The sequence below is a fragment of the Eulemur rufifrons genome, chromosome 19 (genome assembly GCF_041146395.1).
Source record: "Eulemur rufifrons isolate Redbay chromosome 19, OSU_ERuf_1, whole genome shotgun sequence".
In the NCBI taxonomy this organism is placed as follows: Eukaryota; Metazoa; Chordata; class Mammalia; order Primates; family Lemuridae; genus Eulemur; species Eulemur rufifrons.
This window is the reverse complement of record NC_091001.1, coordinates 57,290,219-57,415,468: the sequence shown is the minus strand read 5'-3', so window position 1 is coordinate 57,415,468 and position 125,250 is coordinate 57,290,219. Positions and strand designations below refer to the sequence as shown.

The 125,250-nt window shown below is 46.9% G+C and overlaps 2 protein-coding genes and 1 pseudogene across 2 annotated transcripts; 2 read left to right on the top strand and 1 right to left on the bottom strand.

Annotated features, from left to right (window-relative positions):
• The first annotated feature begins 14,645 nt into the window (after positions 1–14,645).
• MTHFD2 (methylenetetrahydrofolate dehydrogenase (NADP+ dependent) 2, methenyltetrahydrofolate cyclohydrolase) lies at positions 14,646–25,554 on the top strand. The gene is made up of 8 exons (XM_069493942.1): positions 14,646–14,760; positions 18,443–18,627; positions 20,002–20,124; positions 20,504–20,656; positions 21,062–21,169; positions 22,370–22,462; positions 22,839–22,964; positions 24,364–25,554. Exons 1-8 carry the CDS (start codon positions 14,660–14,662, stop codon positions 24,525–24,527), a joined length of 1,053 nt encoding a protein of 350 aa, XP_069350043.1. The 5' UTR covers positions 14,646–14,659; the 3' UTR covers positions 24,528–25,554.
• A 4,959-nt stretch (positions 25,555–30,513) lies between these two features.
• SLC4A5 (solute carrier family 4 member 5) lies at positions 30,514–99,592 on the bottom strand. Its single transcript, XM_069494425.1, has 25 exons — positions 99,514–99,592; positions 93,462–93,653; positions 84,935–85,064; positions 66,924–67,084; positions 66,016–66,168; positions 64,665–64,760; positions 62,266–62,321; positions 60,542–60,699; positions 60,035–60,122; positions 59,014–59,168; positions 58,169–58,375; positions 56,313–56,487; positions 54,308–54,441; positions 53,400–53,671; positions 49,105–49,163; positions 45,995–46,195; positions 42,964–43,077; positions 41,537–41,698; positions 40,669–40,847; positions 39,382–39,454; positions 37,077–37,145; positions 36,278–36,451; positions 33,221–33,376; positions 31,586–31,670; positions 30,514–30,548 (listed from the first exon to the last, which is right to left on the bottom strand). The coding sequence occupies exons 1-25, from the start codon at positions 99,590–99,592 to the stop codon at positions 30,514–30,516; spliced, it is 3,363 nt and encodes a 1,120-aa protein (XP_069350526.1).
• Positions 99,593–102,158: 2,566 nt separating this feature from the next.
• Positions 102,159–103,097, top strand: LOC138399466 (heterogeneous nuclear ribonucleoprotein A1-like; annotated as a pseudogene).
• Positions 103,098–125,250: the final 22,153 nt, after the last annotated feature.

Here is a 125,250-nt window from a genome sequence, read left to right as displayed (position 1 = left end):
CTTTGGTGTAGCCAGCGGGATCTCAAAGCTGCTCTGCTCTTCTGAAAGCCAAAGTAAGGAGAATTGGAACTCCCACCGGCCAGCAGCACGGTGACATACGGTCACTTACCCGTCAGACTCCCAGTTTCCTGTCTGTGCGCTCTAGTTGAGCAGACGGTAAAGATCATTGTCCTTTCCAAATTTAAGATTAATGAGAGGAAAGGTTTTTGTGAGTGACTGATCTTTGTAAAGCGACTCTGGTATTGGTATATTTTTTGGTACATTGTCATATGAATATTCATATTGTCTGATTCTCCTCTCAGAAATAGCCTTTTGTTGTTGTTGTTGATTTCTTTTGTCATAGTCTTTCTGTGTCCTTTTGTCAAAAAGAGGGTTACCATAGGGTAGAGCACAGGCCTAGCACCCCTGTGAGCCCGATGTTCGATGTTCAAGCCTGCCCTGCAGGGTACCAGTTACACGCTTCTGACTAGACCGGCGTCTGTTAAGACAAATTTTGCTGCAGGTCTCTGAAAAAACAAAACAACAAAACCTGTATGAGGTTCCCCTCTGGTCCTGTTCCATATCCCAGGGCTTGTCTTGTCACTGAGTAGGAGTTTTCTCCTCAGCCTTGCCATGGGGGGTGGGGGGGGGGGATGCTTTTTCTGGAACAAGTCAGGCAGCCAACATGAAAAAGACTGGGGGGCCGAGACACGTAAGCAGCACACTCTGTACCAAGCCTGTCAAGCTCTAGGGGAGTCTTTGTCTTAAAAGGTCTTATGTTCTTTGTCTGTCTTGTCTACTTCTGAGAGTGAGTTTTGGGGAATCTTAGAAACTGCCTTCTCTGTGCCCTCTCCAGGCTAAACCTGAAAAGTTACCACCGGGGCTAATATACCATTGAGACTAATGGCCAAAAGATGGATCCTTTAAATTAAAAGACTGCTAAATTGGCCGGGCGCGGTGGCTCACACCTGTAATCCTAGCACTCTGGGAGGCCCAGGTGGGTGGATCGCTCGAGGTCAGGAGTTCGAGACCAGCCTGAGCAAGAGCGAGACCCCGTCTCTACTAAAAATAGAAAGAAATTATCTGGCCAACTAAAATATATATAGAAAAAAAATTAGCCAGGCATGGTGGCGCATGCCTGTACTTCCAGCTACTCGGAGGCTGAGGCAGTAGGATCGCTTAAGCCCAGGAGTTTGAGGTTGCTGTGAGCTAGGCTGACGCCATGGCACTCACTCTAGCCCAGGCAACAAAGCAAGACTCTGTCTCAACAAAAAAAAAAAAAAAAAAAGACTGCTAAATCAAAAAAATATATATTTTAGAGATCTCTTATTCTAAACAATTGCTTTTTTTGTAATAATAGAGAAATTAGACTAAGAAAGACACATAATGTTGTGGCTAGCCTTAAAAATTCTCTTGACAAAATTAAAGAGTGGATATCTGATCTAAAACAAAGATAAAAATCCTTTGAATACTGCCCCTGTGGAAATAATGGCACAGGCCAATTTACCTGGTATCCTAATGGTTAAAGTTCTGTGCTTTCACCTCCGGAGCAGAGGGGTGATTTCAATGCAGGAAATGAGCCTGTTCTGATTTGATACTGTGTAACTTTCACCATTCATTGGTTATCTTCCCTTCTGTGCACAGCTGTTGCTTTCCTGTATTTTATAGAGGCATTCAGGGCTTTTCTTTTCTTTCTTTCTTTTTCTTATCTTTTCTTTTTTTTTTTTTTTTTAGACAGGGTCTCACTTTGTTCCTTGGGCTAGAGTACAGTGGCATCATCAGAGCTCACTGCAACCTCAAACTCCTGGGCTGAAGCCATCCTCCTGCCTCAGCCTCCCGAGTAGCTGGGACTACTGGTGCATGCCACCAGGCCCAGCTAATTTTTTCTATTTATGGGATCTCACTCTTGCTCAGGCTGGTCTCAAACTCCTGAGCTCAAGAGATCCTCCCTCCTCAGCCTCCCAGAGTGCTAGGATTACAGGCATGAGCTACCTACGGCACCCAGCCATTCAGGGCTTTTAGATATCTATATATGGTCAGCTCAAAAGCTGGGATCCTAGAAAATATGGCTGGACAAAAATATATGGGTTACACCTTGTTTATGACTACTGAGACTTTTCTTATTTGAGTTGTTTTTGTGGCTTTTCTGGATCTCTTAAAAACTGTACTCCATCTCTTTGACAACACCTCTTGCTTCTTTGATTAAGTTATAACCTTGGTTAAGGCTTATTGGTTTCACTTAAAAGGATACTTTAGTTAAAAAAAAGTTCAAAAGCAAAAATGTTAGCTGCTTGTCTCAGCTAAAGTCTGCTGCATTCATCTTTTTTTTTTTTTTTAGACAGAGTCTCACTCTGTTGCCTGGGCTAGAGTGCCGTGGCATCAGCCTAGCTCACAGCAACCTCAAACTCCTGGGCTCAAGCAATCCTTCTGCCTCAGCCTCCCAAGTAGCTGGGACTACAGGCACGCACCACCATGCCCAGCTAATTTTTTCTATTTTTAGTTGTTTGGCTAATTTCTTTCTATTTTTAGTAGAGACAGGGTCTCGCTTTTGCTCAGGCTGGTCTCGAACTCCTGATCTCAAGCAATCCTCCCGCCTCGGCCTCCCAGAGTGCTAGGATTACAGGCGTGAGCCACCGCACCCGGCCTGCATTCATCTTAACTCCTCCCTACTCCTTCCTCTTTGCCAACCATGGAATTTTGGCCAATCAAAGGCGGCCAGTTGTTCAAATTATATTTAAGTAAGGCAAGTCCTGAGGTGTAACCAATCCAACTGTTTCTATACCTCACTTCTCTTTTCTGTATGTCACTTTCTCTTTTCTGTTCATGGATCTTCTTCAACCACCTTGCAATGTTGGAATCTCTCGGAAACTGTTCTGGTTTAGCTGCCCAATTTGTAATTCACTCTTTGCTCAATTAAACTCTGTTAAATTTAATTTGCCAGAAGTAGGTTCTGAAATAGAGCTCCCAGAGATCCTCAGGAGCACCGAGAGTCCAAGCCAGGTACCTGCTGGACCTGTTGTGTCCTTTGCTCTCTCACTGCAACTGGGCCTTGTGGCTAAGTTCTCCCTCTGATTCCAAAGTGCTACAGATTTGTGTTTTGAACTCTCCGAGTTTGTTTGAAGAAACTTTTGATCCTAACTGGGTTCAGAAGTCATGACAGAAACTAAACTAGATCTGGGATCAGATTAGACTGATAATTAATTAGCTTAGATCCAGTTGGAGGCCTCAAATATCTGACTGAGTCAGGCAGAAACTAACAGTAAATGGCAATACTACAGGGGGTGCGAACTCCAGCTTTAAGGAATTTGCAGAGATTTTTGCGTTCTACCCCTTTGTTCCTTTTCCTTTTGCACTGGGTAAGGAAAACTCATTGTCTGAGTTGATTGTGGAGATCTGAGAGCCAAAGCCAAGATTTAAAGTGAAAATAGGTTCCTTAATTTCTAAAGAACTGAGGACTATAATTTCTGGCAATGCCTATGTATACATGTGTAAATATTAGGCCCTGGAAGCAGGAAATGCTTACAGAAATGGCAAAATTATTGCCTACCTAAAAATTGCTTAAAACAATAAAGTAGGTAATTAAAAGATTAATAGTATGAATAAAAGAAAACAATAACATTTAACAGCTGGCAAAAAATTCTTTATAAGAGCTATTAGATTTGCTTCTGTCTGCATGTCTATATGTTTATGTATCTATATATGTCATGTGTATGTGATATTTCACTACCAAAATATATAAGAGCTCTAATTAATTAGCCTAAGAATATAAGCACTTAGATCAAATATTTTATCAAGAAGATAGAAACTAATTCAAATGCCTTTTAGTTCAGGTGACTTTGATAATACAATAATTAACCTCTGCTCAAATTTCTTTTCAATTTTGTTACACCCTGATTCACGATCTCTCTTTTACATTCACCTTCAGAGGAAGACAACACGTACTCGAATACCTCAGAGATATAGTGTGTCTCCTTCAACATTCTCTCAAATTCTCTAAGCTGATTTCGACTCTATAAATTTTACCCAGAGATCCACTCTTGTCCAGGACTTGTTCAGTACACTGATGATCTTTTGCTCGGTAAACAGGGTGCTCTCAGACTCATTCTTTTAAAGACTCTCACTGGCTGAGGTCATAAAGCCTCTAGGTCTGAACTCCAGTGGATGCAGCCAACTGTTACTTAGGATATAAAATATCTCAAGGCACTCAAAAGCTGACTCCAAAATGCCTTGAGTCAATTTTGTCATAACTCTCACTAGAACTTGCGCATTGATGAAAGGAAAAGCTGCCACTATTTGCACAGACTCTAAAAATGCCTTTGGAGTCTGCCGTGCTATTGACATAATTTAGAAATCTTGTAGTTTCTTAACTTCTCTGATACTCATTGCCAATGAGTAGGGCCTATAATTGTTGCCCTATCATAAGCTATTCACCTTCCTTCTAAGATTGCTATTGTTCATTGCCCAGCCCACACTAAGGAAATGGATCCTATATCCCTAAGAAATGATAGAATAGACAGGGCTGCTATATATGGTGTCAAAAAATTGGCCCTCCCTATCTTTTTTCACTCAATTCATTACCCTGTCCTTATCTTTGTCTGATACTATTGATCATCAGGCTAATGCTCCACAATCGGAAGAGATTGGGTGGATATAAAATGGTGTTAAATAATTATTAGATACATTGTATATTAGGCCAGACAGGCTTCCTGTGGCCCCCTTTCTTTTAACGTTTTGGCTTACACTTATCTCCCATTAGATGGCACATATGTCCAAATGGGGGATAATTAAGAAAAATAAACATATATAGTTGGTACTGCCCTGGGATGTACAACATCTCTGGCCAAAGTATTTCCCAGTGCTCTATTTGTAAATCTCACCAAATCTCTGGAGGAAACCAACACTCTCTAGGAAGCCCCCAAAGACCCACATTGCCCCTTGTGGCACTCCAAATTGATTTTATATATTTACCTCCAGCTTTAGGCTTTTCTCACTGTCTGGTTATTGTTTACATGATTAGCAGGTAGACTAAATGCTACCCTACTAGGCGTGCTGCCGCTCTAACAGTGCCAAAGAAATTAGTAACTAAGATTATTCCTGGTTCTGGTATTCCTTTATGAATTGAGTCAGAGCAAGGAAGCCATTTTACAGCAGAAATAAACCACTTGCTTGCAAAGGCTCTGGGGTACTCATTAAAATTTCATACCCCATATTATTTCCAATCCTCAGGGCAAGTGAAATGTAAAAATCTAGAAATAAAAAAGGACTTTGAGAAAAAGTACGTCAAATGTCCAGAAACATTACCTCTGCCCCTTATAAAAATCCAGAATGCTCCAATTAGGAGACATGGATTAACCCCTTTTAAAATAGTGTTTGGTCACCCCATGCCTACTGGTACCTCTAAACTTTCTATTCCCGGGCTGACTGAACACTCTAGGGATTTAAGTGAACAATTTGGTACCATGACTAGCTATGTACAGGCATTAACTAATATGCTTGGAGCATATCGAGAGGTGAAAAGAGCATGCATGGCCTCTGCCATCTGACAAGCCTTGACACCCTTTTTTGACCAAGAGATCGTGTGTACATCAAAGTTTTTAGAAGGAGACATGCGCTGTCACCTTGCTGGTAGGGCTCTTATGAAGTACTGTTAACCACCTACACTGCCATAAAAATAAAAGACAAATCCTCCTGGATTCATCCGAGACACCCCAAACTACACCTAGACAATTGGAGGACGACCCCTACAGGCGACCTGAAAGTAAAGATTTCCAGGGCCAGTTCCCAGGCCCCTGAAGTAGACGTCTTCATGATGTAGACAGCTTTTTCCCAAGATCATGGATCGAGAAACACCATTTTTCATCTAAATACTCCTTTTTCCCTTTTTACCTCCTCCACAATTGGTCCTTTTTAAACACTTGTTTTAATCCTCCCCCTTTGAGGACTGCAAAATTTCCCCTCGGCATTGAAAACAGGGATAATGCTGGATCTTTTCTGGGTGACGTACTACGGCAATATTGCGGTCAAACCCTATGGTTTGACTCCACAGATGACATTCTTGCACTTCTCAGATAACGCTGACACTAACCCTCATGATATCAAGCCAGGCCTCTGCAACCTGGGGTAGCTCCCTGGCTCCCCTTGCTAAAGTGCCAGATACTAAAGATTACATATGGACACATTAAAAGTCTGGACTGACTTGGTTAGGTGATAAAAACCAAGCCCTGTAACTGCCAGAACCAGACCAAAGGCTATTTGTATCAAATATTTTGCAACCTGTTCTGTTCCCACAGACTGGCAGGGACACCTGGAAACTGGAGATCTGGAAGTACCAATGAGGAAGAAGAGGCAGGAAACTTCAGACTGGGAGGTCACAGGTTCCAACCTGACCCAATCTGCAAATTACACTGGTCTTTTGATCTCGTGTGGCAATAAAGTATACAAGAGGTTTCCACCTAGGTGGTCAGGATGCTGTGGACATGGTTATCTGACACCCTCTGTTACCAAGTACTTCACTTTACATGACAGCCAATCTACAAACTTGGCTCTTTGGTTCATAAAGTGGTACCTGATACCATACAAATGTACTAGATAACGGTATTATAAAAGCCCATTTGTATATCACAATTGTAAGGTTTTTTTGGTGCTCAGGATTCTTTTCCCAGCATTTGGAGCTCATGAGATTGAAAAGGCAATTTTAAATCTCTCCATGGTAGTAGAACAAGAGTTCAATATCACTATGCAAGCATTGGGAGTACTCCAGTCAGAAGTCAACAGCCTAGCTGCTGTTGTGTTTCAAAATCGCTGTGTCCTGGATGCCCTGACAGCCCAACATGGAGGAGCTTGTGTGGCTATTGCCAAAAAATGCTGTTTCTATGTAAATCACTCAGGGCAAGTAGAGACTGATCTACACCTCTTTTTTTTTTTTTTTTTTTTTTTTGAGACAGAGTCTCAGTCTTTCACCCCAGCTAGAGTGCAGTGGCATCTTCATAGCTCACTGCAACTTCAGACTCCTCAAGTGATCCTCCTACCTCAGCCTCCAGAGTAGCTGGGACTACAGGCATGTGCCACTACACCTGGCTAACTTTCCTATTTTTTGTAGAGAAGGATCTCAGTCTTGCTCAGGCTGGTCTTGAATTCCTGAGCTCAAGCGATCCTCCCACCTCAGCCTCCCAGAGTAATGGGATTACAGGCGTGAGCCACTGCGCCTGGCCTTTTATCCTGTTAAATAAGTGAGATTCCCTTACTTTCCATTGAGATTAGAAGAAAATCTAATTGTATACACTCAGGGTGTCACACTGACTCCCTCCAGATCCAAAAGAGCCCCTTAAATAGAGGTCACCTGGAGTTCAAAAGGCAAGAAAGAAGAGTTGAAGAAGCACCTAAGTCCTAATTCTCAGGGTTTTCCGCACATGAGACCCTTAACCAGCTGTCTTTCATCCCAGTTGGTTCATGATACCCAGAGGGGCTCTGTCAATGACTAAAGGCTTTGGCTGCAATCTCTGTGTGAAGTTCCTAGCTTTTAATAAGCTAAACTTCAAGGTCTTCTTTTTCCTATTTGTGTTAAGGACCTACCAAAAAGCTTAAATATGTTCATCAGCGTCTTTCCCTCAGCCTACACTTTCACTGTGACCATAAAGGTGATTTCAGTGGATTTTGCTGAATCAGAGGACCCTCCACTGTGCTCCCAGACCTCCCTGGGCACACATCTGTCACTTATCCGACAGACTGTTAATATGAATTGTCTTCCATCCCACTGGGCTAGAAACCTGTAGGATGAGTTTGCATCCCATTTGACGTCTTCATATCTTTATTTCCAAGCACAATACCACTTATCTAATCCTGGGTATCTCTGAATGGTGACGCAGTGAATGTTGTTTTGCCTCTACTTAGTCCTTTTTTTTTTTTTTTTGTAGTTTCCAATGTATGTATGTGTGTGTATATTTTAAACAAAAAACATGAATTGCTTTTATAGTAAGTAAGAAGTGATAGCCCTCTCTGGCTGGCTATTTCAGAGACTGGGTGCTCTATGTTATTGCTGTTTATTTCAATGGTATTGAAATAGAAGGTGGTTTGACCAAGAATTAATATGTTCTGGGATGAAGAAATTCAGGGAATATGGAATGGTAGGGTATGGCCCAAGCTGGCTTCTTGTGGAAGCAGGATCATTGAACCCCTTAATCATCCAGGTGTCGATACCAGTTTTCCTAGGGAAAGGTCTTAGGGTGTGGTAGGCAGTCATGGGATTTGGGAGAGCAGACTTTGCTACTTGACACATAAATATTTCAATATTTTCATAACTATAATGGCTATACTGTTGCATGTAGACTGATTATAGTCTCTAGGTCACAAGAGGTAAAACTTCAGTGCCCAGCACAATTCTTACTTAGAAAGTACTGTGAGATGACAGAGGGTCCTTGACTTCTTCAGGTGAGTCAACAGTGGAATTTTGACCAGTGGTGTAATGGGTTGGAGTTCATGAGCTCTGTAGTCCCTTCCAAACTTGGAACATTGTGGTGGCTTAGCGGTCAACTCTGTGGGTTCAACCACCATGGCCTCTTTTGCCTCACTGTTGTCTCTTACCCATTTTTAAATTTAAGTTATTTTGCCTGGATGTGGTCCCAGTTGCTCCTATGTCTCTACGAAACATTCAGGCCCACTGGAAATGGAAGCCTGGAGGCCAGGCTTTCAAGTCAGGCCCGTCTGGGGGTGGATCTGCTTCATCTTGCTGGGTGAGTGACTTTAGGCAAGTGGGGAAATCTGAGTCTCAATTCATTCATCTCAACTGGTGAACATAATTCCTACCTCCCAGTACTGTAGGGATTAAAGAAGATGGTGCAGAGCCCAGAGCGTGGCATAGAATAAGTACTTGATGAATGGTAGCTAGGTTGTGGATATAAAATGGTATAGTATTTGCATATAACCTATGCACATCCTCCCATATAATTTTTTTTTTTTTTTTTTTTTTGAGACAGGGTCTTGCTCTGTCAGCCCAGCTGGAGTGCAGTGGCCCTGATCATAGCTCATTGTAACCTCGAATTCTGGGGCTCAAGTGTTCCTCCTGACTCAGCCTCCCAAGTAGCTGAGATTACAGGTGCGTGCCACCTTGCCCAGCTAATTTATTTTTATTTTCATTTTTTTCTCCTCCAAAGTTCTTCTGGAACTTGCCCAGCTAATTTTTTAATTTTTTTGTAGAGATGGCATCTCTCCCTATGTTGCCTAGGCTGGTCTCGAACTTCTGGCCTCAAGCAATCCTTCCTCCTGGACCTTCCAAAGTGTTGGGATTATAGGTGTGAGCCACCACACCCAGCCCCCCTATATACTTTAAATCATCTCTAGATTATTTAAAATACCTAATACAATGCAAAGGCTACATAAATAGTTGTTATACTGTATTTTAAATTTTGTGTTATTATTTATTGTTTTTTTTTAAATTGTTTTTTTTTCCTGAATATTTTTGATCGAACCGTGGATATGGAGGGCCTGTATTAGCCAGACTAGAGCCAGACTGGGTTCAATCCCTGCCTCTCCACTTACTAGCTATATGACCTTGGACCTATTGTTTAAACCTCCTGTGCCTCATTTTTCCTGTCTGTAATATGAGATCATAAAAACACTGACTTCACGGGGCTGTTGTGATAATTAAATAGGATAATGTACATAAAGTACTTATAAAAGGAAAAGAAACTTTTTTCTCTCTACTTACACACTCAACACAGACCCCCTTCTGTGATCAGATATGGGAGGGTTTCTGGGTGTCCTATAATTCAATTCAGTTCTAACCTGGAGGTAGCATCAGATCCCACAGATTAAGGGCTCAGTCCCATAAGACTGCTCCCCACTTCAGATGCCAATTACAAGGTTGTCACCTATACTTCTGACTGACCAGCTATAAATGGGGGCTCCTGTTATCCCCTTTTTGGGTTTAATTAATTTGCTGGCATGGCTCACAGATCTCAGGGAAACACATTTATTGGCTTATTATAAAGGGTATTACAAAGGATACGATTGAGCAGCCAGTTGAAGAGATGCATAGGGTGAAGTGGGCGGGCACAGAGCTTCCTTGAATGTTCAGCAGCCCAGAAGCTCATCACATCCTGTTCAAGAGTTTTTATAGGCTGGGCATGGTGGCTCACACCCATAATCCCAGCATTTTGGTAGGCCAGGGAGGGAGGATACCTTGAGGCCAGGAATTCAAGATCAGCCTGGGCAACAGAGGGAGAACTTGTCTCTACAAAAAGTTAAAAAATTAGCCAGGTGGGCAGCAACAAATAAATAAATAAATAAATAAAAGAAAAAAAGGAAAAAGAAAAATTAGCCAGGTGTAGTGGCATGTGCCTGTAGTCCTAGGTACTTGGGAAGTGGATCGCTTGAGCCCATGAGTTAGAGGCTGCCCTGAGCTAAGACTGTTGCCACTGCACCCCAGCCTGGGTCGCAAAGCGAGACCCTGTATCTAAAGAAAAGAAATGTTTTTGTAGAGCTTGATCTCCAGTCCCAAATCCCACCTTCCTGGAGGTCAGTGGGTGGGGCTGAAAATTCTTGAGGAAAAAAAAGAACTTTTATCTGAAGCCTTTTAAATTATCAGGAGCAGAGAGACATTAAAGTGAGACAGCCAGGAGATCCTATTCCCCCCTTTGAGCTATGTATTCATCTCTTGAAACTGTTTGCTATTGCTACAGATAGCTATAAATTAACCTAATAATGCCACATTGGACCCAATAACCCACACTCTATAGCTTAACAATGTATAGCCAACCACTAATCAATGTTATTTCTGTAAGCCAAAGAGAATTCCTGACAAACAACTTTGTATCAGCCCATTCCCTGTCTCCCTTTTTTGTCTTTCAAAGCCTGCTTGCAACAAAGGGTGGAGGGAGCTCATATCCAAGATTACCTGGGTTTGAATCTTCTGGGCAGCTGTATTCACTTTGGCTCAAGTAAACTCTATAAATTATATTTTGTGCCTCAGCCTCTTCCTTTTGGGGTGAAACGCCAATCCTCTAATCCTCTAATCACTAGGTCTTTCCGGTGACTGGCCCCATCCTCAGGCTGTCTGGCAGGGTCCACTCTAAGTCACTTCATTAGCATCAGCTCATGTGATCTGAAAGGGGCCATTATAAATAACTAAAGACACTCCTGTCACTCAGTTTTAGGTGCTCTGTGACAGGAGCCAGGAACAAAGACCAAATATATTTCATATTGTATTATACCATAGGCTTAAAATAGTGCCTGACACATTATAAATGTTCAATAAAGATCAGCTATTACTAGAATGATTATTGATAGATGTTCGGTCATTTATGTGCTTTGACCTTGCATGGTGAAGATGAATTAGATGAGTCATGAGATATAAACGGTGTTGGTTAAATAAGCTCACATCCTATTGGTGGAGATAGATGCGTGCACAAACAACCTCAAGATACTGTTCTGAGGGCTGAAATAGGAGTATTCCTACATGCTATACTAGCCCAGAGAAGAGGGCCATTCATTCTGTCTACCCATGTGGTGTTGGAGTAAAAATGTTATTCTGCCTGCATGTGGCCCTGATTCCTCCTTTTGTGTCTATGAAACATTTGGGCCCACTTAAAATAGAGGCCTAGGGACCAGGCTTTTAAGTCGGGCACTCTGTGGGTGCAGGGAGCAGAGCGAGAGGAGTGCAAGCTAACACCGTGTAGAAGTGCAGGGTGTGTTCAGTGGAGGTCAGGGCCAGGAAAGGCCCCGCAGGAAAACTAGTTGGGGCTGGGGTACCGAAGGGACCGAGCACCTCCACCCCAAAGAATTTGGACTAAAAATTGGGGCATAAAATATTTTTGTTAAACAAATGACATTTTAATACAGCAGAATACTATGGGATCATAGAAGCAGGTCCTTTCATTGAGCATATTAAAACTATATGATAATGTTCACACAGGGTTTCACTCTTGAGAGTTCCCATTTGGTAAAAGAGAATTTCCAAAATTTTGCAGGGTGAGTGAAGGGTTAGGTTTCTTGAAAGGAGACATGTCAGTCTCCTTTCCCTCTTCCCGGTCACTGTTACAAGGTCCAAGTAATTGTAAGGTGCCTCGTCACCACAGCTTGCTGGGGACAGGTTCTGCAAATCATTCATGCCCAGTCATATAACCTGTAGGCCACACCCTGACCTTTCATACAACCTTTCATATCTGCTGCCTTGAGGGCAGGATGGCATTCTTTTCCTTAGTCTCTTCTCTCGTTCACCCGTTCACCATATGTCTGCTTTACCCCACACCCCATGAGGGCAGAAATATTATTGGTCTTTTTTTTTTAAAATCATTTTAGACATATAGAAAGGTTGCAGGACAAGTTCAAAAAATTCTTGTATATTCTTCACCCACATTCCCAGTTTTTTTTTTTTTTTTTTTTTTTTTGAGACAAAGTCTTACTCTGTTGCCTAGGCTAGAGTGCTGTGGCGTCAGCCTAGCTCACAGCAACCTCAAACTCCTGGGCTCAAGAAATCCTTCTGCCTCAGCCTCCCAAGTAGCTGGGACCACAGGCATGTGCCACAATGCCTGGCTAATTTTTTCTATATATTTTTAGTTGTCCAGCTAATTTCTTTCTATTTTTAGTAGAGACGGGGTTCTTGCTCTTGCACAGGCTGGTCTCGAACTCCTGAGCTCAGAGGATCCTCCTGCCTCGGCCTCCCAGAGTACTAGGATTACAGGCTTGAGCCTCCATGCCCGGCCATTCCTGGTTGTTAATATCTTACATTTGCTATTCACTTTTTATCAGTTTCTCTTTGTGTATATACATCATTATGGGCTGAATTGTGTCCCCTCTGAAATTCAGTGTTGAAACCCTAACCTTAGAATGGGACTGTATTTCAAGATAGGACTTTTAATGTGATAATTAAGTTAAAATGAGGCTGTTAGGGTGAGCCCTGATCCCGATCTGACTGGTGCGCTTATAAGATGAGGTTAAGACATACAGGGAGAAACACTAGGGATGCATGTGCACAGAGCAATGGCCATGACACAGCAAGCATACAGCCATCTGCAAGCCAAGGGTGGAGGCCTCGGGAGGAACCGACCCTGTCAACACTTTGATATTGTACTTCTAGCCTCCAGAACTGTAAGAAAATAAATTTCTGTTGTTTTAAGACACTCAGTCTCTGGTATTTTATGGTAGCCCTAGCAAACTAACACATAACATTATTTTTTTCTGATCCATTTGAAAGTAAGTTGTAGACATGATGTTTCTTTATCTTTAAAACCAAGTACAGTACATTCTCTTACATTACCACAATATGATTAGCTAAATCAGGAAATTAACACTGATACTATGCTATTACCTAATTATAGACTTTTTTCATGTTTTTCCAATTGTCCTACAATGTCATTTATGGCAAAAGAAAAAAGGAAAGAAAAAAAGTTTTGGTCCATAATCCAATCCAGAATCACACAGCATTTAGTTGTCCCATCTAGAACAATTCCTCATTGTTTGTCTTTCATGGCCTTGACATTTTCAAAGAGCACAGGTGATTTATCTGATTTATCTTGTAGAATATCTCTCATTGTGGACTTGTCTCATATTTCCTCATGATTAGATTAAGATCTACTAGCATATTCCAAAACTTCAGGGCTGTGTTTTTTTCCTGGATAGTTTTAGCATTCTAGGTCTGTGATCTCTCTTCTCAATGTGAAAATGAGAAATTTATCACAGTTTTTAGGAAACTCATTGGTTTAGGAAAATAATTTCATCAAAATTTTCTGACTCATTAAAAGCTATTAAGTGTTGTGTCCTCGATGCATCATATCAGAAGGCACATCATGTGTGTTTGTTCCATCATTGGGTGGTGTTAACTTTTATCACTTGGGTGAGGTGATAGCTAACTCTGTCAGGTTTCTCCACTGTAAATTTACCATTTTTGTTTTTTGTTATTAATATTTTTTGGGAGGCGGGGGGAGAGATACTTTGAGACTATGCAAAAGGGCTGCCCGAGAAAATACAGGAAACCCAGTTGAATTTCAGTTACAGACAAACAAATACTTTGTAAAGTATAACTATGATCTCTAAAAATTGTTTATCTAAAATTCTAACTTAATTGGGTGTCTTGTGTTTTCATTTGCTAGATCTGACAACCCTATATGTAAACATCTTGCTCCACTTCTAACTTTCACCCAGTTGTTTTGACATCCATTGAGGACTCTGAATCAGATTTTACTATGACTTTGCCAAACGGTGATTTTTATAACCTCGTCAATCCTTCTACATTCATTTGTTGGTATTCTAGCTGCCTGTCTTTTCATCCTCCGTTTACAGTGTCTGGCACACAGTAGGCACCCAGATATATCTGTTCGACGAATGAATGAATGAACTTTCGCTCGTGGTGGCAGGGTTTCGGTGACAGGAGCTGAGTCAGGCAGGGGCTTGACTTCCTCAGCCAATCACAGCATGTTACCGAGGCTCCCGAGCCTTCCAGGGCCTCGCTCTAGGCTCTTCTCGTTCCAATCAAAAGCAGGGCTCTTCTAGGCTTTGCTTACGTTTAATGAGGACAACCGATTGGCTCCCTCAGCTCCAGCGGGCCCAATAGACAGCCAGTGGCGTGGGGCAGAGACCAATGGGGGCCGGTGGGAGGTGGGGCCTGCCACGCGGCCGCGGTATAACCGCGCTGCCCGGGCGCGCGCGCGCGCGCGCTTCCCTCCCGGCGCGGGTACCGGTAGGGGCTATGGCTGCAACTTCCCTTATGTCCGTGTTGGCCGCTCGGCTGTTCCGCCCCGCGCAGAGCTGTTGTCTCCGCCATCGCCCCTTCCACCTCGCTGCAGTTCGGTAAGTGGGTCTGGGAGCTGGGTCAGCACGGAAAGCCGAGGGGAAGGGAAGGTGGGGGCCGCCCGGGCTCCCGAGGGACGCCAAGGAACGTCCTCCCTGAGCATCTGTGCCCTGGCGGTGGGGGCCGCAGAGAGGGATGTGGCGGGGCGATGTGGCACCGAGAGCCAGTCTGGCGCGTGCCCCGGGCATCGCCAGGTCTTCTCGGGGCCAGTCTGCCGGCGGGACGGGGCTGACAGTGCGGAGCGAGAGTGCAGGCGCGCCCTGGGCGTCCCAGTTTACGTAGGGGCATGCAAGGGTTACCGGCCAGAACCTGCCGGCCGCCCCTGGCTGTGATGCCGAGAGTTGTCCTGGGGACAACAGGGAGACCCTCTGGCGAGCGCCGGGGAGGTTCAGAGAGAGCAGCCTTGAGCGAGCCGTCCCTTCCCGGGACCCTAGCGGCGGAGGACGTCGGTGCAGTCTGATGAAATCCGCGAGACGGCTTGCCCGCGGGGTACCCGTGCTGCCCCGCCTCCGGGGGTGGGTGTGGCTCGCGTTGCTGCTCAAGCTGCCCCTTGCTCGCCAAGAATGAGTGCGCTGTGGTCACCAAGGCTTTGACTGCCGCCCACTTTGAGCCGGTTAGTGCCAGGCCGGGTAACTTGAGATGGTAAATACCCAGGAGGTTGCCAGGGGTTGGGAGGAAGGGGGAACGGAGAGTTATTGTTTCATGACTACATATACAGTTTCAGTTTTACAAGATGAATAGTTCTGGAGGTGGTTAGTGGTGATGGTTGCACAGTATAAATGTGCTTAATACCACTGAACTGTACGCTTAAAAATGGTTAAGATGGTAAATTTTATGTTAACGTGTATTTTGCCTAAATAAGAAAAAAATAGGAAAAAAAAATACCCAGAAGGAGGAAAGGAAAAGCTCTATTTGTATTTCTTTAGAGAGGTTGATTTTTCCTGATCTTTCTGGACTTCAAACTCCCATTTCTAAACCTAGGTTGAAGGGTCTTTTGGGGGGCTGTGATTTCTCTCCCTAAATCTGTGCACCCTCTTTCCTGTCAATCTTTAGAGCACTTGCGTTGCTAGAGCCCTGCGCCTTATAACGGTAGCCCCTTCTTTTTTCCAGCAAACGTTCGCTGTGCCAGACACTGTTCTAGGCTGTGCAAAGTTAGAGATGATAAAAACTCTTCTTTCCTTAGTGGGACTCACGTTCCTGGCAAATGCAATTTCCACTCAGGGTAAAAATGCTGTTAGAGACATTTCCAAAGCGCTGCTTGTTGGAACACAGAGTGTGTATTAATGAATTCTTGAAGGAAGACTTGGAAGGGGACATTCTTTGGTTAGACACTGACCTGTCTTTCTAACCTCATCTTTCATTACTGTCTGTTCTCTCTCCCCTTCCCCCTCCTGAGTGCTGGCTGCATGTGCCTGGGGGCAAGACCTTGTTCTAGGCTTTTGTGATTGAAAAGAGATTTATAAAGATCCTCTAATTCATTCCCTAAAGAACTAGATCAGTTTGCTTACACTCCAATAATAAATGCTCTTTTTACCTGCCTTCCTGAATGCACAAGTAGGCTCCACATTTCTGAAGGCAATCCATAGTATCTTTACTGCACATTCGGTATTTATGGTTTCCATGTATTACTTTGCTTACTGCTGGCTGGGTAAATGTAAAACAATTATATCTTCTTAAATATATAAATCTCCATGTATTCCTTTTATTTTTGTTCAGTTTAAAGGTCTTAGGAAGGTAAACCTCATGGTTGGAGGGAGAGTACTGTGGCCTAGGAGACAGTCATGTATGGGGTAAATGGACTTTGGAGGCAGCAGTTTGCACTTGAATCTTGTTTCTACTATTCTCAGTTTCCTATTCTGTATAGCAGGGTTATTACTAATAGCCTCAAGGTAACTGTAATTGTATATCAAAGTCTTAGCAAAATACCTAGTGTTTGATAGATGTTGGTCCCATTCCCTTTTGTGTCTTTCTTACTCATTACTGGTCCCATTAATTAGTGGATAGTAGAACTCTTCCCCAAATAACTTGATTACGAATTGTAAGCTGACCCAATATTAATTTTTCATGGAAAATTACAGTATCATGAGCTATTGAATTAAGGAGGAAAGTGAATTTGCTACTGACATGGGTTTTAGTTTTGAATTTTATTTAAATAGTCCTCTTGGTTTTCTAGTCTGTTGATTCATTATGTTAATGGAAATTTTTCTAAATACATCTGTGAAAGCATTTAATTCCTAGATAAATATTAGCTAATATGATTGTAATTTCTGCTGGGCGAGGTGCCTCACGCCTGTAATCCTAGCACTCTGGGAGGCCGAGGCGGGTGGATCGCTCAAGGTCAGAAGTTCTAGACCAGCCTGAGCAAGAGCGAGACCTCGTCTCTATTAAAAATAGAAAGAAATTATCTGGACAACTAAAAATATATATAGAAAAAATTAGCCGGGCATGGTGGCACATGCCTATAGTCCCAGCTACTCGGGAGGCTGAGGCAGAAGGATTGCTTGAGCTCAGGAGTTTGAGGTTGCTGTGAGCTAGGCTGATGCCATGGCACTCTAGCTAGGGCAACAGAGCAAAACTCTGCCTCAAAAAAAAAAAAAAAAATTGTAATTTAATGATTCCCTGTGGGACTGACCTGAGTTTCCATTGCCCTGTTTATTTTAGGGTAGTAGTTACTTTATCTGCCCGTTGGCAAACTGATGGGAAGTTTGTTAATAACTCACTCCTAAGGCTGTGTTCCATGTTTGCAGAGTTGTGGGAAGGTCTAAAACACAGTTATATTGCATTGTGGCCTTGTTTTTGGTTTGTATTAGTCTTTGACTTTTTTTTTTAAAAGCAAATTGGCATAACATCCAGAACCTGCCTTTGGAAGAAAAGATTGGGACTTGGAACACTGGCTTCTCCCAGAACCCTGTGTCTTTAGCTTTAATATATCAATTTTATCTGAATGTGCTGCTACCATTTTATCTAAGTTTATTGCTTTCAAAAGAAACTTTTTATGAAGTGCAAAGTCCTCTTTGAGTATTTATATATATAGGATTTAAACATATGTCTCCTTATGAGTATGTATACATAAATCTGTTATATATTAAGGGTATATATGTATGTGTGTGCATATATGTATAAATACATATAAAGTCAAGAGAAGAGAGTATGAAATTACTTTTATTGAACATATATGCCTGGTGCTTTATATATGTTATTTCATTCAATATAAATGACTGTCCTAAGCCTTTTTTTTTAGACAGAGTCTCGCTCTGTTGCCTGGGCTAGAATGAGTGCTGTGGCATCAGCCTAGTTCACAGCAACCTCAAACTCCTGGGCTTGAGCAATCCTTCTGCCTCAGCCTCCCGAGTAGCTGGGACTACAGGCATGCGCTACCATGCCTGGCTAATTTTTTCTATATATATTTTTAGTTTTCGAGATAATTTCTTTCTATTTTTAGTAGAGACAGGATCTTGCTCTTGCTCAGGCTGGTCTAGAACTCCTGACCTCGAGCGATCCACCTGCCTCGGCCTCCCAGAGTGTTAGGATTACAGGCGTGAGCCACCGCCCCCGGCGGCACCATGTGTTTTAACCTAAGTTTTAAGTTTTTGGTTTTTAGTAATAACTTTTTGTAGTCTGAGCTTTACTTTTTACAAAAATTCAAGTTATTTGGTTTTGTGACTCTGTTGCTTTCTACAGAAATGAAGCTGTTGTCATTTCTGGAAGGAAACTGGCCCAGCAGATCAAGCAGGAAGTGCGGCAGGAGGTGGAAGAGTGGGTGGCCTCTGGCAATAAACTACCCTACCTAAGCGTGATTCTGGTTGGAGAGAATCCTGCAAGTCACTCCTATGTCCTCAACAAAACCAGAGCCGCTGGAGATGTGGGTATGTGTCAGTCTCAAACCCCAACCACTGTTAAATTGAGGTTTATGCAAGGTAAACTCTATTGTGATTTATGATTCCTTTTTCTTTTCTTTTCTTTTTTTTTATGGGGGCTGGGCCTGCCCCCCCAGTGCTGCCCCCTCTCGGGAGAGGGAGGGCGGTGGAGAGGACGGGGACCTCCGTATGATCCCTTTTTCTGATGAGAAAACCCAAGCAGAGGGGGCTAATATGATTGAACTGTATCCAAAACTTTGTCATAAGGAAATCAGGCTGTGTCTATTGGGGAGGTTTATAGACTAGGACAGCAGGAATATGGTTGCTATTCTTGGTGTCTTCTAGAATATAAGCTAAATTCTGTTCTTAGTCTTAACATTTGACAGGTGACCTTGAACACATTTTACATTTGCTTTCCTTGAGCAATAATGAGTCGGACTGAGGTGGGGTGTTGGCAGTTTAAAGCAGTAGGGGAGCAATTGAGTAATACGGTATTAGGAGACCTCAGTGATGTGGTTAAGAACACAGTCATATATTTGAAGGAAATGACTCTGACTTCTGAGAAATGGCTTTCAAGTTCTTCACCGATTGATTCCAAAGGCAATCATGCAGTTTAGAAGCAGCTAGGGTCTGGGTGATGAAAGGTTTGTGTTCTAGGTCTCGTGGTGGCACACATTACTGTGTGGCTGTAGACAAGAGGAGGGTGGGCTCAGATATGCCTGTGCCTGCTCATATGTGGGTCAGTGGTCTGGGCGCCAGGTTCCCTTTCCTTCTGACGGCTGTGAAACCAGTGTCGTGTCTGGGCGGAGCCACTGGCCCATGAGCCCTTGGTGTACTCTATTCTTTATCACTGAGGATTGAAGCCTCCTGTCCTTTTAATTGAAAACCTTTAGAAACACCTAGAAAACAGCATGCCATGATATTTTCAGACATTGGTAGGTAGCACAGTACAGTGGAAAGAACGACTTTGAAACCAGAAAGATTGGCTACCTCACTAGCTGGCTTGTTTTTTAATTTCTCTGGGTTGATGAGAACTGCATAGAATAACGTCCAGGAAGTATTTAGCGAGTATTCCCTAGTATATATGTTTGTGAAGTTACTTTTTGGGTTCCTTGTGAGCTGATTCAGTTTTTCAGCTAGTGGGGTGGGTGTGACGATAAAAAACTTGTGTGGTGGCAGAGCATGGCAGGCAACATAGCAGTGCTCATCAAATGCCTCAATATTTTTATTTATTTATTTATTTTTTAATTTTTTTGAGACAGAGTCGAACTCCTGAGCTCAAACGATCCCCCCACCTCGGCCTCCCAAGTGCTAGGATTACAGGTGTGAGCCACCGCGCCCCGCCTCAATATTTTTTTTAACCTCAACATTTTCTTATAATAGGAATCAACAGTGAGACAATTGTGAAACCAGCTTCAATTTCAGAGGAAGAATTGTTGAATTTAATCAATAAATTGAACAATGATGATAATGTGGATGGCCTCCTTGTTCAGCTGCCTCTTCCAGGTGAGTTTTGGACTCTGCCATTTAAAAGGATTTCTGAGTGGAGACCTTGTCACACCCGGCCCTTCATGGGAATTTGATTTCAAGGCAAGGTAAACTCAAAAGAGTGAATATTTAATTAGAAATGGAACATAGCCACTCAGAATACCAATTACCCCCTGATTTAGCATTGAGATCTTGATACAAGGGACAATGGGGGAAAGTAGTTGTCAAAGAGGATATTGGCTTTGATATTGACACTTGGCTTTGCTTGATGTGAGTTCTTTCTGTGCATGTGAAGTAAATCATAGAAAGGGAATGGATTTGCATGACAAACCAGAAAATCCAGTCAAGCAGCTCTACTAACAGTGATTTACGACAACCACACTGATTTCTTTTTCAGAGCACATTGATGAGAGAAAGATCTGCAACGCTGTTTCTCCAGACAAGGATGTTGATGGCTTTCATGTAATTAACGTAGGGCGAATGTGTCTGGACCAGTATTCCATGTTACCAGCTACCCCATGGGGTGTGTGGGAAATAATTAAGCGAACTGGTAGGTATATTCCAGAGTTGTATATCTGTGTTAGTATCATAATAGTAGTACTTACAATGTAAAAGTTCAAACAGTCTCACTCCCCAGAGATTACCTCTCTTAACAGTTGCCTATGGCAGTTTTTCCTCTTTAATCCAGAAGCCTCAGTGAAGGAAACTTAAGATTTAATAGTGGTCACAGTGCACATTTGTATAACATTTTGTAGCTTAGAGAGTGCTTTCTCTGTTTTCTTTTAGCCCTCACTATGTGTAGCAAGCGATAGCTCCAGTTGACTGATGAAACAGCTTAGTGAGCTCACTATCAAAATTGGATTCATGTTCTAGGCCATCTGACTTCCTTTTCTTTCCGTGCTCATTCTAAGACAGATTGGCACTACTTTTAATGCAAATTTACACATTTTTATAGGTATTCCAACCCTAGGGAAGAATGTGGTTGTGGCTGGAAGGTCAAAAAATGTTGGAATGCCCATTGCAATGTTACTGCACACAGATGGGGCACATGAACGTCCTGGAGGTAAGGAATTGCTCTCAGAACAGTGTCCTCTTCTTTAGGTGAGAACCTTCAGAGGCCATCCCATGGATGTTTGGCAGTATTAACTTTGTTATACTTTGTATTTGTATTTGTTGTAATTTTGTTAACAGGTATTTAGGGAGTAACTTTTGTAGAGAAGCTATACTCAGTGTCACCAGGATTTGTTTATTACTCATTTATTATGGAACTAGCCGCAGAAGTAAATTTAAGTTTTGAATATAAGCATGGCAATTAGAAATTTCCAGTAATAGCTTTGATAGTTGGAGCTAAGTAGCAGTTCTTATTCAAAGTTAGTGTCCTGTTCTGTGTCATTTGGTGGAAAAATTCTGAGACCATTGTAAAAGATTAAATTGATATGACTATAATATATCAAGTTCTGTTAATCTGTCTGAGAAAAGGCCTTATAAATCAGTTATGTTGATTATTATAATAATGCCTTATATAATTATATCAGAAATAATGGCAGAACTATATTTTCAGATATTTTTCAATATACTTTGGGGGAAAAAAGACAAACCTTGAGTAATTTTAGTGACATTTTGCTTAGAAAAGGTAAAGTTCTTGAAAGACTGTTAAATTGGATAAGGAATAAACTTAATTATATATGGCTCCAATAGTAGAGCTAGAACCAATGGCAAAGCTACAAGAAATTGCATATGAATTTTTTTTTTTTTTTTTTTTTTTTTGAGACAGAGTCTCACTCTGTTGCCCAGGCTAGAGTGAGTGCCGTGGCGTCAGCCTAGCTCACAGCAACCTCAAACTCCTGAGCTCAAGGGATCCTCCTGTCTCAGCCTCCCGAGTAGCTGGGACTACAGGCATGCGCCACCATGCCCGGCTAATTTTTTTTCTATATATATTTTTAGCTGTCCATATAATTTCTTTCTATTTTTAGTAGAGATGGGGTCTCGCTCTTGCTCAGGCTGGTCTCGAACTCCTGAGCTCAAACGATCCGCCCACCTCGGCCTCCCAGAGTGCTAGGATTACAGGCGTGAGCCACCGCGCCCGGCCTGCATATGAATTTTAAAATGTAAATGACAATTAGCTGTCCAGAAAATATGATACAAGTATTAAGTCAATTATTTTTCAGAGATGTTGACTTTCTACCATGACTTGACTAGTTGAGACCTAATCCAATCCCAGCTTTGATTCAGAAATCAGGGTATCTCTTTTTTTCCTTCGTAGGTGATGCCACTGTTACAATATGTCACCGATATACTCCCAAAGAGCAGCTGAAGAAACATACAATTCTTGCAGATATTGTAGTATCTGCTGCAGGTAAGAACACAAGGGAAGGAAGGACTTCACCTCAGAAGTAGGAGGTTATACCTCTTAGAATTTGCCTGCCTAACTGCCATGCCATTCATCATTCCCCTAAGTAATGATACTTTGAGCTGCCTACAAAGATGAGGATAGAGTTGTGGTTGGAATATTGGTTTCTAGCATTCCGTTACAGACTGGATGGGTGAATGAAGCCTCAAAATATTTCTATTTACTATATGGAATTTAAATTGTTCCTTAATATTTTTAATAGGTTTTTATAAAACATGTTAATCTGTTCTTCCAGGACTCTTGAAATTGAAATTAGACAAGAATCTGACAGGTAGAATTTTCTTTTCATTTCTAAGTTAATTATTCCTATCTGCCTTTCCAGGTATTCCAAATCTGATCACAGCAGACATGATCAAGGAGGGAGCAACAGTGATTGATGTGGGAATAAATAGAGTTCAGGATCCCATAACTGCTAAAACCAAGTTGGTTGGAGATGTGGATTTTGAAGGTAAATGGTATAGTTAAAAAAAAAAAATCAGGCCAGGCATGGTGGCTCACGCCTGTAATCCTAGCACTCTGGGAGGCTGAGGCGGGGATGGCTTGAGGTCAGGAGTTCAAGACCAGCCTGAGCAAGAGTGAGACCTCGTCTCTACTAAAAATAGAAAGAAATTAGCTGGACAACTAAAAATATATATAGAAAAAACTAGCCGGGCATGGTGGCACATGGTTATAGTCCCAGCTACTCAGGAGGCTGAGGCAGGAGGATTGCTTGAGCCCAGGAGTTTGAGGTTGCTGTGAGCTAGGCTGATGCTATGGCATTATAGCCTGGGTAACAGAGTGAGACTCTGTCTCAAAAAAAATAAAATAAATAAAAAAAAAATTAATGCTATCTTTTAATGGACATTTAGAACAGATCATTTACTTTTAATTTAACTTTAAACCCATGTTACCTTAGTAATAATGTTTAAAATGCTTTTGACGAGAATTAAGAGAAAGCTTTTAAAAATTAGAGCCATTCTAGAATTATTTTAGGTGTTTATATCATAAAATTATGGAGAACATAATTTTCAGAGAGTTGTTTTTTTTCCTTAGACTTATTTCATACTGGAAACAACTTCAAGACTTTTAACTAGTCTGAAATTTTAATGAAGAGATTTTCCTAAACCATTGAGTTTCTTAAAAAGTGTTATAGGTTCAATTTCTCTCATCCAAGTACAGATTGTTCAATTTCTCACTGAGAGATCACGGACCTGGAAAGGTAAAATGGTCCAGGAAAAAGCCATATTCTGGAAATACTGGAATATGCTAGTTCTTCCTCCCTTTCTCACCAAAAGTTTCTCTAAAAGTGGTTATCTTTCAGTTCTTAAGGTATCGTGTTTATCTGAATTTTATGCTGATAATCCTATTCCTAGCTTTCTGTTTTTATTAAAGCAATCAAAACCATGGCTAGATATCTAAGGATTTTCCCTTTAAAATTGGGTTAAAAAAATCTTTACAGAAATTTACTTTGGTGCTTTGGCAAATTATATTTAAATTAAGAAAATATTGTAGGCAGGCATTGAGGTAATGCTTATTATTATAGTGGTGACTCCCATACAGTTAACCTACTGAAATGTTTCTTTTTAAATTTGTTTAATATGGAGGAAAAGTGTGGCTGGTAAATTGTAGATAATTTAGACATACAAAAGTTCATTGAACAACTATTTATTATGTGCATGTTATTTCATTAGTGTGTTCAAAAACCTTTGCTCTTGAGTAATGTAGATGTGATTTTTAAATAAGTTTGAGGCTTATAAAGGTGCTTTTATATATTGCTTTTTCTTGCATGCTTCTTTCATAATATGTTAAAGTACATACGTGTCCTTTGTCATAACTGAAGCAGCCTGCCTTGTCTTGTTTCTATGTAGGAGTCAGAAAAAAAGCTGGTTACATCACTCCTGTTCCTGGGGGTGTTGGTCCCATGACAGTGGCGATGCTAATGAAGAATACCATTATTGCTGCAAAAAAATTGCTGAGGCTTGAAGAGCGGGAAGTGCTGAAATCTAAAGAGCTTGGAGTAGCCACTAATTAACTGTTGTGTCTTCTTTGTCATGAAGAGCATTCCAAGCCAGCTTAAGAAGCAAAGCAGGCCACTAGAAATGCAATATTTTTTATTTATTCTACTGAAATGGTTTAAAATGATGCTTTGTATTTATTGAAAGCTTAAATGGGTGGGTGTTTGTGCACACGGCTCTGCAGTACCTCACCAAGGAGCATTCCAGTATCATGCTGGGTCATGGGATCTAGCCAAGAGCAGCCATTAACCTAGGGACTAACACGGGAGACACCATCACATTGAGAATGGATGCTTCACTTTGTCAAGCCACCTCCGTTAAAATTTTGCCTTTTCTAGGATTGCATTTCCCAAGTGCTATTCCAATAAGAGTTGATACTCATTTTAGGTTCTAAACCTTCTGAGGTCAACTGGTCAAACCAAAGGAAAAACATTGCTAGAGAAAATTAGGGGAAAAGTGAAAGGGAAAAAATGGTGGTAATTGAGTAGAAAAAATTACTCTAATTTGTATATGTATTGATGGATAACCAGATTTATCCAAGTAGAACTGAATTGGCTAGGAAAAAAGAAAACCTACCTTTTAGTAGTTTTCCTAAGCTGTTTTTCTGTGGCTTAGTCAGTCATTGGGAAAATGTTTAAGTTCCATTTGCTATTAGCCTTCATTTTATATATGTTATCCATCAATGAGGTCTCCCCATTTTAGTTTTCTATGACTGAAAGGCTTATTTTATAAATTATTCATGTGTATTATCATATTTGACTTTTGCTACATAAATTTCATTGTTAAATTTTTGTATTGTTAGAGGGTATCTATGGTTTCTTTGGGATATCTTGAAACCTATTTTTGAAAAACAAAACTTGGGCTTGATAATCATTTGGGCAGCTCATATAAGTATGCAACTTACTTTTCCACCAAAGAATTGTCAGCAGCTGCCTGCTTTTCTGTGATGTACCCTGTTGGCTTTCCCAAAAGATTTTTAAGAGCTTGAGTTAATATTGAACTTAATCAGACTTTCTGATTAAAGGTTTTTTTTTTCCTTTTTTAATAAAACACATCTGTGTGGAATGAGTTTCTGAAATGCTGTCTTCCTGCTACTGTCTTAGTTGTTACCTAACCATAGTTTTTTCTCACTGGATGTAGTCAATCGGTAGATATTCCTATAGTTGGTAACACTCAATCCTATGGCCTTAAACAGATAGATTTAAAGAGCTGTGGAGGAACCGGCCTAGTCTTTTCAGTATTTTATATCACAACAGGTTGTGCCAAGCCAGGAGCTTATCTGTAAGATTCATTTAAGGGGTTAGTCTTTTTTTTTTTTTTTCCTCTCTGTGTGTGTGTGTGTGTGTGTGTGTGTGTATGCATGCATGTGTGTGTTTAAAGCATTAGTTTGGACAGATTGAAAGATGTTTGCTGTGCATATGTTGAGTCCAGGATGGGCCTTCGTGTGCTTTGGTTTCATGCAGGCAGAAGGAGCTCCTGCTCTAGGCAGCTTGAAGCAGAAAGAGAAAGCAGAACAATTGGGGAGTTGACCTCTCTCCCATCTTGTTCCTCTGCCAGCTGGCTTTATTCTTTTGATAGTTTCCTCAGATGAAAGAAGATGATAGTTAGCCGGAGATGTTTTTGTAAGTGAAGTATAGCTCATGTCTGTAAGCCATGCCTGCTGACTTACTTAAATTATTAAACATGCAGCAAGATGAGCAGACAGGATTACATTTTATTAAATTATAGTTACAAGTGGAAAAATTACTGACTTATTGCATGGAGAAGTAATAATATGTGAACCTGTTAAAAGCTATGGAATTTAAAATGTTCATGTATATACAAAATATAAATGACATGTAAAAATTACAGTGATTACAACAACAACAAAAATTAACATGGTAGTTTTCTAGCTTGTTTGATTAATCAAGCAGGTTTATTCCTGAATCCATAATATTTCTACAATTTGATTTGGACAAAGTGCTTTTCCAAATCAGCCAGCTTTTAGAACTGAAATGTTAAGGGTAGATTGTTAGCTCTCCCAGGATTGGTGCAGATGAAGATAAAGAATTTATACTTAAGCTCAGGAGATGGATCTGGGTTAGTGACCAGCTAAGTAATTCTGCTATCATAGGAGTGGTAGAGGTTTAGCGCTTTACTTCTTGGCAGTATCCCTTGGAAGGAAGCTGTGAAATTAAATTTAATAAATACTTATTGAGAGCTTTGTATGGACCAGGCACTCACTATACTAGGCTCTGGGGATTACAGAGGCAATTACAGTCCTGGTGCTAAAGGTGTTAATGATCTAGTGTCATTTTTCTTTAAAAAAGCAAGCACCTGCATTTGTCATCTTGAGTAAATGTAGTAACTATAACCAAAGTGATTTACTCAAGATTCAAATCCGTAGTTGTTTTGGAGAAGGTAAATGTCAGATGCATTGTGGCTATTAGGCACATAGTAGGTGTTAAATACACATGGTTGGTGTTTGTTAAATGTGGATTGAAGATAAAATGATCTTCAGTTTCATGGGGAAAAGGTTTGCTTCATTAATAACTGATTTTTAATCTACCCAAATTGCTTCCAATCATTCCTTTAAAGTACTAGTTTGATTAATATGACAAAGTTACAATCTTCCAAAATGTGATGTTAGCTCTGCTTACCATGTAATGTTGGTGAGAATGGGAGTCTGACTTTGGGAATCAGCATTGAAAATTTGCAGGAAGGACCTACCCAAATGTATAAAGAAATGTGATTCCAGCTATGAAAAACCAGTGATATTAATTTAAAGGATCATTTTGTTGATTTCACAAGTGGTTTGAAATTTCACTTTAACAAAGAACTATTTTATTTTAAAAACATTTATCCACTCAGATGCATTGGTTCTTTCATTAACAGAGTTTTGGAACTGACTTTTCAATCTGGGAAAGCCCCAGTCACACTTCTGGAGCAGATGAAGTCTGAACCATTATAGTTTGAACCATAATGCACATGGTTCAAACTTTTTGTACAACCCTTAGAAAACTGAATGCAATGGACAGAAAAGATTCGACCTTTCAGCATTTCTTAATATGCAAAACTGCAGAACAAAAATTCCAACCATGGTCTATTGATGTAAGGATATTTTAAGACCATCTAGATTTAAATCTAACCTTTAAAAAATTTTCAAAGTGTTATTTGTTTTAAATATAAATTGACTATTGCCCATTTAGCTATGGTTTTGGGAAACAAACATATTTTTCATTTCAAAAGAAATGTTATAATTTCTATGCTGGACTGCATTTTAAAATAAGGTATAACGTTTAGCTTTAGGTGTTTTAATAACTACAAAGGGAAGGGGAGAGGAGAGTTTGCACCTGTGTAGCACATTGACAGATCTCCAGTTTTCTGTCAGGCAAAAGGACTCCCTCTATTTGGTAAAGAAGGAAACAGGCACAGAGAAGTCAAGACTCTCCCAATTAAGACTGAACCAGGCCCTCTATCCCAGACTGGGGAGTAGCTTCGGGGAGAAGCAGCTTCATCTCAGAGGGTGGTCTCGCTGTCAGCTTCTCTTCGATATCTGTCCATGTCTGTGAAGTCATAGTCTGACTCCATCTCTATCTTCACCTGTGGCACCATAAACACTGGGCTCCGCGAGTAGTTGAAAGCAGGTGAAGCTGGACAGGAGATTTGGAAGTGCAAGGTGATGCTGCACAAGAAGTAGGAAAGAAGAAGAAGGAATTATCTAGTTCTCAGTGTTTTGAACACCACCCCACCCCCTAACTCCGCCCAGAGCAGGGCTCTAATGCACGTAGTCTTTGCTTCTGAACTCTTGGTGTCCCTGGACTGAGCAGGTTCCTGTCTGCTTGGCCTTTAGCCAGAGTCATGTAACTGGTCTCGCCCTCTTTCAACCTATCTTCACATTACCGCCAAAGAGAGCTTTCTTAGTCACAAATCTGGCTGTGGATGGATCCCATTGTTCAAAAGATAGAATCTAAGCTCCTTAGCATGGCAAGACAGGGTCTTTTGTGTTTGCACTGCTGCCTGCTCACCTAGTTTGACTACCCGTCCACCCGGTATTCTGTACTCTTTGCCGTGTGTGTGTGTGTGTGTGTGTGTGTGTGTTGTGTTTTCAAATGGGATGTGTGTGTGTGTGTGTGTGTGTGTGTGTGGTGTTTTCAAATGATCCTTCAGGCCTGTGCCTGCTGCCTGGAAAGCACTTTTCCCCTTTGCTCTGCCCCACTCTGTACATCTGGCAGATTCCCGTTTATCTTTCCTAGAGTCTCCAGGTAAGGCTAGTTCCTCCCTTAGACCACCATCCTTTCTCTCTCTCTCTCTTTTTTTTTTTTTTTTTTTGGAGACAGAGTCTTGCCCTGTTGCCTGGGCTAGAGTGAGTGCCATGGCGTCTGCCTAGCTCACAGCAACCTCAAACTCCTGGGCTTAAGCAATCCTTCTGCCTCAGCCTCCCGAGTAGCTGGGACTACAGGCATGCGCCACCATGCCCGGCTAATTTTTTCTATATATTTTTAGTTGTCCAGATAATTTCTTTCTATTTTTTTAGTAGAGACAGGGTCTTGCTCTTGCTCATGCTGGTCTCGAACTCCTGACTTCAAGCGATCCTCCCGCCTCAGCCTCCCAGAGTGCTAGGATTATAGGCGTGAGCCACCGTGCCCGCCCATCCTTTCTCTTAAGTGTGCTCCCCTATTCTCCTGTATGGTGCTCTGTTTCTGTATCCCCAGGGATGAAGCATCACACCAGGTAGGTCATTGATGCATAATCTTTGTTACACTAGATCATGTTGCTGAACCTTTTCTTCACTGAAATGGAATCCCACTATTTAGAGGTCTTTGCCTCCATCCATTTTCATAAATTCAGTAAAACACCAGTGTATTGGGAGGTATCATCTCCAGTTACCAAATTTTCTGCACTTCTGACTTTGTCTCACGACTGCTTAATATAACAGGTTTTTGGAAACCTGGTCCAAATTATCTCTCTACTGCCTGAAAATGGGACAATTAGAATTGTGATTTAGGCTATTTTGTAAATGAAAATAAATCAGAATAGACAGACTGTTTTTCTCCTAATACATGTATACCGTATAAAGATCAGAGACATGGATATAGGAGCCCTGACTGGGGAGGTGAGATGGGAAGACAGGCAGAGATGGAATTGGGACATGTATGTCTCCAGCCCATCTATGGGCTGGAGCATCCCTGGGCCTGCCGCTTAGGGAAGGTGGAACTGCTGACGAGTCTGTCTCCTCACCCTGGCATTGTGATGACAGCTTTGCCTCATAATGAAGAAGATCCCATGGTTGAGTGCCCTCTAGTCTAGAGATTGATCTGCCTCTAGACTTGGGGTAGCCCGTGCTCTTGCTGTTTGATCTAGTATGGAATGATTCCGGTCCATTCTAGTGCACAAGGTAGGAGTGGGACTGCCCCTACCACATTTCCTAGTAACAGCCCAGGCAAAGACTTTCTTGCCTCTGGATTCCTCTTTTCCCTTCTGAGCCCTCCTTGTGTGTGGTCATCGGGTAGTCCACTCTTTGCCTGGTGGCTTCTCAGGAAGAATATCAGAGGATCACGTTGGCATGGGGGCTCCTGGCACCTGGGCCTCCACTTAATCTTTGATATTGAGTTAGCTTTCCTTGAAATCCTTTCTGACCTTTGCTAATTGACCCTGCTGTTGTTTTATTCTACAGGGTATTTAGCGTACCTGGTGTTTTGATCCTTAGCACTCATTTATCCTGACTTTCAATGCTATATACTCCTCTGTGTTTTCTTGTTTAAAATACTTACTTTCAACTTTTGTTCTACCTAATCTTGTAGTAATTTCCTTTTCTAAAGTTGAATACCTTTGTGCGTTGTAACCACATTGTTGTCAGTAAGAAGACACATTTGTTACCTGACCCCAAATACTCAGGTCTGTCCACTTTTGTCTCCCAGTGGGGGGCCAGCAGAGGCCGTCACTTAGACCCTTACCTAACACCCAAGTGGTCTGCCTAGTGGTGTTTACCTGCGATCGAGTTCTGAGTCACTGAAGGAAGAATCAGAGTGAGTAACTCCAACTGGAAGATCTTTTTCCTGGCAGGAAAATTAAAATGTCAGGCACGGGGCAGGTTGGAGCATGACACTGGAGAACGTCTTATTACTCCAGGGCTTCCCCCACCGTCTCCTCTCTTTTCTGTTCTCCAACCCCACAGCCAACACTGCACAAGAGGGAGGAATGTTAGGGCCTCAGAGATGGTGGCTTCTGGCTCAATTATTTCCTCACCTAGAGGGCTCCTGGCTGGGTTAGGAGGGGACGAGGCGCAGGAGGGCCAGGGTAGAGTGAGAAAGGATGAGGAACATCTACAAATGTGGGGGGGAGTGAGGTACTGATGATGGAGAGTGGTGATAGGAAGGATCCCTGGCTGCCCACCCTAATCTCTGCTTTTGGGGAAAGTGGCAAGCCCCATATAGCACCAGGGTCCGGACCCAGTAAGGATCTTTCAGAAGACTCCTGGGGCGGGCTGTGCTGTTTCGATGACAGGACTGTCCTCCAATAGGGAGCTGAGGCTGGGAGGCAGCCATAGAATCTCCTGGGATCTTCACAAGCAATGCCTGAGCCCTCCCAGGAGCCTCCTTTTCTGCCAAAGGAAGATGCTTGTGATTCACACAGAATCGCAGCCCGACCACTGGGACCTCCAGTTCTGCCGGACTTGTGATCCAAACGCTGTGCTAGCTGTCCCTAAGGAGAAGGCTCAGTGCTGGTTTGAGCTATCACTTCAACAACCACTGGAAGGCGTGGGAGGCTCCGTGGGCCATGTTTGGACTGAGGTGGCCTGAAACTACACAGAAGAGGGCCAGGTGGTGCCACAGGCATCTGGGGGCACCCGAGGAAAGGAAGGAAGGAGAGGTTTTGCCTCAACTAAAGTGAGTCTGCAGGGTTTGCTCTGGGATTTCCATCTGGTTGGAGTCCCAGTCCCCGAGGGCCAGTTCTCTGATCTCTGCCTAGCACAGGAGCCTTCTAACATCCCAAACAATTAGATGCCCTTGAGTGACAGATGGAAGTCCCTTGGGGGAAGAGATGGAGGATTAGTAGTAAGTAGGAAGGCAGAGACGTCATGTGTTTTACTTACTGGCAATGCAGTAGATACCGTTTTGGGGATCTGATTGGACACTTTCCATGGGAATCTTTATAACTGAGGGAGGAGGGAACTGGGGCTGGAGAAAAACAGTGGGAAAAGCTGGTAAACACCATTACAGCTGCTTCGGCTTTCTTGCCGAGAAGGAAAAAACGCACGCATCCACAGCGAAACCACCATCCTCTTCACCTCCAGACTAAACAGGGGCTGCTGCACACACCCTGGGCCCACCGAGGGGAAATGGGCACAGTTAGCCTGCTGTCCTGCACACGCCATGGGGCAGGACCGGGCTCTTCCAGGAAAGTTACTCATCAAAATGGTTTTATCTGTCACAGCAACCAGTCGCTTGGGCATGAACTTCACACTATAGCTGTGTTGCTGTAAAGACATGTAAAATGAATTTGTATAAACGGAATCCTGTTCTTCCACTCAATATATCATATGAGCCAGAGATTAATAGTTCCTGGCATGTGGTAACCACTCAAGTATTTACCAAATGAATCAATGAAAGAAATAGTATTTGTCATTAAAAGGCACTTAGTTTCTTTTCTTTTCTTTTTTATGTTTTTTTTTTTCCTGAGACAGAGTCTCACTCTGTTGCCCGGGCTAGAGTGCCGTGGCATCAGCCTGGCTCATAGCAACCTCAAACTCCTGGGCTCAAGCGATCCTTCTGCCTCAGCCTCCCGAGTAGCTGGGACTACAGGCATGTGCCACCATGCCTAGCTAATTTTTTCTATATATATTTCAGTTGTCCATATAATTTTAGTAGAGATGGGGTCTCGCTCTTGCTCAGGCTGGTCTCGAACTCTGAGCTCAAGCGATCCTCTTGCCTCGGCCTCCCAGAGTGCTAGGATTGCAGGCGTGAGTCACTAAGTTTCTGTTTGTTTTCAGAACCTACCTTTACAAATCGTTTACAAAAAAATATGAATTGTAGGACTCTTTCCTTCCTGGAAAAGGATAGTAATTAAGGAGCAGGGGAATTTTGGCTGATTACTACCATTGGAAGATGGTTTAATCACCACCAACCAGCGTGTTTTGGGGATGGGATGGGAGGGGTAGACACGGCAACAAGGTAATCCCAGGACCTAGGAAACGTAGTCATTCTCCGTTCAGCGAGGACACCTGCCTCTTTCCCCACCTTCAGCCCCAACACCCTAGGGGCAGGCCCCAGAAAAACTTGTCCCCAGGTCCTCCTGCCTGTCCAGGAGTCCATTCTGCTTATGAATGAATGCCCAACAGACCCCTCACCACAGGCCTGCTCTGTTCTCTGGAGGTCAGTCTTCATAACCTCCTTCCATGCTGGAGCCATCTTCCGTCTCATTCCCTAGGAACCTGACGGCTGGGGATAATGGCCCTGGAAGCCCACAGTAATGGGAAAGAGTGGGCACGGCCAGTCAGCGTCTCCCTGGGCAGGGAGGCTCATTCATTCTGGCCCACCCTGAGCATACTCACTTGAACAGAGGCGCTCCCAGCACCCCAGACAGAGACAAGCAGAAGCCCAGCTCATCCCGACTTGACCCAGGCATCGCTGCAGGCCACTTGCGAAGCCACCCCCTGCCTGGCCCTGGCAAATGTGGAGGGAAGGTCTCTTGACCTCTCCCCTCTGCCCCGGCCTCACATCTTCCCCACCTCCTCATCACAGTCCTCAAGGGCCCCTTTCTTCCTCTTCCTCTTCTTGTCTGTCTCCTTTTTGTCCTTCTCTGGGAGGATGTTGTCAATCCAGGCCAGATCGTGCTGGGAGAAGATGAAGTCCAGAAGCCTTCGGACAATGATGAGGCCCAGGATCTATGGTGACAGACAGACAGATAGGCGGAAGTTTTGTGAGAGTTCAGAGAAAACCGTGGTCTCAATGCCCAAACTCAGGCACAGTTTTTTCACCCTCAGTTGGCCGAATTCAGGGGCTTTTTGTGGTCTGTGTCTTTGGAGCCATCTCAAAGCTCCCACAAACCATTATTTACCTACCCTCCGCCATGGCGCCTCTCGTCTGGCCTCTCAGGTGAGTGACCATCCCGACCAGTGACAGAGGGACAGAGCCCCTGACACTGAAGTTGGGGACCTGGGAGGAGACCACATGCTGGAGAACTACAGTTATTCTTTAAATCAGTGCTTCTCAAACTCCAGCATGCCTCAGGACCCCCTGGGGGGCTTGTTAATACACAGAGTGCTGGTCCCACCCCCAGAGCATCTGCCTCAGCAGCTGGGGCAGGACACAGCCATCTAACAGGTCCTCAGATGATGCTGACGCTGCCAGTCTGAGGATCCCACTTTGAGTCCCACTGTCGCTCTGTCTGTTTCTCAGAGCTGCCGACTTCTCTGTTAACAGAAGCTAAATAGAGTATACTGGGATATCTGGAATTTTTAAGGGAAAGTTTAGAAAGTTTGGTTCTGTTCAGGATGAATGAATGAATTAAAGGCAGAAACAAGTGCTCTTTGGGGACAATTAGAAGGTGACCTTTCAATAAGCTCAGTGGGCCCGGGATGGCTAGATATTTATACTATCCTCTCACCACTAAGAACTGGCCGTTAAATGAGGTCAGGGAGGAAAAACCACTCAGCTGAATTTGACACTGGTTCCTCGCTGACGCTGCTTCTTGGGAGCAAGCAGAGCTCGGGAGTCAGACAAACCTGGGTTTTAGAAACCCTGGCTCTGTAATCCTAGCACCCTAGGATGCCGAGGCGGGCGGATCGTTTGAGCTCAGGAGTTCGAGACCAGCCTGAGCAAGAGCGAGACTCTGTCTCTACTAAAAATAGAAAGAAATTAGCTGGACAACCAAAAATATATAGAAAAAATTAGCCGGGCGTGGTGGCACATGCCTGTAGTCCCAGCTACTCGGGAGGCTGAGGCAGGAGGATTGCTTGAGCCCAGGAACTTGAGGTTGCTGTGAGCTAGGCTGACGCCACGGCACTCTAGCCAGGGTGACAGAGCAGGACTCTGCCTCAAAAAAAAAAAGAAACCCTGGCTCTGAGCACAAGTCAGTGGTCGCTGGGGCCGGGATGGAGAGAAAGGCTGTCTGCAGAGGGGCAGCGGGAGGGAGCTTTGAGGGTGAGGGGGCTGTTTGGTATCACGGCTGTGGTGGTGGAATCACCATTTTGTATATTTGCCAAAACTCACAGAACCAGAATGATTTTTTCTGTATGTAAATCAAGTGGAAAAAAAAATATCCAATAGGTGAGGGGTGCAGATCTTGCTCTGCCCAGTCCTGCTCGTGTGACTTGGGTCATTCGCTCATGCTCTCTGAGCCCCTGTTTTCTCATCTGGGAAGTGGGGTTGCTAGTAGTACCCCAGGGGCTGGCGTGGGCTAAATGGAACGGCACTCGGTAAATGCCAGTCACTGCCATCACTGTGTCCTTTCCCTTCATCAGATCTGAAGCCCACGAGGGCACTGCTGGGGAGGGCCCGCTTCCCTTTCCTTGAAGTGCAGGTTCTCGCTCTAGCTGCACATTTATAGCTCACCTGTAGACTTACTGAAAACACCGAGCCTGGGTCTCCTCCAAGAGATTCTGATTTAATTGATCTGGATTGGTTTTAATGGGCCGCTGGGGCCAAGAACCACTAGAACCCTCCCAGGAGCGCCCCTAACCCAGAGCCCCCAGGCTTTCCCCAGACTTTAGCTCACCCGCCCAGGACCCCAGCAGGGCCAGGGCCACCGCCCTCCTGTGGGGCTAACTAGGGGGCCAGATGCAACATGCTGTTGTTTTTTTACCTTTTCACTTTTTATTTTGGAATAATTTCAAACTTACATAAAACTTGCAAAAATAGTCAAAGAATTCCTGCGTATATTTTTCCAGCTCAAACTTCACATTGTCATTGGATTTTTAAGTTTTTTTTTTTTTTTTTTTTTGAGACAGAGTCTCACTCTGTTGCCCAGGCTAGAGTGAGTGCCGTGGCGTCAGTCTAGCTCACAGCAACCTCAGACTCCTGGGCTTAAGCGATCCTACTGCCTCAGCCTCCCTAGTAGCTGGGACTACAGGCATGTGCCACCATGCCCGGCTAATTTTTTTCTATATATATTTTAGTTGTCCATATAATTTCTTTCTATTTTTAGTAGAGATGGGGTCTCACTCTTGCTCAGGCTGGTCTTGAACTCCTGACCTCGAGCGATCCACCCGCCTCGGCCTCCCAGAGTGCTAGGATTACAGGCGTGAGCCACCGCGCCTGGCCGGATTTTTAAGTTCTTGATCTCTGATTCTAGCTCTTTTTTTTCTCCTTACTATTTGTCTTTTCAAATTCAGTTATTTTGAATGGTGAAAAGATTTGTATCTAGCACAGATGGACTTCTGAGATCAGTTTGCATTTTTGCAGTGGGGAACTCGTTCTCTCTTGAATTTGTCCGTTTCCCTGTCCCTCCCCAGAGCTGGGAGGTCGGGTGGCTTCTGTGTTCTCACTGAGAGGCCCTGACCTCACATGGGGGTTGTCACTGCAGAGTCCACCCACCACACTGACATTCTTTCCTGTGCCTCCTCGCGGCCCCCCCAACCCCACACCATCTGGCCCAGACTCACAACTCAAACCAGATTATTCTGTTCCTGCCTCTGCAACCAACGGAGCCAGGCCATAGGTGAGCCCAACGTGGAGGACGGATGGGGGTTGAGGTGCTCGCCAGGGGACCTGCCACTGGACCACCCAGGGCTCGCCTGCCTGGGCCAACCTGCCGAGCGGGAGGGGGAAGCCCGCGCCCACCTTACCATGACTGGGAAGATGATGGCAGCCATCGTGGACTTGAGGATCCAGAGCACCGCCAGGCAGAGGATCTGCACCAGGGTGAAGAGGTGGATCCGGCGCAGGGGCACGTGCCGCAGGAAGGCATGGTCTGGCTGGTGCTTGGCGGGCATCAGGAAGAGCTTGCAGCGCTCCCAGAACTAGGGGGACAGTGAGGGGCTCAGCCAGGTAACTGGGTCCCAGGAGCCTGAGACTGAGGCAGGGGGGTTCCATGGTGGGGTCTGAGAGAGGAGATCCCACTCAGGTCTTAAGGATGTATAGGACGGGGCTGGAGGTGTCTGGGCAGATAGATAATGGGGTCTTGGGGAAGGGTCCTGAGCCCTGGGAGAGGGGAATAGCCCAGAGCTGGCCACAAAATGAACATCGTCCACATTCCAGGAGATGCAACTTAACTGCAAGACAGACTATTCCAGACATCCTGGGATTTCATGGTAAATATAGAACAAAACAAAACAATTTTCTTCTATGGAGTTGCCTTAAGGAAGAAAGAAGTGGTGTAGTGAAATGCTCATTGGAGTCAACTTCATCTGGGGTTTGAATTCTGAGCCTCAGTTTCCCCATCTGTAAAAATGGGGAAATCTAATTATATAGATTAAATTGTATGACACCTATAAGGTGCCTAGCATAGTTATTTTGTGTGGCACATAGTGAATGGTAGTGTCATTATTACTATTATTCCTTCACTGAATTGGAAAGCAAGCATTTGGGGTCTTGGTAACAGGGAACCAGACGCGGAGCGCTGACTTGGGGGCGTATGGGCCTTACCTGGATGCCGTTGAGGGAGGCCACGCCCATGTAGAGGAAGACTCCGTACAGCACCGGCAAGGGGATGTACTAAAATGAAAGCAGACTTCGGACTGGATGATGGCCTCTGCCAACCACAGAGGCAGCTGGGGAGCGGGTGTGTGGAGGCCCTGAGGGTCTGAGAGCATATCTGGAGCCAGAGTTGGGGTGGGCGAGGAGGGCCACTGGGGCTCTACTGCTCCCTGCTCCAGCGGGGGTAGCTCGCCCACCGAGCGGCTGCTCTCCCGGCCCCGCCCCTCTGGCCATGCGGTCTGGCTGACGACACCCCTTCTGGAAGGTGGGAAAGCTCCACAGACTGCCCCCTCCTCACTCCCGCCACCTCCTTCCCACCTCCAGCCTCAGATGGGGGCCTCCAGAGCTGCTCCGCCTGCAGGAGCTTGGGACTTTTAGGGAGCGGACCTACATCAGCAGGCAGTGCCAAGGACACTTAACCAAAATCACACATCATAGACAATCAGATAAAAAAGAAGCAAAACAGAAGTGTATAAACTAACCACCACTCGTCATCAACTGACCACCACTAGTTTGGTGGGAACCCTTCCTTCCAGACACACACACAGTGGTTTGTTTGCTTTTTCAAGAATGGATCTCATAACTCGTGCCGTTCTGAAAGCCTCAGTCCAAATCTTTAACACCCTTTCGAGGCATCTACTGTCCGTGTAAGCTGTGTTTCTGCTCCTGTGTCCTCTCCCTCCCCTGCAGCTGTGGCCGCCCACTGCGGACAAAGGCTGCTCCACCTTGTCATCAGGGGTGTCATGTAAGAACACTTCGGGGAGCACAAGGTACTGTGCCAACACTAATAGGTGTTTATGGGAATTTTTGGCCCCTAAAGAACACTGTTATTAGATACAATTTATTTATTTATTATAATTTTTTTTTTTTTTTTTTTTGAGACAGAGTCTCACTCTGTTGCTGGGCTAGAGTGCCATGGCGTCAGCCTAGCTCACAGCAACCTCAAACTCCTGGGCTCAAACAATCCTTCTGCCTCAGCCTCCCGTGTAGCTGGGACTACAGGCATGTACCACCACGCCTGGCTACTTTTTTCTATATATTTTTAGTTATCCAGCTAATTTCTTTCTATTTTTAGTAGAGACGGGGTCTCACTCTTGCTCAGGCTGGTCTTGAACTCCTGACCTTGAGCGATCCTTCCGCCTCGGCTTCCCAGAGTGCTAGGATTACAGGCGTGAGCCACCACGCCCGGCCAGATACAATTTTTTTAATGCAAATACTTGTCTGTTAAACAGTATCAAGATTAACATACACAGTGGCTCTTTGGAACCCTCTCCACAATAGTAAATATTCCCTGGCCATTTAAAACACATTTTTGAATAAACAAAATGTCTGCCAGAAACATCCCTTAAAGAATACCAACCTCAGACCTACTGCTCAGGTATGCCCCGCACTGATTCTCAAGCCAGAACTATTTCCCACTATAAATAAATAAACCAGCATTTTGGTTCTTTAGTCTTTGTTTCTTACAGGATTGCCCATGAATGAGCTGCTTTGAGATACTCAATGGGGGAAAATAATATCTGCAAAAGATTGGGGCAGCTTAATCAGGAAGGGGAAATCTCATGTGGGCACTGATCGTGGGAAGGGGTGATGGAGGGGCGACTGGCTGGAGTGGAGAGCAGAGAAACAGGGTGGGAACACCTGTTTCTGACCAGAAAGAGACTATTGTGGGAGGCACCTGTCTCGAATGTATCCCAATTTGACTTAGTCTCTTCTGGCTGGTCTGGTGGGACATGAGCAAGGGGAGCTTCAGACGGTGTGGGGACAAGTCACTCACGTGTGCAAGGCACGAGCAGAGAACAGGCCTGGAGAGCCGCTGGAGAAGCCCCCCGCCCCACCCCGCCCCTTGCAAGTTTTAAACTTCAGAAAACACGGGGGCAGGAGGCCTTTCACGAGCCCCAAACCACAACAACGTGGACTCACACCCAGCTCTGGAAGTTCCTTATCCAAACAGGGATAGAACTTGGCAGAGCTTTCTGAGGGAAGCTTTCACCTTTCTCACCTTCAGAAAGGTGAGAGTGGACCCTGGGAGGCTGGGAGAGAGCAGTGAGGATTTGCCATGATGACAAGTGACACAATATCATGGAAAATGATGACGATGTTGAAACATTACTTCAGCCCAAGACCCTTCCTTTTTTTAGGGGACCATAGGCCACGGATCCCTAGGCCACATGGGGACCTCTGCCCGCCTCTGAGCCCTCAGCTCTGTGCTGTCTCAGGCCACACGGCGCTGGGCGAGGGTGCAGAGCCTCACCTTCAGGATGGGAGCCAGGAAGACGGAGATTCCTGTCAGGATGAAGACGACGATGCCTGTCACTCTCTGTTCCCTGGCAGAAAAGAGCACAGGTCAGGGTGTCCCAGGAGAGGCTCAGTGACCATTCCCAGCCCTCCCGCCCCTCTGAAGCTGTATCTGAGGCCGTGGCCTCTGCCTGGTTGCCCGAGGCCCAGCTGACCCACACATAGAAGACGGGGAGCCCCTGCCGCAGGCACGGGCACGTTGCAGGGCACCGGGGAGGCTGCTCAGTGTAGTCGCTGTTCAGTCCAGGTGCTTGAGCCACACTGACTTGGGTTGAGCCCTGGCTCTGCCACTTGCTGGCTGTGTGGCATCAGGCAAGGCTCGGACAGTTTTAAGCCTCAGTGGACGGAGACAATAATGGCGCCTGCCTCCGGAGGTTGTTGTGAGGATAAATGTGACATAAAGCGCTATTATCCTGACATTTGATTGTAGGATCTCACTTTTATGGGGCACAGCTAATGGGGAAGGGGCTGGCTGCTAGCAGAGCAGCCATCAGGGGCTGGAGGGCAGGTGGGTTTGTGCCCAGGTCCAGTCACAACCCAGGCTGGAGCTCTGAGCTCAAGGACAGATTGCTCAGGCCCAGTCACTGGGGCTCAGGGGTCTGGGAGGGGACCATGCCCTGACCAGCCCTGAGCCCTACAGTCAGGCAGGGGAGCCTCACTCGGGCAGGCTGAGCAGCCCAGATATTCCAAGGCAGTAGGGAGAAGCCCTTAGGACAGCAGTTTAGGAGAACACCAGGGTCTGGTGTGGTCTGGCCCCTGAGGCCCTAAGGGGCAGAAGGTGTGCTTCTCTGCCTGCCATGGGGCATGAGAGGAGTGGGGGTGGTCCCAGGAGGCTTTCTGGAGGCCTGGAGATTGATCAGGCTCTGAACCTGCAGGAGGGCTTTGGGCTGCCAGGGGCAGAAGGCGGAGGGTTCTGAAGAGAGACCAAGAAAGGACAGCAAGAGGCCCTGCAGGGACCTTGAGTGGCCTATACAGGTGAGAGTCTGGTGCTCACGTGTGTGCATGTGTATGGACGGGGTAGGGGGGCTGTACTTCTGGGAGTCTATTGAGAACAAGGACCGTTTAACCTGAGGTTTCATCCCTCTCCTTCCCTCCCTTCAGGGATCTCACTCCCAGCCCTGTGCTTCCTGGGCTGTCAGAGCTGGGCTCTTGTCACCCAAACACTTCGATGATCAGAAAAGACACTTCCCCTCCCCACCTGGCCATTCCCCCTCAGGGGACCCCAGGCCCTGACGTCTCCTACCTGACCCCCAGGAACTGGGGCTGCTCCCCCGGGGCGCTGGTCTCCGTCTCCATCTTGAGGCTGTCGATGTGGGCGATGGAGATGACCGTGGCAGCCACGTACCAGGGCAGCCCCATGAAGGAGCACAGGGCCATGAGGACGCCCACCCAGAACAGGTCCAGGTGGTAGCCAGCAGCCTTCTGTGGGGGCGGTGGGAAGGGGATGCTTCTGGGGAGCTTGTTCCTCCCTGAAGTAGCCAATCTGTGGAGCGTGGTTCCAGGGCTCCCCTAGCCTTCCAGGGGGAACTCTGAGGGGGCTGCCACCCCATCTGGGGGGGAGCAAGGTGAGGACACAGGTAATGGAGGGGGGGACGTTCAGGCTGGGAGGGCCCTGGGTTTGGGTCCCTGGGGAGAAGGCCCCACCCCTAGTGGACACAGTATCTCCTTGGTTCCTGAAAGAAGCCCAGCTGGGGTAGGCCTGAGGCCAAGCCTAGAGTGGTCCCGACTGGGGTGGGAGACAGGGCAGATTGAGTTTCCTCAGACCCAGAGGCAGCGGGGGAGTTGCAGGGACCAGAAAGGCTAGGGAAGTTCACCATCTACTCAGATTCCCAAGTTCATTTCTGGAGGTGCAGAGCTGAAGAGTCACTTTGGGACGGGCAAAAGCCTGTGCCCACTGGCCCAGACTGGCTTGGTCCTGGTCCTTAGACCAAGTCACTCAGCCCTGTTGGCCTTGCCCAAATCTGGAGGTCACACTGTCCCCCGCCCAGCACACCAAGTCGGAACTCCAGTCTTCTGCTCTCATATTTTCCTGGCCCAAAGGATTGAAAGAAGCATCATCTCCCTCCTTCATTCCTTCCAACTTTGTGGGAAGAAAAGTGCGTCAGCCTTACCTTCAGCTTATTCTCCTTCCGGTTGACAATGACGGCTGTGATCTGCTGGTCCATGAAGATCAGGATGGTCACCAGCAGGGCGGGCAGGATGCTCGCAGGGTACACCCACCACGGGTTCTTCCCAAAGGGGGCCACGAACCAGCCTCGGTCAGGCCGCGTGGGCTGAGCAGGAGCAAAGGGAGAGGCCCTGTCCTCCCTGCCTTGTCCCAGGGCACCTGCTGCCCGGCCCGCTCTCCCTCCCCCTTTCCCCACACCTGGGCTGCTTGTCAGGTGTGATTTTTTCCCTTAAACACATTAGGCACCTGCAACTTTAGAATAAAGAGACAGCGGAAGCGGACAGACGTGGGAAGGAGTGTGCACACAGCCAGTGACTGCCACTGAGGAACTAAGGAGATAATTTGTGGCAACAGCCCTGGGATTGGTTGGGAAACAGGGAGGCGCGGCCGGGAGAGTGCAGTCGCTAACTGCAAGGTACTACTAAAAGGCAGAAATGAGGCCCAACAGGCAAGAATAAAGAATTTGATGGGCCCAGTGCCAGCCGCTTCTGCCTCTTCCGAGTCACCTGTCTGGGGTGCGTGATAGATTGTAAAACGCTGACCATCAGTTCAGACCTGCATGTTGAAAATAAGGGATTATCTGTGCAGAAGCCGGACTGAAGTTTATCTTTTGTTTTATTTAAGAGAAAGAGGTACTTTAATTTCAAGGCCAATATGAGTTGCATGGGATGTGTTCAAGCTACTCAGGAGAACCCTGAAATAATATCTCGAAGGTCAAGACCTCAGAGACAGGGAGGGTAAATTCTAGAATCCAGACTCCCTGCCCTGGTGGGACGGTTGGTGCTCTTGCGAGGGAACAGGGCTCCAGCTTAGCTTCAAGCCAAGGGCACCGACTCTGCACTAGTGGGTAGTTTCTGAAGCCCTGGTTCTCAAACTTGAGCCTGCTCCAGGATCACCTGGGAGACTTGTTAAAATGCAGATTACTGGGCCCTGCCCCAGCCTTTCCGATTCCACAGGTCTCAGGTGGGCTGAGAATTTGCATTTCTAACTAGTTCCAGGGTGAGGATGTGATACTGGGCCGGGGGCCAGACTTTGAGAATCACTGTTCTAAGGGATTGTTTTCAGCAGATCCCCATTCGCCCGTCTCATAGACTGCCGGGAATTGGAGACCCTCAAGAGGCTTCAGCTGGGCTGGAGGGTGGAGCCCTGCACCTTCCTTACTCTGCAGCTACCGAGCAGGATTTCACTGTGAATATGTCCCCACCACCACCTCAAAGGACTAGGTCCTGGGAGGCTGTGTGCAGGAAGGGGTGGACACGCACACGTGGTCTCGCGGCTGAGAGGAGAAGAAACCGTGATGAGCACAGAGGGGAGAGGATGCAGCTGGTGGGCGGGCAGAGTGGTTGCCCAGAGCAGGGGCAGGGGGCAAACCTTGATGACACTGGGAACGTGCAGCTTGGGGGTTTCCAGGCCGAAACAGGCATCGATCCCACAGAACAGCAGGATAGAGAAAACAATGGAAAAGTCAGCCACCAGGGCCCGGACCTGCGGACAGGAGATGAGCAAGTGAGCAACACACCCGCCCAGCTCCAGGGAGACCCAGTCTCAGGCAGTGAAGAGGAGAATGGTTGAAGTGTGGGCTCTAAAGTCAGCAGAACTAGGCTCAAGGCCTGGCTCTGCCCCTTGCTAGCTGTGTGACCTTAGGGAAGCAGGTCACCTCTCTGAACCTCAGTTTCCTCCTTCGTAAGATGGAGATGATGATAGTACCTCTCTCAAAGGTATAAGTGAGCATTTGGTAGTCAAAGTGGGAGTTGTTTTAATCCACGTGGTCACAGCAGCCAGTGCTGAAGATACGGTCTGGCGTGACAGTCTGAACTGTGTCACCAGTAGGTGCAGGGAGGAGAAGGGCTGAGCTCTGAAGGAAACTCTAGCTCCTAAAAACCTGTGACAGGTTGTTGCACCCCACCTGGGCTTGGGAAGGCCCCCCAATTCTACTGAGAACCCATGGCTACTCTTAGACCTTCTGTCCACAGAGTCCCCAGCCTCTTGCTCCTCTGCTATCAGGAGGCCCTTCCTAGGCCAGATTCTGAACCTGACCTCCCTGACCTTTCTGAATCAGTGCCCTCTGACTGCCCTTGCACACCAACTCAGCATCCAGAAGTCTCAGGGCAGAGAGTCCCCCAGTGTCTACCCTGCAATCTTTTTTAGATCTTTTCAGAAAGGCAATTTTCTTTTCTTTTTAGAAAGAGTCTTGCTCTGTTACCCAGGCTAGAATGCAGTGGCATCATCATAGCTCACTGCAGCCTAAACTCCTGGGCTCAAGTGATCCTCCTGCCTCAGCCTCCCGAGTAGCTGGGACTACAGGCACGTGCCACTACATCTGGTTAACTTTTAAATTTTTTGTAGAGTTGGGGGTCTTGTTATGTTGCCCAGGCTGGTCTTGAACTCTTGGCCTCAAGGAATCCTCCTGCCTTGTCTCCCCAAAGTGTTGGGATTATAGGTGTGAGCTATCACTCCCACCACAAGTGCTGTTTTGATTAATAAATGTTTTATTCCAGCCACAAACAGGTGGAAAATAAAAATAGCAGTTAGCATTTATAATAGTATAAAAAAAATCAAGTACCTAGGAATAAATCTAACAAAAATTGCTCAAGATCTCAAGACCAAAACCTATAAAACATTATGGAGAAAAGAAGACCAAAATAAATGAAGTATACCATGTTCATGAATCAGAAGACTTAAAATTTGAAAGATATCAATTCTTCCCAAATTGACACAAAGAATCACAATAATCCTATCAAAATTCCAATAAGTTTTTATTTTGGTGAAATTTAAAGTGATTCTAAAATGCATGTAGAAATGTAAAAAGGGCCAACCTAATATTAAAAAAGGAGAAAGAGGGAGAGTTTAGTCTAAAAGATATAAAGACTTATTATAAGCTATGAAACAAAGACTATGATACTGATGTACAAATAAATCAGTGAAACAGAACAAAAACCCGAGAAACACGCTGTCATAGACAAGCATTTGATTCATGGCAAAGGAAGTGTTGCAAAGCAGTGGAGAAAGAATGTTTTTTTAAAAAAGGTACTGGAACAATTGGTTATTTATATAAAAATACAATTTCACATTATATATCAAAATCAATTCTGAATCCTAGCACTCTAGGAGGTTGAGGCAGGAGGATCGCTCCAGGTCAGGAGTTTGAGACCAGCCTCAGCAAGAGCGAGACCCCGTCTCTACAGAAAATAGAAAGAATAGCTACACAACTAAAAATATATAGAGAAAAAATTAGCCGGGCATGGTGGCGCATGCCTGTAGTCTTGGGAGGCTGAGGCAGGAGGATCGCTTAAGCCCAGGTGTTTGAGGTTTCTGTGAGCTAGGGTAACGCCACGGCACTATAGCCCGGGGAACAGAGCAAGACTCTGTCTCCAAAAAGAAAAGAAAAGAAAAGAAAATCAATTCTGATGGATTATAGATATAACATGAAAAACAATGAAGCTTTTGGAAGATAACATAGGAGAATATCTTCTGTTCAATATTTTCAAATTCAAATTCAAAAATCAAATTTTGATATATTTGATTACAGCAAAACTAAGCATTTCTGTTAATCAAAAGAAACCATTAAGTATGTAAAAAAGCCACAGAGTGAGAGAAGGAATTTGTAATGTATGATCACAAAAGGGTTTCTATCCAGACTATATAAAGAACTCTTACAAATCAGAAAGACAAACAACTCAATAGAAAATATACAAGAGATTTCAACAGATAATTCCAAGAAGAAAGTTAAATGGCCATATGGCCAATAAACACATAATAAGGTTTTTTTTTTTTTTTTTTTTGGGACAAAGTCTCACTCTGTTGCCCAGGCTAGAGTGAGTGCCGTGGCGTCAGCCTAGCTCACAGCAACCTCAAACTCCTGAGCTCAAGCGATCCTCCTGTCTCAGCCTCCTGAGTAGCTGGGACTACAGGCATGCGCCACCATGCCCGGCTAATTTTTTCTATATATATTTTTAGCTGTCCATATAATTTCTTTCTATTTTTTTAGTAGAGATGGGGTCTCGCTCTTGCTCAGGCTGGTCTCGAACTCCTGAGCTCAAACGATCCGCCCACCTCAGCCTCCCAGAGTGCTAGGATTACAGGCGTGAGCCACCGCGCCCGGCCCATAATAAGGTTTTCAACTTCATTAGTCATCAGGGAAATGAAAATTTTAAAAAATACAATGAGATCCCACTGTACAGAAATGCTAAAGGAAAAAGCCTGACAATACCAAGTGCTGTCACAGGGTCTGGCCAACAAGGGAACCCGGCTCTCTCTGACCTTACTTGAAAAACCCCAGTGGCCGGTGCCCATGTGCAGTCTATCCTGTCGGTGGACCGGAACCCTCTCCAGGAGGCTTGGCAGGGCCTTCCTCAACAGTAGCCTGACTGTAGGTCCCCTCCCAACTGCAGGGTGAGCTTACCTTGGTAGGAAAATAGCGGCTGAATTTGAACTTCTTCAGGGTCAGGGTCATGGAGTATGTCCCGAAGAAAAGGATGAAGGACATGAGCGCCAGGTCTGGGATGAACTGGCAGGAATTCCCGAGCAGGCGCCCGCCGTAGCTCAGACACTCCTTCTTGCTCAGCAGGGACCAGTCCAGCGCTGTGAGGTTAAGGGGGTTGTACTTGGAGACCAAGCACAGGAGAGAAAGAGTCAGGGCCTTCCTGGTGGGTCAGCTGCGTCCTTCCCCCTGCAGTCTCCAGGCAGCCCACACCCCCTGCTGCCCTCCGAGGGGCCATAGCCCTCCTGTCCACAATGGTGCCCTAGGCAGCAGAGTGATGTTCCTAAGGACAGGCTGGGTCAAGGAATGACAAGCTGGCAGCTCCCTGGGAAGATGTGGAGCTGACACGTGTTTCTTCGTTGTGTTCTAGGGTGCCCTGCTTTGCCAGCAAGGAGGACAGGTGAGGGGGATGCTCGCTCGGCAGGCCTGGCTCCTGTCAGTCAACCACAGGTCCTGTCGGTGCCTCCTTCCCGCAGTGTCTCACATTTATTCTCTCCCTTCCCTCCCCTCTGTCACATCCTTTCACATACTGTGGCTCACACCCTTGTCAGTCCCCTCTTGGGTCATTTCCCCTCTTGGTGTCCCAAATGCCTAAAGTCCAGGGCATGCACAACAGTGAAATTTTATATGGAAATTATATATGTGTATATATATATATATATATATGTACACATATATATTTCTAAGACTAATGAAAGGAGGAAGAAAAGGAGAGTAATTTATAATAAAATTTAATCTATATTAAAAAAGTAATGGGCAAATGCCTAAGAACAGCTACGCAATGAGATGCTTGCAACTAGCTCTAATGAATGTTTGGACTAAGAGAAGTGTGGTAGTTTGTTATAATAATGGTTCCCGGTGAATCATGCCTCCCTGTGTCCACGCTCCCTTACAATGTGACACTGACAGTCTTCCCTTCAAAGGTGAGGTCACTTTTCCACCTCTTGAATCTGGGCTGGCTCTTCATCTGCTTAGATCAACAGGGAGGGGAGTAAGTGACATTGAACAGGTTCTAGAGGCTCGGCCTCAAGAGGCCTTGCAGCTTCTGTGCTTATCCTCTTGGAAACCTGAGACCACTCTGCTGTGAAAAAGTTCAGGATGGAAAAAACCATGTGAAGAGGCAGGCTGAGCCGTCCCCGGCTCCCAGCAGACCCGCCAGCTGAATACAGCCTTGGAGCTGAGTCCAGGCAAGACCAGCAGAACAGCCAGCATCCTACAGAATTAGGAGCATTATAATTCCTGCTTCCTTAATCCACTACATTTGAGGGTAGTTTGTTTTCTTCTTTTTTAAAAATTTTATATACATGTATATACATTTTTTTTGTTTTTGAGACAGAGTCTCACTCTGTCGCCTGGGCGAGAGTGCTGTGACGTTAGCCTAGCTCACAGCAACCTCAAACCCTAAGGCTCAAGCGATCCTCCTGCCTCAGCCTCCCGAGTAGATGGGATAACAGGCACACACCAGCACACTCGGCTAATTTTTTAAAAAAATATTTTTAGTAGAGCTGGGGGTCTCACTCTTGCTCAGGCTGGTCTCAAACTCCCGAGCCCAAGCAAGCCTCCTGCCTCGGCCTCGCAGAGCGCTAGGATTACAGTGGTGAGCCACCGCGCCGGGCCGAGGGTGGTTTGTTATGCAGCAATAGATAACTGATACAAGAAGTCAGGAGGTCAGAGACCATTCTTCACAGTGTGCAAGTAGCCTGCAAAGAGGTGTCTTGCACTCTGGGGCCCATCTTCGGCAGGTTAGCTGCACCCCTCAATCACCAGAGCAATTTAAAATGGCCCCCTGCAGGGCACATTCCTCTACTGCCCCCACGCGCTGGCCCCACCCGCCTTCCTAGCTTGTCTCTTGTCATTTCCCTGTCCAGTCCCCACCCTCACTCATTCTGTCCTAGCCAGCCTAGTCCACCCCCATCCTCTGCACGGATTTCGTGCTTTTCCTCTTTGGCCCTCTGTGCTGTTCCCTGGGCCTGGAATGTGCTTTTCTCTGCCAAACCAACTTTTTTCCAGCCGTGAAGAGCTGGCATGCACTTTTCCTGTGAGGCTTTCCCTGGCCTCTCCGGCTGGCCTCTTTTCTGCCTTCCAGGTTGAAGCACACATCTGGCCTATGTCTGATGCACGGCGCGCTCTGCTGTGCTGCCCCATGACCTTGCAGTTCCTCTCCACAAGCACGTGAAGGGCAAGTGTGAGGAGGGGGGCACGTGGGTTTCTTAGATGCCTTTTTCAGTCCTCAGTGCACACGGCACCTTGCACGTGATAGGAATTCTGAAAGAGGCACTCAATGATTTAGTTCTTTCTCCCTCAAAATCTGATATTTGAAAAATCTTAGGTTAAATTGCTAACTGGGATGTACGTAGGCAGGGCAGTCAACTGCCTGTGTGGGGATAACTTAAGAAGCAACCTCAGGGATGCTAAACACCCACAGATCTCCCCCTACCAGGTGATACTCTTCACCTGGATTTCAACTTCCCATTGTTAAGCCACTTAGGCAGGGACATTGGCTCCTCAAGGTCACTGTCAGCAATATCAGGAAAGGCAGACCAGACCTGGGGGCCCCAGGGACTAAGGTGTGTGAAGGACAGGTCAGATCCTTGAGTCGGGGAGGACTGATTAGCCTTCTAGGGCTGGGGAGTGGCACTGCTGGGTGGGAATTTGGAGTCCCAGATAGAAAAGGAAGGAAGAAAGTAGGAGGATGAACAGGAAGCTCTGCTCATAGCTTTGTTTGCACAGCCCTACACAAAACGATTCCTCACCTCTACCTCCCCTTCGTGTGTGTGTGTGTGTGCGTGTGTGTGTGTGTATCGTATTTATGCACTGGATTTAACAGATGAGGCATGCTTCTAGATGGGGTGTTTCCAGTGTATACATAAGAATGTGCATTTAGAAAGCTCTGAAGGTGACCCTGATGTATGCAGCTGGGGCTGCCCCGTGAGTCTTGGTGGCTACAAGTTGGTCTCAGTTTCCCAAATCTTTTCTCACTCCCTACACAAATAAAGGCACTTGAATGTCTGACCTGAGAGGCAAGGACTTACCAGAGAAGCATTGGTGTTCCCTGCCAGCGGGGCTGAAGCATTGAACACGGTTGTATTCACTGCAGATGAGAGGGCGAGGATCAGCTGTTGCTGGGCCGGGAGCCTGCGTCTCCCCAGGCCCCCCTTCCCATCTCCCCTAGTTCCTTAGAGCTGAGATTGGCTTCCGTCTTCACCCTCCTCACTCTGCCCCAGTGAGGGAAGGGTTGGTGGCACGGAGCCCAGGCCACAGCTCTGACAAACCGGCTGGCCCATGCTAGGAGAGCTCCTGCCTGCCAATGAACACGGGTTTGAAAAACTGAAATGATGAATCCGGTTCTAAGACAAAGTGCTAAGACAAGGGAGTTAATAATGTGCCTTGTGAATCCTTACTGGCCACTGGGCCCGTTCTGGGCGGTCAGACTTAAAAAACATTTCCAAAGAACTTACTCTGTGCCATGCATTATGCCAAACAAACCCTTACATATATTCATTTGTTACCAAATCTCCATGAAGTATCCCCATTGTACAGATGAGGTAACTGAGGCCCAGAGAGGTTAAGTAACTTGCCCAAGGTCACACAGCTCGTACTTGGAACCATGATCCCAGCCCAGGCAGGCTGGTGCAGATCCTACAAACCTCCCAGCTTCCCCACGCTGTCCTCCATAGACACTGCCCTTCCCTCCTGCCCCTCTTCATATGTGCTTTGTTAAGGTCAACTGGGCCAGTGAGAACTTGTTGGCTTTGAAATTATCTTCTCTAATCTACCCCTTGAATACAAATTTTGAGAAAAATTAAACCCGGGTTCAGGACCCGAAGGAGAATCAGGAGCCCAAGGACGCTGCTCTGAGCTGTTCTCTGGGCATCCCGTGCCAGGCACTTCCCTTCCCTGGCCTCGGGGTCCCTAACCATGAGTGGAGCGTTCAGGGGCCACAAGGAGAGCTGAGAGGAGCCACAGTCACCCTCTTCTCATTTCCACCTGGACCCTTCTGCTGTCTGTCCTGACTCCCTCCTTCACGGGGCCAGGCCCCTCAGGGGTACAGCCCCTCAGGAGGAGCCAGGCTCTGGAGGCTGGCTGCCCTCGCCTCCTCCTGCACTGCAAGGTGGAGGCCAAGGCCAGGTCCTCCCCCCTCCCTCCTCCCAGCGAAGGCAGACTGCACAGTTCCTTTGTAGCAGATCTGGGGAGAGAGGGAGGAGGCCCACCGGCCAGTTTGTCGGCAACAAGTCTGAAATGCAGTGCAGGCCCCATTTGGCTCCTGCCGGCTGGCCACAGTTGGCTAGAAACCCAGAACGAAGAAGAGGTTAATCTAGGGGCTTCTCCCAATCTCCAGCAAGCCATCTACGGGGCTGATGTGATCGCAGGGCGCTCTATGTTGCTCACTTTCAGGCCATCTGGGGCTGGGTGGCTAAGGCAGAATATTCCTAGAATTGCTACAGACAGAGGTTTGTTAGGATTATCTTGAAGATGGCTTCACTTATTAGAAATCAGGGACATCTGTTGCCTTTCCTCACATCACTGACCACAAGAAAATGATGTTCAATTAACGATGGAGACAGAGGAGCTGGGCAAGGAGGCTGACACAGGGCCACCCCGTCAAATGCTAGAGAATCCCCAGCTAACGTTTGAGCCTCAGGAGTTACCCAACATTTTCACTGGACCAGAAGTTCCTTTCATGTCTTCTGTTTAGGGTTATCAGTTCTTTTATATTGAGAACTCTGTAGGTTTATCTGAAAGCCACTTGAGATGAAGATGGAAGAAATAAAACATGGAAAATTCCAGAAAGGTTCCAAGCATCAACTATTTTAGAATTCTAGTGTTTACAAAGTGGTACTCACTTGGGGTTGAAAGCAGCCAAATCAGTGTGTGCAGCATTCGTAAATAGAATACAAATCAGTTACAATGGAAACAGAATTAAATATAAAAGAGAGTGCCCCCAACGAAGCTTTTATGGTGAAGACTGACAGAGAGAGATCGTATCCCATAGTGAGACCCGGCTTTGCAGTGAAACTAGGAATAGGAACAATCAGTAAGCAGGTGGCCCATAGACTGGGAAGGAAATCCCCCCACGGACTCCCTCTCCCCATTATCCTAAATATCTAGAACTTTCCATATTCCCCTAATCAAAACTAACTTGCCCTTGTTTCAGTTCTTTTACTCTCTGAAGAAATTGAAAATTTAATCTTACTGGGGTTAGTGGCTAACAACGGCTCAGTATTAGTAATTAGCAGTTCAGTCGAGCCGCGGTTCTCAAACTCGAGAGCGCATCAGAATCACTCGAGAGGCCTGTGTATACACACATGATTGGATCCTACCCCAGAGTTTCTGTTTCTGAAGGCCTGGGGAGGGGGCCCAAGAATTTGCATTTCTAACAAGTTCCCAGATGCTGCTGGTCTGGGGGCCACACTTTGTGAACCATGACAATAGCATGACCCAAGCGAATGAGGTGACATCAGGTACTTGGGCAAAGCCAGAGGGGGAGCTCTTTGGGAACAAGTGGCTTTATGATGCCCCTCAAACCCTACCTTCTATGCTCCTACATCCCCTGTTCCCAGGGCACCCCTAGGTTTGCTTTTTCCTGTGGATAGATCATTCTTAGAATAGCCAAACTTCCTCATATGACCCCAGAATTTGGACTGTTTCTAAAAGAGATCAAAGACATGTGCTTCTAGAAGCCATGTTTGTGAAAACTCTGTGTTCAGTGAATCCACAGTCTGGAGGGCACAAGCGGCAAAAGGGAGTGCTCTGCTGGGCAGGATTTGCTCCAGGGCAGAAGGAAAGCCCTGCAGGTCAGATCTGCTCAATGCTCTGAGCAACTTGCCCCAGCTCAGGACAAAGGGAAGCCTCATCTATCATTGGATTTTAATGGAATAACTCGAAATTAATGATGGAAAAAAAATGAAAGTAAAAAAATAAAGTCCAGATTTCTTTACAAAATCAGTGCAGTGACAGAGGGAGGGGGATATAACGAAAACTCAACTCCTTGAAGACAGGACACCTTTATCTTCTGCAAGGCCTGGTCTAAAGCAGGGCACACAATAATTATGCCCCAAGTATTTAGATTGACTTGTGATGAATTTTTTATCCATAATATTGTATTAAGGGACTGAACAACCCAATATCTACTTATTTCCTCCAACCCAACCTGGGTATAGATTTGAAAACCTCACAAAAGTCCCACGGGACTGGCAGGACCAGCACCGCTAGCCCTCTTTTATGGCCAGGGAAATTGAGGCTCCATGTGACATTGGGTGGTCTCTGGACCTCAGTTTGCTCTCTGTGAGTCCAGCCTGGTGGTGGTTGGAGAAGCGTGGATGGATCTCCTGCTCCTGCTCTGTAGAACCCTGGCACAGCCCACAGAAGGCTCTTCAGGGCAGGATCATGGCTGTGACAGAGGCCAGGAGCTAAGACGCTACGGGAAGTCTTAACTTTACAGATGATAGTTTTTTGGCCAGAAAGTAACTCCACAGGAATGGCACTATTATCACGTTAGCCAGTTGGCTGATTCAGCCTCCCACCCAGTTAGGGGCTCCCTTTTACAACATCCTTGGTAGATGCACATCCAGAGAATGACCAAGTAACTTGTTACCAGCCATTGGTGCCGAGACCTCCCGTGGTGGTGACTCCCACCATTGTAAGTTCTTCCCTAAATTCAGCCAGCATCTGGCTCCCAGGAGCCTCTGCTCTCATTCCCCTTTTGGTTCTACATTCGTGGTTCCAGAGGGTGACTGTGGCCTCTCTGTGACATGACAGTCCTTCTCTCATATCCCTAAGATGCTGAATAACCCCGGGTTCTCCAGCCATTCCTCAAATGGCCTGGTTACTGGATCCTCCACCCTGGACGTGTTCCCACTTGTAGGGATGTTCATCCATCTAGTGTGGTCTCACCTTACAAGGTATGTGACCCACTGGCAGAACAGTGTTGGGCAGAGCTCATCGTAGCACGCACTGTGGAGCTGGGGGCACTTCACACACCATAGTCTACCTCTGGCCTGGGCAGCACTCCTGGCGGGTGTGGCCTCCACCCCACCCCACACTGAGGCAAAGCGTGCCTCACTCTTTCCTCGGGTATCTCCGTGCCTCCCTGGTTATAACCCTGGATGCTGGTACTGTGACTCTTATTAGACCTACTGTCCCCTTGGTTTCCTTCTGCAAACTGGGTTCAAGACCCTGCCTTTGCTCCCTTGGAACAATAAACCCTGGGCTGAACAGCCTCTTCCACACGGGCTCAGTCTCCTGCATTTGAGTAGAGAGCTGTGATGGGGGTGGGGGAGTGGGGGGGTGGGGGAGGGTCCATGGCATGTCTGGGGTTACCGGTCACCTGTGTCAGGGGCGACGCACTCGCATTTGTAGGTGGTGATGGAGTCGGGCTTGAAGTCCACGTTGATGGGGTAGTACTTGAAGGCACCGATCATCTTCTTGATGGCATCGTAGATGAAGATGAAGCTGATGAGGGTGGAGAAGCCCTCCTCGGTGAAGCGGGTGATGTATTTGATGATAAAGCTGGCGTCCGTGGCCACCAGGACAAGGCACTGGATGGCCGAGTGGAGGCCAATCCAGAGGCGGAACTCCATGTAGTCCAGGCCGTTGCCTCTGGAAGGCAGAGGGAAGGGAGGGGCCTCCAGCCCGTGCATGGCACAGATGCCCTCCTAGGGACTGTAAGAGGATTGGGGACAGAGACAATTCCTGGGTGAAGTTGTCTGATCTTTGAGATCCCACCGGGGTGGCAGGAAAACACAGGAAGCACTAAGACATCTCAGTGGTCACCCGGTCGGTAAGGCACATCCAGAGTAAGTGAAAAACAGAGAATTTCAGAGTAACCGGGCTGGAGCAGGCCTTAGAAGTGATCCAGCCCAACCCTCATGTTGTAGATGAGGCAACTGGGCCTGGAGTGGAGATGGGCATTGCCTGGGTCCGGGTGCAGCCTCTGACATCTAGCCCAAGACTTTTCGTACCCTACATCGGCCTTCCAGTCCCAGCTGCTCCTGAGCAGAGTGGTGTGACTCACCCCCTCTTGTCTTGGCTGGTCCCTGTGGGCTGTGCTAATACGTGCCAAGATGGCTCAAAGGCAGGACTGGCAGGAGTCAGGAGGGACCAGCCATCCCCGTAGTCAGGGGCAGCTTTGGCACCTCACCCCAGCCTCCCCTTTGGGTCTGTTCCTCTGCCCTGGCCTCAGCACACTGCCCCAAGCTTGAGAGCAGGCACCTGGAGCCACCAAGAGGCACCTACTTGCTGAAGTCAAAGAGGAGCTTCTCGAAGATGAGGATGGGCCCTGTGCTGCTGAGGATGATGAGAGGCTGTCCTGAGAAGAGGCAGAACAAGGAGCCGGCCATGGCAGTGCCCAGGAAGCTCTCCATCACTCCCTGGGGACAGGAGGAGCATAGGCTCAGCACAGGCAGGAGCAGGGGCTGCGGCCCAGCCATCCCTCCCAGGGCTCAGGCCCCAGTGCTCGTCCTTTGTTCTGGGCCCTCTCCTCCCCACCTCTGCTCCTCGTTTCCTATGCCACAACTCACCACCATGGCCAGTGTTGCCCTCCCTAATCCCATTTGGATAAAGGTCCTGTGTGACCTTTTTGGCACCCTAGAGCCTAGAAAGCAAGCAGTGGACATGATTGTCCCTGTGTCCATTCTACTCCCAGAGTAGTCTAGCCCATTCATCCATCTAATTACTCATTCAAACGTCTATTTGGTCCTTTTAGAGGTCAGATCATCCATTCATTCATTCAACGTCTATTAAGTCCCTGTTATGTACCAGTCATTGTGCTAGGTTTTGGGGACCCATCAGTGAACAAGATGACACATCTTCAGTCTAGTGGGAGATACAGAAAAGCACCCAGGCAATTTCCGTAGAGCCGGTTTCTCAGCCTCGGCACTATGGACACTTGGGGTAGGTAATTCTTTGCTGCGGGGGTTTGTCCTGTGTGTTGCAGGATGTTTAGCAGCACCCCCAGCCTCTGCCCATTAGAGGCCAGTATAATAGTAGCTCCTCTTCCAGTTACAACAATGAAAACCGTCTCTAGATATTGTCATATGTCCCCTGAGGTCAAAACTATCCCTAGTTGACAGCCACTGCCAAGGAGTATGATGGGTGGGATCGGTTGAGGGTGCCAGGAGCATGCAGTAGGAGTGAAGGGGCGGTCAGGAAGGCCTCCCTAGAAGTCCATATGAGGAAGCAGAGAGCCAAAAAATGGGCAGGGAATTGGCCAGGAGAATAAGGTTAAATGGAGTGAGGGGAAATCGTGTCCTAGGCAGAGGGCAGTGTGTACAAAGGCTGGAGCTGGAAGATAGATAGTGTGTCTTTGAAGAGCTGAAAGACGATCAGGACTGATGGAAAAAGGAATGTGGTATGGGTGAGTAGGGCAGGGCTGCAGGAGGAGGCAAGGAGGGCCAAGTCAGGAGGACATGTGGGGAAGGTGATCGGCGAGTCAGGGATGAGGCCTGCCTTCTGGCGGGGACAGGTGGGAGAACCATGGCGTCAGGTGTTATACTGGGGGAGGCGTGGGAGCAGTAGGTCAGGAGGGAGGATGATGGATGCAATGTCGGCTGCGCTAGCCGGGGGCTCCTGAGGGGCAGCCATGTGGACATGCCCCGGAAGCAGCTGGACATAGAACCTGAAGCTCAGGAGAGAGGTGTGGCTGGCAATAGGCAATCACCCCAATTTATCTACGAAAACGAGCCTTCTCCTTGGTGTGCTGAGCTTTCCTTAGGTTCTACCCTGCAGGCCCCCATCGGAGAAGACCCTTGCCTAGGAGTCGGGCTGGTGTCTCTGCTGAGCTGATGTTTCCCAGGGAGGCCTGTGTTGTCATGGTAGCAGCTTACTATCCTTCTAAAAATGTCTTAACTCCAAACTAAAAATTCAAGATTGATTAAAAAAAAAAAAAAGAAAAGCGTGGGGAGAAAGCCACCATTAGCAACTCAATTAACGTCAATTAAGTTCATTTAAGTATCAGTGCGAAAAGGCACCAAATGACATAGTAGATGATTCCCCTTAAAAGTCTGACCTATTTATATCAGCTTTAAATTTGGCCTTTAGTAACCTGATTTAGCTTTAGATCTTTTAGTACTGTCAGATTATTACTTTTTGTTTTGAAGGGTAAAGGATTACAAAAGTGACGGCCTCCACCTGCATGGTGGAGGAAACCTTGATTTGTGGATTACAGGAAGAAGCCCCTGGCTGCCACCAGGTGGCGGCAGATTTCACTGGTTTTACGCGAGCGCCCCCAGCTCAAACACACCTGATAATTGTCGGTGGCATCCCCCAGGAGCCCACCAAAGGTGATCGCGTTGGTGATACAGCCGAGGTAGATGAATAGGATGGCAGAGATGGACTGGATGTGGAAGCCATCATAGAAGTCACTTGGGAACCAGGGCAGCTTCCTCTTGATGTCCAGACGCAGGCCACCGAAGAACCTGCTCGAGACAGGCCCGGGGGCTGCTTTCTCAGCACTAACACCAGGGCGGGAGCGGGGCTACTTACAGGGACCTGCAGAGTCTGGGGCAGGGGTGGGTGGGGGCAAGGACCTCTCCACCAGAACATTCGGGATCTGGAAGTTTGTGGTGGCACCATCCACACTGGCAAGGGTGGACTTAGCCTGTTTGGGACAGGGACAGTCTGACGGGAACGGAAGTCCTGGGGTCGGCACATGGTGGCCTTCCTCACATGCCTGATCATCCCCACGGCTCCTGCCCTTTGGGAAACACAGCTGTGTCCAACTTTCGGAAACAGAGACCTTCCAGATTAAGACACAGATTCATTAAGGACAGATTCTAAATTATAGAATCTATATTCTATATTATAGAATATATAAATTATAACAGGGGTTTCTTGCTCTCTGGAACAACCAGGCAGGGAATTTTAGGTTTAGGGACAGTGTGTATCGGGGATGCTATTTCCCATAGCTCCTAATGCAGTGCTTAGCATGGAGCAGGGTTTCTCGACCTTGGCACGGCTGATACTTTGGATTGGATAATCCCTGTGTTGTGGGGTGGCTGTCCTGTGCATTGTAGGATGTTTAGCAGCATCCCTGGTCTCTACCTACTAGATGCCAGTAGCATCTCCCCTCCACCTGTGACAAATAAAAATGTCTCTAGACATTGCCAAATGCCCTGGGCTGGGGGATGGGGGGAGTAAGGGAGGGGCAAAGTGGCTTCCAATTGAGAACCACTGGTATAGAGCCAAGGGCATATAAAACATGACTTCATTCTCAAAGTTATGATTGTAGCTTTGCAGAGCTATGCCTTTTCCTAAATCTAGATCAACTTCAGTGACTCTGAGAGCTGTCAGAGAAACACAGGCCAGGAGAATTTTCTTAAAAAAAAAAAAGAAAAAAAGTTTTCCAATAGGTACTATTAGGTTTAAAAAAAAAAAAAAAAAAAAGAAGGTACTGTTATGAATTGAACTACATCTTCCAAAAAGATATATTAAAGTCCTAACCCTCGGTACCTGTGATTGTGACCTTATGTGGAAATAAAGCCCTTTGCAGATGTAATCAAGTTAAGATGAAGTCATTAGAGTGGTCCCTAATCCAATATAACTGGTGTCCTTATAAAAAGAGGAAAACGCTACATGAGGACAGATGCACAGGGAGAAGGCCATGGGATGCCAGAGGCAGAGGCGAGCATGATCAGCCGCAACCCGAGGAACACCAAAAACTGTGGCGACCACAGCTAGGAGGAGGCGAGGAAAGAGCCTCCCCAGAATTGCAGAGGGAGCATGGCCCTGCCGACATCTGATTTGGAACTTCTGGCCTCCAGAACTGTGGGAGAATAACTTTCTGTTGTTTTAAGCCACTTAGTGTGTGGTACCTTGTTATGGCAACCCTAGGAAACTGGTACCAAAGGGTGTCTAGAGAAAAGTTTGACTTCCTCCACTCCTGCGCCTGCTCTCTTGGTCCCCTCGCCTGAGGCAACCCTTTTCTGTGATCCCTGAGGGGCTTCAAAGGCTCTGGGAGGGAGACAGCACAGAGCTCAGACCCCACGGCCTGCATGCAGTAGGCTCTACAGGCAGGAGTGGGGACGGTCCCTAGAGGGCGAGAGAGAAGGGGAGAGGCCTAAAGGACAGCAAGGTCACTGTCAGGCCTGGGCTGGGCACCTTCCTGTCCAGATAAGCTCCTCCCCGATTTCGTGCACGGCTGGCATCTCTCCATCATCCCCGCCGCTCGCTCCACTGGCTCCGCTGCCGCCAGCCCCGCCGCCACCTCCTCCTCCTCCACCACCGCCGCCTCCTGCAGCTGCTCCGCCACCTCCTCCTACAGAGCCGTTCATCTGTCCCAGCTCCGCCAGGGAGAACACAGATTTCCTGGAAGGGGAGGAGGACTAGGGAGAGTGGAGCCCCCAATCCTGGGGGAGGGCCAGCCCCTCCAGGACTATCCCCCAGCACACCCCCACCTCTCCAACAAAAATTATGAAATATCTTTAATGACAGAGAAAAATGCAGAAAGTGATTGAACGATACCCACACACAAGTCACCCAGATTTTACAAATGTTCACATGTGGCCATATTTGCTTTTGGTTTATTTTAAAGAGAAATAAAATAAGGATGGGCGCGGTGGCTCACACCTGTAATCCTAGCACTCTGGGAGGCCGAGGCGGGTGGTTTGTTTGAGCTCAGGAGTTCGAGACCAGCCTGAGCAAGAGTGAGACCCTATCTCTACTAAAAATAGAAAGAAATTATATGGACAGCTAAAAATATATATAGAAAAAATTAGCCGGGCGTGGTGGCGCATGCCTGTAGTCCTAGCTATTCGGGAGGCTGAGGCAGGAGGATCGCTTGAGCCCAGGAGTCTGAGGTTGCTGGGAGCTAGGCTGATGCCACGGCACTCTAGCCTGGGCAACAGAGTGAGACTCTGTCTCAAAAAAAAAAAAAAATGATACCAGCAGAGTTGAAGCCCCCTTCCCCCCCGCAACCCGCTCTAACTCCCCCCTCAGATACATACCTCTTGTCAGCAGAGGGCACTTTCTTGGGGGGCTCAATTCGGATATTCGGGTCCCATTCTCCAGGGGGAAGGACGATGACCTCATCCAGAAACTCATCGATCCCTGCGATCAGATCTTCCCGATTGCGGGCTTTATAGGCCACGTCGCTGAAGAGCTGGCAAGGGGAGAGGAGGGAGGGGAGAAGGTCAGTTCTCTCTGAAAGGCTCGTGTTGAGTTTCAAAGAAGTCAAAGAAATCACTCTGAACCACTGCTCCCCTGCCCACTTGCTCTCGGGTTTGGGAAGAGAACACAGCACAGCAGCCGCGATGCATCGGAAGCCCATCTTGGATCTGAAGGCAGGTCTCCATGTTCTTGCTGTAGGACTTTGGCTGAGTTTCTTAACCTTTCTGGTTTCAGTTTTCTACACAGGAAGCGCATTAGAAAACCTTTGTAGAGTCCAGTCCGAGGCTGTCTCCAGAGCACAGGGCATGCATGCTTTCTGACTGACAGATTTGACGGGCTTATGCCTGTGCTTAAGTCTCTAGGATCCCCCTCACTCTTGGGACAGATTGTGACCTCTCAGCTCTGCTGACAGGCTCTGTGGAGTCTCTGGCTCACATTTCCAGTGTCACCTCCTGCCCCTGAAGCTCTTACACTGAGCCTACATCGAACCACTTTCACCCAGCTTCTCTGAGCCTGACCCCTTCCCTTCGTCTGGGATGCTTGCCTTGTAGGCTTGTGCTGGGCCTAACCCCCTCCTGGTCATCCTTAGCTTTCAAGGCCCCTCATCTGTGAAGCCCTCCTGACTCCCTGGGCAGCTAGCAGACGGTTAATTTTGTCATAGGTCTGTGCCTCCCACGTGATTGGTACTCTTACAGGACAGTGCCTATCTCCTGATTCTCGTAATCCTCAGCATCCTACGCAGCACCTGGTACACAGTAGGTGCTCAGATGTGCCTGGGGGATAAGGGAATGAATGAAGGTGCAGCGCTTGATGCAGGAGCCACAATATTCAGGAGGACATGCCCCGGTTACCACTTACGTCATCTACCATGAGGGTGGCGATGGCACGGCCAATTTCATTGTAGGATTTTGCTCTCCCGGAAGGTCCCAGTAATATGAACAGAAATCTGCAAAGAAGATAAAGGAGGAGACAAAGAAGAGAAGGAGGAAAGTGAAAAGGAAAATAGAACCAGGTGACGAGAAGAATTCTTTGGCCCTAAACAACATTCTTAACTTTTCCGCTTCCCTCCTTCCAGCCCCGTTTTTGCTTTGGCGGAGCATTTCCTCTTCCCCTCCCACTGGGCTCCCCCTCGAGTACCCTCACCTTCGTCCTGCTGCCCAAGCCCACCTGACAGCTTCTCTCCCAGCTGTTGTCTCCTCTTTTATGATTATTGTTAATGAAGTCTCTAGAACTCTCCCCTAGTCAAAAGATCTCCCTTCCCAGCACACCCCTACGCTTAGGGGTGTCTCTAAGGGCACGTCTTGCTGACGGCACAGACAGCTGGCGTCCTGAGGGTGGCGTGGGGCAGGTTTCAATGGCTCTCACCTGGTGGGGACGGGCACCTCGGTCACCCCACCCAGCATGGCAGACTGGATGAGACGCACAAACGCGATGAACGGCTGGTCCAGGAAGTCTACCTCACCCACCAGCACGTTGGAGGCTTCTGAGTCCTTGGGGATCTTCTTCATGAATTTGTTTTTCCGCTGGTTGGGGAGGGGGAGACGAGATACCCATGGATACTCCCACCTGCTCTCACTTCTCCACCCCCTGCAGACTGCTTTGAGGCCTGACTTGAACAAATTCTTCGAGCCTGTTCTGATGGTCAGAGTGGCTGGGCTGGGCTTTGCTCTCCTTTTGCCGCCAGCTTTCTGGTGCACACGAACCCCGGGACCAGTCTCCAAGTCTGTGGGAGACTTCCACGCCCCCAAGTCAGCCCCGGGGTACCTCCCAGGAAACTCATGATTTCTGAGACTACCAAGGTGGCCTCTCTCCAGTCCCTCTGACATGTGTCTGTTCGGGACAGGAAGGTCAGATGTGAGAGGTGCCTGGGGGAGGCGACACTAGTATTGCCATTACCACTTACATATTGATTAAGATGGATTACGAAAGACTTTCACTAGGTAATGCTGGCTTATCATGGCTGCACCGTCTGTGTGCATGACTAAAAGTGGTGTTCCTCGCCAAATAATATTCTGGGATACTGACTGGCTCCTAAATTACTCCCCAGTTAAGGGCTCTAGGGTCAGACTGCCTGGGTCCCACCAAGGTCCTGCCACCTTTCAGCAGCACAGACTTGGGCGTGTTGTTTAACTGCATTAAGCCTCATGGTTCTCTCGTCAGTAACCGGGGGTTGGCGCTAGTGCTCTCCTGACACACAGAAAATGCCTGGCACGCGCAGCACATGCAGCGAGTGGACCTTAAATGTTGGTTGATTTTGCCATTGTTGTTATTATTTTATTATTTTGGCCACAAAGGGCCCTCAGGACACTGACATGAGGGACTGTCTTGGTTCTGCCTTCCACCAGACACGGGGTGCCTAGAAGGCCTGGAGGTCACCCACGCTCCTGAGGGCTCCTCACCATGTTTCAGGTTTCCTTGGTCACCTTTCTTCCTGTTCCTGGGGCACAGGCCAGGGGACCATGGACCCTCCTGCCCTGAGGCGTGCAGGGTTGGAACTGAGGGGCCTACTCTGGGGGCCCAGTCTCAGAATTCCCAGGACATGGGCCTTAGATCTGGACTCCATCTGCTTGTAGGACGCTCATCTCAGCAAGAGATCAAGTTAGTGGGAGACCAGAGTCCATGTTCTCCTGCCCCAGCCGAGGAAGAAGACACATGGTTTTGGGTAGTCCAATTAAATAACTATCACTGTTCTCCGCATGGGGAGGATCTACTCCCTTCTCTCCGCCAGCCCCAATCCCTAGCCTATCTTTAAAGGCACTCGTGGGTCGGGGATGTGAAGCTATGTGCACTGGTCTTCTCTCTCCAACAGATCCCAAGCTCAAGGACAGCTGGCACCATCTGATGTGGTTCTCTGTCCCCCACTCTCCCCAGGACCTAGCACAGAGCCAGCACCTGGGACTCAGTCACTGCCTGACTGACAGGCTGCTCAGAGTCACCAAGGCAGCCTAGAGCCCCACCTGGGGTCCTTCCTGGGGACTCCCGCTCTTTCATGGGCATGAGGTTCTACCCAGGAGGCCCCCTGCCCCTGAAACCAAAGGCGTCTTGCTACCCTGGCCCTCCACTGCAGCCAAGAGTGAGAGCTTTACTACCTGGTCTGTGTTTGGGGTTCGAGAAATGTCATTCATGCTTCTGCTCTGGGCGTGACCTAGGAGAGAAGGAAAAGAAGGGCCATCAGGGGAAGCCAGGCTCTCTCAGGTCCTTGTCCCTTGGCCCCTACTCATGCCTCCCCCATGTTCATAACCAAAGCAAGAACCTCCTGCCCCTTAATCCTCCCGCCTCCTTAAGCCAGTGTCCTCTCACTTTCCTTCCCTTCTGTGGCAGCTTTCTTAAAAGAGTTGCTAGACTCCACGTTCCACTTCTTCCTCCTCACCTCTCCAGCTACTGCACTCGGGTCTCTACCCCTCAACCCCACCTTCCTGGACCTCACCAGGATGTCTACTCCAGGGGGTAGCTCTGTTCCAGGCCCAGACAGGAGGAAGGACAGAGATGCGTTATTAGATGAGGTGCCAGGTGTCACTAAGCTTGGAATTTGTTTTCGAGAGAGACCAGTTTCACCTCCGTCCTCCATGACCCATGAGAGTTGTTAAAGATGGGCTGCGGACTTAGGCTGGCAGAGGGAGGGAAGGTGGGCTCGACACAAGGAGAACAGAGAGAGTGAGTTGTATGAACTGCCCGATCGCTCCTTCCTCTGTGAAGGTGGGAGGAAGTCAGCTCTCATTGCCCACTAGCAGCCCAATCTCGTGGGCACGCTCAGACCCATTGTGTCTCAGCCGTTGGCTTGTGGCCACTCCTTGTTTCCCAAACACTGGTCTCCTTGGTTCTCCTTCTCAGGACCCTCTCTTGCCTGGCTCTCCTGGACTCTTGTCTTTGCCCACATTCCCTCCAGGTGCCTTGCCCTCTCCTTCCTTGGTCGTCACATCCACTCCGGTTCCTTCCAACACACATGCGGGCCAAGGACACCCAGGGTGGGTCTCCAGTCTGATCTCCCCTGGAGCAGTCCCATCTGGCCCCTTGGGGACCCTGTTCCACTCACTGCCCCTCCCACCCACCCGATGGCCCTTCGAGGAGAATCTAGAACCTGGCCCCTTCTCTTCCCCGACTCCCACTTCCCACCCATCCACTCCGGCTCTGTGTTTTACTCTCCGTTCCTGAGTGCAGGCCCACGCTCTCGCTTCCAATCTTGCCCCCTTCTAGTTTATTCTCTCTTAGGCAGAAATCCGGTCATGCCCTGCTCCTGCTTTAAGCTTCTCAGGGGTCCCAACTGCCTTCAGAATAAAGTCAGGTTCTGTCGCTGGGGGCACAGGGCCCTCTTCGGTTTGGCCTTCCCCCTACGCTCCCTGTGGACTGACCTGATGTTCTCTCCCCGACAGACCCTTCCCTCCAGCTGCTGTTGGTTTCCCCTGTGTAGAAACCCTCTTCCCAACCCCACCCCGTGTTCCTGGGAAGCTCTTAGTTATTCTCCAAGGCTTCTCCTGTGCTCCTCCGCTCTAGCCTTCCCTGGGGACTTCGGCTGGCAGAGGGAGGCTGCGGGCAGGTGCACACCCTGACAATGCCCTGGCTCAAGCGAAGCTGCATTTGCCCATTCTTGCCTCTTGTCAGGGTTCCCACTCCAGAGCAGTGTCAGAGTGGAGACGACCTCACACGCAATGACAACTGCGCGGAAGGTCTGCCCAAAGCCTACTGACCACTGCCTCCCGGCACCCCCACGTGGCATCGCGAGGCCAGGGGGACTAAGTGGACTTGGGGTCCTCAGGACAGAGAGAAAAGACTGCAGCAAGTGCCCGCTGGGGCTGAGGCCATGGGCAGGGGCCACATTGCCCCCCAAGTCATTCCCCAGGCCTGGACAGGGGCACAGCCCCGGGCTGCACTTGTTCATATCTTGGCATTTTAGTAAAAGTATTTAAAGGAACATGCTTCTGCACACTGGTTTTTCTTTTCTCCTCACTTTCCACGTTCTCTCTTCTCCTTCCCCCGTCCCCTCACCTATCTGTGCATCCCCGATGAACCGCCTGAAAAGCCTGACTGTGACCTCTCACCTTCCAAGCCCCTGATCTGTCCCAGCAAACAGGGGCTGTGACTCTGCCTGTATTTCTTCTCTGTGGTGGCACAAGACTGTCACCCAGTGGTGGGAACACTGCCTCCCTGTCCTGGGGGAAAACGCCCACTTTTTAATTTGGTGTCTAGGAAAGCTTTTCACCAAAAAAACAGGGCCAACGGTCAGTTTGGTGAAAACGAAGGTGCAGACTAAGATAAAAATGCCTAAAACTTGAGTTCGGGTACTGATTACGCCCAGACTTCATGTAGAGCCTCATTTTTCAGAGGAATTATTTGGAATATTATGGTAGTAAATTAGGCCCTGAGAGAGCTCAGGTTCAGGCTGAAAGTTAAACGTCTGCCTTGTGTCCTCCACCTATGACAACATGGACACTCCACAGCTGCCACAGCCTGAACAAAGCTGTCGCCGAGTGGCGGTGGGGAACACACTCACACAGACGGCCGTAATCCGCGCTTTGCCGCATCCGCAGGTCCTCAGTGGAGTGGTGGAGACTCGGGCCGGCCGCAGGGCTCCGGGCAGGGCTGCGATCTGGGAGGAGGAACAGAAGGGACTCGGCTTGGACAGCCTTGCTGGGGTGGCGCAGCCTCTCAGATTAGCATGGTACACGCGTGGAGTCACTTCAACTAAATAAAACTGAGCTGCAAGACATGTCTCTTCCTCTTCCAGGAAGAAATTTTTTTTTTTTTAAGTAAGCTAATTATCTGAATAAGAATACGGAGAAAATATTAGTGCTGTTGAAAGTGAGACAGACACACGACTGATTGAATAGGTAGGTACCAGATGTAGTAGACTGTCTGAGTTCATCCCTGATTCCACCACTTACTGCCTGTGTGACCTCAGGCAAGTTACTTAACCTCTCTGTGCCTCAGATGCCTCATCTGCAAATGGGGATGATAAGAACAGCACCTGTGCCACCGGGTTATTGTGGGGATGAAGTGAGGTAGCACAGGAAGAACACTCAGAGCAGTGCCCTGGACATGTACGTGCTGAGTGAGTATCTTTTTTTATGATATGTTAAACACTTTCCATTTTTAAACAATTCATTTAAAGAGATTCCTCAAGGTTTTCCAAGGAGCAACTTTGTTCTGATGACTGTGTTTATCTCACAGGTTCAACATGGCTAGTGTCTCTGGACATCCAGACTCAGATACTGAGAGTGGAGGGCTGGAGGTTGGAGATGTGTGTGTGGAACAATCCACTCTCCCTTAGTGGCCCCAGGCTCTGCTAATCAGAGTGACACCGGCTGCCAGATCGGCAGCCCCGGCACTGCACCGTTGAGATGAGCCCAGCCCCTTCCACCAGCCCATGTGCTCCATTTTCTGCCAAAGCTCTTGGCTCCTCTTCGGGGTTCAGGGGAAACTTTCAGGTCCCTTCTTAAACAAGCCATCCTTACCAGCACTTCCCAACGCTGCGTGCACACGAGAATCTCCCAGGGAGCTTTCTAACCTCCCTCTTTGTTCCCGGGCCACATCCAGGCCAGTTGAGTCCAACTCTCCAGGGTGGGACCAGGCATTGGGACATATGTCGAGCCCCCAGGTGATGGCACTGTGCAGGCCAGGCTAAGAACCAACTCTGTTTCTAGAAATTGTTCTGCTCTGGTGGCGGGGACGACATGGGTATGTGGCTGGGGTCTCTGCAGAACTGCCAAAAAGGAGGCCGAGGGATCCCCAGAACCTCAGAATTTCTCCAGAAACTCCCAGCCACCGAGGTGGGCTCGCCCAAGCACTGGGGCCTGACACTGGCCCCGCGTGCCCTGTGCCCAGCAGTGTGAGGCTCGACTCACTCGTGGTGGAGACCGACTTTCCAATGTCGACCAAGGAGCGGTGGATGGGCTTCTTGGTTTGGTGACGGTGCCTCCTCAGGAGGACGTAGCTGACCCTCTCCCGGAGCTCCGGCCGCAGGAGCCCGTCCTCGATCTGCTTCTCAATGACGTCATCTGCATGGGAAACAAACGTGCCTTGTCCATGTGGAAAAGGACAGTCCCAGGGTGAGGCGGCCTCGTATCACGTATTACCAGGGGGATTAAATGTGCCCTAGAGGTGGCAGGGGATGCGGAAACAGTTCCGGCTTTACCACTAACTGTGGAAACCTGTGCACATCACCAGCCCTCAGTCTCCGCACGTTCAAGGGCACAGCATGTCTCTGTGTGTGCACGTGTGTGCATGCGTGTATAGAAGTTTCTGCTCTTTCTGTCAACGTTATTACGAAAAGTAAAAGAAACGATACATATGAAAGTGCCCCAGGAAGCACAAAAGTAATGTGTTAAATGGTTTTAGACATAAACTGAATTCTCTTTAGAAAAGTATTCTGGACATAATACTTCTGGCAAAATCCAATGTGCTAGAACAAAACTCACAAAAATGTTTAGGGGCAAAAAGGCAAGCCTTCGACATGTCACTAAGTGAGAGCTGATTTCCTAAAGATGAGTGATGATCCATTTTACCCTGAAAAGAAACAGGCTGTCACGGCAAGAGGTGTCTCTGACCATGCCGAGAGGCTGCTCTCCCTGTCGCTACATTGCTGGGTGGCATTTCAGGGGATGATCTTTTCCTCTCTGTCGGAATGCTACATGGAACTGGGCCTTGGAGCAGCTGTGACGCTGCCTTGGGAGCCAGAGGCAAAGCTGGTCCGCGTAGAATCAGGCGGGTGTCAGACACCACGGGAGAGATGCCCACGGCGACCCCACCTCACCTATGATCTGTGGCAGGGAGCCGCTGTCCAAATCCAGGAGCACCGTCCCCGTCTGCAGGCAGGTGCGGAGCTCGAAGAGGCTGTGCAGGGACAGTGTGGACACGTGGGGCTTGCTCCAGCGCTCGCCTCCTTCCTCCACCTTTTCTTCAAACTTTATCCACCTGCAAGGGGGAAGGATGGGGCTCAGTGGGGCCACTGGCTTCTGGAGAAGGCCCGACCTGGGTCTCCAGGACAGGGTGTCATCTGGGGTCATGCTATTTATGCTGTTGGGGAGTTCATTCTAGGCTCACAAGCAGAGGATCTCTAGGGGACACCCTTTGCCCCCCAATTCCGCCTGTGCTCCCATGCTAAGGACAAAACAGCATCTGGAGAATGACTATGAATAGGCATGAGGGGTCTTCTGGGGGTGATGGGAATGTTCCAAAATTGAGTTATGGTGATGGCTGCACAACTCTGTACTAAAAATCACTTAACTGTACACTTAAAATGAGAGAATTTCAGGTTAATCTATAACAATAAAGCTATTTTTTTAAAACAGTCTCAACTGGAACCTAGTTACCCCAGACTGGTCACATATGAGTGCTCAGGGCAGTTTGCTAGGAGCAGGAAGAATGTTCTCCCACAAAATGTATTATATTTCCCCCTGGGTTCTGCTGCAGGGTCTGAGGTTTCCATGCTTTTTACTCTGGATTTTGTTCTGAAAGTTCCGGTTAAAATCTACATGTCATCTGGGGAAGGAGAGAAATTAAACGAAAGATGTGTAGGAATTTGTCCTTTCCAGAAGCCTTGGAATCACAGGCTGCGGTGGAGGTGGTCGCATGGGAAGGCCTCAGGTGCAGGGCAGAGACAGCACCCACCTGTTCCTCTCGCTCAGGGGGCAGCACCTGACTGCCTGGAGAGCTGCCGGGGGGCAAGGAGTCCTGGCTGGAGACCCCTTTGTAAGCCGTCAAGCTCATGTTGGCGGGTAGCTTCATTCTATTAATATTCCAATTGAAATCCCCAGGGAGAATTTTTGGACCATGACTATCTAATTCTAAAGTTTCTCTGAGAAAGTCAATGTCCAAGAATGGTTGAGGAAAGTTTTAAAAAGAAGAGAAATGGGACATGTTTTAGCAGGTATAAAAACTTGCTGAAAAGTTCAAGTAATTAAAACAGTGCGATTCCGGGCCAGATACAGACAAGTGATCAATGCGAGAACAGTCCAGACACAGCCCTGGGCACACATGGGAATTCGGGTTTTGGTGGAGTAGTTTAAAAGACAGCCAACCTAAAAATAAAAAAGTTAAGTGCCTACTTTTCACCAAATACAGCCCTAAATTTTTCCTGGATTAAAGTCTAAACATAAAAATAAATCTATAAACAAAAATGTATGTGTACTAGAAGAGAACATAGAAAAGTATTTCTTTTCTTTTTTCCTTTTTTTTTTTTTTTTTTTTTGAGACAGAGTCTCACTCTGACGCCCTAGGTAGAGTGCAGTGGCATCGATCGTCATAGCTCACAGCAACCTCAAACTCCCGGGCTCAAGCGACCCCTCTGCCTCAGCCTCCTGAGTAGCTGGCACTACCATGTCCAGCTAATTTTTTCTATTTCTTGTAGAGACAGAGTCTTGCTCTTGCTTAGTCTGGTCTCAAACTCCTGGCCTCAAGTGATCCTCCTGCCTCAGCCTCCTGAGTAGCTGGGACTACAGGTGTGCACCACCACGCCCAGTTAATTTTTATATTTTTAGTAGAGATGGGGTCTCTCTTGCTCAGGCTGGTCTCGATTTCCTGACCTCAAGCAATCATCCCACCTCAGTCTTCCAGAGTGCTAGGATTATAGGTGTGAGCCACCGCACCCAGCCAGAAGAGTATTTCTTTTATTGGAGAATATAGTGGAGTAAGACTTCCTAAAAAAGATGTAAAGCCATAAAGGAATAAAATGGACAGATTTGATAACGTAAAAATAAAATAAACTTAAACTTCTATATAATAAAATAATACATAAACCAAGTTCAGAGAAAAGGAATGTACTGAGACAATTATTTGCAACAAAGCATCTAAAGTCTAATATTCATAATACAACAAAACTCCTTTGAATTAATTAAAAAACCTCAAATTACCCAATAGAAAGTAAACAATTCTGAGAAGAAATGAAGATGACCAATAAACCTATGAAAAGATGCTCAATTTTGCCAGTAATCAAGGACTTTTATTTTTTATTTATTTATTTATTTTTTTTTTGTTGAGACAGAGTCTCACTTTGTTGCCCAGGCTAGAGTGAGTGCCGTGGCGTCAGCTTAGCTCACAGCAACCTCAGACTCCTGGGCTTAAGCGATCCTACTGCCTCAGCCTCCCGAGTAGCTGGGACTACAGGCATGCGCCACTATGCCCGGCTAATTTTTTCTGTATAGATTTTTAGTTGTCCATATAATGTCTTTCTATTTTTAGTAGAGACGGGGTCTCGCTCTTGCTCAGGCTGGTCTCGAACTCCTGACCTCGAGCGATCCACCCGCCTCGGCCTCCCAGAGTGCTAGGATTACAGGCGTGAGCCACCGCGCCCGGCCAAGGACTTTTAAATTACTACAAATGAAATAACATTCTTCATTTCTCATACTGGCAAAAGTTAAAAAGATTGACAACTTCCTGTGTCAGTGAAAACACGGGAGATGGCCACTCATACACTGCGGGTGTAACGGCAACTTTCCTGAGTGGGCAGCCTTCTCAACGCTCGATGTGCATGCCTTTCGACCCAGTGGTTCCGTTTCTAGGAAATTATCACAGGAATATAATCACACTGCGGCATCCTGTAAAATGTATACCAGGGTGCTCACTGCAGCTGTGTCTGTTAGGGTGAAGAAACTGCCAGGTTCTCAGGACAAGCATCATTCCGTCAATCCTGTGCATCCGTGCTGTAGAATATCCTCCACAGCTAAATAAAAAACATGAGGGTGAACTTGTATACTGACAGGATGGGCACCGTCACCCTATTTTATGAAAAATGAAAAACACACACGTGTGCATGTGCATGTACGTGCATGTGTCTGGACACGCCTAGCAAAAGTTTTGGAAGGATCAATGTCACATGGTTAACAAGGTGATTTTTGAGCATAGGAGTGGGATTGTTAGGGGGCGGGATTTAAGAGACTCTCACTCGACTCAGGCTAATTAGTGTAGTAAGAGTGCAGGCTGGGGAGCAACGTTACCAGGTTTTGAATCCCAGCTCCATCTTTCACTAGCTGTGGACCCTGGGTAAGTTACTTAATCTCCCATCACCTTTGTTTTCTTCAGGAATAATAACAGCACACAGCAATGAGAGCAGTGCCTAGTACATAAGATATACCCTGTTAGTGTTAGTTGTTAAGTTAAAAATAAAGAATATTACTTTCCTAATTTTAGGAACACTAAAAAAGGAAGAAAGTAAAGTCATTTAAAGCTCTCCCAACCAGAAGACATCACGGTTGACATTTCGATGACGACCATTCTAGAGCTCGGTGTGCGTGCATGCACGTGTGCGTGTGCTCAGGGCACTGCAAGGGCCTCTAGGACATAGTGTCTAACGGACAGCCCTTCATGCCTATTATTAATAGCACATCATTTTGAAATATTTTCAGTGTTCGATTGTACAAATGTACCATAATTGGTATGCACAGTTTTCACTTGGTGGACATTCAGATTATTTCTAATTATTCTTTATTCTAAACAAGGCTGGTTTGAACATCATTAGTCCCTGCTCAATAGTTTCTTTAGGATAAACTCTCAGATGTAGAATTGCTGTCTCTGCACATTTTTACGTTTATGATGTACACTGCCCAACTATTTTCCAGAAAGCTTGTCAGTGTACACTCCCTGCAAGGTGCATGCGATATCCCACGTCCCTAGTCTCTCAGACTCTAGTATTTTATTCTTTTTCACCTTTGTTCATTTGGTAATTGAAAAATTATATCACATTTGCATTCTTTTGATTACTGGCGAGGTTGAACATCCTTTTCTTTGTCAGATTTCCTCTGTAATTGTGTAAGTGCTTTGCATTATCAGTATTTAACATCTCGATTCCACACGTTTATTTGAGACAAATAGAAAAACAGGTATCTGGCAGGGCCTTGGGGGATTAGATGGACACAGGACGGGGAGACTTGACTACAGGAGCCCTGGGAGGTGAAGACCTACAGCCTAGGGCTGGAGCCAGAGACCAGGCGGATGCCTGCCTTGGACACTCGCCAAGTTGTAGCTGACCTTTTTCCTGGGGACATACATCATTTAAATTGCGGTAGATCCAAGTTTATGTGATACCAGGAGTAAGGTTTTTGTAAAAGTTGTATTAACATAAGAGTTTACAAGGAATAGAGCAAAGGATAAGTCCAAATATTTTGGTTGAGAGAATGCTCAACTTTTCTGAGGGTCTTTCTCTTATTTGTATTGCCCCTTTTTTGCTTCAAAATACACAAGATAAATTGCCACTGAAGGTAACACAAAATACCTGCTACTGAAGGTCCTTTTGCTACTCCATGGCCTTACTCCACCCACCCAAAGGTGCGACGTGGCCCAGTGCACGGGGCCACTTGGGTTGGTTGCTCTCTTCGATAACTCACAAACACCCTGGATGGGACATTCTTGGGCAGCTCTCTCTCGACATCCTTTCCTTCAGCCTTCTGCCCATACAAATGCAGCTCCCTCTGGAAGGAGTGGGTGAGAGTACGGCTCCTCTTTGAAACATTCTCTACTAACTCCAGGTAGCAAACACAAGTGGTTCTCTCTGCCTCCCAAGACTTCAACTATTTGTACTGTGTTAGGCACAGGCAAAACATTAGCTCCATACGCACACATAGACAGGGGCACTAACCTACCTGAATACAGTCTGCAGAAAAGCCAAACTACCTGTCTCCGGGTTTAAGGCAATGCCAGAACTAGGCCCTGCTACCAGAATCCTGAAAACTTGAAAAATTCCAGGACACTAGACAATGTCACCAGGGATACCTCTCTAGTCCCCTTTGTAAGCATTTTGGGATTCTAGATGTCGAAGCCACCTTCAACTTAGTTTTGTGTTTTTAATGGCTACAGATAGAAATTTAGCTCATTTGCACCTTGAGTGGAACAAGGAAACATGGAGGACCAAAGACTGATATCAGTGGCTTTTATTTTTGGCTATCCATTAATTACCTGGAGAGTTTTTTTTTTTTTTTTTTTTTTTAAAGCGATGAGGAGGGCTCACTCTGTCACCCAGGCTGGAGTGCGGCAGTGCAATCATAGCTCACCTCAAACTTGGAGAGACTTTTTAAAAATACTGATGCCTAGATGTTTACCCCACCAGGAGGAAGCTCCCAGGTTATTTGACTGTGCCCTGAGGGTTAAGGAGCCCCTGCTCTTGCTCAGGCTGGTCTCAAACTCCTGAGCTCCAGCAATTCTCCCACCTCGGCCTCCCAGAGGGCTAGGATTACAGGCGTGAGCCTCCGCACCCGGCCAAAAACCACTGTCTTAATACAATGATTTTAAACTTGGTTGCATATAAGAATACCCTAGATGCTTTTAGAATCTTCATGTGTAGGTCATATCCTAGACCAATTTACACCAGAATATCTGGGGTGGGTCCCAGGGAACTCTGCGGTACAGACTGTTCTAGGTAAAGTTCCTAACTTCCAAGGCTCAGAGCCTAAAGTAACAATCAATTGTCGTCAGTCTTGTTTTCTGACTGTTTGGTATATAACAAATGCCAAATAGACATTGAACTTCTTGAGGACGGGGACCATTGCTTCCTCTCTGGTGTTCTCTCAGAGTCCCCAGCCCAGATCAGCCCTCCTTAAATGCTTGTTCCCTTCTGCGTGAGGGTAGCAAGACCTCACTGATCACTTCGGATGAAGTCTGGTTATGAGGAAATGACTGGGAATAAAAAAAGCCTGAAACCCATTTGGTTTAAGTATACTTTAGAATACTCAGCATGTTCTGAGCAATGATCATCCTAGTCCAGCAAAATCGCCAACATATACGCAAAGATCAGCTGGGCGTGAGCTGCCGCCCGGTGGAAGCGTGTACCACCAGCTAGGATAGTCGTGGAAACAGTCTTGTAAAAAAGCCAGACAGGAATCAGATAAGCCTGGACCCTGTGTATTTTCAGTTCACAAAATATACAGTGGGGGCAGAGCAACATGTGAAACACCACCACAGAGATACAATAAACAGAGTTGGAAAACCATACAGGACAAATGATACAGTTTCTTTAATAATAACAACTGCAAATGAAAAATAAAGAAGGGGGAAGCTGTAGATTAAAAATGATTTAGGAGCTCCCAAATGCAATGGGTGGACCAATTGTATTTTAAAAAAATATATGAGGTGATCTGGGAAATATGGACACTGCCTGAGTAATTTGATAAAATTAAGGAATCTATGTTATTTTCTTTTAGATGTGACTGTGGTATTGGTGTGACACTAAAGAGGCCTTATCTGTTAGAGACACGTACTAAAATATTTACCGATGGGATGATCTGGTGTCTGGGACTTGTGTCAACATGATCTAGTGTGTGTGTCTGGGGTGCTGGGTGGGGGCAGAGGGATGAGATTGGCTGTCAGTCAGCTGGTAATTGTCGAAGCTGGGTGATGGGCGAGTGAGGTTCATTCCACTACAAACTACTTTGGTATAAATTTGAATTTTCCATAATAAAACGCTTAAACATTTTCCAGAATAAATAAAAGAATGGGCTTTTAAAAAAGCTTCTGATCAAATCCAGGTTTAAAAACTTGTAGACACCTGATAAAATGCTTACTGTGTAATCCCAAGCAACTCATTGCAAAGTGACCGTTATACCACTGTTGGCTTCAAAAAGTGGGGAATTAGAGTTGGAGAAGCAGGTCAAGTGGAAAGAAAATCTCCACGTTGGAAAAGAACTTTTAGGGATTTTGCACAGGCCTGGGTGGTGGCACAGCCTCCTGCCTTTGTTTGTGCCAGGGGTGGGTGCCAGGTGCCCCCCTCCTAGCTGGGAGGGAGCTAAATGGTACCTTGAAATGTCACATGTCACAGAAAGCAGCTCTCTGTCACACAAAGGAGGTCTAGCATTGAGGCCTTTTCCATGCCTAGTAACTGGGTCAGGGATATGATTAGAGGATGTTGCTGCTCACTTAACAACAAGGGCAGGAGAAAACAGCACGGGCTAGCCACCAGGTACAGCCCAGGCTGCCAGCGCTCAAACCACAGGGTGTGAGAAGAGGAGGTTCTCCTTCAAGGAGGACCCGGAAAAGGCTGGAAACCCAGAGACCTGAATTCTAATTCCCTCTTCAGATAAAGACTTAGTAACTCCCACCGATCGCGCCATGGCTAAAATAAGTATCAGCGCTTCTCAACCTTGGCTGCATTAGGATCATCTGGGAGCTTTCTACAAATTCCCAAATCCAGGCTGAACCTCAGACTAATTACATCAGAATCTCAGGGGACTGAGAATCAGACATCAGTATTTTTTAAAAGGAAGACACAGATCTTTGAGAAGACAAGACAGCAAGGCGGCCACTGTGTGCAGTTAGATAAGAGTAAAATCTGGAGACTATATGTAAACTTCGTGATTGAAGAGAAGCTTCTTTCGTTTCTTTTTTTAATGTGCCCCCTCCCTCATCCAGCTTCCTTCTTTCTATACTTACTTTGAATATCATTATCATTATAGTATGCCTTGGTTAGTTTGTAAAAAAAAAAAAAAAAAAAAAAGTTCCCCTTAGGACATCCTAATTTGAAAGATTTTTGAAAAATGTGGTCTCCTGTAAAATGCAACCTTTAATGTTAAGGCTATGTTGCCTCTACACATTTAAGAATTACATTTGTGGCAGGGCATGGTGGTTCACACTTGTAATCCTAGCACTTTGGGAGGCAGAGGCAGAGGCAGGAGGATTGCTTGAGGCCAGGAGTACGAGACCAGCCCAAGCAACATAGCAAGACCTCTGTCCCTACAAAAAAAATACAAAACAGCCTTGTGTGGTAGCATGCACCCATAGTCCCAGCTACTGGGGAGGCTGAGGCAGGAGGATCGCTTGAGCATATGAGTTTGAGGTTGTAGTGAGCTATGATGATGTCACAGCACTCTAGCCTGGGCAACAGAGTAAGATTCTGTCTCAAAAAAAAAAAAAAAAGAATTATAATTGTGTGGATTTGTTTCTTACATGAAATTAAGTTTACTCACCTAAAATTTGTGCGGTATACACCCACACTGTGGTCACTCTATCTGTGTGGCCTCACTGACTTTATTCTGTAACTCTCCCACCCCATCCCATCACCCAAAAGCTAGACTTCCATGTACCAGTTAAAAAACGCGACACTTTGTTTTTGATTTCTGCCTAAGGCTGGTTTGTAATAAACTTTGTGACTCTAACAGATTCATTTCTTTCTTTTTTTCTCTCTCTCTCTCTTTTAGACACAGGATCTCACTCTTGCTCAGGCTGGTCTCGAACTCCTGAGGTGAAGTGATCCTCCTGCCTTGGCCTCCCAGGGTGCTTGGATCATAGGCGTGAGATTCATTTCTTAAAAGTAACGTGAATAGGAGTTATTCTCCATTATTCAGCAAAGCTATTTAACTTCACTATGAGTCACAGCAGGACCCTGACTTTCCCAGCAGAAACCGAAGACCAGTGTTAATTCACTTATGAGCCAACTAAGAATTTTCCCACAGATGTCTGAGGAATCATCAGAGACTCCCTAGGTTATCTTTGGTAGAGGCACCAAGAAATGATCTACAGGAGGAAAATTTTTCAAAAGGGGGACACTTAAGCAAATTCTGGCCCATTCTTACAATTTATTTGGCAGATTCAAAATACATAAAATCACATGCATGAAAATATGTATGTGAATTAGTGCAACAAATTGTTTCTACAGCTGATTAAAACTGCACATATGGTGTGTACGTTCACAGACCAAACTTGGCAGTGAATTTGAATGATTATAAAAGACTGAGTGAGCAGGTATGGGTTAAAAGTCAACACATATGGAGAAGTTTGGAAGGTTCCACGAGGGACTGATGAACTCCAGAGAGGCCAGTCCAGACTCAGAAATTTGTCCCACTAAAAGTGTCCCAGAGATGATTAGGTCCAGGGATGCTGACTAATGCTAACCAAGTTCACAAGGGCTGATGTATAAACCCAAAAGACAATTTATTTAATTTACAACGAGATTTACAATAGTTATGGGGTTTCTCTCCTTATAGGCAGACACACAGGATAAGGCAAATTAGCATCAGAAAGTTGCTGACTATAGAATCAGAATGAGACTCATTAGCTAAGTGACTCAAGTGTTTAATAGACTCAGGGTAAGATGTCTGGAATCCTTCATCTCTGCAGATGAGATATGCCTGGGACTGGGACCAGACAGGTGGGGCTCTCAGTCTTAGACTGTTCTGGAATGAACCCTAGTTTCTTGCATGGCTGACTAACTCCCTGTGATTGCGAGTGTTCCCTTTTGCTGGCCTAGGAGCCTCTGCTGAGGGCCTTTGGTGACGCGGTGCAGTTTGGAGAACCACTTCCGCCCAGACAGCGATGAACCGCAGTGGTGCAGCTGGAGGGGCCAGCCGAGGCGTGGCGTTCCCGGGAGCTGTGGTGAACGGAGTGGGCGTGGCCCCTGCTCCCAAGCTCAGGAGTTCAGTGGAGGGTCCCTCCTGCTGCACATCGCGAGCTTGTCCAGGGGCGAGGGGGAGCTGCCTCTCAATGAATGCCATGAGACAAAGCTACTGGCAAATTCTGAACGAGCTCCTTCAGCGAAAGGCATCTGGACCCAAATCTCTCTGAGGATCACTTGCCTGTGTGTCCAGAAGGTCTCTGTGATTACTCCATGACACTGTCACTCACAGACTTACTGTCTCAGAGTCTGTCGACCTCTCCTCACTGCCTCTCAGCACAGGTCCTCTCCTCACCTCTCTCTTCCATCCCTGCCATTCAGGGCCTAGTTCAAAGGCCACCTCCTCCATGACAATGCCATCCCAGGGGCTCGGGCTAAGGAAATTTTCCCTTCCTCTGACTCCCACTGCACTTTGAATCATTTATCACACAGCACTTACTAAAGACAACAGCTAAAGCTTACCCAGCACTTTCTATGTGCCAGGCGCTATGCTAAGCCTTAACATGTATTATCTCATTTAATCCTCAAATCTAGCCCACGAGGTAAGTCTGTGACTATTCTCATTGTACAGGTGAGGAGACCGAGGCCCTTAGAGGATAAGCAACCTGCCCAGCGTCATGCAGCTTGTAAGAGACAGGGCTTGAGGGCCAGCCTTTTGACTCCAGAGCCTGAGTTCTCACTAGTTCGCACACGCTACCCTGGGTTTTAGTTATCTGTTATCTGAGCGCATGCCTGCCTTCTACACTAGACCAGGGCTGGAAAATCATGTCCCATGGCCTGTGAGGGTCCCGCAGCCTGTTTTTATATGGCCAGCTAGCTATGAATGGTTTTTACATATTTGAAAGGTTGTAAAAAAGAAGAAAGAGGAGGAGAGGGGAAGAGGCAAGGGGAAGTAGAGGGGGGAATAGATCATTTGGGAGAAAAAAGCCTAAAATATTTTCCATCTGGCCCTTAACAGAAGATTGCCGACACCTATACTAGATCATAAGCACTTTGAGAACAGATTCATACCTTACTCATTTTAATTCTCCCGCGGGACCTAACACAATAGCACTCAACTGTTTTTAGAATGAAAGAAGAAAGGTGTGGATGAGACAACCTTTCCACCTTCCCACTGCTCTGGGGACTGACGTGGTGCTGCGGTGACATCAGAAGATCTTCCTATAAGCGTGGAGGGTGTGGTCTCCTCCAAGAGGAGGGCGAGGTTGCAAAACTCCACCACTTATGCTCTCACGGGTGGCCTGGAGAATTCTGAAAGTTCTGGCTGGTATTAGAGGCACAGCCGTGGCCAAAGGACTGATCACAGTAAGTGTGTATGTTCATTACTGCAGGTGCGTGAAAGGCAATCTGGGGACCTGCTCCTCGGCCACTGATGAGGATGTGCTCCCCAGGCCACTGCCGGCCCTCCCACACCTCCCCATCTCTGACCTGGGTCACAGTCAAAGTTGGGCAGATCAGATTCTCTCTGAAGAATGGGGACCGGGATTGAGGGACAGCCACCCACTGTGGGATGGTCCTCTGAGTAGAGTAGATACAAACGTGGAGGCTGAGGGTCACCATGGGCAGGACAAGGAGAGGAGGTGGCTGCAGAAGAGTAAAGAAGCTGCAACGAGCGATGCGGAGACCAGAGGCAGAGAAAGAGGAAGGCTGCCTTCCCAGGTCTGGCCCTGGAGAGCTCTGACAGCCCCTGGGTACCATGAGGTCACCCCAGTGTTCTGGTGACGCCCCCTCCTGTTGTAGGAGTTAGCCTGAGTGGGCTTCTCTTACTTGTAGCCTGGAATTTCCTGATGATGCCAGTGGCATTTCTCTCCCCTTGGGCATCATGCACAGTCCCTGACGGCACATTTGAGATTAGGCTGTGGGAGGAGAGCTGGGCATAGCGCATGGGGCACTTGACTCTAGCGTAAGTACCGCTGCCAGAGGATTTGGGTGGGGGGCTGTTCCTCCGGCATCTCTGGAGTCTGATGGCTCTCATCCTAACAAGACAGCAGGCATATCCACCAAAATCAGTCTGTAGGCCTTGTTTTGATTCTAAGTTGTATAAACCAACAGCAAAAAAAATGTTTTTGAGACAGTAAGAAAAATTAGAATTGAGACTGGACATCTGATCATATTAAGGACTTTTTCTCAATTTTGTTAGGAATTGTAATGGTGGTGTGGTTGTGTGTACAAGTGAAGTCTAATTTCATAAAGATGTGTACTGAAATGTTTACAACATCTGGGATTACCTTTAAAATACTACAGCAAAAGCAAACAACAAAACAAAATCCCTAAAAGCAAACAAAAAAAGTGGTGGAGATAGATAAATACTAATTACTGATGAAGTTGGGTGATGGGTACATGAGGGTTCATTAAACTATTCTCTCTATTTTCTGTGTTTGAAATTGTTCATAATAAAAAGTTTAAAAGTATATATTTGGATATATAAAAATATATATGGATAGGGAAATTAAGTAGGGGTCTCGGCATGAAGGTGGTCTGATGGTGGGGTTACTCCCCTCCTGGCGACTGCCACTGAGTGAGCTAACGGCTTTTGTTGGGGGAGGTGTTCGCTCCCCTGACCACTGTCCAAGGGTCCTAGGAGCTGCCAGCCAGTCCTGCTGTACCTGGGAGGAGCTCCCCGAGTAGTGCAGTCCCTGCCATCTCTCTTCCCTTAGCTATTCTTCCGATCACACTCACTGGCCAACTGATCTCATCTTACTATCCTGGGTCAACCATGTGATGTCCTTGCATCACTGCCTGGCTGTCCCAGGGGTGTGGACTGGTGTTCCCCTAGTCTGACTGCAGGACCTTTGAAAGTCTCTTATGCAGCCTGGTCCTAGGCTGTGCCAACTACAAGTTATCCTAAGTCCCTGGGGGATGAGAGCCCCTAGCAAAGCCCCCATTCTGTGATGACACAGCTAGCAGACGAGAGTGCTGGCGGGAACCCAGGGCCTCTCAGGCCTCGGGGAACCTTGCCATTTTTTTTACCTGGGGCTGGATCCAGGTTCTGACTCATATATATATAAATCTCTTTTTCCTGCTTGCCCAGCATAAGCCTGAAGCGTCAATGTTTGGCGCAAGTTAGATATTGGATGTAAAAGCAGCTTGATAACAGCAAATAGTATGACTGTTCAGACCAGTAGATCAGCAGAAGGTAGAAGTCGAACAACCTTAAAAGCTTCCATCTGACTACAAACCTCCATGCATGACTCCACTACAATAAAATAGGACAGCCACGGCCATTGGCCTGGAGCCGCTTACCCGGCTCAGGTGGACCAGCGATCCGCAGCTCCCGCAGTCAGCTCTGCCACCACCGCTCTCCTCAAACCAGAGACCAGCCCGGAAATCTCTCAACTCCTGCTAGGAGCCCCTCCTCCTGCGCTCAGGGCCCACCCATCCAGCAGCCTCTCTCGGCTTCTTCCCCCTTTAAACTACTCTCTTCCTTCTGGCCCCTTCTCGTCCACGTTCAATATGCTCAGATCTCTCTCATCCTCAAAAACCAAAAGACCTCCCTTGACCCCATGTGCCCTGCATTTAGACTCCTTTAACCATTGTCCTTAGTGGACAAGCGTCTTGGCAGAACTGTCCCAGTGAATGCACCTTCTTATCTGTGACTCTTCTCAACCCACTGCCATCTGGCCTCTGCCCCCCGCCCCCCGGCCCCGGGACTGTTGAGTGGTCACCCTGTGGCTGCTCTTCTGAACTGCAGACCTCTGTGGCCACATGATGGCCTGCCGGACATTTCCACGTGGAGTTTCCTCAAACAGAACCTGTCCAGGATGGAAGTCATCTGCAACTGCCTCCAAAACAAAACCAAAACACCCAATACAACATAGCCTTACTACGCCTTTGCTGTTTCTTAGACTGCTACCACGAAGTACCCACATCTCCTGACTATCCTCCCAGACATGGCCTCTGTCATCAATTCTTGTAAATTCTACCTTTTAAATTTTGTCTCAAATCCACCCCCTCTCTATGCTCACTGCCTTCGTCTCTCCCCTGGGCCAGCCTCCTCGCCTCGTTTTATCCATTCTCCACACTAAAGCCAGAGGATCTCTCAAACGCGTGCACGATCCTATCCCTTTCCCACCTAAGTCCCTTCAGCGGTCCTCAGGAGCTCTCCACACCGAGTCCAAACTGCACACTGCACACTGCACCTGCCTAGGCCCCGCACCATCAGCCCTGCCACGTCCTGCCCCTTGCTACAGAACAGCCACAGGGCACTTCTACCCGTTCCTCTGTGTGTCTGTTTGCCCTGTTCCAGAAGCCCCTTCCCCCTTCCCTACCCGCTCCTGGCTGACTCTGACCCACCCTCAGGGTCTCCATGTGAGCACCTCTTCCTCCTAGAAGCCCTCCCTGGCCCTCCTGTCTGGGTTAGATGCTCCTTTGCTCTGACAGAACCCCCATTACCCAGTGCCTACTTATTTGTCCGGGCCGCATTGACCTGGGAGCCTAAATGAACAGGGCCAGCATCTGCCCTGTTCCACTTCTGCAGCTCTGGCACGTGGCCCAGGGCTCGCAGATAGTAAACACTTAGGAAAAATTAGTTGGCTTTGGCACTGGGCGCTCTCAGCTTCCTACTCTACTTATACAGAGAGGGGGCAGCTCCGGCCCCACTGGAAGGCGGATTCCAGAAGGGTGGTGAGACCATGGGGCTGGAGAGGCTTCTGCCCGACACTTAAGAGGGGAAATGGCACGAGGAGGGCATTACATAAGACCTTAAACAGGAGCAGTTTCAGGGTTGGCACAAAAAGTCGGGGCTTTCTCCTCCATCCTGCACAGAATGGGAAGGCTCCCTGCCTACGTGCAGGGGCTTCTGAACATGTACTGACCTGGTTTGACCCAGTAGCCTGACCCAGTTCTCCTACCCCTGTCCCTGCCCTTTCCTGGTCATTGTAGGAATGTTCTCAGAGCTTGTGTGTCTCATAAGAACCTTCTGGCAAGTTCATGTTTTTGGTCTGCTCAGAGTTGAGATCAGAGGCAGCCTGGACTCGGAATTCGTTTTCAGCGCTCTTGGAAGGTGCTAAGCTCTGGTTATTTCTGAGTAACCCTGAAGGGCCCTCCACACTTGGATGGGTTCCAACCCAGGTCACTCTCCTTCCCGCCCCCGCATTCAGGCAGAGGTTGGCGTGAGGGAAGAGGGAATTCTGGGTAAATTGTTTGCTCACAGTGGGAGGATCACCGCCCCCCCCCCATCCAGCCCTCCCTTCGGGCAAGGTCATTATCAGCACACGGCCAACTGCATTTCCCTCGTGGGAATGCTAAAGAGACAGTTAATAAAAATCTATCTTATTAACAGCCTGACCTACCAGCACTGATCACATTAGAAATGACGCTGCACACACAGTCCCCATTATGTGCATGGGGCAAGGCTCAGTGGAGCTCAAAAAGCCATTTAAATCCGCCCAGGAGTGACTCCTCCAAGGGCCCAAAACATCCCCCAAACTAATAACCCCGGACAAAGCACCGCCAGGGAAAATTCCTTGCGGATTTGAGATTTTCACTCTGTTAATCTCCTAACTCCAAGAAGCAAACACTCCCTGCAGCAAATTAAATACTTTTATTAAAGGGTCCCCTCCCCCATTCTCTTTGGCAGGTCACCCTCCGCCGGCCTGTGTGTCTGCATGAGGGGTTGTCCCCTACACCCCACCATTTTCTTCTGTTACTCAAAGAGGCCCAGAACCCACTATAGGACTTGCTGATTCATAGACTCTGGAAACTTCTGAGCCCTCTGGCTTCCCTGACTGGGTCCCGTGGCCTGTCAGCTGAGGAAACTGCCTCCCACTTCTCTGTGGGGGTGACGGGCCCCAAACAGCACACGTCTGCTCTTGCAGTTCCCCTGGAGGACCCAAGAAAACTGTGCGGGCCATGGTGGGCTTCTTGGCCAATGGTCAAGCCCTTCTGACTTCACTAGAGGCTTGAAACCAGACAGGGTTAGCTGAAGAGAAGATAAAAGGAGGGTGGGGCAGGAGTAGAGAAAGGGGACTCAGCGGGGAGGCCTTCAGCCACCCCTCCCTGGGATCTGCCTGGAATTGGGTTCAGCCATTTTAACTTCTAGTCACCATTTTCCTTTCACTGTTTGAGCCAGGTTATCCTCAGATGCTGTTCTCAGAAAGCCTGCCTTGCAGGGAAACCCACCACCTTGCAGATGGTAACTCACAGGCCCTTTCTAGAAGCATCCTCATCTACAGTTTACCAGCTTCATTGCTGGGTCTGTAGTGCACAGGGCTCTATGGATCCACACTCAGAGAGAACAGAAGCAGGGTACGTTTTGTCTCTGGGAGAATCAGGTCTTAGGGCCCTGAGGCCTTCTCAGCAAGGGCTCTATGGGTGTGTGTGACAGGCCCTCCTGGTGGGCCTGGCTCTGGGTGCAGACCCTGTTGGCAGAGGGTGGAGAAGGCACCCTCTCCCTCCTAGGCCCCCAAGAAGGCCCTGCCCAGCTTTCCTCCCCTCTGTTCCCCGACACTGGGCAGCAGGGGCCCTCACTCAGGGCAGACAGTGTCTTCAGGCCCTGGCCCCTCAGAGCTGTTAAGGCACAATAGCCCAGCTTGGGCCCTGGTCATTTGAAATGCACCCCCCACCCCTTGTCTGCCTTGGATAGATGTCTTGGGCTTTGCAGCTGTCCCCATTTATCTCCAGCCCCCATAGAATTACCTGCACACCTGTGTCCTACCCTGGAAGTTGAAGAGGGGAGAGGTGGCTGAGAAAATGAGGAAGGCATGACAAAGTACGTAAGCCCTCAAGATGGGGAGTCAGAGAGGCCTGGGCTGGAATCCAGGCTCAGCTACCTGCTGGCTCTGAACCCTAGTAAGCTGTTGGCTCCTCTCCACACAACAGGGTTAATAACAGTCCCCACCCCTCAGGGTCACTGTGCAGCTTGAAGGAGTTGGGCCTGTGAGTCACTTAGCACAGCAAGGGTTCAAAGAACCAGCTGACAGGAAGAGGCTCCACAGTGTGCACCGGGCCCGGCTGGGGTTGGGGATTTGCTAGTCCACCCAGCAGCCTTTCTTCCAGATACCCCTGCAGGAAACATGCAGCAGAGAAACTCAGGCATGCCCCAACCTCCTTCTTCTGGCTCTGCACAGGGACCACCCGGGCGAGTGAGGGAGGTGGAGAGGCAGAGCCCAGGCCATGGTTGGTGGCGGCTGTCGGGCTCTGGGTGTCATGGCAGCCCTTCCCCAGAGCCAGTCCTGGCACAGCTGGGGTTAGTCCCTGCATCCTTGATTGGGGCACCGGGGTCCCTAAGGGGGCAAAAACTGGTTCTTGGAAGAGTGAAAACATTTTAGATATTACAATGGTTTGTGGTACTCTAAAGCTCAACCCTACCTGACAAATCTTATTCCTTAGGATTTAATTTCTCTCATTAGAAAGAAATGAAATGAAATATTAGTTTAATAAAGTGAGTGTAAATCAGATTCAATTTTCTCCTGGGGGGAGAGGGGCATAATGCAAAAAAGGTTGAGAGATATCAGAGTAGTCTGTCTTCAGACCCTCTTGATGTCCTTCCCAGGTCCCTCCTGCTGCCTCATTCCGTATCCTTCCTTCTCCTTGGGCTTTTGGAGATATTTGGTGGCGCTGACCAATCCAGTTCAGTTCAGTACCTTGCCCTGACCCTCCCTTGGCTCCTGTGACTTTGCCATGCAGTTCCCCGCCAGCCTATGGCTCTCCAATTCCTTCTGCTGTCCCCACACTCGGAGCTCTCTTTGTCCCTACTGCTTCCTCCATGGGCCCCACCCTGCAGCCCAGCCCCAAACTCTGCCAAGTCTCTCTTCTTCAGCAGCTCACTGGCCCTCTCCATCTGGATTCTTCCTGCCACTCGGACATAATATGCCTGGCACACATCCTCCTTCCTCCAGGAAGCCCTCCCTGTTTACCCCAGCTCGGTACTTCCCCTTCTACAGCATTTAGCTGGAATCATTTGACATTAAAGAATACAACTGACCCTCGAACAACATGGGTTTGAACTGCGTGGATCTACTTATATGTGGATATTTTTCAACCAAATGGAGGAATGCAGAACCCATGTATATGGAGGGCTGACTCTTTGAACACACAGTTCTACAGGACAGACTTTGGGATTTGAATATGTGCAGATTTTGGTATCAGTGGGGGTCACTGGAACCAATCTCCTGCATATACCACAGGGGGGACGACTGTATATGTCCTTGTTTTATTGTCTCATGGTCTCATGGATGACTGTTCTGTCTTCCCACTTGGATTTTAATTTCTTTGAGGATAAAGACAAAGTCATAAGGTTCTATTTGCTCCTTAGCGTCCAACACAGTTCTGGACACCAAGGAAGGCAGGCGGTGGGTCTCCGTGGAGCAGGAAGCTCTCTGGCAGAACTCAAGGTGCAAGGTGGGCTTCCCACCAGGAGGGCTGCCCAGCCTGGGCCCAAGCAGACTGCAGTGAGAAGCCACCCTGGTCCCTCCCGGGGCTCCGCCTCACCCCCCTCTGGGGCTCTGCCTTACCTGGCCGACTCCTTCCACTCCATCTGGTCCCCGTCGTGCTGCAGAGTGTCCATCTCTGTGAAGAGGGTGGGGTTGGGAGCCTCATCTTCCTCCCCCAGGATGTCCTGGAGCTGCTCAGCAGCTGGAGACCCTGCAAAAGGAGGGCCCAGGGTCTGCCGGTGCCCCGTGGAAGGCGGGAGGGCCACCGCAAGGCCAACAGAAATGGAGCAGGAGCAAGTGCGAGGGAAAAGTATTTCCTAACTCAGTAAAGTGAAGTCCAGCTCCTGGGCGAAGCACTCACAGCACTGCAGGATGGATGTAGGAGACATACTCTTTGAGACAAAAGAGATGAATGGGTTTTGTCTGCACTCAGGCTCCAGGGTCTTGTAGCTGGCAGTGAAGAAGGACGGAAAGTGGCCGAGCCAGGGCAGCAGCAAGACCCAGGAGCAGAATAGAAAACTGAAGTGAGAAACACTCTGGCCCAACCTCAGCATAACTGGCCCAGAGGGATCGTTTTTCCCACTCGGCCCCAAACCAGCCAACTCCCAACACTGGCCCTGGCCCAGTGTGCCAGATGTGCCCACCTTCTTCCCGGGCATGGTGGCAGCCTGTTTCCTGAGCTCCCAGCCTGGTTTCCAACTGCCCACTGGAAGTCACCTCCTAGGTGTCTCCCAAGCACCTCAAAACTCAGCATCCCAACCCTGAACACCATTCCCCAAACGTGCCTCTCCTGTGTTCATTCATTCTTTCTTTCACTCAATATTTAATGCATGCCTACTATGTGCCAAGCACTGCTCTAGGTATTGGAAAACAAAGCTGTGAGGAAGACCTATGTGTCATTGCACTCTTGAGCATATGTTCTAGTGACAGAGACAGACAATAAACAAGTAAACAAATCCATAAACCACCATTCGGGTAATGATCTGTGCTCTGAAATAAGCAAAAGGACCAGTAGATAGAGAGAGCATGATCACCAAAGGCCTCTCTGAGGAGGGGGCAGTCTCATCCTGAGAGATGAGAATGAGCCACTTCTGCGTGTCTGGAAAAAGAGTGCTCTGAGTGCTCCAGACACCCCACAGGGTGAACTTGCTGGTCAGTGTGTCTGGAGCATGGAGAGCAAGGGGCAGAGAAGGATGACATGACGTCAAAGTGGTGACCAATGCCATGGCTAAAGGTGGGCAGGCTGGACACCCTGGAGTCATCCTTACCTCCCCTCCATATTGGAAATTTTCAAGAACCCATTCCCTCCTCCCAGCCCCGTTGCCCTGGTCTGGTCCAGTCTCTCATCCACTATCTCCTGGGTCTCACCAAGGCTTCTTCTTCCTCCAGCCTCTCTGTTTCCTCAGTTTATCATTCCCTTCTGTTCTCACTTATTACTCCATGAACCCTCAGTGGTCGGTAATTTCAGCTGCTCTTTTTTTCATCACACCCTCCACTCTTTTTCCCCTGGACATCCCAGTGAGACCAGCCAGGCAACGCCCAACAGGAATTCACTGGCCCTGTCTTCCTGCAGGTGTGTCTGAAGGAGGCAGTGTGGTGGGATCAGAGTGCACAATGGACTTCCAATGCAGCCAGACACGGGTGTGCATGTCAGGGCGGCCACTTCTCCATGAGTGAACTCAGTCTGAGTGAACAGGGCCATTGGGAGGAGCAAGTCAGGGAGGAAGAGTAAACAGCTGACTCAGGGCTTGGAATGCAACGGTGCTTAATCTGCCTCACCACCAAGTCCCGCACCCAGGCTGGGAGCCCCGCTGTGGAAAGCCACCCAGCTGTGAAAGTAGAGAGTTTCTCCCTTCAGCCTCAAGTGCAGCAACCTTCCACTCCTCCTGGTCCCTGCCCTTCCCCATGTTCCTCAAAGCCATTCCCAACCTTTGCTCCTCTCTTCAAGTGTCTTGAGCCATCTACCTCACTTCATCAAGAAAATAAAGGCCTCCTGGCATGAAATCCATCAAGGTCCTCTCATTTAGTCCTTTGGTGTCCTCATCCCTGTTGCCGCCCATCTTTGAACAAAAGGAATCCCTTCTCCAGCCCAGTCCCTGGTCCCATCCATGCCCCTCTACTCCTTCTGATCCATATTTCACCAGCTAGCTTTTCCTCACCTGGATACTCAACTTCCCTCTTCCACCCTCTCTCTCAGCCCAGAAACAGCCCTTCCAGTCCCCGAACGCCCTCCCACGACCCTGCCCATCTCCCGAGCTCTCTCCTCCCCTTTGTTCTTCCTTTGCCCACCTTCCTAACAGAGTGGTCTCTGCCTCCACTCCCTCCCTGCTCGATCACTTCCCAACCCCCTGCAACTCGTTCCGCCCCCACCACGCTAAGGACATTGACTAAGGCAGAGATTTCAAGCTGGCAGCTCAAAGAGGAGTTTAATCCAGCCCTCACAGAGTATAAAAGTTTTCTGAAATTGTTGCTAAGATAAAGAATTGTGATATTTCTTACAAAAATCCAGATCTCTAACTGTTTGTGAAAATTCTGGTGCTCTGATCACTGGGCCCACATTCCTGCTTGGCGACAGTCAGCTAGAGCCAGTGGGACGCCTTCTTAGGAGGGCACATGCTTTTTAGGTTGCCACCGTCCCACTTCCTACTATTACCCTGCTACTCTCTATTGCTACGCAGCCTAGTTCACGGCCCCTGCCTTCAGATCTCGCTTGTTGTCTTAATGTCAAGTCAAGAAGCTAATAAAATCAATCAAACCAACAGCACTGTGAAGCTACGGTCTGGCTTATCTCTCTGGGACATCAGTGGTGCTGATCCCTCAGAACTGAAACGTTACTCTTGGCTCTCACAACATGGCACTTCCTTGAAGTTTTTCCTGCCTCTTTGAAGATTCCCTCTCAATATCCCTCCCTAGCTCCTCTTGCCTGGCTAACACTTAAGTATTGATCTAGGGTTCCTCCTTGGTCTTCTCTCCTCTCTTTCCACACTCTTCCCGAGCGAGCCTGTGTTCTTTGTGTCCTGTAATGAGGTCACCCTCTTGTCCAGGCAATACACCCATGAGTACTGGGCATTGCAACTGCCAGTGGGACTGCTCCACCTGGGAGTTCTGCAGCCTTCTCAAGTCAACCTCAACAGATCAAAAACAGCAACCCTGCTCTCTGTTTTGCACCCTGTAGCACCCCTAGCTACCCAGCCATCCGGACAAGAAACGCGCGATTCACTCCTGAAGCTCCTCTCTCACAATCCCTGTCCAGCTGGCCGCTACATCCTTCATTTGCTCCCTACCCGTTGTTTAGCTCTCTCCCCTTTTCCCACCCATCTCCGCCACCCTGGTTCAGGCTCCGCCTCTCCCGCTCCTGCCACTGCCACAGCCACCCACTGCCACCCCATCGTCCCCATTCCCCATGCAGCAGCAGAGTTTGCTTTTAAAACATTTCACACCTGTTCACGTGGTGGACTCCTGGGAGTCATGGTGCTCTTTGAACAGCACCAGAAAATATTGTGCACGTGGGTCGCAAATACTTTTACTAGTAGGAAATACTATTAATTTATGTGTAGTTCAATGGACCTTTTATTTAAATGGATTGTATTTCTGAATTTTTCTAATACTTTTATATCTTTTTCATTGGCTTATTGGTTGCTGACATTTGCTTACAGACACTGAATGTTTAAGGAAATTTTGTAGAAGTAAAACCAACAATTGAGTAAATAATCTTATTTTTTCTTTAAATTGAGAAGGCTATGACTGCTTGATTCTGAGGGGCCACACCAATCCTCTGTGGGATCAGAGCTCAATAACTACTCTTTTAAAATGCAGATTTGCCAGCCTGGGCAACAGAGCGGGACCCTCATCTCTACAAAATATTTTAAAAATTAGCCAGGTACGGTGATTCATGCCTATAGTCCCAGCTATTCACTCAGGAGGCTGAGGCAGGAGGATCGCTTAAGCCCTGGAGTTAGAGGCTGCAGTGAGCTATAATCTGTCCACTGCACTCCAGCCTGGGCAACAGAGTGAGATCTTGTCTCTAAAAATAAAAATAAAATAAAATGCAGATTTGACCTTGTTACTCTACAGGTGAAAAACTTTCAAATGCTTTCTATTGCCTAAAGTCTAGGGTCAGTGACATGGCTCAAAATATCCCTTGTGACCTGGACCTAACGCAGCATTCTGGGTTCTGGCATGTCCCTCACCAGCCACCCACCCTGCAAGGCAGACCACATGCGGTTCTCTGATGAGGAGGGCATGCCTCTCCCTGGGCCCTGTGCCTACCATTCCATAGGTCTGAATCCCCTTCCCCCTCCAAGGCCAGGTAAGGAGGCAAATAAATGCAATAGCCACGGAGAGAGGAGACAGGGCAGAGAGCAGGGGCCTGAACCAGCCCTGCGGGGCATTACCTGCTCCCTGGAATAGCTGAGCGCTGGGGTCCCCGGCTATCGGCGCTGCCTCTGGCCCCAGCCTGCTTCTGCTGCTGCCGTCCTGGCTGCTGCTGCCACAAGTCCTCGTCCAACACAACAAACTCACTTTTGTTTCCAGTTAAGCACCAGGGGAGGTGTGGGGAGAGGAGAAGGGGTGGGGGAGAGAGAGAGCAGGAGAGAAGGAATGTGTGACAGACTGGGGCGGTGGAGAGGGAAGGCTACATGTAGAGGGGATAGAGATGTGGTGTGAGAGAGATTGTGCAAAATTGTGTGTGTGAGAGAGCAAAACCATAGTGAGAGTGAGCGGAAGACACTGTGAGTGTGAGAGAGGGGGGAGAGAGGAGAGAGAGAGAAGTCAGGTGTGCTGGAGAGAGAAGGCCGGTGGCTCCAGCAGGCAGCAGGGTCTCCCTCGCGGCAGGGACGGTGGCAGCTGAGGACCTGTGAGAGGACTGGCCAGACTGCCCCTTTACCCCCTCCTGCCTGGGATCCCCGGCTATTGGCACTGCCTTGCTGCGTGCGGGGGGCTCTAGGAGAGCCCAGGGCCCTCTCCTCAGGCCCCTTTATGAAGGCAGAGGTAGGATTTGCCCTGAGACTCCCTGGGGTCTCCTTTGAGCCTTCACAGCAGGTGGGCTGGCTGGAAAGTGGCCTGGCAGGGCCACGTCCTTCCCTCCACACAGCCCCACCAGGGTGGAGGTAGGGTTGTTGGAGGGGGGTGTTGGCTGTGGGGTCTCACATTTCGCAGCAAGCAATGGCAGGTCAGTAATGTGCCATGTAGCTGGTTTCTCTCCTTCCCTGACTTTAAACCCAAAGTCCTGATCCTCTTCCTGCTCATCCACACCTAAGAAAAGTGCCAAGTGTCAGCACTCTGGGTGTTTTCTGAGAGCCTGTGGACAGTGGGACCTGGTCACCTCAGGGTGTGTGGTGAACCCACTGGGGAATTATTTTCCTCTTCTGAGAAACTCCTAATCTCCTGGGTTTGGTTCAAGAAGTGCTTACCGAGTACTTAGAATGTGCCAAGGTTGATTAGAGGTCACTGAGTGGCAGCTGTTCCAAGGAGCTACAAGCCCTGAATTCACGACGTCTTAGAGCTGGGAGGGAGCTTAGTGATGGTCCAGTCCAAGCCCCTCATTTCACGGTTGAGAAAACCAAGACCTGGGTTACTCATGGAAGGTCCCCAGGTTAGCAGAGCCCGGGGAGGGCCGACAGCTCCTGACATCCTCCCCCTGTTGCCCCATCGGCTGGCTCCACGGGTCACACTTTCCTACCCGAGGCTCGAGGATCAAGGATGCTCATTTTCAAGCTGAGAAAACAGAAGCAGAGGGTCAGGGGCTCCAAGGAAACACCAGGATCACATGGACCCCTGCAGAGGGCATTCCTGGAGTCCTCGGCTCTGTGGACTCCTCAGCAGGGCAGGGCAGCGAGTGGCCGGCCCCGGCTGCGGGTCGCAGGCCCTGCAGCTCATGTTCACTGTGGCTGAGGTCGACCCAGCTCTTGCTGAGCAGCCACAGCAGGCCACACCTGTGGGTGGCCTCAACTCCCAAAGACAGATTGCCCAGGACGCCAGGTAGACTCTGCTTATTCATGAGGTGCTTTAGCCGTGCAGACCTGGGCTCAGCTCCCGACTCTGCTGACGACTGCAGTGGGACGTCGGCGCGGCTTCAAGCTCTCTGACCCTTGGTTTCCTCATCTACGAGGTGGGAGTGATCACACCTGCCTTACTGGATTGTGGCTGGCACAGTGCTTGGGGTACACCAGTCGCTCAGTACGTGATATTGCTATTACTGTTGTTGCCAGCAGGTGTGACACTTCCTCCCTTACTACTGGTCATCCAGTCACCAGCCTGTCCCCTCCAAACAGTCCAAGGGCTCAATCTTTCTCAGCTTCCAAACCTGAGCTCCTCCCGGGCCTCTCCCCCCGGCCCCTCCCCTCTCTCTGCCCCACCCTCCTGCCCACAGAAGGGACAGTTCACCACACACTGGGCTATCGGATCAGGGTTTCTCTGGGGCTTGTCAGAAGTTAATCCGCAGAAGGAGAAATGCCTCAGGTGCTAGCCCCTCTGTTCAACAGCGACCAGCAAGTCACATAGTAGGACTGGAGTCGACGGCAGCTGCAGGGAGAGACCAGCCTCAGGAGGCACAGCATGGCAGCACCCGGCCGTGCTCCTGCTGGGTGGGGACTGACCGGTTGTCAGGTGAGCGAAGCACAAAATGATCTAGTGGACTGCAAACCGGAAGCAGTGTGGACCGCAACTCTTGGTGAAGACCCGGGAGGCATTTGTGACCCTGGGGACGGCAGCAGCAGGACTGGGTCCTGTGGTCATCAGCACCAGGCAAGTCCTTTCAGAGATTCTCTCCCTTGTAGGCTCCCCACTGAATTGTGGACAGTCAGCTTTGCGAGGTCAGTCCGGCCGATGCGGAGTTCACAGCAGGGCACCCAATGCATACTATCCGGGCATCCGACTGGTCAGCTCCCAGCGGGACCAGCCTCAGCAAGAAGGGGGCCAAGAACAAGGAAATGGGGCTGGGGCTGGAGCCGAGGGAGCCTCTGAGTACCGGGGAGTGGGAGATGGAACCTGAGGGTGCCAAAGTCATTCTTGCCGATTGTGTGAAGTGGGTCTTTGAGAGGGGACCCCAAGTCCTAGTTTCACAGGCGATGAAGTTCATGGGCTGCACACAAACCCCAAATGTGCTCTCTGAGAGAGGAAGAGGAGAGGATCTGCCATTTGTTGTGTTTATGGGAACCCCTCCTGCAGTAGGTGGCTTTGGAATGTCTGCCCAGACCATGTCCCCCACGCCCACAAGGAAGACCCCCTGGCAACCATATTTATGTAACATGAGCCGGGCCCCTGGGCCTTTCGTGGTGGTCTCTGGGAGAGAGAACATGTAAGCTGGAAGCAGCGCACAGGGAGGCAGACAGGGCTGCGCTGCAGAGAGAGAGCAAGCAGACCAGAGGGAGGCAGCGGGGGAGGCCCGCAGACCCAGAGAGCGGACCGGAGGGTGCTGCGCCCACCACTTGAGCCTGGCTTTTCGTTCTGCTTTGGGACTGTGAGAAACTCCTTTGCTCTTTTTTTTTTTTTTTTTTTTTGAGACAGTCTCACTCTGTTGTCCAGAGTGCCGTGGCGTCAGCCTAGCTCACAGCAACCTCAAACTCCTGGGCTCAAGCGATCCTCCTGCCTCAGCCTCCTGAGTAGCTAGGACTACAGGCATGTGCCACAATGCCTGGCTAATTTTTTCTATTTTTAGTAGAGATGGGGTCTCATTCTTGCTCAGGCCAGTCTGGAACTCCTAAGCTCAAGCCATCCTGGATCCTCCCACCCCAGCTTACAGGCATGAGCCACCACCACATGCAACGTCCCCCCCCCACACCCCACAAGCGGAATCTTGATCCTGCCTCCTTCCTCTTACAGAGGCCAGTGGGGAGGGGGAAGGGAGAGAAGGAAACTTCCAGGCCTCTTTCAGTTCTATGCTTCAAAAGGGCTAGACTTAGGGAGAGTCCCTGTGTTTAGTTCAACACATTATGTGTCTTTAGTTGTGTGAAAACAGGCCCTGAGCCAAGGTGAGTGGCAGGGACAGAGGAAAACTGATGTGCCAGATGAAGTGGGGGAGGGAGTGTGTGTGCTGGGGACAGCTGAGGACGGGAGTGCAGAAGCTGAGCAGTGGAAAGATGGAAGGAGACTTGGGGGAGACAGTGAGGGTGGTTGGGGATGGGAGGCTGGGACTGCAGAGGAAGCTGGCCAGAGAATTTACAAGAACAGAGGTACCTAATATCTCATTTAAAAAATTGTATATCTCTGCAAGGTAACCGCCTCCCGCCTCAGGGTTCTGAACCTTCTACAAAGCCTGCTGTTCACACATGTGCCTTAAATGACCAATGTTGAGGAAACGACAGGACAGAACTCACGCCTGAGCTGGCCCAGAGGTGAAAGCAGAGGACAGATACGGACGGTGAGCGAGACCAAGAGCATTGGTCTGCAGGGGCTTGGAGCCAGAGCAACACAGAGACCAGAAGCCTCTGGAAATCCACAGACATTTAGGCAAAGGCATGGACCTCCCCCAGAACATGGGGGAGGAGGCTGGAGTCCATTTTAGTCCTTTTAGCCACGTGGGGTGTTACCCGCATTCTCCAGAGCATCCCCCTCCTGCCTGGACCCCCAGCAGTAAGGTTCCCCCGAACGCGGCCCTCAGGGAACTCACGAGTCCTGCTGATGAGATCCACGCTGCTGTCCCGGCTGCTGGCCTGGCTGCCTGGGCCAGTCAGCTCCTGCTGTGGCTTGTCCGGCCGCAGGCCCCAGCGGACGTTTTGCAGGCCTGAAAGATGTCCCTTCTGGTCACTTTTTCTTTGCGGGTAACTGGGAACTGGAAACCCAATGTGGATAGAAGGGCAGTCTGTGGGCACAGCACAAAAGAGGGAGGAGGCAGAGTTACTGAAAATTGACATTTTTTCCATCATAGCCACCAGTTACAGAAATGGGGCCCCAGAAACAAAATGGAAGACACGGGGTGCTGGGCTGGGCCACTGCCCAAGGCATGGGGTGGACAGAATTCCGTTTCTGAACCAACTCAACAGTTGTTGGAAGGGATACCATCGACACTGTAATTAGAAATCTGTTGGAATGAGCAGAACTCTCATCTCCCCAGTCTTGCTTGTCCAGAGCAGTGATTACTAGATATGGCTTGTGACACATGGCCCAGGAGACAGTCCCTCGGTGGGTCACAGATGTAGCTCAAAATACCAAGTCCTATCTGTTATGGGAAAGGCGTATGCATTTCCACTGAGTGCCATTTTTACTAACAATAGCACTCACCAGAAAACTACTTATCAGAAAAATGAGTTATTAGGAGTTTCTTAAAGCTGAATTTATAAAATAAAATTTTCAAGAACTAGAGTTACCAAGAACCCTAATTCAGAATTCCACTAAAAAGCCTGGTATGTAATCCTGGGTAACATACGAAGCCCCACTGGTCTGTGCTCACAGAGGCAGCTGGAATGTCCTCAGCTCTCAGGAAGGACACTGTTACCAGTTTAACATGTGTCGTCTACAGTAGACCAACAATTTTTTAAATAATTGATATATTTCCTAGTACATTTTAGATTTACAGAATAATTGAGCAGATAGTTCGTAGAGTTCAATGTACCTCTCCCCACTCCACTCCTACAGTCTCCCATTATTAACATCTTGCATTAGCGGTACATTTGTTACAGGTGATGAACCAATATTGATACATTATTATTAACTATAGTCTATAGTTTACATTAAGGTTCACTCTTCCTGTTCTATAGCTACTTCCATGGGTTTTGACAAATACATAATAACATGCATCAACAATTACTGTATCACATAGAACAGTTTCACTACCCTAAATAGCTTCTGTGTTTCATCTATTCATCCCTCTCCTTCCTTCCCCTGACCACTTTTTACTTACTAGACCCATAATTTTGCCTTTTCCAAAATGTCATAGAATTGGAATCATGAAGTATGACGCCCTTTTCATACTGGCTCTTTCAATTAGCAATATGCATTTAAGTTTCCTCCATGTGTTTTCATGGCTTAATAGCTCATTTCTTTTCATCTCTGAATAAATGCCATTGTATGGTTGTACCATAGTTTGTTTATCCACGCTCCTCTTTTAGAGGCTTTCGGTTTTTGGTGATTATGAATAAAGGAGCTATAAACATTCATATGCAGGCTTCTACGTGGACATGATTTTCAACTCAACTGGGTAAATACCTAGGAACACCATTGCTGGTTCGGATAGCAAGACTGTGTTTAGCTTTGTAAGAAACTGCTAAACTGTCTTCCAAAATGATTATACCATTTACATTCTCACCAGCAATGGAAGAATATTTCTGTTGCTCTGCGTCCTCCTCAGCATTTGGTTTTGTCAGGGTTTTTTTTTTTTTTTTTTTGAGACAGAGTCTCACTCTGTTGCCCAGGCTAGAGTGAGTGCCGTGGCGTCAGCCTAGCTCACAGAAACCTCAAACTCCTGGGCTTAAGTGATCCTCCTGCCTCAGCCTCCCGAGTAGCTGGGACTACAGGCATGCGCCACCATGCCCAGCTAATTTTTTCTATATATATGTTTAGTTGGCCAGATAATTTCTTTCTATTTTTAGTAGAGACGGGGTCTCGCTGTTGCTCAGGTTGGTCTTGAACTCCTGAGCTCAAACGGTCTGCCCGCCTCGGCCTCCCAGAGTGCTAGGATTACAGGCGTGAGCCACCGCGCCCAGCCTAGAATTTTCATTTTTATCTAGTCCAAAATATTTTAAAATTTCTCTTAAGATTTCTTCTTTGACTTGTGTGTTACTTAGAAGTATATTGTTTAGTCGCTAAATATTTTGGGATTTTCTAGTTATTTTCCTTTTTTATTTTTATTGAGGTTTTTTTTTTCTTCTAGATTCGGAGGTATAAGTGTAGTTTTGTTACATGGATATATTATGTAGTGGTAAAGTCTGGGGTTTTAGTGTAGCCATCACTCAAATAGAGTACATTGTACCCACTAAGTAAGTTCTCATCTCTCGTGCCCCCCACCCACCCACCTTTCTGAGTCTCCAGTGTCTATTATTCCATTCTCTATGTTCATGTGTACACATAAGTTAGTTACCATTTATAAGTGTTAACATGTGGTATTTGGCTTCCAGTTTCTGAGTTATTTCACTTAAGATAATGGCCTCCAGTTTCATGTCACTGCGAAAGACATGATTTCATTCTTTTTTATGGTTGAGTAGTATTCTATGGTGTATATATACCACATTTTCTTTATCCAATCATCCATTTATGGACACTTAGGTTGATTCCATTTCTTAGCTATTGTGAATAGTGATGCAATAAACATACAAGTGCAGGTATCTTTTTGATGTAATGATTTCTTTTCCTTTTGGTAGATACCCAGTAGTGGGATCGCTGGATCAAATTGGTAGCTGTATTTTTAGTTCTTTGAGAAATCTCCATATTGGTTTTTGTTTGGTTGGTTTTTATTTGTTTGTTTGTTTTTGGTGGTGTGTTTTTTTTTTGTTTGTTATTTTTTTTGAGATAGGGTCTCACTTTGTTGCCCAAGCTAGAGTGCAGTGGCATCACCACAGCTCACTGTAACCTCAAACTCCTGGGCTCAAGTGATCCTCCTGCCTCAGCCTCCTGAGTAGGTGGAACTATAGGCATGCACTACCATGCATATTCACACTCAGATAATTTAAATTTTTTTTTTTTAGAGATGGGGTCTCGTTATATTACTCAGGCTGGTTTTGGACTCCTGTGCTCATATGATCCTCCCACTTCGGCCTCTCAAAATGTTAGGATTACAGGTGTGAACCATTGTGCCCAACTCCATACTGTTTTCCATAGAGGTTGTACTAATCTACATTTCCACCAACAGTGTATAAGTGTTCCCTTTTTTCTGCATCCTGGCCAGCATCTGTTTTTTTTTTGTTGTTGTTGTTTGTTTGTTTTTTGGGGTTTTTTTTTTGTTGTTGTTGTTTTACTTTTTAATAATAGTCATTCTGACTGGTGTAAGATGGTGTTTCATTGTGATTTTAATTTGCATTTCTCTGATGATTAGTGATGTTGAGCACTTTTTTCATATATTTATTGGCCATTTGTGTGTCTCTTTAAAAAAAAATGTCTCATGCTCATTGTTCACTTTTTAATGAGTTATTTTGTTGTTGTTATTGTTGAGTCGTTTGAGTTCCTTGTAGATTCCGGACTTTAGTCTTTTGTCAGATGCATAGTTTGCAATCCAGCTACCTTTCTGTTACTGATTTCTTTTTTTTTTTTTTTTTTTGAGACAGAGTCTCACTCTGTTGCCCAGGCTAGAGTGAGTGCCATGGCGTTAGCCTAGCTCACAGCAACCTCAAACTCCTGGACTCAAGTGATCCTACTGCCTCAGCCTCCCGAGTAGCTGGGACTACAGGCATGCGCCACCATGCCTGGCTAATTTTTTCTATATATATATTTAGCTGTCTATATAATTTCTTTCTATTTTTAGTAGAGATGGGGTCTCGCTCTTGCTCAGGCTGGTCTCGAACTTCTGAGCTCAAACGATCCGCCCACCTCGGCCTCCCAGAGTGCTAGGATTACAGGCGTGAGCCACCGCGCCCGGCCTTCTGTTACTGATTTCTAGTTTAATTCCATTGTGGTGCTAGAATATACTTTGTGTGACTTATATTCTTTTCAGTTTGTTCAGATGTGTTTTATGGCCCAGGATGTGGTCTCTATCTTGGTGAATGTCCCATATGAGCTTGAGAAGAATGCGCATTCTGCTGTTGTTGGATGAAATAGTCTATTAATGTCAATTAAATCCAGTTGAGTAATGTGTTGTTCAGTTCAACTATGTCTTTACTGATTTTTCTGCCTGCTGGACCTGTCAGTTACTGATAGATGAGCATTAAAGTCAACTATAATTGTTGATTTGTCCATTCTTCTTGCAGTTCTGTCAGTTTTTGACTCCTGTATTTTACTGATCTGTCATTAGGTGTGTACATGTTAAGGATTATTATGTTTTCCTGGAGAATTGACCCCTTTATCATTATGTAATGCCCCCACTTAGCCCAGTAAAAGAGTTTTTTTTTGTTCTGAATTATTCTTTATTTGAAATTAAGATAGCTATTCCTACTTTCTTTTGATTAGTGTCAGCATGATATATCTTTCTCTATTCCTTTAGTTTTAATCTATGTCTTTATATTTAATGGGGTTTTCTCATCATACAATTGGGTCTTGTTTTTTGATCCACTCTGACACCTTCTGTCTTTTAATTGATATATTTAGACTATTCATATTTAAAGTGATGATTGATATCATTGTATCAATATTGACCAAGTTTGCAATTGTTTCGTGTTCATTGCTTTTGTTCTTTGTTTTCTTTCTTTTTTTTTTTTTTTAGAGATGGGATCTCACTATGCTGTCCAGGCTAGCTTCAAACTCCTGGGCTCAAACAATCCTCCTGCCTCAACCTCCCCAGTAGCTGGGATTACAGGCTTGTGCCACCGTGCCCAGCTCCTCGTTGGTTTTAACTGAGCATTTTATATGATTCCGTTTTCTTTCCTCTCTTAGCATATCAATTATACTTCTTAAAAAACATTCTTCTAGTGGTTGCCCTAGAGTTTGCAATATACATTTACAACTAATCTAAGTCCACTTGAAATAACAACATATTGTTTCTTGAATAATGCAGGTACCTTATAACACAGTATAAGGTGTTACTCACAATTTCTCCCTCCCATACCTTATAACATTGCTTCTATTAATCTCACTTATCTATACGGTAGTATCACCCAATACATTGTTGCTATTATTACTCTGAACAGTTACATGCTAAATTAGATAGGAATAATAAGAATAGAGATTATATTTTATCTTTATGTATTCCTTCTCTTATGTTCTTTCTTTCTGTACGCATGACTTTTGACCTGTATCATTTTCCGTCTCTCTGAAGAACTTCTTTTAACATTTCTTGCAAGGCAGGTCTACTGGCAACAAATTCTCTCAGTTTTTGTTTGTCTGAGAAAGTCTTTATTTCTCCTTCACTTTTGAAGGACAATTTCATTGGATAAAAAGTTTTAAGTTGGTGGCTTTTTTCTTTTTTCAACCAATTAAATATTTCACTTCACCATCTTCTTGTTTGCATGGTTTCTGACAAGAAGTCTGATGTAATTCTTGCCCTTGTTCCTCTGTAAATGTGGTGTTTTTGTTTGTTTATTTTGTTTATTTGTTTTTGTTTTTTTATTTTTCCACCTGCCCCCCAATGTGGTGCTTTTTCCTTTGGTTTTCTGTTTTGTTTATATACATATATTTAGTAGAGACGAGGTCTCGCTCTTGCTCAGGCTGGTCTCAAACTCCTGACCTCAAGCAATCCTCCTGCCTTGGCCTCCAGAGTGCTAGGATTACAGGTGTGAGCCATAGCGCCTAGCCCTCAATACCCTCTTGCACTGATTTTAACTGGGCTGCCAGTTTCAGAGTCTATAAAATGTTAATGTTTAGTATTTATTATGGTTTGTAGATTTTGTAAAATTAAGTGAGTTTAATTTTGTGTTGGGGAAGTTATGCCCCAATCCACACAGGGAAAGTGACAGTTTCCTGTCTACAGCCTGACCACATGGTCCCTTTAGGACACAATGAAGCTTTGAGGGGATGCTGTAGGTGAGTCCGGAAAAGAGAACAGCTCCCCAGATTCTCCAGCTAGTAAGGCTGTTTTAAGGACCCCCAAAGAATTTTCAGTCCCTTCTGGGAATTACATCAAGTCCTCAAAGTGCCCTTACCTTTCTGATCCAGATATCTCCTCCTGTAGTTAGTAGGGTCCAGCTTTCCCACCCCAGCCTTCTCCTCCTTCACCTTCATCACTATAAAGTAAAAGAGAAACACAGCCTCAAAATGTGTACGTTAAAAGGGGTAGGATTTCAAGGACAGATGATCAAATCCACAACCACATGGGAGACCTTAATCAGATGAAAAAAATTAAGGTAAAAGGACATATAAACAAATAGAAGAATTGTGTGTGTGTGTGTGTGTGTGTGTGTGTATATATAATTTCCAAAAAATAGAGAACACACCTCTCTTTCAAATACAAATAGAATATTTACAAAGAGCATATATATAGGCCATGGGAAAGTCTTTATAAATTTATTATGTTGGCTGGGTGCAGGGGCTCATGCCTGTAATCCTAGCACTTTGGGAGGCTGAGAGGGGAATTGCTTGAGGCCAGAAGTTTGAGACCAGCCTGGGCAACACAGTGAGACCCTGTCTCTATTTTTTTTTTTTAAGTTAAATTTATTATGCTTTTGTGGTTTACATATATAAACCAAATTTCCATTATGGTTTCCTATTAAGCCCATGATTAGAAATTATAGAATAGTTTTTTAAAAGGTTTTATCTTAGCATTCAAGGATTAGATAGGTTCTACTTAGGCAAAATGGTTCCAAAAATAGGAAAAAGAAGAAATCAGAGGCAGTAGGTACATGTGAAGGCCAGGATGCAGGGTGGGGCTGAACCCAGGGGAGCTGTTTACATCCTCAGATCTCTCTCCCAGGCTCCCATCTCCCATAGTGCCCCTCCTACCCCAGAAGATGGAGGGGTTAAACCAGAAGACCCCGGATAGCTGAATGCAAAAAGGAGTAATTTTGCTGAGGAAACAAAAGGATTTAAGTAAAGGCCGTTAGTCCTCAGCCCTCTGCCTATTTGGCTCCTGGAACACTAAGGAAGCTCAGGCCCTCCGGACGGGAGAAGGGACAGCTCACACAGTCTAACAGGTGGGGGACCTCTAACACAACAGAGAGCGCCATCCAATTGCCCACTGTAAGTCTATCATTAACAAATCCAGCCCGGCTGCATGGCAGCTGTTTGGTAGCTCCTCTCCAAAATAGGAACAGCCAGCTGAGAATCACCAGAACGACAGACACCAAAACAAATAGGGAAGGAGGAAAAGAGCACCAGGATAAAACCTAATGGTCAACAACAGAGGCAATGTGAACAAGCTTCTCCTTTGCTTATGTTTTCTTTAAACTAGCTAATCCACAGCCTCTGTGGAAAGCCTAAGGAATAACGCTAATGCCATGGAACTTAATAAAGACATATTCCCCCAGGTCCTCTCTCTCTTTCTCTCTCTCGCTCCTCACTCCATCTCCCCCTCTTTCCCTACTCACTGGATGAGCTCCCTGCTGCCTCCTGCCTTCCTATCATCCCCCCTCAGTAACCTCTAACTTCTCTGGGACCTATAATTAATAAATTTCTTCTGTTTCATGTATTTTGGTTTCACCTTTTCATTGTGCCTCACCTAACAACACATCAGAACTTACCTCCCAGTCATGGCTGTCCTAGAAAGTGGCTATCTTGGCTTATGGCCACTCTCCAGAGAGAGAGAGAGATCAAGACCAGATCAAAGAAAATCACAACAAAGACAAGAAAAAACATTGTATTCATAACTAAAAATAAAGCCAAAAGTAATGCTATAAACCTGTAAAGAAACCTATAAACTTACAAAGAATAAGAAAGAACTCCTGGAAATTAAAAATATGCTAGAAGAAAAACTTCAACAGAAGAGTTGGAACATAAAGTTGAAGGAATATGTCAGATAACAGAACACAAACAAAAAGAGATTTTAAAAAATAGTAGGACAAAACAAGGAAATTAGAAGATCAATCCAGGAAGCCCAAACATCAAAGTTATAGGAGTCCCAAAACAGAGATTAAAAAACAATAGTGGAGAGAAATTATCAAGGGAATAACATGAGAACATTTCCCAGAACTGAAGGATTATTTCAATTTCCTGATAGAAAGGGCGTGCTCAGGGCTCATGAAAATGAATTTTTAAAAAGTCTATTCCAAGTCACATAATCATGAAGTGTAAGAACATCATGGATAACAGATCTTAAAAGCTCCCAGAAGAAAAAAATAAGTCCCCTGCAAAGAATCAGACACAAGAATTGGCATCAGATTTCTCAACAGCTACAGAGGAAGCCTCAAGACAATGGAGTCATGCCTCCAAAAGTGAGAAAAATTCATTTCCAACCTAGAATTCCAGTACCAATCAAGCTATCAAACAAATATGAGGGTAGAATAAGGACATTTTCAGCCATAAATGTCTCAAAAGTTTACCTCCTATGCACCTTTTTACCATTAGTGATTGAAGGAGGAACTCTAGGCAGATGCAAGAGCACTAAGAAAGGAATGTCACTCTGGGAAAGGGGGTTCGCCACAAAACACTGACAAAGGAATATCCCAGGAGAAGGGCTACGCAGCAGCAGCTCTCAAAGCAAGGAGCTCATCTTAGAGCAGTCCTGGGACAGGACAGCTCCAAGAAGAAACCTAGATCTGGGAAATGGTCTTGATGTGTTTGCCTGTTTTGAGAGGACAAAGCTCTGTCAAGAATAAAGTTAGAGATCGGTTTATTAGCCTACTCCTTTCTGCCCATGGATGCTTTGGAGGAAGCATCGTTAAAGTGTCTCTTCCTACTGCCATCATGTCTAAGTCAGTCTCCTAAAGAGCCCGGACAGCTGTGGAAGCTCTTCTTCAGAGGGCTGAGCTTTGAAACAGCTGATGAGAGTCTGAGAAGCCATTCTGAGAGATGGGGAACGCTCAGGCTGTGTGGTAAAGCATCAAGCACGCCGAGGGCTTTGGCTTTGTCACATGTGCCACTGCGGAGGAGGTGGGTGAGCCCAGAATGTGAAGTCACACTAGGTAGACTGAAGAGTTGTGGAACCAAAGAGAGCTGTCTCCAGAGAAGATTCTCAAAGACCACTTAACTGTGAAAAAGATCTTTGTTGGTGGCATTAAGAAGGCACTGAAGAGTACCACCTAAGAGGCTATTTTGAACAGTATGAGAAAATTGAAGTAATTTGAAATCATGACTGACCGAGGCAGTGGCAAGAAGAGGGGCTTTGCTTTTGTAACCTTTGATGACCAAGACTCTGGGGACAAGACTGTCATGCAGAAATACCACCCTATGAAGGGTCGCAGCTGTGAAGTAAGGAAAGCCCTGGTGAAGCAGGAGATGGCTGGTGCTTCACCCAGCCAGTGATGTCAACGATGCTCTGGAAACGGCGGTGGTCGTGGAGGGGATGTCAGTGGTCATGGTGGCGTTGGTGGCAGCCGTGGTGGTGCTGGATATGGTGGCAGTGGGGATGGCTACAATGGATTTGGTAATGATGCAAGAAATTTTGGAGGCTGTGAAAGCTACAATGATTCTGGCAATTATAACAATCAATCTTCAAATTTTGGACCCATGAAGGGAGGAAACTTTGGAGGCAGAAGCTCTGGCCCCTACAGTTGTGGAGACAAATACTTTGCCAAACTAAGGTGGCTGTGGCAGTTCCAGTAGCAGCAGTAGCAATGGCAGTGGCAGGTTTTAATTACTGCCAGGAAACAAAGCGTAGTGGAAGAGGAGAGCCAGAGAAGTAACAGGGATGCTACAGGTTACAACAGATTTGTGAACTCAGCCAAGCACAGTGGTGGCAGGGCCTAGCTGCTACAAAGAAGTCATGTTTTAGACAGTATTCATGTGTGTGGGCAAAAAACCTGAGGCTTGTATTTGCGACTGATTGTATAACAGGTTATTTTTGTTTCTGTTCTGTGGAAAGCATAAAGCATTTCAATAAAGTGTTTTAATATAGATTTTTTTGCACCCATGTTGTTGATTGCAAAATTTAATAGTCTGATCATGAGGCTGAATAAATTTGTCTTTTTTTTTTTACAAAAAAAAAAGTCATAAAAGGGAAATGTAATCATGGCACACTATACTCAACTGTAAGCAATATTTACATAGTCATAATAAATCAAATGAGTGTTAATTTTACCAAAAAATAGTGACAGAAGCAGGGTTGGTATTCCACCAGTGTGCAATGGTGTGGTTGCTGTTTATGCCTGGTGCCCATTCTTAGTGATCAGGTATCCATTTGGGTTGGTCATGGCCACGCCATATTGGTTATTAAATATTTTAAATATCACCACTGGATGTAACTATTTGGGGAGAGTGGGGAGATGAGGGGTATAAGACAGTTGTGGAGAATGCTGCTAGCTACCTGCCTGATTTTCTGATTTCTGCTCTGCCACAATAGCCTGTGGCCAACTAAAAACTATCACTTCCTTTAGATGCCCTTCAGCTTTCTCTGGCTAAAGGATATAGGAGAAAGAATCTGAGGAGGTACAGCAGCATCGGATTGGATAATCAAAAAATAAAATAAAATAAGAAATAAACTTTAAATAAGTTTAAGAATAATATTAAATTAAAAAATAAAAAGAATCTGAGGAGAGAGTCCCTTCCTAGATAAAGCCTCTGCAGAAGAAAGCCCCTTCACTCTCCTCCTCTGTCTTTCCTCAAGAGGGTTGCCAGACTTAGCAAATGAAAATGCAGCTTGCCCAGTAAAATTTGAATTTCAGATATCAACACATACATTTTTTAGCATAAGCTATATTTTATGTGGCAGCCCTACCCCTGGAGCATAGATGTGATGTCTGGAAGTGCAGCAGCCACCTTGTCATTGGGGGTATAAGGCCACATGCTAACTATGGATACTAGGAGAAGGAGCCTAGGTCTTGTCTGTAATGTCCTCGTGCTACCAGCAGTGGATGTTATGGGAAATAATGATACCAATGAAACCAAGCAGTTTATACATGTAGTAGTGGTATAAACTACTATAGTTAACTTTTTTTTTTTTTTTTTTTGAGACAGAGTCTCCCTCTGTTGTCTGGGCTAGAGTGCTGTGGCATCAGCCTAGCTCACAGCAACCTCAAACTCCTGGGCTCAAGCGATCCTCCTGCCTCAGCCTCCTGAGTAGCTGGGACTACAGGCATGCACCACCATGCCCGGCTAATTTTTTCTGTATATATGTTTAGTTGTCCATATAATTTCTTTCTATTTTTAATAGAGACGGGGGTCTCGTTCTTGCTCAGGCTGGTCTTGAACTCCTGACCTTGAGTGATCCTCCCGCCTCGGCCTCCCAGAGTGCTAGGATTACAGGCGTGAGCCACCGTGCCCGGCCGGGAAAGTAAGTTTTGACGGGGCAAATAAGATTGAGTCTGTTAGTAAGGAAAAAAGGGAGAATGGGCATTGGGTAGTCATCTAGCAGCGTCTGCTACACTGTCCCACATGCATTCCCTCCTCCTCTTGCCTGTTCAAGAACCCCATTTTGTTTGGGTAGAGACACAGGGCCCCTGATTGACAGTAGTCACCTTTCCTAGCCCCAGGAATGAACTGTGATCTGTACAACCAGTCAAGGTGATCAGGTTGCCCTTGGCCAGGCACTGATTTTAGGAGTAGTTAAGTGATCCTACTCTAGCCAATGAGATTAAAAGCCCTGGGTAGAGCTTCCAGGAAAGGTTTTATTTTCCTGATAATAAGTGACAGACACAGCTGGAATGCACAATTTTTTCTTTACCCTTCCCTCTTTAATAGGCTGACCTTGGACATGACTTTGAGATGAAGCAGCCATCTTGTAACAATGAGGTAACAGGTATTGAGACCACAGGCACAGGCTAAGGACCAAGCAGAAGGAAAGCACAGACTTGGGTTCCTGATAGCATCACTGAGCTCTGGTGATTAGCTCTCGGCTTCTTGTTATCCGGAAAAAATATATATACATATTTAAACTGCTAGCCAAGTTTTATGTTACTTTTCCTGAGGCCTTCCTAACTGACACCTAATGGAATACTGTAGCACAGCTCAAATGAATAAACTGGATTTCACATATAAATCTCAAAAATGTGATGAGTCAAAAAAAAAAAAAGCAAAGTGTAAAAAGATACAAACAAAATGATATTATTTATATAAAACTTTAAAGCAAATAAAAACTCTACCAATATTGTTTATAGCTACATTTATAAGTAAGAAAAGCATAAAATCATGCAGAGGAATGAAACACACTAACTGCAGGTTACTGCTGGGCAGGATGTTCAATGATCTTTGATATTTTGGGTAGATGGAGATAGATATGGATATGGATATGAAGGAAATATGATAAAATATTAGCACATGTCAATTCTGGTTCTATATGAATATATTCATATATCACCAGAATATTGTACAAGCTTGAAGTATTTTATTATTAAAATTTTTTTAAATATTTTTAAAAAGAAATAAGCGGCCAGATGCAGTGGCTCACACCTGTAATCCCAGCACTCTGGGAGGCCAAGGCAGGAGGATTGCTTGAGGCCAGGAGTTGGGGGCCAGCCTGCGCAAGAGCGAGACCCCATCTCTATCAAAAATAGAAAAATTAGCCCGGCGTGGTGGTGTGCACCTGTAGTCCCAGCTACTCTGGAGGCTGACAGGAGGATCTTAAGGTGGTTCTCAAACTTGAGCAGGTATCAGAGTCACCTGGAGGGCTTGTTAACACAGTTGCTGGATCCCAGCCCCAAAGGTTCTGAGTCAGTAGCTCTGGGCCGGGCCGGAGAATCTGCATTTCCAACAAGCTCCCAACTGATGCTGCTGCTGCTGATCCAGGGATCACATTTTTAAAACCACCATTTTAAAGAAATAACTTCCAATTTGTATTTCCTATTACATTGGGTCATTTAGTGATTTTTAAACATATTAACTGCCATGTGAGTTGTATTTAACTCAGGCTAGTTTTGAGCCAGGCTCCTCGTGAAGCATATGTAACTCACACATCTCTTCACCTGAGGAGCCGCGAAAACTATTTTTCAAGTTGCATATATTAATAACTCACACACAGAAAACAACAAAAATAATTTTTTCATTAAATTAGAAAGGATCATTTTGTTTTCAAAGTTTTTATTCTATTGTTGTAATAAAACACCGTGGCCCCAAGGGAAAAAAAAAATTCTAGCGTGGCAGTCAGTGTGTTAAAAGCTGCTATCTTCCTCCTCCAGCATGGTGTGAAGAGTACAGAGAAGTGAGTAACAGATAGGTTCCCATAGGAACCACCTCCAAATGGTTTAAGGTGACTCCACTTCTCCCAAGCCCCAAGCAGGAAAGGCCATGTGACCCAGCCTGGCCAATCAAATGCTCCTCATTCCCAGCCACAGCGATTGGTTCAGGGATGATCCCATGTCCAAAGCTCGGCCAATCAGAATTTTTCCCAGGACATTCTGCTTGATTCATCCAAAAGCACTGCTCACTCTGGCATTGCTAAGCTGATAAGCTTGGGAGTTACTATTTTGCCTGTCACATGGAGGGCAGCATTCAAGAAAAGTAGAGAAACAGTACAGATAACGCTGTGTCTCCCTGAGTCAGTTAATTCTGAACTGGCCTTCTCAGTTGTGTTGAGCTGCTAAATTCACTTAATTTTTTTTCATGTTTGAGTTGGGTTTCTGATGTTTGCAATCAAGAGTTCCTGACTAATACAAACGAAACGGAGTTTTCCAGCATGTTTTTTAAAATGTGTTCTTTAGTATTTGAAGTACTGTGGATTCTCGGTACTTCAAAAATGAAGATTGAAAAACAAAAATGAATACAAATGACAAGATATAAGCAAATAGAGATGAGAACGCTACAAGACTATAGAAGTATGGAGATACAATGTAGCTAATACTCAGGTAGGTGCATACCTCCCAGCTCTGGACTAGTCGAGACCAGCCTCCCATCACCTCCTCTGGGCTTGGTCTCACCTTCTCATAACTTGAGAGAAGCTCCCTTCCGGGAGTAAGCAGAAGTAGGAGAAGAACCCAGGCTACCCCAGAACATCTTCAAAGGAAGCCATCCTTCTGAAACTGAGTGTTGGCCATATGGGAAGTGTTTGGATTAGCTACTCCTCTGATTGGCAGCTGTACCGCCCACCGTAAGAGTCCCCAACCTAACCCACGAAACAGAATTTCTATCTCCAGTGTTTCATATAATTCATATTAATTGAATGTCAGATAGTTTGCTTTTATAGTCTCATTTAATCCTCACTATAATTCAGTGAGGTGCATAATTTCCACCTCCATTTTACAGATGAGGAAATGGAGACTAAGAATTAAGTGATTGGTCACGGATCACAGCCAGCCACAGTGGAGCCAGGATTCAAATTGTATTCTTTTTGATTCCCAAACCCAAGGAAGGAAGGGAGGGAAGGAAAGAAGAAAGGGAGGAAGGGAGGAAGGGTAAGAGGGAGGGAGGGAGGGAGAGGGAAGGAGGGAGGCAGGAGAAAGAGAAGTGAAGACATGGGAGATAAAGGGGTCTGGTGTGAGTTTCTGACAATCTTTCACTTCTGGGTTTCAAGCCCTTCCTGAGGCCTGGCTGAATTCCCATTCACAAGACCTCCCAATGGCTTTATCCTGAATCCCTCTTTCTCTTCAGTTACCTACAGCTGATCTGAGTTACTTGCATCCAAAGAGTAGCACCTAGTACAACCATCCACTGCAATATGTTGTCAAAGGAATTGTGCTAGCAACACACCAGCCCCTGCACGCAGCAAATGAAAGAACTTGTAACAGCAGCTTTTCCTACCGCCAGTCCCTCCCCTGTCCAACCAGCTCACCATTACTCTCCTACCCACCTCTAGATCACAGCTCGCCTTGGTATTGAGCATGGCCTCATGGTGAGGGATCATACCAAATTCTCTTCTGCCCTCAGTTGAAGGCCCCTTCTCATTTCACTGCCCTACCACCAGCCTGGGATCACATCTGGGATCCCTGAGAATCCAAAACCCACTGACAAAATCAACACTCTAAGCCTGTGAGACCAAGGACTAGAGTGCTACCCTGGCAAACATACTCAGGTCTCCCTGCCCGGGCATCCCTCATGTCCAATGCAGCAAGGAAATGGGGATACAGTCAGCCTTAAAGAGGTACAGCACGTTTTAGCCATCAAAACCCTGGTGAATCATCTGGCCTTTGGGCACCCACCCCCTCCCCATCCACAAGGGCATGTCAATTCGATCCAACAAATCCTGACTGAGTACCCACTTTGTTCCAGATATTTGCATGAGACACTGGGAACAGAACAAAACAGTTTAATTATTAGGGAAGAAGGGCAAAGTATGGTAATACATTCTTAGGTTAGACATCCATGTCTCTGGAAGAAAAAATAACTAGAAAAAAAAAGGCTGTGCCACATCCATGGGTGAGCTTTTTAGGAGCTTTTCCTCCCACACTGTCTTTTAAACCATTTGACCTTGATACCTGAGAACTCTAGACCAGCCAATATGGTGTCTGGTGAGCCCCTCTGTTAGCTCAAAGTATTTCAGAAAAGGACTCCCCCAGGGGCTTATCTGGGATTATTTTGTGAACTGAATCGACAAGAATGACACAGGGTCATGCTGGGCTTTAGAAAGCTAAGCTAGAAACCAGGGAAAGGCCACCCTCCCAACCAGTGGCTTGTCCATTGCCTCGGGGCCCTGCAGACTGAAACACTCATGCATGGCCCAGGAGAGAAAGGATAAAACAAGCAAACAAAATATCCCTAAGCAAACTAACAGTAACAAAACCAGGTACTGTATCCAAAATTTAAAAACAAAAAATGTATAAGGAAAGAAGGCTAACTATTATTCTGTTTCTATCCCGAGATGTTACATTAGCAGATGGAATTTATTTTCCCATGGTTTTCTGGGGAAGAGGCACAACTTAGGGTTTTTGTGTACTCCATAAATATTTTAGCCAGTCTCACAAATTTGGCAAAGACAACAGAAATTTACATGCCTAGAAGAGAAAGATTCTCAGTTCCACCAGATGAGGACAAGATAGAACTAACTCACCATGGCATCAGATGGAACAAGTCTCCTGTCATTTCTGTTAATTTGGAGTTAGATTTTTCCAACCCAAACCAGTGAACTCAAGGCGCCATGGTGATAAAAAAACAGTATAATCTTTAAAGGAAAGGCAAATATCCAATGCTCATTTGGAGGATTTACCCTGCTTTCCTGGTATTCTCCTCATTGTGTGAGAAGCTCACTCTCAAATTCTTTGTGCTGGTGCCATGAAGCACATTTTCCCTTGTCTGCATAGCTCTGCCTACTCTCTCTGAAGCTGCAAACTTACCTTTGTGTTCTTAGCACTGGAAACCAGGATCCAAATCCGGGGGAGGCCAGAGCCTCCTGCTCTGTTCCTGTTGGGTGGCAAGAAGGGCTCTCTGTGGATCCCAGGCTGAACAGTATTTGGGGCATTGAAGATTGACTTCTGGGGCTCAGTGGCGGCTAGCCATGTGACCAAGGTGGGGGGAGGGACGCTCTTGCAGGGTCAGGGATGGATGCCTGGTTGACTGACAGACCAGGGTAGAGCAGGGTCTGAATAGAGCTGGCCATGATCATAGACAGATGTCTTTGCTTTAAATTTCTTCTTGGATTTTAATTTGCTGATCTTTTTATGTCACTGGTGTGTTCCAGCCTTGATTTTGAAATGCTGCTTTATCTCCCTGCATGGTTTTTGTTCCAAATCCTTTTTGGATTCTGTCTTAGAAGTATGTTAGAGCTGGAAGAGAACCCGTAGAATTCAGCCCTACCCCAAGGTTGCCCATTTTATATGGGGTAAAACTAAGGCCCAGGGAGGGGCAGTGGCATTTCCAGGAGCCCAGATAGACCTGGGCCTGTTTTTACATACTCGGGCAACCCCAGCTGGCTCAAAATTGCAGCTCACTTGAATGTCTCCAACTTTTAGATTGTTAGAACTTTGAGGAACACTGAGACGCCAGTAAAGGATCTTATCGCATTGCAGGTACCTAAATGTGCAGCTGTCAGATTACGGCATGGCTTAGAAATTGTTCCAGTCTATACTTGTAGTCAGGGAGTTTGCATAAACATGTGTGCTTATTTTTAGGTATCTCTACCTCAATCTTCATAAAATGCTCCAGGATGATCTTTTGAGGGGATCAAGTGACACCAAAGCCGGAGATAGTTTTGATCTCAAAGACCTTGAAGACCTCTCTAGACTAGAGCCATGTGAGTAACCTCCTAGTCCACACTTGCCTCTCCACCCAGAGAGGATGTCTACACGCTGCCTGCTGACAGAAGGGGAGATACGGTAGTGATGACGAGGAAATGACAGAGGTGTTGGTTGTAGAAGTAGCAGTATGATAGTGGATGTGTAGATGGAAGTGGCAAGGTGTAGACAGAGGTGGTGAGGCACAGATGGGGGTGTGAGGTGTAGTCGGGGGTGTGAGGCATAGATATGAGTGTGAAGTACGGATGGAGGTGTGAGGTGTAGTTGGGGGTGTGAGGTGTAGACGGAAGATGTGCAGGAGTGATGGCAATGGAGGAACGAGTTAGAAGTCCTCCTGAATGATGGAGCAGGAGATTGGCAGGGCATGAATAAGAGGTTGCAGGTATCGATGGTTGCTCTTCAACTCGCTGAAGACCTCTGATCTTCAGACATCTTCCTCTTCTCCCCATATACCAGCCCCTCATGGCTCATTTACTTCCCTTCTGGTAGGGACCTCAGGATGAATGCCTTCCTCTCTTCCCTCATTGATACTCGTAACCTCTTATTCATGCCCTGCTGATCTCTTAGTCTACGTCAGCCCACCCATTGACCTTCTTCTCCTGCCCTCTCTTTCATCTCTGGAGAAAGCCTGTCTTCAGTGAAAGAGACAAAGGCAATACACAGAGTGGCAGAGGTGTGTGTGTGCGCGTGTGTGCGGTGGGGAGGAGAGGGAGACTTAGGCTCGTGATGCCTATGGCCAACTCCATCCCGGCCCTTCCTCATAGTTTAGTATCGTGAGCCAAAAAACGTTGAGAGAAGATCTGGCCACCCCTCTTCTCTCTTCTCCCTGCCCTCTGGCCACCTTCCATGTTACAGCCAAAGACATGCCAAGCCAGCCACCTATCTGGCTTTGGCAGTGGAGTAAACGCTCGGGGGGTGCTTTCAATCCTGCCTCACCCTCAGAGAGGGAACAGCTGAGACCCCTGTGCTAGCTTGGGTGAAAGGGAAAGGGTTGACCCCTTCTCAGCCAGAGATGTTTCCCCACCCCACTACACCCTACCCCTGAGACCTTTGGCAATGTCTGGAGACATTTCTGGTTACACTGGGGTGACGGTCACTCCTGGAGGGAGGGTACTTCTGGCCTCAAGTGGATAGAGGCCAGGGATGCCGCTAACATCCTACTGAGATGGCCCCCACTGCAGAGAATAGTCTGGCCCCACTGTCAATGGTGCCATGGTCAAGAAATCCTGGATTAGACCATTCAGGCTCCTCTGGTTCCAGGCTCTAACCTAAGCAAAAGGAGCACTTGACATGGGCCCATCTTACTCTCCAAGGATCTACCCAGAGGAGGGGCCAAAGATTCTCGTACAGTGGGCTCTCTATATCTGTGGGTTCCACATCCAGGGATCCAGCCAACAACAGATCAAAAATATTGGAAAAAATGAAAATAAAAAATAACAATGAAAAATAATACAAATACAAAAATACAGTATAACAACTATTTACATAGCGTTTACATTGTGTTAGGTATTATAAGTAATCTGGAGATGATTTAAAGTATATGGAAGGAGGTGTGTAGGTTCACTGTGCCATTTTATGTAAAGGATTTGAGCATTCTCATATTTTCATATCCCCCGGGGATCCTGGAAACAATCCCACTGTGGCTACAGAGGGACAACGATAACTTGCAGCGTTTGACCTCTGCACCTCCATTTAGCCTCCCTTGGATACCTGGCAGACAAGGGCGGCTGCTCACAGAGACAGAGTCTTTTCCATCTGCTGGCTAAATGCCATCTGAACCCCACCTGGGCTTACCATCCAGCCAGGGTTCAGGCAGGTTTGACATAGCACCCTGGCATGGGGGCAAGAGTTCCAGGAAGAGAGAAGAAGGTCTCCATCCTGGAGAGACCTGCAAGGCCTAGGCCCTTGTTAGTGGGACTAGGATGAATTTGGGGCCCCTGCAGCTTTATCTAAAATATTTACCCACAAGAAGTTCCCCATGAGCTGGACAAGACTCACTCTAGTATGTGCAATTTTTGCCCTCCAGATTGTTTGTGCCAAACTTTGGCAGGTGGTACAACTCTGGCTGCCCCAGATTCTTGTCCACTTTAGCTGCTTTTGAACCGTATCCAGGGTTGAGAAAGGAACGTACTGTGATGGTGTCAGAACTCTGCGGAGAGGCGAAAAAAGATGAGAGATATCTTAAAGAAGCTGAGAGACCATAAGAGGCCAAGCCCAGGTGTTGGTGTGGATGGGCCTCTCCCTTCACCATCCCTACCTACTCCTCCAACGCTGCTGTGCCCTGGGGCCTTGGCCCCCTCTGCACCAGCCACAGTGCTCGTCTGGCGGTTCCTCTAACACCTCAAGAGCATTTCCACCTTAGGACCTTTGCACTTACTGTTTCCCCACCCTTCAGCATGACTTGCTCCTTCACATATTCAACTCTCTGGTCAAATGCCATCTACCAAGAACACCTTCTCTGACCAGTCCATCTAAAATGCCCCTCGCTGGTCCTTAACTCCGCTTTGCTTGTCTAAATGGCATTTCTAGCCAAAACTGTATCGTGTGTTTGTTCATCTAATATGGCAGAGACTTTGTCTTGTTCTATCTCTGATATCTAGAATAGAGCCTGGCTCATAAATGATGAGGTTCAAATCCTGGCTCCACTACCTGTGGGATCTTGGTAAGTTACTTTTTTTTTTTTCCACTTCAATTTCTTTAACTGTAAAAATGGGAATTTTAATCATATCTACTTCAAGGGTTGTTACCTAAATCAATGTATTAATATATGCAATCTTAGGTCGGTGTCTGGCCCATAGGGAATAATTAGTATTAACTAATAATATTATTATAATTATTACACTTCCGGGAAGCTGGCAGGATGTCTATTCCGAGGATGGGCAGGGGATGAGCGGTGTCCCCGCAGCCTGCGGGAGTGGAGCGGTCTTTGCTGCGTCCCCGAGAGCCACGTGCTGTTCTCTCCGCTCCTCGCTCTCTGCTGCCCTCTGGAGGTCTGCCGTGGAGGCAGGCAGAGAGCCTCTGTTGGGGACGCCACAGGTGAAGTATTAATATTTCCCACAGAGAAGAATGACGCTTTGCTGGCTGACAGCCCTCTACATAAGCGGGCTAGACCCCCAGGGAGGGGACCTGGGCCTCTGGCAAAGCTGCCACTGGAGCCATTATTTGACAAACACAAGTGGGAATCATTGAGCTGGGGAGGAAGTGTAGACACCTGGGAACTCGTCCCTGGAGGCAGAGCGGGCTGCAGCCAGCCTGGCCCCGGCCTGCCCTGCCTTCGGGCTGTACTCGCTGGGCCAGGGGACAGTTGCTATGGTCCCCTCGGGCAACCTGAGCCACCCTGGAGAGCCACCCCTCACCCTGGGCCTCATCCTGTGTTAGAGGGCATGTCACCAGGTGAGCCCAGAGATCAGCCTAAAATGAGAAGCTGTGGAAAGCCCCCCCTCTGGAGGCATCTGGGAGGTGATTCATTAAGGAGAGCCTGGGGACACCAACACTGTGCAAAAGATACAATGGAAGGAAAGATTTTATCTTCAATAGTAACAAAACCCTAAAACATCTAGAAATCAACTTGCCTAGAAACACATGTCTTAGATGAGGCTATATGGTAAAACTTGCAAAGAAACATATAACGGGCACCATATTTTTGTATGGGAAAACTGAAAAGGGCAAATATGGTAAATATTCAGAAATGTATATACGTTTTAAATATAAGCCCAAGGACATTTTAGACGAGAATGACCCAAAAATCAGGTCTAAAGTATTAGCTTAGAATTTATTGAGCTTTTACTATGTGCTCTCTGTGGGCTGAGAGGTTTACAAACTACCTCAGTTAATCCTCAGAGTAACCCTATGAGTCATTAGTCTTTATGAAGGAGAGGGTTGGGCAGTGGTTAAGAGCAGATCACATGACTTTGGGCAAGCTATGTACAACTGTGAGATGTGGCTTCCTTATCTGTGAAGTGGAAATAATGGTAGCTGTCTCATAGGTTTACGGGCAGGACTAAATGAGCTAATATGCATAAAACATTTAGAACAGTGCTTGGCAAGTGTAAGTACTTAATTGATATGAACTGTCATTATCCTCATTTGCGGATGAGAAAACTAAAGCTTAGAGAGGATAATGTAACTTGCCCAGGTTCTCGCAGCTGCTAAATGTCTGAACTGGCTGGGCCATGCAGGTAGGGAGGCTTGCCTACAAGATCTAAAAAATTGTAAGATCATGATAGTTACAGCAGGAAGCACATCTTTTTTTTTTTTTTTTTTTTTTTAATACCGTGTCTCACTCTGTCACCCAGGCTAGAGTGCAGGGTGGCCTTGCAAAAATAACAGGAAAATATCTAATCCCACAATTTCCCCAATAACAGCTAAAGATCAATCCTATGAGCTCTCTCTGCTCTTTCTCTCCCTAGCTGATAGGCACCCTACAGCTCTCTCTCTCTCTGTGCTCTCTCCCTCTCTCTCCCCCTCCCTCACAGGCCCCCTGCAGGGTTCCATTTTCACATCTGAAAAGAGCAGAACAGACAGAAGGGAAATATAAATCTTTCTCTTTACATTCACCAGCTCACTGCCTTCTAGAATTTCTGTTATAGCCTCAAAGAGTTCCTGAGGAGTTCCTGGCTAGACAGCTGGGTGCAAACTCCAGGCCTCAGTTTCCTGCCCAACCCCATATCTCAGGGGCAAGTCCGTATCTCAGGGGCGAGATCATATCCCCAGCAATAAGCCTGACTGCAACTCAGAGATAGCCAAGTCTCTAGGAGCAGGAAAAAACAGGAAGGACAGACAGTCTGAAGTCTTGCAGCTGCCTCCTGCTAATTACTCCACAGCCTTATCAATTGACAACAATCACTATTTCTTTTTCCTTTCTCTTTGTCCCCATAAAAACAGCAAGCCACTCGGTCTCAGCATGCACACCTACCTTCTCTTTTCTGGGTGTAAGGCCATCTCTCTCTCTCTCTCTCTGTCTCTTGCCCTTTTTTTTTTTTTTTTACTCTCTCTCCTTCTAAAAAGATCAAACAAATTTTATAGTTTTCTATCCTAATCTCTGTGTGAGAAATTTTTCTCCACCTATGCTGTGAGCACCTACTAAGTTTTCCACCCTAACAGGGTCATCATAACTCACTGCAACCTCAAACTCTTGGGCTCAAGCCATCCTTCTGCCTCAGCTTCTGAGTAGCTGGTACCACAAGCGCACACCACCACATCCAGATAATTTTTTTCTTTGTTGCAGAGCCAGGGTCTCCATCTTGCCCAGGCTGGTCTCCAACTCCTGGCCTCGAGCGAGCGATCCGCCCCCACCCCGCCCCCGCCGGCGGCCTCCCAGAGTGCTAGGATTAAAGGTGTGAGCCACCACACCTGGCCAGGAAGCACATATTGCAAAATAAAATTCTGAAATACTAGCCAATGCCTCTTCCAGCCTGATACTTCCTTTACCTCCTCCCCTTTCCCTATTCCGGTAGCTGCCATTTCACGCTCATTGCCCCAGGAAGGGTGCATGAAAACAGGAAGAAGCAGTAAGGGAGCCTCTTCCCCTAGGAGAGTAGAAGACTCCTGACCTAGACCTAGACTAAAGTATGGGAGGAAATACCCACTGAGAAAGGTCAAGGCTATCCCCAACCCCTCGTCCAACAAGAGTTCGCCAAGGCAAGGATGAGAGCTGGGGGGAAGTTGAGAGACTTTGACGCTGGTGGGTCCTGGAGGCCTGCTCCCTGGGCTGAGCCCCAGAGGGAAGGCAACATCCCTCACGGTCTGTGGGGCTGAGAACAGAGAGGACCCGTGTCTTGGTTCCCAGGGAGAAGGAGATGGCTGCTGGGTGTATTGGGGCCAAGAAGGCCCTAGGCAAGCTTGCTGGGGCAGCATTCAGAGGCGGAGAGAGACTTTGACCTCCACAATAAGCCGGAGGCACCAATGACCAAAGACCAGGTGGGAAAAGGACAGATGGCATCAAGGGTAGGGGACTTGGTAGGTCCCTGAGAGTCTAGAAGCCTGCACTGCACCTCACTCCAGCCCCAAAATGGAAACTGTGGAGGGATTGTCAGCAACTTTTTTAAAACGGGGACTCAAATTATAGATAAAAGAGAGTTTTTAGAAATAAACTGATGTTTCTTCCACACTTGAGTTTAGGGGCTAAAACTGGTGTTCTAAAGGGTAGATTTTTAAGATAATGTGTTAGAGAAATCGCTATTTTAAAAATCAGTTTAGAAGAGAAGCTTGGGCAGTAGACAAAGACAGCAACTTATTCGTTGGGCTCAGCGCATGTTATTTATGTCTACCCTGAAATTGAATGTGATTGTTCCTTTCAAGACTGGGGTTGAACTTGCATCCCGATTTGCCTGGGTCGGTAACCATCTGCCCCTGTTGTCTTGGCTTCATTATTAGTAGTGTGCCACTGTCATTCTCAGAAGGGTTCCGGTCGGGGCAATAAATTATGTGGTTATTCTGCTTAAGATTTTAAAATGAGAGTGATCCCATGGGTGAGCTGACTCTGAAACCGACTCTGTTTCTTACCGTGAACCAGAAAGTCAGGCTTTCCTGGCAGGCTGGAGGCCAGTGGGGCAGGATGTGGAGCCTTCTGGGACAGGGGCAGAGAACCTCCCCTGGGGTGAAAGGAGGGTGCGGTAAGGGGCGGTGGTGCCTCAAGGAAGGGGTCATGGTGAGGTTGGAGGTTCAGTGCTGGTAGAGTTGAGAGGACAGTGGTGGGGTCAGACTGGGATGTTTGAACTTAATATCTCAGAGCTAGATCGTAGTAATGACCATGGGCACAGGTCGGGGAAATGGAGTCCTGATTGCATTTGGGAAAGGGAATTGGGCGGCCAGGGAGAGACACAGAAGTGGCGTTTGTCGCTACCCTTTTAGTCCTTTTGAATTTTCAATCTTGTTGACTGTATTATCTATTCAAAAAAAGTTTATAAATAAAATAAAAGTTAAAGGAATCTAGGCTACCTTGTCCATAGATTCTTCTAGATCGACAGTGGAATCATTCATTTTATCAAGTTTTTAAAACCGAATTAGTAAAACAAATGGCCTTTAACCATTTGAAAAGATTCTCAACCTCACTCATTTGAAGAAAAAGAAAGTGAATTAGAGTTACAATGAAATACCATCTTTCACCTTTCAGACTGGCAAATTCCATAACCGGTGAGAGTGGAGGGCAATGGGCATTCACACACGCATTTGCTCCCAAGACTGCAGATGGGCACAGCCTTGGTGGAACCCCTTTGGCAATATTTACAGAACTTAAAAATGCACATACCTGTTGGTAGCAGCAACTCTTCATCTAGAAAGTTATCTTACAGAATCACTCCCACCTGTGGACAAAAACAGTTATGTAGCCTGGGTGCAGTAGCTCACACTTGTAATCCTAGCACTTTGGGAGGCCAAGGCAGGAGGTTCACTTGAGGCCAGGAGTTTGAGACCAGCCTGAGCAACATAGACCTCATCTCTACAAAAATACAAAAATTAGCCAGACATGTTAGCATGCACCTGTAGTCCCAGCTACCCAGGAGGCTGAGCCAGGAGGATGGCTTGAGCCCAGGAGTTCGAGGTTGCAGTGAGCTATGATGACACTACAGCACTCTAGCCCAGGAAAACGAGTGAGACCCTGTCTCAAAAAAGAAAAAAAAAAAAGAGATGTGGTTTGGGGCAGTTACTCACCTCCCTACAGTGTGTCAGAGGGATATTGTGAGAATTAAATGACATGATACATAGAAAGGATTTTAACTGGGGCCTGGCACATGGTGGAAATGCCAGCTGTTTATACTTACAGCATTGTTTGTGATGGCAAAACATTGGAAAACAACCTGAATATCCATCAATAGGAGACTGATTTTTTTAAAAAAAAAACAAGTTTTGTCTCTTCTTTGGAAAACCATGAAGATTTTTTTTTAAGAGCCAGGATCTTACTCTGTTGCCCAGAATAGAGTGCAGTGGTATGATCACTGCGGTCTCAAATCCCTGGCCTCAAGGGATCTTCCTGCCTCAGCCTCCTGAGCAGCTGGGATGACAGGAGGCACACCACCATGCCCAGCAATTTTTTATTTTTTGTAGACATGGGGTCTAGCTATGTTGCTCAGGCTCCATGAAGCTTTAAATGGAATGAGCATATTTTTAAAACAGGGCTTTGGAACAATCTTTTAGAGATATCGTTAAGTGGGGAAAAAGCAAAATGTAGAACAGTGCTTATGGCTGCCACCACTCCTGCGTGGGGTGTGCTCCTGGGTACATGGTCTCTCCAGGGGAGAAGTCACAGAAACTGGTTACAGTGATGCTTCCTGGGAGGAACTGGGAGCAGGGGCTCAAGGAACTGAATGACCTCTTGTACCTTTTATATTGTCCAGGGTACAGATGTCTTCCCTATTCAAGAACAATTAAATAAATTCCACTTCTGGGTATATGCGCAAGAGAATTGAAAGGCAGGACTCAAAGAGACAATTATGCGCCAATATACATAGCAGTGTTCTTCACAATAGGTAAAAGGTGAAAACAACCTCAATGTTCATCAGCAGACGAATGGATAAACAAAAGGTGATATACATGTACCGTGATTCAGCCTTAAAAAGGAATGAAATTCCGACATATGCCACAACATGGATGAACCTGAGGCTATTACGCTAAGTGAAATAAGCCAGACACAAAAGGACAAATACTGTATGAGTCACTTATGTGAGGCACCTGGAATAGTCAGATTCATGAAGCCAGAAAGTAGATGAGTGGTTCCCAGGGCCTGGGGGAGGGGAATGGGGAGTTAGTGTTCAACGGTGCAGATTCAGTTGGGAACGATGACAAAGTTCTGGAGAGGGATGGTGGTGATGGTTGCATAACAATGTGAATGTAATTAATGCCACTGAATTGCACACTCAGAAATGGTTCAAATGGTAAATTTTACATGTTATGTTTATGTCACTACAAAAAAGAAATAATTTTAAGAATAAAAATATTCCTTTATTACCTTGATTAGAGTTATGTTAAATGTGGAGATTAATTATAATACAAAGAGCTGTATTGTATGAGCCACGACAAAGAACAGTCCTATCCAGAAAAGGACTCTTGGCTTCCAAATTCGGGCATTCCTATGCCAGGCAGACCTGCACTGTCGGGCGGGCTGGCGTTTTGGGGATTCGTGAAGGCTGAACCAGGACCGGGGAGGAAGCAGCTTCATCCAGGACGGGGGAGAAAAGGAAAGGAAGAGATGACAGGCAGGCAGGGCAGAATTGGAGGAATTCCCACCTGACCGCAAGGAAGGAGGTGAGGCGGGGGGGGGGGGGGGGGGGGGGGGGCCGCAGTGTGGGGTGGATTCTGACGGAGTAGAAAAGCTTGGCCTGTGAGGGGAGTGACAGAAGGGTCTCGCTAGGGACCTGTAAAAGAATCCCCAGGTTCCACAGAGGCCCCTGGTGAGGCTGGTGGTCACAAACAGGTGGGAAGAGCTTTCCTACCCCCTCACCTCTCTGCCTCCCAGGCAACAACTCTGAAGGGGCTGGAGACCCCTGTTCACTAAATGAGTGAGGAAGAGTGGAAAGCAGGCACACCCCATCCAGACCACTGTCCACCGTGGGCTTCCCTTCCTCAGCAGCACCCGACTGAGGACGCGGAGAGGCCTCGACTTTAAATCAGGATTGAAACTGGATAATCACATGGGACATTATAATTATCAAAATGACACTGAGACCAAGGGTGGCCAGAACAATCTTGTGACCTGCCTAAATTTCATTCAGAGGCAGAGCAAGATGTAGCCCCACAGAATAAATTTAAAAGAGCAAAAATGAGGTTGCTTTCTGATTTTACCCCGTGAGTCATGCTTGTTCAATGGAACAGTTGCACAATATTATCTTCTACTGTTAATTAACATGCATGTGTCTTGTGTCTGCCACTAGACTGTGGGCTCTCTAAGGGCAGGGCTCATGTGCTGTTTATCCACACATGGCTGCCAAAGCCTAGCAAAATGCCTCGCAGGTATACAGTAGGCGGTGACATGGCTGCTTGCTGAACTGCTGACCACTGGGCAGCACTGAGCCATTACCGTGCTTACACCAGGACCGGCACAGAGGGGTGTAATCAGTCTCGGCTGACTTGAATCGACTCTTCCTAAAGAGAGAGTCTGTGCCCTAAGAAGTCTGATACACGATGATGTTGCAGATTGCCAGACTTAGGGCAAGAGGGGCAGAAGTGAAGTAGTGTGGATGGTCATTTTCTGTTTCTCCGTTAGAGTTGCCCTTGTTCTGGAGTACGGGGAGGAAGGCTGAGACACAAGAGGGCTCAGCTGGACCCAGCTTACGTCCTGTGATAACCAGAAGTGAGCATGACAATGACATATTGGGTTTCAAACCAACCTGAGTCCATTTTCGAGTAAGGGCTCCTGTCCTCAAAACTATATACTGTAAAATTGTCCAAATTATGTACTTCTGAGATAATAAATTAGCAGAAGCAGCACAGAGCCCAACTCTTAAGATAGAGAAGTAAATCTCAAGTAGCTCAAGAGGCAAACTTTTCTGCAGATGAAGGTTGAGAAAAGGAAACCCAAGACCAGTTGAATCTGGCTTGGGGAATGGTAACATTGGGGAACACGCTCTACCTTCCCTTTCTTGTGACAGCATCGTTTGTGCTAAAGTATCTCCTTTGTTGTTCCTAGTGCAGTGGAGGTATGAGAGATGTTGGAGCGTCTCCATGACTAAGTGCTTAGTTACTGCCTCCCCAGGTAGGCAGGCATTCAGTCAAGCGACAGGCCACTCACAGAGCGCCTTCAGTGGACAGGGAGAGATAACTCTCCTTAGATTGGTCCACCCAAAATAAAGGGGTGAAGAGCATAGCTAGTTGGTCTTCAGGGTACTCCTGGGAATATCCCTCAGCTCATGAGCTCCCTGAATTCCAAATCCCAGGATGCCTGCTTGGAGGGAGGGTAAAACACCATTCTCAGGGACAGAAGCCCACAAAGCTAAGAACGTTAGGTTTCTCAGTCAGATTTTCATCAAGGGCTGAGTGACCCTTTTCCTGGAAAGCCTATTGATCCCAGAAGTCCTGATACATAAGAACTACGTAGCTCGCTGCTTCTAGGGAGAGGGATGAGGACTGGCTCCCTGGCTCCTTGGGCATCCCCTCCCTCTCATTCCCTCAGACCCCGAGGAGTAGATCCTTGGTAAAAGGATGTCTTCTTTGGGCCAGAAAGCTGAGTTGAAGTGGGGATTTTTATACATGCCCCATGTTTTCTGGATTACTAAGGGACTCGAAGAAGGTGCTATAACCATCCTTACTGAATTGGAAGGAGCATGAAATAGACGTAAGACCCCCTACTGTGACTTCCATGGCTCAAACCAGGGGATTTAAGAGGGGTAGTTAGAATTCTGTGTGGAGAATATAACTAGATACAGGGCTCAGCCCCTCACGGTAGAAGTCTGACACTGCACAGATGTGCACACACAAACACAACCTCCAATCCAAAGGAGAGGAAACTAGAGTGGGGGGACAGGGGAGCACAAAACAGCAACACCACTACAGGACAATCTCGTCATTCTGTTACTCGTCCTTTACTATGTTGGAATAGTTATAGATTAATTTAAACAGTCAGATGGCCCCTTATCTTTGTGCTCTAAATCTTGCACAGGCCTTTTGCAAAAAGCAATAAAATTCTCACCTGGGCCTGGATGGGCTCGGAATTCCTGCCTATACCACTCTGTTTATTCCACTCACATCCCCAAACCAGAGCCTACAACCATGCTGTAACTCCATATATTTAAAAGCCACTCTACTCACCCCCAGTGCAGTGGCCCGTGGCTCCTGGCCCCTGAGTCCAATCCCTTTAGGGTGGGTCTTCCAGCTAGAACCCACCCACCTCTCTGTTTTCTACCTCTGCGATTAACATAGCCCCTCCTCTTTTGCCTCACCAACCATCTATTTTAGAACCAAAAAGTCTTTGTCTATTCATAGACACTATAAAAGTAACATTTGTTTTATGTTTTTTAATCTAACATCTGCGTCTTCAATGGTTCTCATTGGTTTATCTAATCAGCACGTCCTAGGGAGGTTTATTATGGCCTGTTTAGTTTGTCCAAGCACAACACAGCCCAGGCATTTGCCAGGGGAGAATTAGTTCTTTTACATTAGGTAGTCCCCGGGAAAGATGGCAGAGTTTCGCCTCTTTTCTCCATGGGCCTGAGATTAAGGGGAACATTCCATATCCCACCACAACCACCACAGCTCTGCAGACCCCAAATCCTGACTCTTCAGAGAAGGATATGGACAAGGGAAACAACGAAGGCTTTGAACAAACCAAACGCTGCAAGAAAAACTTTGCATGTTCTGTGATTTTTTTCTAGCTTTTATACTGATTTTTGGCTTCTTGTTTATTAATTCTTTTTTTTTTTTTTTTTTTTTTTTTGAGACAGAGTCTCGCTCTGTTGCCCAGGCTAGAGTGAGTGCCGTGGCGTCAGCCTAGCTCACAGCAACCTCAAACTCCTGGGCTTAAGCGATCCTACTGCCTCAGCCTCCGGGTAGCTGGGACTACAGGCATGCGCCACCATGCCCAGCTAATTTTTTCTATATATATGTTTAGTTGGCCAGATAATTTCTTTCTATTTTTAGTAGAGACGGGGTCTCGCTCTTGCTCAGGCTGGTCTCGAACTCCTGACCTCGAGCGATCCACCCGCCTCGGCCTCCCAGAGTGCTAGGATTACAGGCGTGAACCACCGTGCCCAGCCTTTGTTTATTAATTCTTTACCTGTAAGCGGAAGAGATATGATGAGGAAGAAATAGTGGGAAATGGGAAGTTTGGAGGGAGGTGGGAGGAAGTAGAGAGAGTCAGTGAGTGGGAAGAGAGAAGGAGGAGGGGTACAGGGAAGAGGAGCATGCTGGGAAGCCGCGCCACCTCCAGGCGCCAGGCCTTGGGCATGTTGCATACACACACCTGCCCTCATTGAACTCTCTCAACAGTCCTGTGAGGAGAGCAGTCTTGTCCCCAGCCTTCTTGCAGAATTGAACTGAGGCTCAGAGAATACAGTATTTGCTCACAGACTCATCGACAGGAGGAAAAGCAAGGGTTGGAAGCCCCATTTAAAGATTAACTCTGTCCTTTTTCCACAGGCCCTTCTGTGGCTTCTCTGAGGGTCTTCAGCCTCCATGTTTCAGGGTTCATCTTCTCTTTCAGACAGGAAATTTATATTCTGGTTAAGTCCTCACTTTACTCCTGGTTCACATAGTTTTCCCTTAGTGGAAAAGCCACACCTCTGGACCTGGGACCTGGAAGGAAGCATTTCGCAGGCCATGGCTGAGCCAACACATTAACCTACATCCTAGTTTCTCTCAGTAATCCATGCGATCAAAGACAGGCAAGACTAGGAAGACCAGTGCATCCGGGTTGCCTGGGACTTTCTCGGTTTTAGCACGGAAGGTCTGTGACTCAGGAAACCCCTTCATCCAGGCGGATCAGCACAGCCTACACTAGAAACACAGTCTCAGGCCTTAGGAACTTTTCAGCTGGTTGGGGATTAGACAAACTCAGAGGAGTATGAGGCTCCAAAAAGAAGCACAAAGGGAGCGAGGGGTTCACAGAAAGAAAAACCACGTAAGTTTGGAGGGTTAATTTATTCCACAAATGTTCACTGCTTGCCTTCTAAGGGCCAGGGCTTAGCCTAGGCCCTGTGTATTAAAGCAAAGCTTCATGGAGAAAATGGCCTTGGAGATGCATAGTGAATGAATAAACAGCAGTGGGACTTAGAATGGCAGAACTACCATGGGGTGCTTGGGGGAAGGAGCTACAAAAATAAAGACCTGAGAGGTGGAAGAACACAGCATAACTATGCTAGGAAGTGGGGAGCAGTTTCCCTGGGCACGGGGGAGGTTTGAGGAGATAAAGGTTTGTGCCCGTAGGCTGGGCCATTCTATGGAGAGGCGCAAACATCAGCAAATGTGTCTGAAGTCGAAGGACTGTGGAATGGGACTTCGTGCAAGAACAGAATAACTGGCTTCAGAGTGCCGTGTAGCACAGGCGGAAAGAACAGTTGGGACGTTACTGCCAAGCATTCAAATGAAAACTTTTGGTTTTTACCCACCCAGGTTTTGTTCAAACCATCTGGACATTTATTTCAGATATTTTTTATTTTCTTTGTCCTTTCCTACTTCCAACAGGAATTTGAGGGTGAGCTTCACCTGGGTTGGTGAGGAGAGAGGAAGGTGCGAGGCAGCGTGCTTTCCCTCCGGGATGTGCGAAGGGAGCAGGTTGGCAGGTTGAGGCCCCTCCTGATGGAGGAAGTAGGGAGGGAATCGCCCGGCAGCACTGTGCCTTCTTGCTTGTGTCAGCGTCCACTGGGAGTTGGCTGGCACACTGCCTGTTTCCCTGTCCAGCCCTAATGCCACCTTAGCTGGCATTACGTAGCTTTGAAATGCTACCTTGATCACATACGAATGTTTCTGTGTGTTTGAGTCAGTTCTCAGCCAACCACCCTGATGGCGGGCCCTGTACCGTTTTCCTTTCCTACCACCCTTCACCCCTCAAACAGCCATGTTCTGATTGCTGCCCCCTACCGGTCACAAACATTTCTGTGGCAAAGCTCATCAGCAGACTCCTAATTGCCAGAGTCAGTGGATATTTTTCAGGTCTTTTCTTGCTAGACTTCTATTATATCTGACGTTGTTGAAAATTCTTTCCTTCTTTTGTTGGGGTTGTTTTGTTTGCCTGTTTTTGCTTTGCTTTGGTATATTTTGGGACTTCTG

Coding starts and splice junctions, on each gene's coding strand:
- SLC4A5 (XM_069494425.1), bottom strand. CDS start 99,592: ATGAAGGTGAAGGAGGAGAAGGCTGGGGTGGGAAAGCTGGACCCTACT. Junction 67,085..84,934: donor GAGTGGAAGGAGTCGGCCAG/GTAAGGCAGAGC, acceptor TCCCCCTTGCAG/GTGGATAAAGTTTGAAGAAA. Junction 39,455..40,668: donor CCCCAGTTCCTGGGGGTCAG/GTAGGAGACGTC, acceptor CTTTTCTGCCAG/GGAACAGAGAGTGACAGGCA.
- MTHFD2 (XM_069493942.1), top strand. CDS start 14,660: ATGGCTGCAACTTCCCTTATGTCCGTGTTGGCCGCTCGGCTGTTCCGC. Junction 18,628..20,001: donor CAGAGCCGCTGGAGATGTGG/GTATGTGTCAGT, acceptor TTCTTATAATAG/GAATCAACAGTGAGACAATT. Junction 22,463..22,838: donor TATTGTAGTATCTGCTGCAG/GTAAGAACACAA, acceptor CTGCCTTTCCAG/GTATTCCAAATCTGATCACA.